Raw genomic sequence first — 144179 nt, 5'->3', positions numbered from 1 at the left:
TCCAGGAGAGAAGTTTACAGACAACAAAGAGAGAGGCTGCACCTGGGGGAGGTCCTCTGAAAATTAGGATGAGTGGGGAGGGGAGGAGGAGGAGAAAGTCATATAGACTAAGGAAAGAGGGGTGGAAAAGAAAGGAGATGCTTTTGAAAGAAAGGCTTGGGCCGGGCGTGGTGGCGCGCATTTGTAATCCTAGTACTTGGGAGGCTGAGACAGGAGGATCGCAGGTTCACAGCCAGCCTCAGCTACTTAGTGAGACTCTCCACAACTCCGTGAGACACTGTTTCAAAATTAAGAATAAAAAATAGGGCTTGGGGTATAGCTCAGAGGTAGAATGCCCCTGGGTTCAATCCCTAGTTCTGCAAACAAACAAAAAAACAACAACAGACTAAGGAGGGCACACTTAGCAAAAGGGACAGCGAGGGGAGAGGAGGAAAAGAAAGGAGACTAAGGAGAACAAGAACAGGAGAGTGAGCAAGGAGCAGGGATGGCTAGGGTAGGCAGGCATGCATGGGCAAGAGACAGAGGGAAGCTCGAGGCTTCCCTTGAGGCTGTGGATGCCTGGAGGGCCTTGGAGGAGTGTTGGGAGAGATCAAGGCTGGGGAAAGTATGCTGGAACTGAACCAAAGACTATCCAAACAAGAGAAATTCAGACTGCACATACTATCTGCTAGAACTGGCTGTTTCTTCAGGGATCTCTTAGCCTCCCTCTAAAGCTGTGAATGGTTTTGGGTCATATTCTCAGGGGATCTTTGGGTATCCAGCAAAATTGTTTCACCTTAAGGAACTCTGTCTCTAAAACTTTGATGGCTTGTAAGGTGGGGGTACTTAGCTGCCTAATAAGTGTGCATCTCAATTCTTGGGGGAACATCAAGGGAAGTAAAACATGGCAACTACATTCCCCACATCTGGACCTTTATGTTCCTAGCTGGTATTTATTTTTAAAAGAAAAATATCTTTGTAGATGGCCTTTGCCCAGAGATTCTGAGAAGCTTATCATGAGAAGCCTATCATCCTCTCTCTCTCCCTCCCTCCGTGTGTGTGTGTGTGTGTGTGTGTGTGTGTGTGTGTGTGTGTGTTACTAGGAATTGAATGCAGAGACATTCAACCTCCAAACTACACCCCCAGATCATTTATGTATTTGTTTGTTTGTTTTGTGGTACTAGGGACTGAACCCAGGCACATTCTACCTCTGAGCTATACCCCAAGCCCTATTTTTATTCTTTATTTGAAAACAGGGTTTCACTAAGTTGTGGAAGGCCTCAATAAATAGCTGAGGCTGGCTGCAAACCTGTGATCCTCCTGTTTCAGCTCTCCAAGTACTGGGATTACAAGCATGCGCCACCACACCTGGCTAGACGGCACCTTTCTGCTATGTCTCTACATGGCAGCAAGGGCAAGGCAGCCCCTTCAACCTTCAACCTTCTACTGGGAAGTGAACTTACTTCCAAGCCATTCTTTTTAATTATATATGTGTATGTATTTATTTTGTGTGTCTGTATATGTGTGTATGTATGTATATATTTTATTTTGCAACAAAGTTTTGCTGTATTGTTGAAGGTCTCACTACATTGTTGAGGCTGGCCTTGAACCTGTGATCCTCCTGTCTCAGCCTCCCAAGCACTGGAATTATAGGTGTGTGCCATCAGGCCTGGTTTCAGCCCACTGGTTTTTATTTAGATTCTGCCTTGCTCCTACCAAAACATACTTAGTGATTACTTTTGGTTATGCCTCTCCATATCTAACTGAGCTTATGATACTCTCCTATCATTATAGGTCAGCTACTTCCTTTTTTTTTTTTTTTTTTTTGGTGGTACTAGGGGTGGAACCCAGAGGCTTTCTTTCTACCTCCGGGCTATACTCCCAGACCTATTTTATATTTTATTTGGAAACAGGGTCTCACTAAGTAGCCAAGGCTGGCTTCGAACCTGCGCGATCCTCCTGTCTCGGCCTCCCAAGTGCAGGGATTACAAGCGTGTGCCACCACGCCCGGCTCAGCTACTTCATCCTGAAAATCTGCTTAAAAAAATAAGAATTGGAAACCTAATATAGCAAAATGCTAATAGTAGTATGGTAGGATTGTGGGTAGTTGATGTCACTTTTCTATAGGTTTGAAATTTTGCAATGTGGTTGTATTAGGCATATAATAAAATATTTAAAGTTTTAATTGAAATAGCTCACCAAGGGCTTTCATAGGTAACTTTTGAATTCTCCTTCCTTTAATGATTTCCAATGATGGATTTAAAATTGATATCCCTTTAGACAAGACAATGTAGAGTCTGAGGTCCTCTCTGGGTCAGAGAATCTGTTCTGTATCTTTTCCCCTCCAAAGCAGATTCAACTGTCCCTAGAGCGATCCTTCCTTCCTTCCTTCCTTCCTTCCTTCCATACTGAGGATGGAACCCAGGGACCTTTTACCTCTGAGTTATACTCCCAGACCTATTTTTATTTTTTGGAAACAGGGTCTCACTAAGTTGCTGAGGTTGTTTTTGAACCTGTGATCCTCCTGTACCAAACTCCCAAGTACTGGGATTACATGCACCACCATGTCTGGCTCAGACTTTGCTGTCTAAAACAAAGATAAGCCAGGTGTGGTGGCTCATGTTTGTAATCCCAGTACTTGGAAAGCTGAGGCAGGAGGCTTGCAGGTTCGAGGACAGCCTTAGCAAGTACAGAGACTTCATCGACATAATGAGGCCCTGTTTCAAAATAAAAATATAAATAAAATAGGGCTAGGGGTGTGACTTGGAGGTAGAATGCCCCTGTTTCAATCCCTGGTACCACAAGAAAGTAAAATAAAAAAAAAATACCAAAGATATGAGCACATACTTTTTCAAAACTATGGATGCTATTCAATAACACCTGCAGGATCACGTCCAGTATGTCTCATGTTTAATATGTCTCCCAAGACCCTTTATTTTTTATTTATTTATTTTTTTGTGGATCTGGGGATGGAACCCAGGGGCATTCAACCTCCAAGCTACACCCCCTGCCCTATTTTTTATTCTTTATTTTGAAACTGGGTCTCACTGAGTTGCAAAGTGCCGCACTAAGTAGCTGAGTCTGTTCGCAAACCGCGATCCTCTGGTCTCAGCCTCCTGAATGCTGGGATTACAAGCGTGCGCCACCACGCCGGGCTTTCCCAAGACCCTTTAGATCCTATTGCGATTACACTTCTCCAACTTTATCTCCTGGTAACCTGTTAACTCTTTTTTCTTTCTTCCTCACCCTTTGCTACATCAGACTACTGGCCAGCTCTTAAACACATATTAACTTTTTTCACTTTTTATTGACATATAACATTCATATAGTAAGAGCACAAAACTTAAGTGTATCTCAATGGACATTCACATATATATGCATATATGTATATATACCATCCCTCAAATAAAAATCTAGTAAATTTCCAGTGCTCTGTCTCACACCCTTTTCCAGTCCAAATATATAGCCCTCTACAGAGATAACCGCTATACTGACTTCTGTCAACAAAGATTAGTTTTTCCTGTTCTTGAACTTCAAAATATGGAGACACATTGCATGTAATCTTTAAAGCACAGTACATTTTTGCTTCCTCTGCCTGAGAATAAGAATCTGTCATGTGCCAATGCCCTCCCATTCTGCATGCACAGCAAACATTAATAATTTGTGATTTTTTCTTGCACCTAGATTGGGCTTTAAGCTCTTTTTCTGAAACTGCACAGCAGCCACTTCTACTTGTTCAGAGCTGATACTGGTAAAACCTCCTGGATGAAAATAATTTCTTGTACATGAGAGCCTTAGTCTCCACCACTCATAATACATTTTTTTTTTTTTTGGCCATAGGAAAGACATTCTTTATTTAAATTAAAAAAGGTAGCTGGGCGTGGTGGCGCACGCTTGTAATCCCAGCATTCTGGAGACAGACTGGAGGATCGCGGTTCGTGGACAGCCTCAGCTACTTAGTGAGGCCCTCTGCAACTCAGTGAGACCCAGTTTCAAAATAAATAATAAAAAATAGCGCAGGGGGTATAGCTTGGAGGTCAAATGACCCTGGGTTTCATCCCCAGACCCACAAAATAAAATAAAATAAAATAAAATAAAATAAAATAAAAAAGGTTAAGATGTCAGGAACAAGAGTTGTTACTTAAAACATGACAGTTGAGCCGGGTGTGGTGCCGCATGCTTGTAATCCCCGCACTTGGGAGGCTGAGACAGGAGGATCATGCAAGTTCAAAGCCAGCCTCAGCTACTTAGTGAGGCTCTCAGCAACTTAGTGAGACCCTGTTTCCTGGAGGTAGAAAGCCCCTGGGTTCCATCTCCAGTACCACCAAAACAAAAACAAAACCAAAAACATTGACAGTTAAGATTTCATTAAAGTTTAAAAAAAATTTAAAAAGCCTTCTCTGCTGGCTCTTTAATCCACAGCTTCTTCAGTTTTACTGATCTTTTCTCCAGGACATACAGTTTTGTTAGGATACTTATTTCTCCATATCCTCTTTGGGGTCTCTTGAGTCACTTTCACAAACCAGAGTTTTTGGATTAAAGAACAAATGAAGGAAAACGATGCATGTTCTCTGTGTTCCACACATCAGGGTCAGGAATCTGATTGGCAGCATTAGAAGGCTTTTCATTTGGTTCCACACTTGGAGAAAGAACCTTTGAAAGAATAAATGGCTCGTCATCTACAGCAGTTCTGTTGATACAGTTAGCCTCATGCTCCTTGAGTCTTCCAATTGGGATCACATGGCAAGCATTATATTTGCAGTTGGCCATCTTTTTAGCAATCTTTGGGTTTTTCTTTTTGCATGATTCTATGTGGTACTATAACCCGCTGGCTGGCATCCTGTGGTTTGGGACATAAGCACATATTTTTAAGGCTTCTGGCTCCATGAGGCCTTGGAAGGCTGGTGCTATGCTGCTGCTCATCAGCCTCTCATAATACATTTAACAAAGTCATTTAAGTCCCACCGATTCCAACACTGTAATATCTGTTCTTTTCTCCATTCCTATTGTTTTTATTTCGAGCTTTCATAATACGATTTTCTCTCTTTTTTCTTTTTTCTTTTCCTTTTCCTTTTTTTTTTCTTTTTGCAGTACTGGGGATAGAACCTGGGGGCATTGTACCTCCAAGCTACACCCTCAGCCTTAGTTTTTAGGTTTTTTAAATTTTTGAAACAGAATCTTACTGAGTTGCAAAGGGCCTCGCTAAGTAGCTGAGGCTGTCCACGAACTGCGATCCCCTGGTCTTTGCCTCCTACATGCTGGGATTACAAGCGTGCGCCACCACGCCCGGCTTCATAATCTGATTTTCTATAACAATCTCTTATTACTACTTGTTTTCAGCTTGGCTTCTTTATTTTTTTCCTCCTTTTTTTCTTTTTTTGTGATGCTGGAGATTGAACCCATTTGTGTCCTACCTCTGAGCTACACTTCAGCCCTATTTTATTTTTTATTTGGAAACAAGGTCTCACTCAGTTTATGTGAGCTTCATTGAGTTGTTGAGGCTGGCTTTGAACTTGCAATCCTTCTGTCTCAGCCTCCCAAGTACTGAGATTACAGGTGCGTGCCACATGCTTGGCTCATTTATTCTTTTCTACACACTGCTGAGTAATCTTTTAAAATATGATTGTATCATTTTCCTGAATAAGAGCCTTTTAAGGACCACCTTCGGGTTAAGCCAATTGTCTGGCATGGAATTGTAGCTACAGGATCTTGCCCTGCTCATCTCTTTAGTAGCAGCCCCTCTGCCTTGCCCTCCACTAAGCTGACTACCTGCATATTCCTGAACTGTATCCTGTCCTTTTGTCCTCTGCATCTGGAAAATTCTTCCTTTCTTCTCTCTGGCCAAGTCCACTCACCATTAAACGGTCAAATGCCTCTTATTATGTAAACTTCTGTTATCATTCCTTCGCTGACAACTTTATTCTCTCCTAGGAAAAATTAATTATACCTTCTTTGTGTTCTCTTAATACTTTATATGTATCTTTTTATGATAATTATCATGTATTATTATCTGTTTATATTTCCAAAAGGTCCTTGAGGGAAGAGAATTTCATTGCTTCAGAAGTATTTAGAGTGCATGATATTTTATTGTGGTCAAAATAATATAAAACTTCTTGTGCTAACCATTTTAACATGCACTGTTCATTACGACTTAGTGAAACACTGTTTCAAAATAAAGAATAAGAAATAGGGCTGAGGGTGTAGCTTGGAGGTATAATGCCCCTGGGTTCAATCCCCAGTACTGCAAGAAAAAAAAAAAGTACACACACAGTTTAGTAGTATTAAGTGCATTCATAAGCCAAGCATGGTGATGCACACCTGTACTTGGGAGGTTGAGACAGGAAGATTTCAGGTTGTGATTGCCAGCCAGCTTCAGCAACTTATCAAGACCCTCAGCAACCTAGCAAGACCCTGATTAAAAAAAATTATACATAAATATATATATATAATGTCTGGGGGTGTGTGGCTTAGAGGTAGCCCCTGAATTCAGTCCCCAGTACCAAAAAACAAAAAATGGATTCATCATGTTGTACAATCACCACCACCACCACGAAACTCCATGTCTATTGAATAATATTTCCTTGTTCCCTTTTTCCCTCCCAACTTTTTTTTTGTAGCACTGGGAAATTGAACCCAGGGGCATTCTACCTCCAAGCTACACTTTCAGCCCTGTTTTTTTTTTTTTTTTTTTTTTTTTGTAGGTCTAGGGATGGAATCCAGAGGCATTCAACCTTCCAAGCTACACCCCCTGCCCTACTTTTTATTCTTTATTTTGAAACAGGGTCTCACTAAGTTGCGGAGTGCCTAAGTAGCCAAGGCTGTCTGCAAACCGTGATCCTCTTGTCTCATCCTCCCGAATACTGGGATCACAAATGTGCGCCACCATGCTCAGCCCGTTTTTTGTTTTGTTTTGTTTTGGTGAACAGGGTCTCACTAGGTTGATGAGTCTCACTACTTGCTTGCTAAGACTGTCTTAAAACTTGTGATCCTCCTGTCTCAGCCTCCCAAGTTGTTTAAATTTTTAAATTTTCATTTGGTCCAATTGTCTTCTTTTATTGTTGATGTTGCCTGTGCCTTTGGTGTCATATCCAACAAAATATTGCCAAATCCAGTGTTGTAAAGCTCCTGCCTTATGTTTTCTTCTAAGAGTTTTATAGATTTATGTCTTTCATTTAGATCACGTATCCATTCTGAGTTAATTTTTGTTTATAGTCTAAGATCAGAGTCCAACTTCATTCTTTTGCATGTGAGAATCCACCTTTCCGGTACCACTTATTTAAAAAATTGTATTTTGCTGGATGTGGTGGTGCACACCTATAATCCTAGTACTTAGAGATTCAATAAGTTGCTCAGGCTGGCCTCGAACTTTCAATTGCTCTGTCTCAGCCTCTCTACATAAGTAGGACTATAAGTGTACACCACCATGCCTGGCTCGAAGGTTTATTTATGGGCAGAAGGCATGACATTTTATAGGACACAGAGATAAGTCAGAGTAGATTGTTCTAACACATTAGAATTGTTCATAGGGAGATTGGTAGAATGGAGTGGGGTCTTATTTTTGTTTTAGAGAAAAAAAGAGACAGAGATTTGATTTAGCTAGCTGACTTCAAGGGAGTTCACAGCTGAGTGTGGTGATGCACATCTGTAATTCTAGTACTTGGGAGGCTGAAGCAGGAGGATCACAGGTTTATGGCCAGCCTTAGCAATTTAGTGAGGTTCTCTGCAACTTAGTGAAACTCTATTTCAAAATAAAATAATAAAATAAGGCTGAGAGTGTAGCTCAGAAGTAGAATGCCCCTGGGTTCCATCCCCAGTACCAAAATAAATTAATAAGTTAATAAATTAAGAAATTGATAAAAATAAAATAGGTCTAGAGTGTAGCTCAGAGGTAGAATGGCCCTGGGTTCAATCCCTATTAAACACACACACACACACACACACACACACACACACACACACTCACTCACTCACTCACAAATAAAAATAAAGGGAGTTCATATTAGAATTCTATACTTTCTCTTTTCGGCCCTCATTTATCTAATTCATTCATTCTCTCTCTCTCTCTCTCTCTCTCTCTCTCTCTCTCTCTCTCTCTCTCTTTGGTGATACTGGGGATAGAACCCTTCTACCTCCGGGCTATCCTCCCAGACCTATTTTTTATATTTTTTTATTTGAAACAGGGTCTCTGAAGCCAGCAAGGCTGGCTTCAAACCTGTGCGATCCTCCTGTCTCTGCCTGGGGATTACAAGCGTACGCCACCACGCCTGGCATCATGCTCTCATTTTTATATATGAAGAAAAAGAAGGCTGGTATTATTCCTGAGGCCAGAATTACCAACAAGTAGAAATTATAAAAGGAAGATTTCAGTTCAATAAGGAAATAACTTCTATTATCTAGAAAAGGCAGATGTGGGAAGGAATAGCTCTCTATAACTACAAATGTTCAAACAGAAGTTAAATGACTACCTGTAATTTATGCTGTGGGAAACAGGTCTGATGATCTCTCATGCTTAGAAATGTTCTAAAACTGCCCATTAACTTCACGATAAAGGCTTGCTCTGTGTGTGTGTGTGTGTGTGTGTGTGTGTGTGTGTGTGTGTGTGTTTATGACTAGGAGTGAATCCAGGCCATTCTACCACTAAACTATGCCCCCAGCCCTATTTTAATTTAATTTTTAATTTGGAAACAGGGTCTTGCTAAGTTATCATGTGCTGACCTCAAACCTGCAATGCACTTTCTCAGCCTCCCAAAGTACTCTCCTTCCCTCCCTCTCTCCCTCTTTCTTCCTTTTTACCTCTTTCTTTCTTTCTTTCTTTCTTTTCTTTTCTTTTCTTTTTTTTTTTTTTTTGTGGTACTGGGGATAGAACCCAGGGGCATTCTGCCTCCAAGCTACGTTCCCAGCCCTATTTTTTTTTTATTTTGAAACAGGGTTTCACTGAGTTGCAAAGGGCCTCACTAAGTAGCTGAGGCAGTCAGAGAACCAGGATCCTCCTGTCTTAGCCTCCCAAATGCTGGGATTACAGGCATGCACCACCACGCCTAGCTTCTTTCTTCCTTTTAAAGCATATGTTAAAGCCTGGCATGGTGGTGCATGCTTGTAATCCCAGTGCATAAGAGGCTGAGACAGGAGGATCACACAGGTTTGAAGCCAGCCTCAGCTACTTCGTGAGGCTCTCAGCAACTTAGTGAGACCCCGTTTCCAAATAAAATATAAAATAGGTCTGGGAGTATAGGCCAGAGGTAGAAAAGCCCCTGAGTTCTACCCCCAATACCACACACACACACACACAAAAAAAAAACATATGTTATCTGGGTGTGTTGGCACATGTCTGTAATCCTTGTACTTGGAAGCCTGAAACAAGAGGATTACAGGTTTGAAGATGGCTTCAGCAATATAGTGAGACTCATAGCAACCTAGCAAGACCCTGTTTCAAGATAAAAAATAAAAATAGGGCTGGGACTATATCTCGGAGGTAAAATACCCATAGGTTCAATTTTCAGTACTTTTCCCTCTCACCCATACACAAAGAACACATGTTATGATGTAGTCCTAGGTCCCCTTTACAGAATCACCTCCTGCCATGTACATAAGTTCCTAATATATCAAACTGTATGAACTCTCAAGTCCTAAAATCTTATTCACTAAAAAATGCCACTTAAAAAAAACAAACTTTCTAATGTGTCAAGGAAGCAAGCTAAAGGGTGTGGTTATAGTTTAAAATTCCAAACATAGAATCTTCAGGGCAGATTAAGTTGAAGCAATGGGTAGCAAGTACGCACATGTGCTAGTGTGAGTCTAAGGGCACAAGAAATCTAAACTGGGCACATAAGAAACTCAGCCTTAAGAGGGAATTTTTGTCGAATGTTTATGATGATATGGACACTTTAAAATATTTTATCTTTTTTTTTGTGGTACTGGGGATGGAACCCAGGGACATTCTACCTCCGAGCAATACCCCTAGCCCTATTATTTTGAAACAGGGTCTCACTGAGTTGCAAATGGGCCTCACTAAGTAACCAAGGATGGCTTCAAACCTGCGCCAATCCTCCTGTCTCAGCCTCCCAAATGCTGGGATTGCAAGCATGCGCCACCACGGCCTACATATTTTATCTTTTTAAGAGTGTAAAAAAAAAAAAAAAGAAATAGGTTGTTTACACTATCTTTGAGGTGAGCATATATACCTTAGGAGCTTTGGTAATATCTTGGTCTTTGTGAGAATCACAAAAAAACTTAGAATGCCTAAAAGCAATTTCTGAGTACTTCTATGTATTGGCATTATGCTGGGTGCTGGGAGTACAACAGTGAAGACATGGAGAGGACGGCATCATGGGGATGATGCGCCCTTTTTGATTGGAGGTCACCATTAGCCAGGGTCTATAGTCTTTTTTTTTTTGAAGAAACCAAGTGTATGGCAAAAATGGGATTCAAAGAAAAACTTCAGCAGATCTTAGCCCATCTCTTCCTTGCTTACAAATGTTGTTATAGTCCAGTAACTACAGTAAAAGCTTTTTTTTTTTTTCCCCAAATAGCAAACATGGCTCTTTATGATCAATCAGTAGATCCACTTGGTTTGGGCTGACTTACCTCTTAGGTACCCCTCCTTTTGATTTAATTTACTCACCAAATTGTCTTTTTCATTTACTATTACTAGCTTTTTCTTTTTAACTACATTTTTGCTATGGTCTGGACTTGTTTGTTCCCCAAGTGTTTATAAGTTAGGAGCTTGGCATCCAGTGATGTGGGAGCTGGTAGAACTTTAAGAGGGGGGCATAATGGGAGGTGCTTAGGTCATTGGGGCCCTGCCTTTGTCAGGGAGTAAAGTAGTTCTCCTAAGAGGTCATTATAAAAGTCTGAGCCTGACCCAGTGCAGCTTTCTGCTTCCTGGTTCAAGACGTGACTCCTTGCTCCTACACACTTTCCTGTCATGATGTGACACTATCTGCCACCCTCACCAGAAGCCAAACCAATGCACCCCTTGTCTGATTTAACTTTGAGCCTCCAGAACTGTGACCCTAATAAACCTCTTTTCTTCATAAGTAAGCTGCTTCTGGCATTTCATTGTAGTGACACAAGCTGAGTAATACCTATCACCTAGGAAGAGAATAGAATATGAATACTGACCTACCAGGGAGTTCTATTTCTCATTAGCTAGCATAAAATGAGATTTTGCTGCAAATAATTTTTACCTGTTAGGATACCACTGAGTTCTAGACTGGAAGGCTAAAGTTGAAAATTTAACTACAATCATGAGATGTTACTTCAAAGGTACGAGATATAAGTTCTCAGAGTATTTTTTTTTTTTTTTTTTTTTTTGGTGGTACTGGGGTTCCTGGAAGCTCTTCTACCTCCAGACTACACTCCCACCTATTTTATACTTTTTAAATTTGGAAACAGGTCTCTTAAGCCAGCGCTGCTGGCTTGGAACCTGCGTGATCCTCCTGTCTCCGCCTCTCAAGCGCCGGGATTACAAGCATGCGCCACCACTCCCGGCTTCTCAGAGTATTTTTACAGAGCAATCAGACATTTATAATTTTCTTAGGAACCTGTTTGTAGTCAATGGAAAGAAAGCAAAGGTGGTATCCTAGTCCTACCTGTGACTTATGATCCTGGGTACCAATTAAGACTTATCTATCCTTAACTTCCTCCTTCTTCGTGTCAGAGTAATACTTGTACTACATGGTAGTGATGATTGATTGATTGATTGATGCTGGAGAGTGAACCTAGGAGCATATTATCTCTGAGTTACACCCCCAGCTCCATTTTACTTTTTATTTGGAAACAGGGTACTGCTAGGCTCATAAGATTCTCACTTCTGGCTGAGGCTGTCCTCTAACCTGCAATCCTCTTATCTCAGCTTCTCTTATCTCAAAGATTACAGGAGTATGTCACACCCAGCTCCATAGTTGTGATTATAAACAAGATTATAGTCGGAAGTGGGAAGTGGTAAGCATTCGGAATTGCAGTATTTGGGGAGGCTGAGACAGGAGGATTACAGGGTTTGTAGTCAGCCTTAGCAACTTAGTGAGTTCCTCTGCAACTTAGTGAGTCCCTACTTCAAAATAAAAAATAAAATAGGGTTGGGGATGTAGCTTAGAGGTAGACTACCCCTGGGTTCAATCTCTAGTACCACACATACACGATTATAGTTGAAAATTTCATCCCAACAAGTATGTAGGTATAGTAAATAATGCAAATATAAGTATTTGTGCTCATCCTGGAGGTCAGACTATGGGTGTTAAGACTGGTAAAATACTATGTTTGTATTCAGAGTTTGGAGGGATCATATTCAGTGGAGTGCTCGCGGTGGTGGCAGTGATGATTAGGAAATTTAATAAAGGAGGTGGGAGTTGAGCTGGGTTTTGAATAGAAAGAGTAGAAGAAAGGATAAGGGCAGAGAGCCCTGAGACTTTCTGTCTGGCCCTAGATTTATTTTTCAGATTCATTGTCTTCCGCACACTACAGGCTAAATGCTGTCCTCTAAATCTGGCACATTAACAGGCTAGGCCTCCAAGGTCTAGCTTCTCTCCTTTCCACAGACGCCTCACCCATGCGAACTTATCACACTCTGTCCTGTATTTGACCAACCCTTTGTTTATGTGACCTGTTGCTTTTATTGTAAGTGCAACAGAACCACTTTCCTTGCTCAATGGTAAAATTTTTGAGACAGGAATCTGTGTGTGTGTGTGTGTGTGTGTGTGTGTGTGTGTGTTTTGTATCTCCAGGCACCTAACTCAATGCTGTGCTTATATTAATTGGGAAATGTTTACTCAATTGAACTTGCTCCAAGGACACTGATATCACTAATTACAGGGAAGTGTATATATTGGTACCATCTTAATGACACATTTTAGGTTTCACTTTTGTTTCCTGATCTGTGTCCTTACAACATCCGTTTGAAGTAAGGATGTGGTTTAAAAATTTACCGATGAGGAAACATAGAGGGTATATTTGCTCAAAGTCATCCAGTTGATAAGTGCACAAACCAAGCAAGTTTTTAAAATTTATTTACTTCTTTGGTACCAGGGATGGAACCCAGGGGCATTCGACCTCCAAGCTGCACCCCCAGCCCTACTTTTTACTCTTTATTTTGAAACCCGGTCTCACTAAGTTGCAAAGGGCCTAAGTAGCTGAGGTTGTCTGCGAACCCCGATCTTCCTGTCTCAGCCTCCCAAATGCTGCGATTACAAGCATGCGCCACCACACCTTTTGACTCAATATCCAGTCAAAAGATAATCTTTGACTCGATAGCCCCTGCCTGATGCTACAAGGTTCAGGGGGGAAATGCACTACCTCTCAGAGCCCTAGTTGTGCATCTAAATGGCAGCAACAATAACTACCTCACAAGATTACCGTGAAGATCAAATGGTGAAATACGCAGGGCGTGTTGGCGCAGGTTTGCAATCGCAGCATTTGGGAGGCTGACAGGAGGATTGCGGTTCGTGGCCAGCCTCAGCTACTACTTAGTGAGGTCCTCTGCAACTCAATGAGACCTCGTTTCAAAAATAAAGAGTAAAAAATAGGGCTGGGGGTGTAGCTCAGAGTTAGAACCACCCGGGGTTCCAACACCAGTATGGAGGGGGAAAAAAAAAAGTGAAAAATCCGTAGCTCAATGCCTAGCAGTTCGTGGGCAACACTTGGTCCCTTCTCGCCAAGCTTATTCTCTCTTGGGGATTCAGATGAACACATATAAGAGGTACTCAGCTCTGGGGTCAATGGATGAACTGCGCAGACAGTTGTCCCCCATAAACTCTTGCCGGTTCCACCTTTGAGTCAGGAGAAATTTTACAGGGCATTGTCTTTGTTTTGTGAATACTTAGACCTAGCGTCACCCTTTCGGCCCCACGTCCACTGTTGCCCGAGCCTTTTCCTGCCTGGCGTGTGTCCAACCCAAGGGTCGCAGTTGTGATCTGTCCAAGTCGAGGTCAGAGGTTGGGCGAATAATCTCCGAGGCTGGGGGGGGGGGGTCTTTTAAAAAACGAAACCGTTAAGTGTTCTCTGATGACTTTACGTGATGAACTCGACACGTTAAAAGCCACTCGAAGAAGGGGCCCACGGATCCATACCCGCCTGAAACTGAAGGACAGATGACGACGTCTTTCCCGAGATTTCTTTGCAGAGTCAATCCCAGAATCTCTGCCTTTTATAAGAAAAAGGGGTTCCGCGGGGATGGGCGGCTGGCGACGGCGAGTGGGTGGGGGTCGCAGGCTCGGCCGCGGGCCAGGCCCAGGCTGGGGCCGGGGCGGCGCGGGAGGCGGGCGCGGGCGCCCCGGGGACCCCGGCCCCTCCCCGCCCCCCCCCGGACCCTCCCCGCCCCCTCCCCGCCCCCCCCCCCGGCCCCTCCCCGCCCCCCCCCCCGGCGGCCGCCGCGGCGCCGCGCCGGCCCCCTCCCTCGGGCCCCTCCTCCTCCCGCCCCTCCCCTCCCCCTCCCCATCCCTCCCCCCACAATGCAGTTCGCGGCGCGGCGGACATGGCGGTGGAGTCCTGAGCTCGTCGTGTCCCGGCCTCCAGCGGCAGCGGCGGCGGCGGCGGCGGCGGCGGCGGCGGCGGCGGCGGCGGCGGCGGCGGGAGGCGGAGGGAGAGCGGGAGCCCCGGCGATGAGGAGGCGCCGCGCGCGCCTGTAGCTCGCGGGCTCGCAGGTACGGAGGCCGGCGCCGCGCGGCCAGGGGGTGTGCTCGGGCCGGGCCGCCGCCTCAGGTGCCGCGCGCCGCCGCCGCCGCAGGTGCCGCCGCCGCCGCGGGGTCGGGCGCCGGGAGGCCGACTGGGGCGGCGGCCGCGGCCGGAGGGAGCGCGGGCGCGCGGCGGGCGGCCCGGCCGGCCCGTGCGGACCGCGGGCGGGCTTCCAGCTAACGGGACTGGCCGGGCATTCTTCGGGATCCGGGATGAGCCCCTGTCATGTGTGCGTTTTCCTGGAGCCGGGGTCCCGCGGAGATGTGGAGGGAACGCATGTAAACACACGCACGCGCGCTCCACGGCCCGTGTTTGTCGGCTCGCCCGGCCGGAGCGGGCTCGCGCGTCCGCGGACCTCGTCCCCGGCCCGCCTCCCTCGCCCCCGCCCCCCGCGGATGGCGGCAACGCGCGCCTTTGACGTGGGTAACAGTGGGGTTCGTATTTGTAAACAGACAACACCCCCCGAGCGAGTGTGTTGCACGCCTCCGCAAGAGGTTTCAGGATCTCTTTGGTGTCTGGATTGGAGAAGAATGAGGTGTTTAGATCCAAAAGAAAGCACATCAGCGGGATTTCTGGTTGTACCTGAATGGATGAATTACTGTTGTTTTTAACGTTGATAAAACATTTTTTTTTATAAAGAAGAATACCGAATCGTAAAAAAGATAACACATTGAACCTTGCGTAAAATCTTAGTTTTAGTATATCATGTTTTTTCTGTTTCATGTATTTTCGATACAAAAGTAGTTCCTTAGACGTTTGACGTTCTGCTCCCTTTTGTTACCTTATAAATTGGTGTCCGGAAATGCATTCTGGATTGTGTATTTTTGGAATGCATTTAGTAATTAACTGCAGTGGATCAGATTACCTTTTATTTATAAAAAAAAATTTACCACCCACGCTTCATAGCGAAATAGTTGTGAAACTCGGTGAAGCAGAATGTTTCCTGCTTGTTTTTAAAGTTAAACCAGCTAATAGAATTGGACAATTCCAGCTGCATAGAGAAGATACCATACCAAGATGTTGAAATATGGGATGGCTTAAAAAGAAAAGTTAACTTTATGTGTGTGTCAGAATCCATGTATGTCTCCTTAGAATCTGCTGCACACTGTATCCTAGTACTCATTAGTCACAACTTGTGAATTATGAAACATTGGTTTCATTTAGAAAGCTGTGCTTAATAAACTCACTAGTGCTTAGTGTTCTTTGATGCTTTTATAAGCAGATCATAGAGTGCTGCTTAAAAACTACATGCTTTGGGGAAGATAAGAATTTTAAGTCTTTTTATACTTTAGAAATAGTTATAAACAAAAGAAAGTTACTTAAAAACCTCTTAGGTAGCCGGGTGTGGTGGCGAATGCTTGTAATCCCAGCGCTTGGGAAGCTGAGACAGGAGGATCGCACAGGTTCGAAGCCAGCCCCAGCTACTTAGTGGAGGCTCTCAGCAATTAGTGAGACCCTGTTTCCAAATATAAAATAAGTCTGGGAGTATAACCTGGAGGTAGAAAAGCCCCTGCCCCCCCCCCCACACACACACATGAAAACCCTCTTAGGTAAATTTTCCTGCTCTGCAATTTTTCATTTGGCTAGTGTGGAAAACGAAAAAATAAAACTTCCTTGAAATAATTCAGAAGTGGAAGTGAACGTTAACATTTAATGTTTTAAGTTTGAAATTTAACATCATTGTCTTGGGCCACATTGTTAGTAGTACAGATAAATTAACAAGATATTATGATGCACATAAGTCGGGTTCAGTTTTACAAATCTTAAATCACATCTCAAATTACATTTGTTTTAGGTTAATTGAGTTAGAATATCTACATTATCTTTTAAGATCAAAAGTTACACTTCCAGTTATAAGCATCTGATTAGCAAAAAACTGTTTAAAAAACTTTGTGTGTGTGTGTGTGTGTGTGTGTGTGTGTGTGTGTGTCATTAGGGATGGAATCCAGAGACATTCTACCTTCCAGCTACACCCCCTGTCCTATTTTTTATTCTTTATTTTATTTATTTATTTATTTATTTTTGTGGTACTGGGGATGAAACCCAGGGGCATTGTACCTCCAAGCCACACCCAGCCCTATTTTTTAGTTTTTTATATTTTTTGAAGTAGGGTCTCACTGAGTTGCGACAGTCCTCACTAAGTAACTGACACTGTCCACGAACTGAGATCCTCCGGTCTCAGCCTCCCGAATGCTGGGATTACAAGCGTGTGCCACCATGCATGGCTTATTCTTTATTTTGAAACAGGGTCTCACTGAGTTGCAAAGGGCCTCACTAAGTAGCTGAGGCTGTTTGCGAACTGCGAGCCTCCTGTCTCTGCCTCCTGAATGCTGTGATTACAAGTCTGAGCCACCATGCCCAGCTTAAAAATAATTTTTATTAATTCTCAGAGTGGACTCATTTTAGTAAGTTAAGTAGAGAAATTTTTTTTACTCAGAGTTAACTTTGACATACATAAGTATCATTATGTTTTGTTCTTTATAGAATGTCATATCAGTCTATGTGGTAGTAAAAGGTGCTTTAATTTATTGACTAGAAAGTTCTGGATTCAGAGAAACAAAATATCCAATACTTATAAAATGCTGATGCCAGTAAATTTTTAAATTTTTTTAAAAGACCATTTTAATATAACAATTCAGTGAGATGTGTTACTTTCTAAAATAAATTACAAACCTGGGCGTGGTAGTGCCCGCTTGTAATCCCAGCATTTGGGAGGCTGAGACCAGAAGGTCGCAGTTTGCGGACAGCCTCAGCTACTTAGTGAGGTCCTCCACAACTCAGTGAGACCCTGTTTCAAAATAAAGAATAAAAAAATTGGGCAGGGCCGGGCGCGCACACTTGTAATCCCCACGCTTGGGAGGCAGAGACAGGAGGATCGCGCAGGTTTGGCGTGCGCTGGCTTAGGAGACCCTGTTTCCAAATAAAAATGTAAAAATAGGTCTGGGAGTGTAGCCTGGAGGTAGAAGGGCTTCCAGGAACCCCAGTACCACCAAAAAAAGAAAAAAAAAATTGGGCAGGGGGTGTAGCTCAGAGGTCAAATGCCTCTGGGTTCCATACCGAGTCTGGCAAAAATAAATCACAAGTGTTTAATTCATGAAATGTTACAAAATTCAGCTGAGTGGGGCCTGGTGGTACAGGCTTGTAATCTCAGCATTTGGGAGGCTGAGATCAGAGGATCATGGTTCGTGGACAGCCTTAGCTACTTAGCCCTTCGCAACTCAGTGAGACCCGTTTCAAAATAAAGAATAAAAAAATTGGGCAGGTGGTATAGCTTGGAGGTTGAATGCCCCTGGGTTCTATCCCCAGACCTGCAAAAAAAAAAAAAAGAAAAAAAATTCAGTTGAAGTCAGTTGCTGAAGATAAAGGTATACACACACATACACACACACACACACACACACACACATTCATACATATATATACATATATGTATATATACATATATATATATATTTTTTGTAGTACTGAGGATGAAATGCAGGGACATTCTACCTCCAAGCTACATCCTCAACCCTATTTTTTATTCTTTATTTTGAAACAAGGTCTCACTGAGTTGCAAAGGGCCTCCCTAAGTAGCTGAGGCTGTTCCACACCAGGATCCTCCTGTCACAGCCTCCTAAATGCTGGAATTATAAGTGTGCTCCACCCCCCCCATACATTCTTTAAAACAAAACAAAATAAAACCTCAAATACTCAGGAGGATGAGGCCCGAGGATCTCAGGTTAAGCAACCTAGGATTTGAGGGTGGGAGGTAGATTGCCTTTGAGTTCAGTCTTCTACCACAGAGGGAGGAAACAGTAGTTTTAGAAAGACCTATAGCCTGCAAGGAAAAAGGATATTATAGTTCAAATCAGGATATGTGGACTTTTGAAAATTAATTTTAGAGAAATATTGTTTTTATGCTACTAAATTATTTTTAGAATTCTAGAGCATAATTTGGGGGAATGTTAAAAAACAGCCTTATATCTCCAAGTATTTCTTACAATCCTACAAAGAAGAAAAGGTACACCCAGGCGTGATGGCACATCGTTGTAATCCCAGCATTTGGGAGGCTGAGGCAGGAGGATCACAGGTTTGAGGACAGCCTAAGTTACTTAGTGAGGCCATCTGCAATTTTGTGAGACCCTGTTTCAAAATAAATAATAAAAAACAGGGCAGGGGATGCAGCTCAGAATTAGAATACCCCTGGGTTCCATCCCCAGTTACCACAAGAAAGGAGGAGGAGGAGGAGGAGAAAAGATACATAAACGCAAAGATTAACAGTTCAGATTTTTCCCCTTAAGTGAGAGATTTAATTTGTGTTGTGTGTTATAGTTTCCAATTACTTTCATGTCAAATATTCTTATTGGATTTCTTTAATTATCTTGTGAAATGAGGAAGGAGAGAAAAGGTAACTAATATTTAAGAGTATCTATTTATGTATATTTATCCATTTTTTCACTTGTTCAACATAAAAACCCTATGAAACCTGTTTATAGATGTGAAATTGTGACTCACGGAGGTTAAGTGACTTACTGAGGGTCATGTTAGGAGGAGCTCAGAGCAGAGCTCTTCTGTATGTATGATGACACAGTGCGCACACACCATTTTGCTTAGATATAGCAAGTGTCTTCTCAGTTTTTTTTTTTTTTTTTTTTTTTTTTGCGGGTCTAGGGATGGAACCCAGGGACATTCGATCCCTGAGCTACACCCCCTGCCCTATTTTTTATTGTTTATTTTGGAAGAGGGTTTCACTAAGTTGCAGAGGGCCTCACTAAGTAGCTGAGACTGTCCGCGAACCGCGATCCTCTGGTCTCGATCCTCTGGTCTCAGCCTCCCTAATGCTGGGATTACAAGCATGTGCTACCACGCCTGGCATCTTCTAAGTTTTGTAGAAGGGGATACTGCCTAAGGTTGCTCATTCATTTATTCATTTAAGCCATTTACTTCATCAAACATTTGCATTTGTGCTTTATACTGGGCACCTTTTGTGTGTGTGTGTGTGGTACTGAGGATGGAACCCATGGGCGTTCTACCTTGGAGCTACATCCCAGTCCTATTTTTTATTCTTTGTGTGTGTGTGTGTGTGTGTGTGTGTGTGTGTGTGTGTGTGGTACTGGGGATTGAACTCAGGGGCATTCTACCTCAGAGCTATACCATCAATTCTATTTTTTTTTTTTTTTAATTTTCAAACGGTCTCACTGAGTTGCAAAGGGGCCTAATTAGGGGCTGAGGCTGTCTTCAGACCACGATCCTCCTGTCTCAGCCTTCCGAAGGCTGGGATTACAAGCGTGAGCCACCATGCTCGGCTCTATACTGGGCATCTTTTGAATTTTTATCTTGGAAATGAGATCACCAAGTTAGATAATGTTTGAGCTGATACTAGAACTGTTTTCTGACATAGTCTAGTATTTCTTTCCTCTTGGCTGTGTGTGTGTGTGTGTGTGTGTGTGTGTGTGTGTGTGTGTGTGAGTGTATACTGGGGATTGAACGGAGTTGCCTTATACTAATGAGCTACACCCCTAGCCCTTTTGGAATTATAGGTGTGCACTACTGTGCCTGGTTTTCCTTTTTTTTTTTTTTTAATAATACTGGGGATTGGACCCAGGTGCATTGTACCTCTAGGCTATTTTTTGTTATTTTGAAACAGAGTCTCACTAAATTGGGGAGGGCCTCACTAAGTTGCTGGCCTTAAACCTATGATCCTCCTGTCTGAGCCTCATCAATACTAGGATTACAAGTGTGGACCACCACTCCAGGCTTTTCCTTGGCTTCTTTACCAGTAGATTCTACCCATTTTCAGTGGTTAGTTTAGCCTTCTTTTTCATACCACTGTCCTTTCTTCTCCCTTTATTCCACACTTTTTTCAGATCCTGTCATCCACATCTTATTGTTTAAGAATTTTCAATTTCTCAGAAGAGTCTTTTGAGATAAAAAATTAAAAAAAAATACCCCTGAATCACCTTATTATGGCCTCTCAGGAAGTTTATTCATTAATTGGCTTAGATTACTTGAATTTTTCTAATTTACTATTAGAAAGCAGTAGATTAGGGCATTAGAAAGTGTGGGCTGTAAAGAAGAAAAAAACAGACACATAGATTTAGTGTTCACCAGTAAAAATAAACACAGTCCTAAACTTCACAAAATAGCTTATACTTTGAAAAAGAAATTGGGATTGCAGGTAGAGTTCTTGCCTAGCATGCTCCAGGCCTGGGGTTTAATACCCAACACTGAAAATGAAAGTATGTTTGTTAATTATATAAACCAGATTTTTTTGGGGGGAGGTACTGGGGATTGAACCCCTAAGGGCATTCTACCTCTGAGCTACACCCCAGCCCACTTATTTATTTATTTATTTTTGCAGTACCAGGGATGGAAACCAGGGGCATTGTACCTCCAAGCTACACCCCCAGCCCTATTTTTTAGTCTTTTTATTTTTGAAACAGGGCCTCACTGAATTGTGAATGGCCTCACTAAGTGGCTGAGGCTGTCTGCAAAGCACAGTCCTCTGGTCTCTGCCTCCCGAATGCTGGGATTACAACCTGCGCCACCACGCCCTGTCTCCCCGTTTTTATTTTTAATTGATTGATTGATTGTGTGGTGCTCTGTATTGACTCAATGCATTCTACTTCTGAGCTATACCCCATATAATTTTATTTTTATTTTGTAACAGGGTCTCCCTAGGTTGATGACAGTCTCACTAAGTTGCTGAGGCTGATCTTGAACCTGTAAATCCTGTCTCAGTCTCTTAAGTACTAGGACTACAGGTGTGTGACACCACCCTGACTTTATTCTGTTTTGAAACAGAGTCTTGCTAGATTGGTGACTCTCTCTACATTGCTGAAGCTGTCCTGTGCTTCTCCTGCCTCAGCTTCACAAGTACTGAGATTCAGGTGTGCACACCTGTGATTTACAGGCATGTGCCACCATGCCCAGCTTCATAGTAATACTGACACCACAATATTTTCCTTTTCTCATCTGGGATGTAGTGTGGTACCTATATGACACGTGAAAACATTATTGTTTTGATAGCTAGTGGAATGTATAATATAATCTTTCCTTTTTCTTTTTCTTTCTTTTTTTTTTTTCAGTACTGGGGATGGAACCCAGGGGCATTCTACCTCCAAGGTACACTCCAGCCCTATATCCTTTATTTTGAAACAGAGTCTCACTGAGTTGCAAAGGGCCTCACTAAGTAGCTGAGGCTGTCTGCGAACCACGATCCTCCTGTCTCAGCCTCCCAAATGCTGGGATTACAAGGATGCGCCACCATGCCTGGCCTCTGTTTTCTTTGAGATAATTAGTACTATAAAATTCACCTTTAAAAAAATACACAGTTCAGCCCTTGGGAGGCTGAGACAGGAGGATTGCACAGGTTCGAAGCCAGCCTCAGCTACTTAGTGAGGCTTTCAGCAACTTAGTGAGACCCTGTTTCCAGATAAAATATAAAATAGGTCTGGGAGTATAGCACAGAGATAGAAAGCCTCTGGGTTCCACCCCAGTACCACAAAAAAATAAAATAAAATACAGTTCGTACTTGGGTGGCTGAGACAGGAAGGTTGCAGATTCAAAACCAGCATCAGCAACTTAATGAAGCTTCCAGCAACCTAGTGAGACCTTGGTTCAGTATAAAAAATAAGGCTGGGGATGTAGCTCAGAGGTAGAATGCCCCTGGGTTCAGTTCCTATACCTAAAACAAAACAAAAAACACAGTTCAGTGTTTTTTAGTATAATTATAAGGTTGTGAAACTACTTAATTCTAGAATATTTTCATTATCCTAAAAAGAAACCCTGTACACATTAGTAGTTTTGTGTGTGTGTGTGTGTGTGTGTGTGTGTGTGTGTGTGTGTGTGTGTCTAGGGATGGAACCCAAGGGCATTCGACCTCCAGGCTACACCCCCTCCCTATTTTTTGTTCTTTATTTTGAAACAGGGTCTCACTAAGTTGCAGAGCGTCTCACTAAGTTGCGGAGGGCCTCACTAAGTAGCTGAGGCTATTTGCAAACCGTGATCCTCTCTGGTCTCAGCCTCCCAAGTGCTGGAATTGCAAGTGTGTGCCACCACGCCCCGCTCTACCTGCGATAAATTATAAAGAAAAAAAGGTTTATTTTGGCTTACAGTTTTAAAAATTGCAATCTAGGATTGATTGGTCCTTTTGCTTTCTGGCCTGTGGTGAGGTAGCACATTATGGTGGCAGTATATGACAAAACTGCATACTTCATGGCTGAGAAGTGAAAGAAAGAAAGAAAGATTGGGATCTTGCTATCCCTTTTAAGAGCATGTCCCCAGTGACTCAGAGACCTCCTAATAGGCTCCACCTGTTAAAGTTTCTACTATCTCCCCAAAGCACCGAACCTGGGGACTAATAAGCCTTTAACACATGGGCCTCTGGGGAACATTTAAGGTCCAAGCTATAGCATTCTGCCCTTGGTTTCTAAAGGCTCAGGTCCATCTCACAAAGCAGTGTTTTCAAAAGTTCATCTCCAAAAGTGCCCCAGATCTTAACCATTCAGCATTGCTTAAAAGTTCAAGTCCAGGGCTAGGAGTATAGCTCAGTTGGTAGAGTACTTCCTTAGCATGTGCAAAGTTTGATCCTCAGTACCACAAACAAGCAAACAACAGAAAACAAAATTCTAAAGTCTCTTCCAAGACTCAAGGCACTCTCAGCTGTGCCCCTGTAAGAAAAAAAAATCCTAAACCCCCCAAAACAAGTTGTATACTTCTAAGATACAGTGGCATAGGGTAAATATTCCTATTCTAAAAGGAAGGTTAGGAATTCTGACAAAAAAAAAAAAATACAAGCGATCAGGACCAAAGCAAGAATGAAACCTAGCAGGGCAGATATGAAAATCTGATGCTCTATAACTGGCATCCTGGGCACAGTGTGGTGGGATATGGACTCCTAAGGCTTGAGAAGCTCACAGCCTTGCTTGTTGCATCCTACATGGCTACTCTCTCAAGCTGGCTCTGCATGTTGCCTGCAGTTTCCCTTGGCAGGAAGTTCATATTCCTGGGATCTTTTAACTTTCTGGGGTCTTCTTTATAGCTTTGGCTTCACATGCACCACAACTCTATGTATTGCCCTGTCATGTGTTGCTTGCAAGGATTCCAGTCCTGTTACATAAGGCCTTAGCTTTCCAGGTATTCCTTGAAAGCTTCTATGATCCACAACTCTTGGCTTCTGAATCCCTGAAAAGCCAATATCATGTAGACAATACCAAGGTCGGCCACCAGTGGGGTTTACACCTGAGCCTCCTTGAAACACAGATGCAACCTTAGTTGCCTGAATGCCTCATTTCTGGACACACGGGAAAGGAATCCTTGGTGAGTAGGGTACTCTGGAGCTTTATTCAGAAGACTGTGCCCTGAAAAGTCTTTGAAACAAAGACTGAATTTCTATCCTTTCCTTTGTACCTTCCATAGGTAGGTTTTTACTGACTCCTTCCTGCTCAGGGCATCTTTCCTTTGTCTGGCTGCAAAAGTTCTTGGCTTCATTTTAGTGACTAATCCATTTATTTATTATTTGTTATTTTTTTTGGTACTGGAGCTTGAATCCAGGGGCAGTCTATCTCTGAGCTATACCCTCTTGGGTTTTTTTTTTTTTTTTTTTTTTGTGGAACTGGGGATTGAACCCAGGGGCATTTTACCTCTGGGATATATCCCCAGTCCTGGTTGGTTTTTTTTTTTTTTTTTTTTTTTGTACTGGGGGTGGAACCCAGGGGCTTATCTATCTCTGGGCTATACTCTCAGACCTATTTTATACTTTATTTGGAAACAGGGTCTTACTAAGTAGCTGAGGCTGGCTTCAAACCTGTGTAATCCTCCTATCTCTGCCTCCCAAGCGCTGGGATTACAAGTGTGCGCCACCACGCCCGGCTCAATTTTTTTTTTTTAATTCTTTATTTTGAACAGGATCTCTCTAAATTGCAGAGGGCCTAACTGAGGCTGGCCACGAACCTGCAGTCCTCCTGTATCAGCCTCCCAAGTACTGGGATTATAAGCATGTGCCACAACACCCACCTCCCTTCAGTCCTTTTTATTTTGAAATGGGGTCTTACTAAGTCAGGTGCTAATCCTTTTAGCAGCTGCATATTTTTTGGCTTTACCTATAAATGTGCTCCTTTTCTGGCCATGCTGCAGGTTGTACAAATTTTCTATTTTTTTTTTTCTGTGTAATTACTGTAAATTGAATAAAAGCAGCCAGTAACATCTAGCCATTGCCTGAGTGTTTTGTGCCTTGATATATTTTTTCCACCAGGTAAGCCTGCCTGACTCAAGCTCAGCCTCGGACAAAGCCTGAGGGCATGTACACAAAATAGCCAATAAGGGTGGCCTCTAGTCTAGTTGCCAATAGAGTGCTCATCTATCTGAAACCCCAACAGCATAGCCTTTACTGTTCACACTTCTTTCAGCATTCTGGTCTGAGTCCCCACCAGAATTACCTGTTCAGCTTTGCTGACAGCATTGTAGGCTTTCTTTAGCCTCCTCTAAAGTTTTCCAAACTCCTGCAAACGAATTTCAAAGGTTCTTCCACATCATCTCATGGTTAGCAACAACCACACTACTTCCTGGTACCAATCTTCTATGTTAGTCAGTTTCCCAATACAGTAAGAAATACCTGAGGAAATCAACTTATAAAATTTATTTTGATTTATGATTTTGGAGGTTTCAGTATTCTTGTTCTTGAGCTTGTGGTTAGACATCACATCATGGAGGCAGCATGTTGCAAAACTATTATCTCATTGCTGAAAAGTGAAAAGTGAAAAAATAAAAATGGGATATTCCATTGTTTCTTCAAGACTATGAACCCAGTGACTAGAAAACCTCTTGCTAGGCTCTACTTAAAGTTTCTACCACCATTCAGTAGTGCTAAGCTGGAAACATTTTTTTATTATTTTATTTTATTTTATTTTTGCAGGTCTGGGGATGGAACCCAGGGGCATTTGACCTCTGAGCTACACCCCTTGCCCTATTAGAAACAGGGTCTCACTAAGTTGCAGAGGGTCTCACTAAGTAGTAGCTGAGGCTGTCCGCGAACTGCGACCCTCCGGTCTCAGCCTCCTGAATGCTGGGATTACAAGCGTGCACCATCACGCCCAGCTTAGCTGGAGACATTTAACTTTTTTTAGTGCTAATCTGGAGACATTTATCTCCTTTGGGAGATATATAATCTAAACTATAGTGTAAGTTATCCTGTTTCTTATGAAAAATAATTTTTGGTGGTATTGGAGATTGGGTATTCTACCCCTGAGCTACACTCACAGTCCTTTTTATTTTTAATTAATTAATTAATTTATTTATTTATTTATTTTTGGTGGTGCTGGGGTTCCTGGAAGCCCTTCTCCGGGCTACACTCCCAGACCTATTTTTTATATATATTTTTATTTGGAAACAGGGTCTCTTAAACAATCGAGGGGCTTCAAACCTGCGTGATTCTCCTGTCTCGGCCTCCCAACCGCGGGAATTACAAGCGTGCGCCACCACGCCTGGCCCAGTCCTTTTTATTTTGAAACAGGGTCTGGTGAAGTTGTTGCCTTGAATTTGTGATCCTTCTGCCTTTGCCTCCCAAGTACTGGAATTATAGGTTTGTTCCACCTCACCTTGCTTGTTTAAATTTGTGTGTGTGTGGTATTGGGGGTGGAACCCAGGGACTTTTCTACCTCTGGGCTATACTTTCATACCTATTTTATACTTTATTTGGAAACAGGGTCTCACTAAGTTGTTGAGAGCCTCACTAAGTAGCTGAGGCTGGCTTTGAACCCCTCTGTGATCCTTCTGTCTCAGCCTCCCAAATGCTGGGATTACAAGCGTGTGCCACCAACGCCTGGCAATTTTTTTTTTTTTAGGAAATGCCATACTTTTCCCACAGTGGCAATATCATTTATACATTTCCACCAACAGAGTACAAGTGTGTGTGTGTGTGTGTGTGTGTGTGTGTGTGTGTGTGTGTGTATTTTTTTTTTACTACAGTTTCTGGCTTCTAACTCCAAGGTAGGTCATAAAATCTAGAATTTCTCTTCCCCAAGGTAGTCTGTAGCAACTCTGATCTTTTTCCAACTCTGTCTTGGAGCTAACCATAAGGAAAATTTTTTGACCTTTCCTTGTCTGAATGAGACTCTTCTTATTCCAGAAGAGGTTCTGCCCCACATCTTAAGTGAAGCAAAGCTAAAGAATCTGAGCAGCCAACTCTTGTGGCTTTCCATATCTCAGCTATTAACAAGCATGCCTGTGCAATGAAGTCTCCATAAAAACTTAAAAATTCAGGATTCAGAGAGATTACAGATAGCTAACAGGGAGGTTCTTAGAGGGTGTTATACTGGGAGAGGGCCTGAAAACTTTGTGCTCCTTCTCCCATACCTCACCTTATGCATCTCTTCATCTATATCCTTTGTAATAAATCACTAAACATTGAGTGTTTTTCCCTAGTTCTGTGAGCCACTTAAGCAAATAAATCAAACCTGAGGAAAAGGTTGTAGGCATTTGGAATTATGGTCAGTTGTTAGAAGTCATAACCTGTAAGCCCTTCTACCTCCGGGCTACACTCCCAGACCTATTTTATATTTTTGAAACAGGGTCTCTTACGCCAGCACGGCTGGCTTCGAACTTGCGCGATCCTCCTGTCTCCGACTCCCAAGCGCGGGGATTACAAGCGTGCGCCACCACGCCCGGCTCCAGGGGCTTTTCTAGCTCCAGGCTATACTCCCAGATCTATTTTATACCTTATTTGGACACAGTGTCTCACTAAGTTGCTGAGAGCCTCACTAAGTAGCTGAGGCTGACTTTGAACCTGGGTGATCCTCCTGTTTCAGCCTCCCAAGTACTGGGATTATAAGCATGCGCCACCATGCCCAGCTCGTTCGCTCGCTTTCCTTCCTTCCTTCCTTCCTTCCTTCCTTCCTTCCTTCCTTCCTTCCTTCCTTTTTTCTTTTCTTTTCCTTTTCTTTTCTTTCTTTGAGTCTGGGGATGGAACCGAGGGGCATTTGACTGCCGAGCTACACCCCCTGCCCTATTTTTTATTCTTTATTTTGAAACAAGGTCTCACTAAGTTGCAGAGGGCCTCACTAAGTAGCTGAGGCTGTCCATGAACAATGATCCTCCAGTCTTCCCTCCCTGAATGCTGGGATTAGAGCGATTGCCACCACACCCAACTTCTATTCTTTATTTTTGAAACGGGGTCTTAATAAGTTGCAGAGGGCCTCAAGTAGCTGACTTGTCCACGATCCTGAGAGTCTCCTGTCCCAGCTTCCCAAGTATTGGCCCAAATCTTCTGAATTATCTATATATGCATCTTTCATGTTTCTTTATTTTTCTGATCTATCTCAGTCTTTCCATATGTAGCTGTTTTGGCTTTATCCCTTTTGCCCCACTAGCATCACTGCTGTTTTATTTCTCACTGTATTGAAATATTCATTCTGTAAATTCCTACCCAGTATGAATTTAAATACCTGCAGATTGTAGAAACAGTGGATTGGTATATTCTGTATTTAGTTAGGCCCTTGACATAGTTTGACAGTGTTCTAGTTACTTTCCTTTACTGTTCCGCACATTTATTTATTTTGTGTGTACTGGGGATGGAACCCAGGGGCATTCTACCTCTGAGCTACGCCCCCATCCCAACACGCCTGGCGACATTATTATTATTATTATTTTTAATTTTTTGGTGGTACTGGGGTTCCTGTAAGCCCTTCTACCTCCGGGCTACACTCCCAGACATTATATATATATATATATATATTTTTTTTTTTTGAAACATGGTCTCTTAAACCAGAGAGGCTGGCTTCGAACCTGCATGATCCTCCTGTCTCCTGTCTCCACCTCCCAAGCCGGGAGGGGGGGATTACAAGCTTGTGCCACCACGCCCGGCTACTCTTTTTTTGAAACAGGGTCTCACTGAGTTGGAGAGGTCCTCACTAAGTAGTTGAGGCTGTCCATGAACCGTGATCCTCTGGTCTCAGCCTCCCAAATGCTGGGATTACAAGTGTGTACCACCACACCCAGCTTTAATCCTGATTTTGAAACAGGGTCTCACTGAGTTACAAAGGGCCTTACTAAGTAGCTGAGACTGACCGGGAATCCTCCTGGATTACAAGCATGTACCGCCACGCCAGGCTTGCTGTTCACTGTTGTTGTTGATTTCACTGACTCATCTTTTCTCTTTTCACTGCCTTCTTTGCTCTGTAGAAATTAATCTAAAACAACTGTGTTGGTCTTCTTTTTAGAAAGCTATCATTTCTCTTTGCTGAAGTATAAACTCAAATCACTATAGATGTCCCCACCAATTTACATCCCAATTAATTTGTCACTGCCAAGCATGCTATTCACTTGTCCTGAAAAAGTTCTCAGTTTTTGAACACACTTTGTTCATACATATGGTCTTATTTATCCTTTCCTTTTTTTGTTTATGTCATTAGTTTATTAAGAAGATACACATGGAAATTACATGATAAGGGATTTTAGAACTTTAATAGAATGTTCTGCTTCAGGTGATGCCATTTCAGAAGTGATTTATTTCAATCTACATATTTCTCAAGAGTGTCACCATCTCTAAATAAGAAATAATTCTTGTCATCTAGAACTACTTTTGATGCCTTCATATTCTGGGAAAAGAACTTTATCGCTAACTTTCAAGCTAACTAGTTGAATCTCTTCACTCTTTCCTTTAGAACAGAATCCAACAGCTGCTACTATTGATTGTAATACTTTTCCGTGAAAATTTTCTGGAAGCCTAATGTTTCTTTTGATTACAGTTTTGGCTGTATTCCTTTCAACCAATACTTGGTTAAAGAGCAGAAGAATCTTAATGTTTATTCCCCTGTGACTCTTCGCTGCCATAGCCCTAGAACTGTTCCTTCTACTCCTGACTAACTAGGAAATTCTGTTTAACTTTTATCTTCATGATGACGGCTTTTCTTAGGCTCTTTCCTCTAGGTTTTTATAGCATGAATCACAAAATATTGTTTATATGACTATCTCCCCTTTTAGATATGAGTCCCATATATATATATTCATAAATGTTTGTTATCTTTCATTCCAGATTTATATTTGTTTGCCTGAAAAAAATGCAGTTCAGCTATATATAATATGTAGGGCCCAAGTAGGGTATGGTGGCACATGCCTATAATCCCAGTGTTTGGGAGGCTGAGATAGGAGAATCTGGTTCAAAGCCATCCTCAGCAACTTTGTGAGGCTCTCAGCAACTTAACAAGGTCCTGTTTCCAAAGTAAAAATAAAATAGGGCTGGGGGTATATGGGCATTTGAAGGTAGACTGCCCCTGGGTTTAGTCCCCAGCAGCAGCGCCACCACCACCACCACCACCACAACAAAAATTTGCAGAGCCCAATGCAAAATGAGAACACAGATTTCCTTGACTAAAAAAAAAGCAGGAAGAAAGGGCTGTTAAAGGGACTAAAAGTTCTTTCCTTTTTCATGCAATCTTTCTCTCAACTAGTTGTAGTGTTTTTCAGTTTACTCTGTTTATATATTTTTTACTGAGGATTGATCCCAGCGAATTCTTCTATCTCTGAGTTATACTTCCAGCTCCATTTATTATTTTGAAATGGATCTTACTAAATTTTTGGTTCTGAACTGCAATCCTCCTGTTTTAGCCTCCCAAGTACTGGGATTGCAGGTGTGGGCCAACATGCTGGCCTTTTCAGTTTATTTTTAAGTGTCATTTTATATAAAGAACAATTAAAAACCTTAAATTATTAAGCATAAATTTTATTGAAAATGTGAACTTGCTGGTATTTTATAGTTTGTACATGCATCTATATTGGAATGGTGGAAATGCTGTATAAACTTACTTAACTGTTTTATGTTATTTCTTGATACTTATATGTTCTTTTTTTGTGTGTGTGTGGTACTGGGAGTGGAAACCAGGGGCTTTCTACCTCTGGGCTATACTCCCAGCCCTATTTTATATTTTATTTGGAAACAGGGTCTCACTAAGTTGCTGAGAGCCTCACTAAGTAGCTGAGGCTGGCTTTGAATCTATGTGATCTTCCTATCTCAGCCTCCCAAGCGCGGGGATTACAAGCATGCCCGGCTGATACTTGTACAGCTGGGCATGCTTTATCATAATCTTCCAAAACCTGGGATTACAGATGTATGCCACAGTGCCTGGCCATTTACATTTAAAGTACTTAATGACGGATAAGGGAACATTAACTTCTCTCATTTAGCCATTTTCTGTATTCTTTTTTCTGGGGGGGTGATAGTGGGTATAACTGGGCTTATAGGTGTAAGACACCTCACCTGACCCCTTTATGTTTTTTTTTTCATAACAACAGGAATATGGTCTAAGAAATTTGTTGTTAGGTGATTTTATTATTTTGAAAACATCAGAGAATATACTTAAACACAAACTAAGATGTCTATGATGTCATTAGGTCATAATCATAAATGATACAGGATTGTATACTTTTAATATATTGTGTGCCTTTTAGCATAGATTCATAATTATTTTTATGTATTTGTCTTTTAAAATCATTTAAAAGGAAAAACCTAAGAGGTTACAAACCAAAAATATAGTAATATTGGCTTTTATATTTACCTTTGTAGTTGTATATTCCAGTGTTTATTTCTTTTTAAGGAGTTATTGTCTATATCCTTCCATTTCAGTCTTAATTCATTTTGGTGTTGTAAGGTCAGTCTGTTGGTAATGACCTTTTCAGCTTTTGTTTATCTGGAAATTTAATTTCTTCTTTATTCATGAGTGTGGTTTTGCTGGCTGAGAATATTTAGTTTATATCCCCTATATCCCCAGGATGATGTTCATTCCATTTCCTCTGGCCTTCATAGTTTCTTATGGGAAATCAGCTGTGTTTGATGAGTTAAAATTTCTTGTTCCCTTATAAATTCTGTCTTTGGGTGTTAACATTGGTGTGTAACATGTCTCATGTAAGTTTCTTTTAAGTTTATTCTGACGGAGTCAATTGAGTTTGCATTTGTTATCAGTTGAGTCTGTTCATCAGATTTGAGAGTTTCTGACCATTCTTCAAATATTTTTATGTACTCTTTCTCTTTTCCTTTTATGACTCCTATTATGCATATTTTGGCATGTTTGATAGGGAAGAAATAAGGAAGATGAAAAACAAAATAGAGGGAACAAAACTTTTTTTAAAATAGTGTTAAGAGCTGGGTGTGGTGGTGCATGCTTGTAATCCCAGCATTTGAGAGGCTGAGATAGAATCCAGGATCACGGACAGCCTCAGCTACTACTTAGGCCCTTTGCAACTCAGTGAGACCCTGTTTCAAAATAAAGACTAAAAAATATGGCTGGGAGTGTAGCTTGGAGGTAGAATGCTTCTGGGTTCTATCCCCAGTACGGGGCGGGGGGGGGAATATATATGTATGTGTGTGTGTGTGTGTGTGTGTGTGTGTGTGTGTGTGTGTGTTCCCCAAACCCTTAACACTATAGTGTTAAGAAGTAAGAGATTAGCTGGGTGTTGTGGCACATGTCTGTCTGTAATCCCAGTACTTGGGAGGCTGACAGGAAGATTGCAGGTTCACGACTAGCCTCAGCTACTTAGTGAGGCCTTCCACAACTTAGACCCTGTTTTAAAATAAAGGATTAAAAAATAGGACTGGGGGTATAGCTCAGAGGTTAGAATGCCCCTGAGTTCAATCCCCAGTACTGGGGGGAAAAAATGTACAAGATTAGCTGGTTGTGGTGGCACATGCCTGTAATCCCAGTATGTGGGAGGCTGGACCAGGAGGATTACAGATTTGAGGACAGCCTGAGTAATTTAGGGAGACTTTCAGCAACCTACTGAGGCCCTGTTTCAAAAAAAATAAAAGGGCTGGAGGTGTAGCTCAGAGGTAGAATACCCCTGGGTTCAATCCAGTACCAGATGAGTATATCTTCTTTCATATGGTTAGAGGCCCTGAGTTTTATTGATCATGTTGTCCAGCCAAAAGTGTGATCAAAGTCTAGTAGTGTAGAAATCACTTGGGTGTAATAGAAATACATAAGTCAGGCCAGGCGTGGTGGTGCACGCTTGTAATCCCCGCGCTTGGGAGGCGGAGATAGGAGGATCGTACAGGTTAGACCCTGTTTCCAAATTAAAAAAAAAAAAAAAAGTATTAAAAAAAAGTGTATCCCAGAGGTAGAAGGGTTTCCCCAGACCCGCTAAATAAATAAATAAATAAATAAATAAATAAATAAATACAAAGTGTATTAATTAACCTTGCTCAAGTTTTAAATTCTGTGAACATAATAAATGTTCATACATTATTTCAAAGATACTATCAATGGTATATTTGTTGCTCAATTTAATTATTATTATTTTTTGTGGTACTAGGGATTGAACCCAGAGGCATTTTACCTCTAAGCTACACCCCCAGCCATATTTTTTTTCTCACTTTGAAACAGTGTTTCACTAAATTGAGGAGGGCCTCACTAAGGCTGGCTGCAAATTTGCCACCCTTCTATCTCAGCTTCCCAGGTACTGGGATTACAAGGGTGTGCTACCACTCAGACCTAAAAGTTTGAAGTAGGTTAGATGTATAAACAGGTACTGTTTAGGGGGAGAGCAGTAGGGGCAAGATCTTACCATTTAGGATTCTATAAACTGTTTCTTTATAGAGCATATCGATTGGAATTCTTTTTCTCTCTACTCCATTTCCATTTATGCTAATGATGGTACATTAATTGCAGGTTTTAGTTTCCTGTAAATTGAAATTCTTACTGGATAATGTAAAATAGTTTTTTACTTTTCTAAAAATTCTTTGTTTTAATGACATATCACCATTAAGTTTATTAGAATTTCTCTCATAAGCATTTGGCTATTATTTACTCAATGGCTTTTAACTCTTCATGTACTTTTCTGAGTTTTATCTTTTTAAAATGATTTCTTCAGTTTTGAGAACAAATTTAAAAAGCTTTTTTTTAAATGTATCACTATTTTAAAAGATAGTTTTGCATTTTAAATAATAGTGTTTTTTTTTAACTCAATAGTTTACTTGCCTAAACTGGATTTGGAGCAATTCAAACTACTGGAGATCTGCCATTTTATAATATCACAATTGGAAAGAAGCAGGTTTTCAAATAATGGAAGCGCCTAAGACATCTAAAAGTGAAAATCATGAACCAAAGAAGAATGTTATTTGTGAAGAAAGCAAAGCAGTTAAAGTTGTAACTAATCAAACTTTGAAAGCTAGAAATGATAAGTCCATAAAAGAAATTGGGACCAGCTCTCCAAGTAGAAATAGTAGTAAAAAAAACAAGCAAAATGAAATTTGTATTGAAAAAGCAGAAGTTAAATCATGTAAAGTAAATGCTACCAGTGTTCCAGGCCCTAAAGATTTGGGGTTAGTCCTTCGAGATCAAAGTCATTGCAAAGCAAAAAAATTACCAAACTCACCAGTGAAAGTTGAAAAGTCACCTATTCCACAGGCAAAATTAGAAAAGGCACCCGTTTTACAGACAAAAGCAGAAAAATCACCAAAGTTACTGAATTTACTGGTGAAGGCAGAAAAAGCACCGTGTTCACCTGCAGGAGAAGCAGAAAAGGTACTTAGTTCACAGAGGAAAGCAGAAAAGGTGTGTAGTTCATCAACACAGCCAGAAAAGGTATCCCATTCACTGTTCAAAGAAAACATAAGACAGACGGAATTACAACAGACTGGGAAAAAAATTTCAAGTTCCTTTACTTCTGTGAATAAAATGAATATTGAAGCACTACAGGGAGAAAAGTTTGCTCTGGAAAATTTACCACTCTCTCAGAAGCAACAGACACACGCAGATAATGCTGGTGATTCTGATGATAGTGCTTCAGGAATGGAAGACGTATCAGATGATTTGAGTAAGTACAAATTAAGAGTATTCCACACATCACAATTTTTGGAGGGATTACCCTAAATTAATGTTCCTAGGTTATTCCTGGTATAGCTACTTTACTTATAAAAAGGGCATTTGTAATATAGCTTTTAAAGCTAAAAAAAACCACACAAACTTTCCATTTATTATGATAGGTAAAACCCCTGTGCACATATAAATTTAGTGACTCCTTTAGTTGGTTGGATATATCTGGAAACACACACACACACACTTATTTACTTTGTGGTGTTGGAGCTCAAAACCTGCGTCTTGAGCATATTAAGGGAAATGCTATATCACTGACTATAACCCAGCCCTACATGCTTTTATAAAAATGATCTTATTTTTCATCATTAATCAAACATGTATTTTACTGCAATCCTATTATATGCCAGTCATGTGTTTGCAATAGAAATCTTAAAAAAAAAAAAAATAGCCCTAGTAGTTAACCTTTAGTTTCTTGGGATATGTGGTTTTAAAGTGACAAAAAAAGTGATAAAGAGAGAAAAGTGATTTTCATTGGCAAATATTTAAGAGATGTGCCAGCCGTGGTGGTGCACGCTTGTAATCCCCGCGCTTGGGAAGCGGAGACAGGAGGATCGCGTAGGTTTGAAGCCAGCTGGCTTAAGAGACCCTGTTTTCAGATAAGTCTGGGAGTGTAGCCTGGCTGGAGGTAGAAGGGTTCCATCCCCAGTATCACCAAAAACAAAAAAACCCCTTAAGAGTTGTGAAAAACTTAAGAGTTGTTTAAACACATGATTATTTGTGAGACTTAAACTGTGGGTTGAGAAAATGCGTGATATGAGACTGAACGCCAGTATGACCAGAAGAGGGATTATGGGGGGGGGCGTGGCAAAAGATGTAATTGACAAGGCACCTTTTGGAGAATAAAGGGCACTGTGAGTCATGACAGAACTTTAAAGTGTGTGTGTGTGTGTGTGTGTGTGTGTGTGTGTGTGTGTGTGTTATTGGGGATTGAACCCAGAGGCATTCTGCCTTCAAGCTACACCCCCAGCCCGATTTTATTTCTTATTTGGAAACAGAGTCTTGCCAGGTTGATGAGTCTCACTACTTATTGAGCCTGTCCTTGAACCTGCAATCCTCCTGTCTCAGCCTCCCGAGTACTGGGATTATAGGCCTCGCTACCACACCCATCAGAACTTTATTATGAGTGGGGTTTTTTTTTGTTTTTTGTTTTATTTGGTCTGGGGATGGAACCCAGGGGCATTTGACCTCCGAGCTACACCCCCTGCCCTATTTTTTATTCTTTATTTTGAAACAGGGTCTCACTGAGTTGCAGAGGGCCTCACTGAGTAGCTGAGGCTGTCTGCGAACCGCGATCCTCCAGGTCTCAGCCTCCCGAGTGCTGGGATTACAAGCGTGCACCACCACACCTTGCATTATGAGTGTTTTGACAAAGCATGAAGAGTTAAGCAAGGTACTGCTATGTTCAGATTTTCTGTTTATTTTATTGTTTTTATATACTTTTATTGGTCCATTGTAATTATACATAATAGTCAGGTTCAAAGTGATAAAAATAGGCACACATCTTTTGGTGTACTTTCATTCACATCCCACCCCACTACTCTGTCCTTCCTCCCCACACATGCTAGTGAGATTAGTAGTGATATTTTGATGTATGGACATGGCATTATTTAAACTGTTTCTTTCCTCAATCCTTTTTTTTTCCTTCCCCACCACAGTTTGCATAATATTCTCTAGTTCTATCTATTTTCCTATAAATCACATAATTTTGTTCTCTTTTTTTTTTTTTTTTTAGCGATATTGGGGCTGGAAACCAGAGGCTCTCTCCAAACAACACCCCCAGCCCTGTTTTTTATTTTATTTTATTTTATTTTTGGTGGTACTGGGGTTCTTGGAAACCCTTCTACCTTCGGGCTATACTCCCAGACCTATTTTATATTTTTATTTGGAAACAGGGTCTCTTAAACCATCCCAGCGAGGCTGGCTTCAAACGTGCGTTATCCTCCTGTCTCCATCTCCCAAGCGTGGGGATTACAAGCGTGCACCACCACACCCGGCCTATTCTTTATTTTTTGAAACAAGGTCTCACTGAGTTGCAATGGGCCTCACTAAGTAGTTGAGGCTGGCTTTGAACCTGTGTCATCCTCCTGTCTCAGCCTTCCAAATGCTGGGATCACAAGCATGCACCACCATAGCCGGCTAATTTTGTTCTTCTTCATGACTGAATAAAATTTCATCATGTGTATATACCACTTTTTCTTTAGCCACTCATCTGTGTCAGACACCTAAATTGCTTCTATTATTTGGCTGTTGTGAATAGTGCTGATGTAAACACAGGTATGTATATATCACTATGGTATTCTGACTTTAATTCTTTTGGAAAGATACTGAGGAGTGGTATAGCTGGGTCAAATGGTGGTTCCATTCTTAGTTTTTTGAGAAACCTCCATATTTATCTCTATAGTGGATATACTAATTTACAATCCTACCAATAAGAGTTATTATTTCCCAAAAGAGTTCCTCTTTCCTCACATCCTTGCCAGCATTTATTCTTATTTGTTCTTTTGTGTGTGTGTGTGTATGTGGTACTAGGGATTGAACCCAGGGGCATTCTACCTCTAAGCTACACTTCATTCCTTTTTTTTTTTTTTTTTTTTTTTGGCAAGTCTGGGGATAGAACCCAGGAGCATTCGACCTCCGAGCTATATCCCCCTGCCCTAATTTTTATTCTTTATTTTGAAACAGGGTCTTACTACATTGCAGAGGGCATAAGTAGCTTAGGCTGTCCACGAACCGCAATCCTCTGGTCTCAGTCTCCCAAGTGCTGGGGTTACAAGTATGCGCCACCACACCTGGCCCCCTCCCCATTTTTAATTCTTTATTTTGAAACAGGGTCTCACTAAGTTTCGAAGGGCCTCATGAAGTAGCTGAGGCTGACCATGAATCTGCAATCCTCCTGCTTCAGCCTCCCAAGTACTTACTGGGATTACACATGTGTGCCACTATGCCCGGCTTTTTTTTTTTTTAATTTTTATTGGTGTATTATATTCATACATCATATCGGGGTAAAAAACTTGTGTGTACAGACATGCACACATCACTGATTTAACCCCTACCCAATTCCCACCCCATTCCCTCCCCGTCCCTCCCTCCCTTGCTCGGCTTAGTGGTTGACTTCGATATGTTTAAGTACATTGTGTGTTTTAGAGATTTTCCTCTTCCCCCCCTCCTTTCTCCTCCTTTAGGTTGTCTTGTTTGCTCCTCTATAGGATTTCCTCTTTCAAGAGTTCCTCCTATGACCCATTTCTCCCTAACTCTCACATATTAGGGAAAGCATCTGATTTCTTATTTTTTGTGACTGACTAATCTCACTTAGCATAATGTCCATCCATTTCCATCCATTTCCCTGAAAATGATGTAATTGAGGTTTTTTTGATGGCTGAGTAAAATTCCATTGTGTACATATCCCACAGTTTTGTAATCCATTCATCTGTTGATGGACATCTTGGCTGGTTCCACAGTTTGGCTGTGGTGAATTGTGCAGCTATGAACATAGATACATATGCATTAGTTTGGTAATTTGGTTTCTTTTCTTTTGGGTAGATACCTAGAAGTGGTATTGATGGATCAAATGGTAGATTTGTTCCCATTCTTCTGAGGATTCTCCATACTGTTTTCCAAAGTGGTTGCACTAATTTGCAATCCCACCAACAATGTCTTAGAGTTCCCACTTCTCCACATCCTCTCCAGCATCTGTTGTTGTTTGTGTTTTGAATGGTTGCCATTCTAGTTGGAGTAAGGTGAAATCTCAGGGTAGTTTTGATTTGCATCTCTCTGATTGCCAGACATGTTGAGCATTTTTTCATGCATTTATTGGCCATTTGAATTTCTTCTTTTGTGAAGTGTCTATTTAGTTCACTTGCCCATTTTGTTATTGGATGCTTTGTTTTCTTAGTGTTGAGTTTCTTGAGTTCTCTGTATTTTCTAAATATTAGTCCTCTATCGGAAGTGTAGGTGGCAAAAAATCTTCTCCCATTCTGTTGGCTCTTGATTGAGGTTCTTGACAGTTTCCTTTGCTGAACAGAAGCTCTTCAGTTTCATGCAATCCCATGTATTGATTCTCCTTTTAATTTGTTGTGCCTTTGGGGTCTTGTTGAGGAAATGTTTGTCTGTGCCTATGTGTTGTAGTGTTGGACCTATGCCCTCTTCAAGGAGCTTCAAGGTCTCTGGTTTGATTTCCAAGTCTTTGATCCATCTTGAGTTGACTTTTGTACAGGGTGAGAAAGTGGGATTAATTTCCAATTTTCTGCACATGGTTAACCAGTTTTGCCAACACCATTTGTTGAAGAGGCTATCTTTTTTCCAGTGTATGTTTTTGGCCCCTTTGTCAAAAATCCATTGGCTGAAAGTGTGTGGACTTGTTTCTGGGTCTTCTATTCTGCTCCATTGGTCTATGCATCTGTTTTTGTACCAGTACCATGCTGTTTTTATTACAATGGCTTTGTAGTATAGTTTAAAGTCAGGTATTGTGATTCCTCCTACATGATTTTTGTTGCTGAGAACTACCTTGGCTATTCTGGGCTTTTTGTTATTCCAGATAAATTTAAGGACTGATTTTTTTTTTTTTTTTTATGTCTGTGAGAAATGATCTTGGTAGTTTAATGGGCATTGCGTTAAATCTGTAGATCACTTTTGGAAGGATGGCCATTTTAATGATATTTATTCTGCCAATCTATGAACATGGAAGATCCTTCCATCTTCTAAGATCTTCTTTGATTTCTTTTTTCAGTGTTTTATAATTTTCTTTGTAGAGATCTTTTACCTCCTTGGTCAAGTTTATTCCTAATATTTTATTTTTTTGTGGGAGATCCTGAGTGGAAGTGTTTTCTGAATTTCTTTTTCAGTGGATTTATGGTTGCTGTACAGGAAAGCTTCTGATTTTTTAAGATTGATTTTGTATCCAGATACTTTGCTGAATTTGTTGATCAGTTCTATAAGCCTTTTGGTTGAGTTTGTTGGGTTTTCTAAATATAGTATCATGTCATCTGCAAATAGTGAAAGTTTGAGTTCTTCTTTTCCTATTTGTACTCCTTTGATTTCCTTTTCTTGCCTTATTGCTCTGGCTAGAGTCTCAAGTACTATATTGAAGAGAAGTGGTGATAATGGACATCCTTGTCTCATTCCTGTTTTTAGGGAGAATTCTTGAATTTTTTCCCCATTTAATATGATGTTGGTGGTGGACTTATTGTAGATTGCCTTAATAATGTTGAGATATGTTCCTTCTATTCCAATTCTCTGCAGTGTTTTTATCATAAATGGATGTTGAATTTTATCAAATGCTTTTTCAGCATCTATTGAAATGATCATGTGATTTTTGTCTTTGATTCTGTTTATATGATGAATTACATGCATTGATTTTCATATTTTGAACCAGCCTTGCATCCCTGGGATGAACCCTACCTGGTCATGGTGTATGATTTTCTTGATGTGGTTTTGAATGCGTGTTGCTAGTATTTTGTTTCATAGTTTTGCATCCAAGTTCATCAGAGACATAGGCCTGTAGTTTTCCTTCCTTGAACTGTCTTTATTCGGTTTGGGTATTAGTGTGATATTGGCTTCATAGAATGTATTTGGGAGAGTCCTGTTTTTTTTCTATTTCACGAAATAGTTTTAGTAGTATTGGGGTTAGCTCTTCTATAAAGGTTTTCTAGAATTCACTTGGAAAATCATCTGGTCCTGGGCTTTTCTTTGATGATAAGCTCCTTATTGCTGTTTCAATCTCTTTGATTGTTACTGGTTGGTTGAAGTGTTTTATATCTTCTTGACTCAGTTTAGGAAGGTTGTATTTATCTAGGAAGTTGCCGATTTCCTCCAGATTTTCCATTTTGTTGGAGTATAGTTTTTCAAAGTAGTTTCTGATAATCCTCTGGATTTCTACACTGTCAGTAGTAATTTCTCCTTTTTCATCCCTTATCTTCATAATTTGGGTTGATTCTCTCTCTTTTTTTTTTTTTTTAGTTAGGTTGGCTAGTGGTTTATCTATCTTGTTAATTTTTTCAAGAAACCAGCTTTTGGTTTTGTTGATTTTCTGTATTGTTTTTTTATTCTCTATTTCATTCATTTCTGCTCTAATTTTAATAATTTCCTGTCTTCTGCTGGCTTTGGGGTTCAATTGTTCCTGCTTTTCAAGGGCTTTGAGGTGTGTCATTAGGTTATTTATTTGAAGATTTTCTGTTTTTCTTATGTGAGCACTCAGTGCTATAAATTTTCCTCTTAATACTGCCTTCAAAGTGTCCCAGAGGTTTTGATATGTTGTAATCTTTATTTTCATTTGTTTCTAGAAATTTCTTGATTTCACCTCTTACATCTTCTTTGATCCATTCTTATGCCCGGCTTATTTGTACTCGGGGTTTTTTTTTTTGTTTTTTTTGGCAGTACTAGAGATGGAACCCAGGGGCATTCTACCTCCAAGCTATACCAGCAGCCCTATTTTTTAGTTTGTTTATTTATTTATTTATTTATTATTTATTTATTTATTTTGCAGTACTGAGGATGGAACCCAGGGGCATTCTACCTCCAAGCTACACCCCCAGCCCTATTTTTTATTCTTTATTTTGAAACTGGGTATTACTTAGTTGCAAAGGGCCTCACTAAGTAGCTGAGGCTGTCTGCGAACTGCAATCCTCCAGTCTTAGCCTTCCAAATGCTGGGATTACAAGCGTGTGCCACCACGCCCGACTCAGTCTTTTTATTTTTGAAGCAGGGTCTCACTGAGTTGAGATGGGCCTCACTAACCATGGTCCTCTGGTCTCAGACTCTTGAATTCTGGGATTACAAGTGTGTGCCACCATGCCTGGCTTTATTTGTACTCTTGATGATTGCCATTCTAACTGGAGTTAGATGGAGTCTCAGTGTAGTTTTGACTTGTACTTCCATAATAATTAATGATGTTGAACATTTGTTTCATATATTTCTTGGCCTTTTGTATTTCGTCTTTGAGAAGTGTCTATTTAGTTCAGTTGCCCAGTTTTAATTGCGTTATTGTGTGTATTGTCTATGTTTTAGAGGACTAATGTCTAAAATATGTACAGAACAGATTTTCTATTTAAAAAAAATTTTATTAAGCTGAGTGTGGTGGCACATGACCATAATCCCAATATTTGGGAGGCTGAGATAGGAGAACTACAAGTTTGAAGCCAAACCCTGCAATTTAGTAAAATCTTGTCTCACAAATAAAAACTCAAACTAGCTGGGGATCTAGCTTGGAGGTAGAATGCCTCTGGGTTCAATCCCTAGTCTCCCCGACACTTCCAAAAAAATCTTGTTGGCTATAGTGCAGCCAGTTCTTTGATAGGAAAAAGACTGTCAAAGGTTGGGACATTGTTGTAATTTACTTGGGAACTGTTGTAAAGTTTTTTGTGTTCTGGGATCCTGGTTTTAGTTTTAAGTAATTGTTTAGAAACATTGTTCATGTTTTCTGAGGTTTTTTTTTTTTTTTTTTTTTTGCTGGATTGAACCCAAGGACATTCTACCTCTGAGATATAGTCCCAGCCCTTTTTTTATTTTTGTTTTGACACAGGATCTTGGCTAGGTTACTGAGAATCTTACAATGTTGCTGAGGTTATCCTTGAACCTATAATCCTATTGTCTCAGCTACTGGAATTAAAAGTATATACCACCATTGTGGTTTTATTGTTGTTGTTGTTGTTATTATTTTTGTGATAGGGATTCAACCTAGAGACATTCTACCTCTGAGGTATGCCCCCAGTTTTTTATTTATTTATTTATTTTTGGTGGTACTGGGGTTCCTGGAAACCCTTCTACCTCTGGGCTACACTCCCAGACCTATTTTATATTTTTATTTGGAAACAGGGTCTCTTAAGCCAGCCCAGCGAGGCTGGCTTCGAACGTGTGTGATCCTCCTGTCTCCGCCTCCCAAGCGTGGGGATTACAAGTATGCGCCACCACGCCCAGCCCCCCAGTTTTAATTTATTTTTTATTTTGAAACAGAATCTTACTAAGTGGTGGAAGGCCTAAATTGCTGAGGCTGGCGACAAATCTGCAGTCCTTCTGTATCAGCCTCCCAAGTATTGTGATTATGAGTGCCACCAATCCTGGCATTATTCTGAATAATTTTTATTTGATTTTGATTAAATTAATGAAAATTTTTGGTGATCTTTTTTTCTTGTTTCCATGGTTGAAAGAATAAAGCTTAGCTGGCTGTGGTGGCGCATGTCTGTAAGTCTAGTACTTTGGAGGCTGAGACAGGAGGATCATAGGCTCAAGACCAGTCTCAGCAACCTAATGAGAATCTGTTTCAAATTAAAAAAAAAAAAAGGACTAGGGAATAGCTCAGAGGTAGAATGCCACTGGGCTCAATTCCTAGTACCAAAAAAATAAAATAAAATAAAAATAAAAAAAAGAGAGAGAGAGGAAAGAAAAGAAAAAAAGAAAAAGAAAGAAAGGTATGGTGGTATACCTATAATCCTAGTACTTGGGAGGCTGAAAGAAAGAGGAGGGTTATAGGTTTCAGACCAGTCTCAGTGATTTATGGAGAGCCTCTGCAATTTAGTGAAACCCTATTTCCAAAAACAAACAGACAAACAAACAAATAAATAAATAAAAATAAAAAGGTGCTGGGAAGTGTAGCTCAGAGGAAGGATGCTCTTGGGTTCAATCCCCAGTACCAAGAAAGAAACAAAATTAGCTGGGCATGCTGTTGCACTCCTATAATCCTAGTACTTAGGAGGCTGAGACCAGAGGGTTACAATTTAGTGAGGACCCATTTCAAAATTAAAAGTCTTTTTTTTTTTTCTTCATTTTTGAATCAAGGGTCATTCTACTTCTGAGCTACACTCCTAGCTCTTTTTATTTTGAAACAGGGTCTTGATAAGTTTCTGAGGGTCTAGCTAAATTGCTGACACTGTTCTTGAACCTGTGATCCTCCTGTCTCAACCTCCCAAATACTGGGATTAGGGATATGTGTCCCTTGCCTGACTCAGTTTTATCTTGATGTAGAAATAAAAAGAAACATTTCTGAATCATTATTTGCTACACTTGGAGAAATGCTATTAAAGGTTCAGAAATAGCTACTTTTTATTTCAGTTGATGGCATATAAACGTGTGTGTGTGTGTGTGTGTGTGTGTGTGTGTGTGTGTAAAATACTGGGGATTGAACCCAGGGCTTATTATATCACTGAGCTATATGCCCAGCCCTTTTTAAAATTAATTAATTAATTAATTATTTTTGTGGTACTGGGGTTCCTGGAAACCCTTCTACCTCCGGGCTACACTCCCAGACCTATTTTATATTTTTGAAACAGGGTCTCTTACGCCAGCGCGGCTGGCTTTGAACCTACGCAATCCTCCTGTCTCCGCCTCCCAAGCGCGAGGATTACAAGAGTGTGCTACCACGCCCGGCCTAACATCAATACTTTTAGATTAGTAAATTTTGAGTCTAAGAAGTCATGTAGGAAAGAAAAGTACAGTTACAAACTTTGGTTACAATAATGGTAGCTCTTATCATTACCCATGTTATCTACCTAAAGATCTTTGTTTCTTCACACAGCTTCTAGTTACTGTTGAGTATCCTGTCACTTCAACCTGTGGGACTCCCTTGAGCATTTATTTCAGGGCAGACCTAGTAGTAACAAGCTTCCTCAGCTTTTATTTAAATTGAATGTCTGCTTTTTATTAATTAAAAAGATTACCATTTCTGATGATGGTAACTAAGTCATTGCTTCCTTTTCTAGGTAAAATGAAGAATGATGAGTCTAATAAAGAAAATTCTTCAGAGATGGACTATTTAGAAAATGCCACTGTGATAGATGAATCTACATTGACACCTGAGCAGAGGCTAGGCTTGAAACAAGCAGAAGAACGCTTAGAAAGAGATCACATCTTTCGACTTGAAAAAGTATGCTTTTTTTTGTTGTTGTTATTTGGAGGGAAATGTATGTTTCATAGCTTTTCTTCCCTAAGTATAGTTCTTTTTATTTTAATGATAAAACAGAGGTAGCATTCACTTTTACTTTCCTTTTTTTCTTCTTTTCCTTCCCTTTGTTCAGTAAATACATTCATGAATCTGACTTCATTTATCACGGGGTTGGCAAACTATGGCCTACCTCCTTATTTTGCTTGTTTGTTGTTTTTGTTTACAGTACTAGGAATTTAACCTAGGGCTTCACACATAATAGGCAAGTGCTCTACAACTGAGTTATATCCCTAGCTCCTTTATTGTACAATCTTATGGCCAGAGTATTGGCTTTAAATTCAGACATGCAGCCAGGCGTGGTGCTACATTCTTGTAATCCCAGTACTTCAGAGGCTGAGATAGGATTGCAGGTTCATGGCCAGCCTCAACTGCTTAGTGAGACCTCTGCAACTTAGTGAGACCCTATTTCAAAATAAAGAATACAAAATAGGGCTGAGGTGTACCTTGGAGGTAGAATGCCCCTGGGTTCCATCCCTAGTACTGCCAAAAAAAAGTAATAAAATTTAGACATGCATGAATTGAAATTCATTTTCTCCGACTTAATATTGCTATATTCTTGTGAAAACTACGAGCTCGTAATTTTACCAATAATACTAATCTTACTGAATATAATAACAAAATAATACCAATCTTATTGAATTAATAATAATACCAAGCTTACTGAATTATTAGGGGAATTGAAATGACAAGTTTTATGTGAAATAGCAAGTGTAGTGCCTGGCACCTAGCAGGCAATCAATAATAATAATGTTGTTACTATTATTGTGTATGATATTGGGTATGTGATACTGGGAATTGAACCCAGGGGCATTCTATCTCTGAGCTATACTTCCAGTTCTTTTTTTTTTTCTTTTTAATTTTTAAACAGAGTCTCTCTAAGTTGCTGAGACTGACCTCAAACTGTGATACTTCTATCTCAGGCTCTCAAGTACTGGGATTATAAGCATGTGCTACCATGCCCAGCTGTTTTATTATTTTGAGAATATATATACAAAATAATGAGTAAAATGCTATTGTCACTAGTCAGGGGTTCCAGGAGGTCTCCAGAGATAGAGTAGACTTCTACTTGAGCTCTCCAACTTTTTATTTGTGTTTCAGAATAGAATTTAAACATATGCATCAGAGTGTGAGAGAGAGTCTGTCATAAAGCCAAAGTACACACTCAGAGGCTGAGTGCCAGTGTGCTCTATGGCTGAGATGTACCCATCTGATGTGGGATTCCTGTTTATATTACTTAGGGGAGTGAGCATTCAGAAGAAGGGATAAGTATTCATAGGATTTTCTAGAACTGAGAGGTCCTTTCTGGGAACACTGTTCAATTTCATTGGCTCCAGAGTGTGATCATCTTGTGGATAGGTAAAAATATTGCTTTGTCTAATTAGATGCTAGCAGGATATCTTAGTTAAGAAAGAGCACTGCACAAATTGTCTGTATGAATTCCCTGACTGCACCTACTTCCCCTGTTCCCTGTCTCATGAGACTTACACTTTATTTATTTAATTAATTAAACTTTTAATGGTACTAGGCATTGAGACGAGGAACATTCTATCCCCTAGTTATACCCCCAGCCCTAGTTTTTCTTCTGAAACAGCATCTTGCTAGGTTTGCTAAGTTGCAGAAGTTGGTCTCGAATCTGTGATCCTCTTGTCTTGGCTTCCTAAGTACTGGGATTATAGGTGTACGACACCACACCCAGCAATTTATAATTTAATGTGTCAGAAATGTTTGTAGCTGGGAGTGGTGGAACACACTTGTAATCCCAGCATTCGGGAGGCTGAGACAGGAGGATCATGGTTCTGGGACATAGCCTCAGCTACTTAGGTCCCTTGCAACTCAGTGAGACCCTGTTTCAAAATATAGAATACAAAATAGGGCTGGGGGTGTATCTTGGAGGTAGAATGCCCCTGGGTTCCATTCCTAGTACCACCAAAAAAAAAAAAAAAAGTTATTTATTTCAGAGTAGTTACTTAGTTATCTCTTTATTCCCATGATATGATAATTGATTGTAGTGTTTTAAAATTCAACTTTTGAAATTATCTTCCATCTTTGTGTGTGTGTGTGTGTGTGTGTGTGTGTGTGTGTGTTACTTTGGATTAAACCCAGGACCTTTCTACCTCTGAGCTACACTCCCAACCCTATATTGTTTTTTATTTTTTTTTAATTTTTTAAATTTTATTTTAATTTATTATTATTATTATTATTATTATTATTATTATTATTATTATTATTATTATTTGCGGGTCTGGGGATGGAACCCAGAGGCATTTGACTTCCAAGCTACATCCCCTGCCCAAATTTTTATTCTTTATTTTGAAACAGGGTCTCACTGAGTTGCAAAGGGCCTCACTAAGTAGCTGAGGCTGGCTGCCAACCACGATCCTCTAGTCTCAGCCTCCCGAATGCTGGGATTAAAAGCGTGTGCCACCAAGCCCGGCTTGTTTTTTTATTTTTAAACATGTTTTCCTTCTCTCTCAACCTCCTAAATACTGGGATTACAGGCCTGTACCACCACACCTGGGTTGTGATCTATTTTTTTGAAATTCCCTAAGGGGAATAGATTTTATTTATTTATTAATCAAAAAGACTAAAAGTTAAGTTTAAAATAAATTTTGAGAACAGCATTGGAATGAAATTTAGAGGCAAGACTTATCTTACATTGGGCTGAAGATAGTAGATGGGTTGTAAACATATAGCATTGTTATGTTATTTGAAATTAGTATATAATCTGTGATGGCTATCTTGAAAAGGAAAACTATCTCTTGGGTATATAAGTACTGATTTATTATTTATTTATTTTTTGTGATACTGAGGATTAAACTCAGGGACATTCTACACTGGAGCTACACCCTCAGCCTGATCTCACTTTTTATTTTGAAACATGGTTTTGCTAAGTTGCAGAGGGCCTCACAAGATTGCTGAGGCTCGAAGTGAACTTATGAGACATAATTCTGTCTCAGCCTACCAAGTACTAGGGTTATGAATGTGCACTGCCATGTTTGGCTTAATTTATTAAAAACATATTCCTTCAGTGCTTGTCTCTTGTTATATTTACATAATTATATTATTCACTTACATAGTCAATAATATTTATCCCGTTGTTGTCTCTTCAGCGATCACCAGAATATACCAATTGTCGATATTTATGCAAACTTTGCTTAATTCACATTGAAAACATCCAGGGAGCTCATAAACATATAAAAGAGAAACGACATAAGAAAAATATTTTGGTAAGTTCTTTTTAAAAGTACCATATTTGAATGGCAAAACTGTATCAAGTATTTTCTATTTGTGAACCCTAAAAATGAGGTGGTTTTCTAGTCTTGTATTTGTGCCTGAAGTAATAGCCTTTTTTTTTTTTTTTTTTTTTTTTGGTAGTACTAGGGATAAAACCCAGGGGCATTATTTTTTATTATTTTTTGTGATATTGGGGATGGAACCCAGGGGCTTTTGAAAACCTCTGGGCTACACTCCCAGATTGATTCTTTCTTTCTTTCTTCCTTTCTTTCTTTCTTTCTTTCTTTCTCTCTCTCTCTCTCTCTCTCTCTCTCTCTTTCTTTCTTTCTTTCTTTCTTTCTTTCTTTCTTTCTTTCTTTGGTACTAGGGATTGAACCGAAGAGCATTCTACCTCTGAGCTATACACTCAGCCCTATTTTTTTGTTTTGAAACAGGATTTCACGAAGTTGTGGAGGGCCTCACAAGTTGTTGAGGCTAGTCATAAACCTGTGATCCTTCTCCCCAGTTACTAAGATTACAGGCATGTGCCACCACACTTGGCTTTTTTTTTTTTTAAACAAGGTATTACTAGTAAGAAAGAAAGCAAAAAGAAATATTGAAATGTTATCTTTAAATCATCAAACGCTTGGTATCAGACAAATGAAACTGTTATGTGAGATTATCATTTTTAATTTTGGATAAATTGCTATAATACTAGATGTCAACCACTAAGCCAAGCATGGGAAGGAGGGATGGGGAGAGAATGGGGTGGGGGTCGGGTGGGGGCTGACTGGGCGATGTGTGCATGTATGTCTACAAAAGTTTGTATCCCACTATGATGTATGAATACAGTGCACCAATAAAATAAAATTAAAAAAAAAATAAAGTGACCAAAAAAAAAAAAAAAAAAAAACAAGGTATTAAGTTGATGAGAGCCAAAATAAATTGTTGAGACTGACTTTGAACCTGAATCTCCTGTATCAGCCCCCCAAGACTGGGATTGCAGGCATGTACCACCACACCCAGCTTGCTTGCTTGCTTATTAATTGATTTATTGATTCAACTGGGGATTGAACCCAGGGGCATTCTGCCTCTGAGCTGTACCTCCAGCCCTGTTTTATTCTTTTATTTTGAAACAAAGTCTTACTGAATTGTGGAGGCCCTCACTAAATTGTGGAGGCTGGCCACAAACCTGCAATCCTCCTATTCGCTCAGGCTCCCAACTACTTGGAATTATAAGCATACTCTACTATGCCTGGCTATTTTTTTTATTTTTTGTAACATGGTCTAAGTTGTGGAAGGCCTTTCTTAAGTTGCTGCAGCTGGCTATGAACCTGTGATCCTCCTGTCTCCACCTCTCAAGTATTAGTATTAGAGACATGTACTGGCATGCTCTGCTGAAGGGATAGTCTTAAAGCTGTAATTACCCTCCTTGTCTCGAGTGGCCAGGCGGGGAACCTTCTAGAGACCAAACCTGGTCTCTAGAAGGTTCTTCATTCTGAAGACTTCATTCTGAAGACTGTTGACTCCTAAGTTTAAAGCTGTCAAGTACAATTTGTCCCTTCAACTGATACTAGGTCGAGGCACTGGTGAATAAGATACTTATGGTTTCTATCCTTATTTTTTAAGAATTGATGAATAAACCGGGCGTGGTGGCGCATGCTTGTAATCCCCGCGCTTGGGAGGCAGTGACAGGAGGATCACACTGGTTTGGAGCCAGCCTTGCTGGCTTAAGAGACCCTGTTTCCAAATAAAAAGTATAAAATAGGTCTGGGAGTGTAGCCCAGAGGTAGAAGGGCTTACAGGAACCCCAGTACCACCAAAAAAAAAAAAAAAAAAAAAAAGAATTGATGAATAAGAGGTTAGTTAAGTATAGTCCATCTTATTAAAGGGGGAGGGAATATGTGGTACTAAGAAAATGTACAAGGATTTTTTACTTGCTTTAGATCAAGGAAGGTTTCTCTGAGAAAGTGACATTTGAGTTGAACCTTTTAGTAGTAGTTTAAAAGGTAAAGAGGTAAGTGAGGTGCATTTTATATAAGAAATCAGTGTTGAGGCTGGGCATGATGGTGCATTCCTGTAATCCCAGACAGGAGGCTCACAGATTGGAGGGCAGCACCAGCAATACAGCAAGACTCTCAGCAACCCGGATTCACAAAAACAAAAAATAAAAGGGCTGGGGGTATAACCAGGAGGTAGTATGCCCCTCAGTTCAATCTCTAGTCTCACATACATACACAAAAAGAGGAATTGAAAGACTCCATTAAGACTGGAGCAAAGAGCTAGTGGGAAAATGGTATAACATGAAGCTAGAGAAGTGCAGGCTATGCAAGGAATGCTCATAAGCTTTGTACTTAGGGAATTTGTAAATGTTCAAGTGTGTTTTTGGTGGGGGCACATGAGGGATCGAATCTAGGGCCTTCTACCTCCAAGCTATACCCCAGCCCTATTTTATTTTTTAATTTGAACAAGGTCTCCTTAAAGTACTGAGGCTGACCTTAAAGCTACAAGTTATTTTTGTTAAAATATCTCATAGATACAGATAAGAGTATTTAAAATACTAGTATATTATTTGATTTTTTTTCTTTTTAAAGATTTAGTACTAAAACTATGTAAACTCTTTCTTATCTCTTAGTTTCCGCTTAGATATCTTCTCTTTTAAGTAGTCTTATATCTGACCTTCCCAGCAGATCTAGTTTACTCCTCTGTATTCCCATAGCAGTTCTTACCTACTTTGATCAGAAAACTGTATATATAATATATATTATATATACTGTATTCTGATTGCCTTCTTTCCCCTTGGAGGCTGAAACATTCAATATTCAAAGATTTAGGTATTTTGTTTGTTTCTAAATTATGGTGAGTAGGTACATAGTAGGTACTCAATAATTTTTTCTTAAAAAAACACTAGTCATGCCAGGCATGGTGGTGCATGCTTGTAATCCCGGCACTTGGGAGGCTAAGACAGGAGGATCATACAGATTTTTTTTTTTCTTTTTGGTGGTACTGGGGTTCCTGGAAGCCCTTCTACCTCCGGGCTACACTCCCAGACCAATTTTATATTTTTGAAACAGGGTCTCTTAAGCCAGCGCGGCTGGCTTCAAACCTGCGCAATCCTCCTGTCTCCACCTCCCAAGCGCGGGGATTACAAGCATGTGCCACCACGCCCGGCTCGATCGCACAGATTTGAAGCCAGCCTCAGCTACTTAGTGAGGCTCTCAGCAACTTAGACTCTGTTTCCAAAAAAAGTATAAAATAGGTCTGGGAGTATAGCCAGGCAGTAGAAAAGCCCCTGGGTTCCACCCACAATACCACCAAAAAAAAAAAAAAAATTAAAAAAGCACTAGTCAGGTACAGTGATGCACACTTATAATCCCATCTATTTGAGAGGCTGAGGCAAGAGAGTTACAAGTTTCAGGCCATTCTGGGCAACTGTATTTGGGTGAGGAGGGAGCCACCTAGTTTGTGTCATATCTGATGGAAGCTGTGTCTCAAAACTCAAGAGATTATTCCTTGACTGAAAAATTGTTTGCCTTTGTTAGCCAGGCGTGGTGGCACACACTTGTAATCCCAGCATTTGGGGGGCTGAGACTGGAGGATCGCTGTTTGCGGACAGCCTCAGCTACTTAGTGAGGCCCTCCACAACTCAGTGAGACCCTATTTCAAAAATAAAGAAGAAAAAATTGGGCAGGGGGTATAGCTTGGAGGTAGAATGCCTCTAGGTTCCATCCCCAGACCCACAAAAAAAGAAAGAAAGAAAGAAAGAAAGAAAGAAAGAAAGAAAGAAAGAAAGAAAAAAAGAAAGAAAGAAAGAAAGAAAATGCCTTTGTTATAATATTAAATAAAAGAAATCAGAGATGGGCGCGGTGGCTGATGCCTATAATCTTAGTACTTGAGAGACTGAGACTGGAAGATCATAAGTTCAAGGACATCCCCAGCAGGTTCTAAGACTCATCCCTCTAAAGAGACCCTATTTCAAAATAAAAATAAAATAGTAAAATAGGGTTAGGGTAGCTTGGCTTGGTGGCATATGCTTGTAATCCCAGTACTTGGGAGACTGAGTGATACAGGAGGATTGTGGTTTGCAGACAGCCTTAGCTACATAGTGAGACCCTTTGCAACTCAATGAGACTCTGTTTCAAAATAAGGAATAAAAAATAGGTCTGGGGGTATAGCTCAGAGGTAGAATGCCCCTGAGTTTAATCCCTAGTACTACACACACACACACACACACACACACACAATAGGGTTGGGGTATAGCTTCCGTGGAATGCCCCTGTACCACCCAAAACAAACAAAACAAAAACAAAAAGCTAAAACAACAACAAAGAAAAAAAAGGCAGTCATGGTGGCACATGCCTGTAATTCCAGTACTTGGGTGCCTGAGTCAGGAGGATTGAAGGTTCAAAGCCTGCCTCAGCAATTTGGTGATGATCTAAGAAACTTAGCAAAACCCTGTTTCCAAGTAAAAAATAAAATAGGAGCCCCGAGTGGTGGCGCACACTTGTAATTCCCGCGCTTGGGAGGCGGGGACAGGAGGATCACGCAGGTTTGAAGCCAGCCTCACTGGCTTAAGAGACCCTGTTTCCAAATAAAAAATATAAAAACAGGTCTGGGAGTGTAGCCCGGAGGTAGAAGGGTTTCCAGGAACCCCAGTACCACCAAAAATAAAAAATAAAAATAAACAAATAAGTAAATAAATAAATAAATAAATAAATAAATAAATAAAATCGGGCCAAGGACATAGACTAAAGGTAAAAGGCCCTGGATTCCACCCCTATTATCACACAAAGAAAAGAAACCAAATGGTCTTAGTTATGTTAAAAAATGGAGATAGTAGAATATGAGATTGTGAATGATTTTCTTCTTTGTATTTCCAGAATTCCTGGATGTTTTATGTAGATTTTACAAGTAGCATTTTTGAATAATCAGAAATAATTTATAAAAGTCATTGTGCACGTATAATATAGTCTTTCCTTAGCTCCTTGTTTTAAATTGGGTTTTAGAAAAAGTTTAAGTAGAATAGAGGTTTTGTTAACATTTTCCCAGCATTGAAAAAACAATTTGAAAAATCAATTGTGAATAGTATGTAATATATCACCTATGATGGTAGAGTCTAGAAAGTTTTCCTATGATCACTTGACACTATATGTTTATTGAATATGAGTTAAAAATTGGCTATACCTAAGATAGTCTGTCTCTGATACAACATTATCATCAGCTGTTTAGGTTATGTGATGTTGGCTTTTTTTTTGGTCTTTGTGATATTGGCTGTGGTGTAAAATTTCAGAATTTATGCACATAGTATTTTACAACAAATTTTAAAGAATAGTAATCTCCTCCCTAACACTTCTCATTTCTCGAATCCTGCCAGCAAAAGCAGGTATCTCTATCCTTTTTCTCCACTTCTGTATTTGCATGTGTTTTGTATCTAATGCATGAAAAGTGAGTATTTGTTTAGTTAACTTATTTCTCATCTTCCCTCCTATAAATATATTATATGACATTAAAATAAACATTCTTTGGTTCTTATTGTGAAATGTTACACTTATAGGAAAAACAGGAAGAAAGTGAGCTTCGATCTCTGCCACCCCCTTCCCCTGCACACTTGGCTGCTTTGAGTATTGCAGTTGTTGAATTAGCAAAAGAACAAGGAATAACAGATGATGACCTCAGAGTCCGACAAGAAATTGTGGAGGAAATGTCAAAAGTTATAACAGCATTTTTACCAGGTACAACTCATTTTATATTTAAAATTTAAAATCACAAATTCTTGCTTCTTCTTGAACTCTGGGATAAATTTAATGTTTTTCCTTTTCTTTTTAAAAGTAGCTAAATTTGATTATTTTATAAATTACTTTTTTTTTAAGGGCAGTTTTTTTGTTGCTGCGGGTTGAACCCAGGGCCATTCTACCTCTGAGTTACACCCCAGCTCTATTTTACTTTTTATTTTGAAACAGGGTCTCACTAAGTTGCAAAGGGCCTTGGTAAAGTTGGGAGTTGGCTGCAAACCTGTGATTCTCCTGTCTCAGCCTCCCAAATACTGGGATTACAAGTATGCCACCATGCTGACTAGGACAATATATTAAAATAGAAAAATTGAGAGCCGAACGTGATGGTGCACACGTGTAATCCTAGCATTTGGGAGGCTGAGACAGGTGGATCACGGTTTGTGGACAGTCTCAGATACTAATTAGTGAGGCCCTTTGCAACTCAGTGAGACCTGTTTCTAAAAAAAAAAATAAAAAATAGGGCTGGGGGTGTCGCTTGGAGGTAGAATGCCCCTGGGTTCCATCCCCAGTACCGCAAAAAAAAAAAAAAAAAAAAAATTAAATTAAATAGAAAAATTGGGAATTATAGCACAGCATAATTTTGTAATAAGAAATTAAGATTCAAAGAGCTGGGCATGGCCGGGCATGGTGGCGCACGCTTGTAATCCCCGCGCTTGGGAGGCAGAGACAGGAGGATCGCGCAGGTTGGAAGCCAGTCGTGCTGGCTTAAGAGACCCTGTTTCCAAATATAAAAAATGTATAAAATAGGTCTGGGAGTGTATCCCAGAGGCAGAAGGGCTTCCAGGAACCCCAGTACCACCAAAAAAAAAAAAAAAAAGAGCTGGGCATGGTGATACACACTTGTAATTCTAGTACTTGTTAGGCTGAGACAGAAGGATTATAGGTTCGCAGCCAGTAGGCCTTCTGCAATTTCGTGAGACCCTGTTTCCAAATAAAAAATAAAGAAATACAGCTGGGGATTTAGCTCTGAGCTAGAATGCCCCTGGGTTCAGTCCTTAACAACACACATGCACCAACTATTGATAGTCTCTTAGTAGTCAAATATTATATACCAATCTTTCAGTATCATTGATTTCTGATTGGATTTTTTTTAAAAGTAATATTATTTTTGGCATAAATATTGTGATCAGTCACTGAATAAATAAAATTCCTACTGATTAATGATAAGAAAAAATTAATTTCTTTTTCTTTTTGGTGGTACTGGGAATTGAATCCAGAAGCATTTTACCTTTGAACTATACCCCCAGTCTGATTTTTTTTTTTTAATTTCTTATTTGGAATCAGGGTCTCGCTAGGTTAATGAGTAGTTTCACTATTTAAAGAGGCTGGACTCGAACCTGTGATCCTTCTGTTTCCGCTTCCCAAGTGCAGGGATTACAGGTGTAAGCCACCATACTTGGTGAAAAAATTAAGTAAGGATTTTAGAGAAAGCTCATTTTTTGGTACAAGGGGGTATTGGATCAGGTTTATTTTTGACATTTAGTATACACTGTTTACTTAGCCCATATTGATTTTTTATATAGTGTTTAAGTAATGTAACTTAAGTAAGGCTTATTTTTTACCACCAAATGGCTTTGGACAGTTGATAAATTATAGCTTCTTATAGCTACATTGTTAGATTTATAAAAATAATAGAAAATTTAAATTATAAAATGAAAAAATTATTTCCTTCTGTTATTTCTGTCCTAATATGCTTTTCTTTTCTTTTTTTGTGATTGTACTGGGGGTAGAACTTGGGGGCTTTTCCACCTCCGGCCTATACTCCCAGAACTATTTTATACTTTATTTGGAAACAGGGTCTCACTAAGTTGCTGAGAGCCTCACTAAGTAGCTGAGGCTGGCTTTGAACCTGTGTGATCCTCCTGTCTCAGTCTCCCAAGTGCTGGGATTACAAGCGTGTGCCACCACGCCCAGCCTTCAATTCTTTTCTTTTTTGGTACTGGGGATGGAACCTAGGGCCTTTCTTTTTTTTTTTTTTTTTTTAAGTCTTTTTATTTTTGAAACAGATCTCACTGAGTTGCGAAGGGCCTCCATAAGTAGCTGAGGCTGCCTGCAAATAGTGATCCTCCGGTTTCTGCCCCCCGAATGCTGGGATTACAAGTGTGTGCCACAACACCTGGTTTTCTGGGGGTTTTTTGGTGTTACTGGGGTTCCTGGAAACCCTTCTATCTCTAGGCTACACTCCCAGACCTATTTTTATACTTTTTTATTTGGAAACAGGGTCTCTTAAGCCAGTGCGGCTGGCTTCGAACCTGCCCGATCCTCCTGTCTCTACCTCCCAAGCGCTGGGATTACAAGCGTGTGCCACCACGCCTGGCTCAACGCCTGGTTTTCTTTTTCTTTCTTTCTTTCTTTTTTTTTTTTTTTTTTTTTGCAGGTCTGGGAATGGAACCCAGGAGCATTTGACCTCCGAGCTACACCCCCTGCCCTGTTTTTTATTCTTCTTCTTTTTTTTTTTTTTGGTGGTACTGGGGTTCTTGGAAGCCCTTCTACCTCCGGGCTACACTCCCAGACCTATTCTTACCTATTCTTATTTGGAAACAGGGTCTCCTAAGCCAGTGCGCGCGGCTGGCTTCGAACCTGCGCGATCCTCCTGTCTCTGCCTCCCAAGCGCGGGGATTACAAGCGCGCGCCACCACGCCCGGCTTATTTTTTTATATTTTGAAACAGGGTCTCTTAAGCCAGCGCGGCTGGCTTCGAACCTGCGCGATCCTCCTGTCTCCGCCTCCCAAGCACGGGGATTACAAGTGTGCGCTACCACGCCTCGCCCTATTCTTTATTTTTGAAACAGAGTCTCACTAAGTTGTGGAGGGCCTAAGTAGCTGAGGCTGTCCACGAACCACGATCATCTAGTCTCAGCCTCCCAAATGCTGGGATTACAAGCATGCACCACCATGCCCGTCTAACACCCTGTTTTCTAAGTAATATATTGACTCCTAATTGGAATGTATAAAGGAGCTGGTTGTGATGGCATACCATTGTAATCCCAGCATTTGGAAGGCTGAAGACAGGAGGATCATGGTTCGAGGATAGCCTCGGTTACTACTTAGTGAGGCCCTGTGCAACTCAGTGAGACCCTGGTTAAAAAAAAAAATAGGGCTGAGGGTGTAGCTTGGAGGTAGAATGGCCCTGGGTTCCATACCCAGTATTAATAAAAAAAAAAAGAATAAAAAAATAGGTTGGGGGGGTGGCTTGAGGGTAGAATGCCCCTAGGATCCATCCCCAGTACTGCAAAAAAAAAAAAAAAAATTATGTAAAGAATTTATTATAATTACATGAATAGGAATTAAATTTTTATTATTTCAATATCTTGAATAACTTTCTGACATTTTTCAAGTTTGAAAAGTAGACTTTTTAAATATATAACTTTATATGAACATAAACTTCTAAGAAACTAAATGTGCCTATTCAGTAGCAGCCATACATATTATTTTCAATTTGCTCTCTGGTGAGATCCTTTAAAAATGTGTCTTACTTGCCGGACGTGGTGGCGCACGCTTTAATCCCCGAGCTTGGGAGGCGGAGACAGGAGGATCGTGCTGGTTTGAAGCCAGCCTTGCTGGTTTAAGAGACCCTGTTTCCAAATAAAATATTTAAAAAAAAAATAGGTCTGGGAGTGTAGCCCGGAGATAGAAGGGTTCCATCCCCAGTACCACCCCAAAAGAAAAAAAAAAGTGCCTTACTATGCTTTTTGTTGTTTTAGGCATTGAACCCAAGGACACTCTACCTCCAAGCTCTACCCTCAGCCCTATTTTATTTATTTTAAAGAATTCTTTTTTTTTTCTCTATTCTTTTTGTGGTACTGAGGATTTAACCCCCAGGGACCTTCTATCTCTGAACTACATACCCCAACCTATTTTTTTTTTAATTCTTTATTTTGAAACAGGGGCACACTAAGTTTTGGAGGGCCTCACTAAGTAGCTGAGGCTAGCCGTGAACCTGGATTCTCCTGTCTCAGCCTCCCAAATACTTGGTGGGATTACAAGTATGTGCCACCACACCCGGCTTTTATTTTTTTATTTTGAACCAGGATCTCACTAAATTGCTGACAACCATACTAAGTTACTGAGGCTGGCTTGGAATATGCTATCCTCCTGTCTCAGCCTTCCAAGTACTGGGATTACAGGTGTGCGTTGCCGTGCTTGGCTCTATTATGGTTTTTGAAAGAAAACATGATAGTCTCAGGAGGTGTATAGGTAGTGCTTCTATTTATATTGTTCTGTGAACTCTAGAGAGCCACAAAGTTTTTTGTTATTGTCATTGTTTTGTTTTAGGTTCATAAACCTGAGTTGTCTTGGCTTCACTTTGTTTGCTTATTTATTTATTTACTTATTTTGCAGTAATAAGGATTTAACCCAGGGGCATTCTACCTCAGAAATACACCTCCAGCCCTATGTTTTATTCTTTATTTTGAAACAGGGTCTCATTAAGTTGTGGAGGGTTTCATTAAGTAGCTGAGGCTGGCTGCAAATTTGAGATCTTCCTGCTTCAGCCTCCCAAGTATTGGGATTACAAGTATGTGTCACCACACCCAGCTTCACTTTGTATTTTATTTTATTTATTTTTATTTTATTTTATTTTGTGGGTCTGGGGATGGAACCCAGAGGCATTTGACCTCTGAGCTACAACCCTTGCCCAATTTTTTTATTCTTTATTTTGAAACCGGGTTTCACTGAGTTGCGGAGGGCCTCACTAAGTAGCTGAGGCTGTCCGCGAACCGTGATCCTCCAGTCTCAGCCTCCCGAATGCTGGGATTACAAGCGTGCACCACCACGCCCGGCTTCACTTTGTATTTTATTTATTTATTTTTGGTGGTACTGGGGTTCCTGGAAGCCCTTCTACCTCTGGACTACACTCCCAGACCTATTTTTTATACTTTTTCATTTGGAAACAGGGTCTCTTAAGCCAGCACGGCTGGCTTTGAACCAGCGCGATCCTCCTGTCTCCGCCTCCCAAGCTGGGGATTACAAGTGTGCGCCACCACACCAAGCCACTTTGTATTTCAGAAAGTATTTGTTTTGAATTACTGTAATCTTTTCCCCAAAGTGCTCTTATATAAACATAAATATATTGCCGGGCGTGGTGGCGCACGCTTGTAATCCCCGCGCTTGGGAGGCAGAGACAGGAGGATCGCACACGCTGGCTTAGGAGACCCTGTTTCCAAATAAAAATGTAAAAATAGGTCTGGGAGTGTAGCCCGGAGATAGAAGGGCTTCCAGGAACCCCAGTACCACCAAAAAAAAAAAAAAACCATAAATATATAAAAATAAATAAGTGTAATTTGTGACAATAGTAGTAGCTGGGTTAGTTCAATTGTTGCTCTTATTTTGTCAAACATTTTCTCAGTCATTCCTAAATGAACTTAAAATAAAATTTTGCTAGAACACTGACTTTTTAGGAGCAGTTTCTCTCTTCCTTCTCTGTTCCTATACCTTATAATTGGAAAACATTTTATTTTATAGATCAGTTAGAAAGAGTGCCCTTTTTCTGTGATCAGTGTACTAGAAATGAACAAAAGAATGGAATTGAAGTATATCCATTTTCTCTATGCTGTGTTTAAAACTCCCTTATTTGCACAGTTTCATGCTTTTATGTTTTCCCTTTATTCCAGAATGTTCACTTAGGTTGTATGGGTCGTCTCTGACTAAGTTTGCTCTGAAAACTAGTGATGTTAATATAGATATAAAATTTCCTCCCAAGGTAAGTAATTAGAAAATAGTTTTTCCTGTGTGGTTCTTAACTAATAACTTGCTAATTTTAATGGATAATATATTTAGAGAATGAGTTGGGGAATATAAAACTCTGGCTCATAGAGTGTTACCATAATGACTAAACAGTGATTTAGGAAATCAAAATTAAGTTTCAGACATAGGCAATGTTAAAAACAAGTGTGTGTGGGGGGAAGCAACAGAAGATATAAAAAGGAAAGTGCTTATATTTGATCATCTTAAATACTTAATACATCTGGTAAAACAAGAGAGCAAGCAAAACTCTGGGAGGAGTTTGGTTTTTTTTTTTTTTTTTTGGTGGTACTGGTGTTCCTGGAAGCCCTTCTACCTCTGGGCTACACTCCCAGACCTATTTTTTTTTTTTTTAATTTGGAAACAGGGTCTCTTAAGCCAGCACGGCTGGCTTAGAACCTGAGCGATCCTTCTGTCTCCGCCTCCCAAGTGCCGGGATTACAAGCATGTGCCACCATGTCCGGCTCTGGGAGTTTTGAAAGCCAACATTGGGTCAACTTGTGATATGTATGTGTGGGTGTGGGTGTATGTGGAGAGGGGATAGCAGCATTTATAGTGTCTGCCACCTGATGGATACTTTTTTTTTTTTTTATGGTGCTTGGGTTTGAACCCAGGAACATTCTACCTCTATGTTACACTCTCAGCCCATTTAGTTTTTTAAAACAGAGCATGATTTTGTTTAAGTGTTACTCTTTAATGAAATTGAGTTCTCTATAATGTCCTGCTACTTGTACTTTGAAATTAGTATATTGATTGAATTTTAAACTTTTCAGATGAATCATCCAGATCTTCTGATACAGGTTCTTGGAATTTTAAAAAAAAATGGTGAGTTTCTTTTTCTTTCTTTTTAAAATTTTCCTTTGTAAAGGTCCATGTATTGTATTTTTCATATCTGGGTAATCAGATTTAAACTTAAACTGCGGGCATCTTTGAGTCATTTTATTATATGTGGATAGATACATGTGTCTGTATATATATTTGTTTAATAGGTGTACCAGATAATAGGATTTGCCTTCTGGTAACATATTAAATTGATATGGAAAAATTGCTGCATTTTAAGTAATTAAAAATATTAGCTTTGCTGGGCGTGGTGGCGCACGCTTGTAATCCCAGCATTCGGGAGGCTGAGACCAGAGGATCGCGGTTCGGGGACAGCCTCAGCTACTTAGTGAGGCCCTCCGCAACTCAGTGAGACCCGGTTTCAAAATAAAGAATAAAAAATAGGGCAGGGGGTGTAGCTCGGAGGTCAAATGCCCCTGGGTTCCACCCCCAGACCCACAAAAAAAAAAAAAAAAATTAGCTTTAAATATAATAATTTTCCTTTATCTGTATTTTACTTTCCACAATTTTAGTTAAACTTTGGTCAATTATGGCCTGAAAATATTAAGTGGAACATTTTATTTTATTTTATTTTTCTTTCACCAATATTTTACTGTGTTTTGTGTACAAGTATTTCACATCCTTAAATTTATTCCCAAATATTTTACTTTTTTTTTTTTTTTTTTGGTGGTATTGGGGTGGAATCCACAGAGGCTTTCTACCTCCGGGCTATACTCCCAGACCTATTTTATATTTTATTTGGAAACAGGGTCTTACTAAGTTGCTGAGAGCCTCACTAAGTAGCTGAGGCTGGCTTCAAACCTGTGCAATCCTCCTGTCTCAGCCTCCCAAGCGCGGGGATTACAAGCGTGCGCCACCACGCCCGGCAATATTTTACTTTTTTGATGCTTTTGCAATGGGATCATTTTCTTCATTTTTTTTTTTTTGGTAGTTTGTTTTTACTGTATGAAAACACTAAAATTTTTTTATTTTTTATTTTATATATTATTTTATTGAAAGTAAATATTACACATTTATTCTATATTTGGTACCCTCTCCCCCCCTCGTTTTCCCCTCCCCCCCTCCTGACAATTAATACCCAGGCTAACCGTTTACACCTATTGGAAGTAGCCCCTCATCAATCAAGTTCAGCCTCCTTCCTCTCTTAGTTTTCCATTCAAACTTTGCTGAGATTTCCCTTCCATGATCTGGATTCCCTTTGGTATCATTTTAGAAATAGGCAATTTTTAAGTTTTAAATCGAGGGCCTTTATTTTTTATTTATTTTTTTATGGTACTAGGGATTGAACCCAGGGGCATTCTACCTCTGAGATACACCCCCAGTCCTATTTTATTTTTTATTTTGAAATAGAATCTCAGTAAGTTGCAGAGGGCCTCACTGAGTTACTGAGGCTGGCCTTGAACTTAAGATCCTAGTTTTTAAGGAATGAATTTGGTACATTTTATTCTGTAAAGGTATTTTAATGTGGTTTTCTTTGTTACTAAATACTTTGTTATTGTAATATTAGTTACATAATAACTTAAAAGTATATTACATATACAAGGTAAATATAGCTTTTATGCCTTCAAACCTTATAGAGAATGTCAGCCTATCGAATAATTAAAATAGATTTTCCACTAAAGAGATCAACCGGGCATGGTGGTGCACGCTTGTAATCCCAGCAATCGGGAGACTGAGACAGAAGGATCCGGTTTCAAGGACAGCCTTGGCCATTTAGTGAGGCCCTTTGTGACTCAGTGAGACCCTGTTTCAAAATAAAGAATAAAAAGTAGGGCTGGTAAGCCCAGCATTTGGGAGGCTGAGACAGCAGGATCCAGGTTCACAGCCAGCCTCAGCTACTTACTTAGTAAGGCCATTTGTAACTCAGTAAGACCCTGTTTAAACAGGGCTGGGGTTGTAGCTCGGAGGTAGAATGCCCATAGGTTCCATCCCTAATACCACAAAAAAAAAAAAAAAAAAAAAAAAAATAGGTCTGGGAGCCAGGCGTGGTGGCACATGCTTGTAATCCTAGCATTCAGGAGGCTGAGACCAGAGGATCGTGGTTTGCGGACAGCCTCAGATACTTAGTGAGGCCCTCAGCAACTTAGTGAGACCCTGTTTCAAAATAAAGAATAAAATATAGGGCAGGGGTGTAGCTTGGAGGTCAAATGCCCCTGGGTTCTATCCCCAGTACCTCAGGGTTCTGGGGTTCCTGGAAGCCCTTCTACCTCCGGGCTACACTCCCAGACCTATTTTTAAAAATATTTTTATTTGGAAACGGGGTCTCTTACGCCAGCGTGGCTTGCTTCAAACCTGTGCGATCCTCCTGTCTCTGCCTCCCAAGTGCGGGGATTACAAGCGTGTGCCACCATGCCCGGCAATATATATATATAATCTTAAGTAATACAGTACAGGTTTATAAAACCAACTCTAATTTTATTTTATTTATTTTTTATTTTTTGGTGGTACTGGGTTCCTGGAAGCCCTTCTACCTCTGGGCTACACTCCCAGACCTGTTTTATACTTTTTTATTTGGAAACGGGGTCTCTTAAGCCAGTGAGTCTGGCTTCGAACCTGTGCAATCCTCCTGTCTCTGCCTCCCAAACTCAGAGATTACAAGCGTGCGTCACCATGCCCAGCCAAGTCTAATTTTAAAATTGATTATGTCCTCTTAAATGTCCTATTTTATCCTCTAGAGACCTATCATCTACAGGATTTGTTTCTCTCTCTCTCTGTGTGTGTGTGTGTGTGTGTGTGTGTGTGTGTGTGTGTGTGTGTGTGTGTGTTCTAAGCCCTTTTTTGAGTGCTTTGTGTCTTGCTCATTTTCACATTCATAGTATATAATGAAATTTCTAAACATACAGTTCTTTAGCATATTTTTTAGTAAATTAATAATTCTAACAAATGCTATTGAGATATTTTCTTTGAATTTCAAATAGAATAATGGTAATTCATCTCTCTTGACTTAAATTAGACATTAATGGCATGGGACCTATCTTGAAGGTATAGAAAAAGATTTCAGATTGAAAATATGCTTCACTCTGTTAAGTCAGTCCTTAGCAGATTTGATTGGGCAAACTTTATGTGTTACCAGGAATTGAGGCCAGCAGAGCTTCTACTTACATGAGTAATTTAAAAGAACTGAACTGTCTAAGCATTATAGCTATTAATTTTATGATTTTCTTGGAAATAGCCTCAGAAGTAAGTGTCCTATCTATAAAGTTTTAACAACTTTAGGTACTTATTTGGAAATATTCAAACTTTTAGGGATGTTAAAACTTTTCCTCTTATGGTGATTATAATTTGGGGGCTTTATTTGGAATTATACTTGTGGTTTGTGATAATACAGCAAATGATATGAAGAGAGGTAAGATTCTATTAGGTTGATGCTCATAAGGGGAAGAGTGGATTATCCCACAGAAACGGAGTGAATTTTAGAAGGAAACTACTACTTACTGTTTATTATAGAATAAATACTTTAGAGATGGTAGCAATGAGCTTACTTCTTTTCTTTTTTTCCTTTTATTAGCATTATATGTAGATGTGGAATCTGATTTTCATGCTAAAGTTCCTGTTGTGGTGTGCAAAGATCAGAAAAGGTTGGTAACAATGAAGGAAAAATGAAATATTGGAAAAAAAAAACTCCAAACCAAACAACTAAGTTTGTAGTGAACATCTCCAAGAACAATGTATTTTTTGTTTTTAGATTTCTCCTTGAGTTAATATAACTGATATTAGCCAGTTATAATTATAAATAATTATAAATAGCAAGCTTACTGAATACATGTGAAAAGAAATAGAATTACCAGACAGCGAGGGGGGGCACTCTATCCACACTTTAATTTTTTTAAGTTTATTCATTCAGCAGTATTGAACATTTATGTAGGTACTTATGCTTATATGTACGTACTGCACTACTCTAGGAATACAAACATAAATAAGATATAGCCTCTTTCATTAAGAATCTCACAGTAAGCTCGGCGTGGTGGCGCATGCTTGTAATCCCAGCAATTGGGAGGCTGAGATCAGAGGATCGCGGTTTGTGGACAGCTTCAGCTACTTAGTGAGGCCCTTCACAACTCAGTGAGACCCTGTTTCAAAATAAAGAATAAAAAATAGAGCAGGGGGTGTAGCTCGGTGGTCAAATGTCTCTGTGTTCCATCCCTAAGCCTGCAAAAAAAAAAGGAATTTCACAGTAGATTATAGTTTTTACTTTTAGATTATAATTTTATTTTTTACTTATTTTATTTATTTATTTTTGTAGTACTGTGGATTGGACCCAGGGGCATTCTGTATTCAAGATACACCCCCAGCCTCATTTGGTTTTAATTTGGAAACAAGATCTCACTAAGTTGCTGAAGCTGGCTTCAAACCTGTGATCCTTCAGTTTGAGTCTCCAAAGTATTTGGATTATAGGTGTGGGCCACCATGCCCATCCTTAATATATTTTTTAATTCACTAAAGTGGAATGAAAACTGATCTAGCCTTTCTAGTCATATAAAACTATTGGACTGAGAGGGCAAAGTGCTTTTGAAAAAGAAAACTAAATATTGAGGTCCATGTGGAAGACATGTAATCAATAAAGAAGTGATAAGATTTTTAATTGATAACGTGGTTTTCTTTTTTCTTTTTTACTTTTTTGCAGTACTGGGTATGAAAGCCAGGGGTAGTCTACCTCTGGGCTACACCCCAAGCCCTATTTTTTTTTTTAGGTGGTACTGGGGTTCCTGGAAGCCCTTCTACCTCGGGCTATACTCCCAGGGTCTCTTAAGCCAGCGCAGCTGTCTTGGAACCTGCACATCCTCCTATCCTCCTGTCTCTGCCTCCCAAGCATGGGGATTACAACTTTGGGCTGTGGACCACCACGCCTTACTCCAAGCCCTCTTTTTTATTCTTTATTTTGAAACAGTGTCTCACTGAGTTGCAAAGGGCCTCACTAAGTAGCTGATGGTGTCCACATGCTGGAATTACAAGTGTGCAACACCATGCCTGGCTCATTTTTTTTTTTTTTACATTTTAAGATTATTGTATTTTCATATTCAAAGCTCAAAGAGTCAGTGTAGATCTAGTTAAACGTTCTCTCTTTTTTTTTTTTCCCCTAAGTTAGAAATTGAAAGCAGGAAGCCGGGCTTGGTGGCACATGCTTGTAATTCCAGTATTTGGGAGGCTGAGACAGGAGAATATGGGTTTATGGACAACCTCAGCTATTTAGTGAGGCCCTTTGCAACTCAGTGAGATCCTGTTTCAAAATAAAAAATAAAAAATAGGGCTGGGTGTGTAGCTTGGAGGTAGAATGCCCTCGGTTTCATCTCCAGTACTGCAAAAGAAGAAAGAGAGAGAGTGTGAAAGAAAAAAAAGAAAAGAAATTGAAAGCAGGAGGGGTTAAGCATTTGTCTAAATTCATATAATTTAGGAGAAAAACCAGAATTGGAATGTAGATATTCTGGCTTATCTACTTAGTGGTTTTTTTTTTTTTTTAATCACATGTGCCAAGTTGTTTCTGTGTGGTAACTTCAAATTTATCCTCCATATCCTCAGATTATCTCCACTATAGCCTGTCATTCCACTTAAGGTTGCTTCTCTTTTACTTATATATAAGCATAACTCGTGCATTAATAAATAAATCCTTTCTAATCTTTAATCTGAAAATAACATCAATAAAATCATAAAAGCTTTCATAGGAGAAATTAAAATCAAGAAGTCTAGCAAATTGTTCAAATATCTTTCTTAAATTTATATGGAATTCTAGTAATGATATATGGATTTAAGTTAGCTTTAATTTTATTTTGTATTTATCTGTTTTTTGTTTTTTTTTTTTTTTTTTTTCAGTACTGGGAATTGAACTCTGGGGCATTCTACTTCGGAGCTACACCCCCAACCCTATTTTTTATTATTTATTTTGAAGCAGGGTCTTACCAAGTTGCAAAGTGCCTCACTAAGTAGTTGAGGCTGATCCAGAATCTTCAGTCTTCCTGTCTCAGACTACCGATTACAAGGATATGCAACAATACCTGGCTAGCTTTAATTTTATTAAGAAACTTGTTTGCACTATGACATTTTGGGTATTAAAATGTGACTAGAAAGGGTAGCCACAGCCAGGTATGGTGGTACAGGCCTGTAATCTCAGTATATGAGAAGCCGAGACAAGAAGATAGCAAGTTTGAGACTAGCCTCAACAACCTAGGAGACCCTTTTTAAAAATAAAAAAGGCTGAGAGTCCAGTCCAAAAAAAAAGAAAGAAAGAAAGAAAAAAAGAAAAAGATTAGCCACTGGATTTGGAGAAGAAGAAAGAAAAGGTAGCCATAGGATTTGGAGCATTCTTCTTTTTCTGGTATTCATACAATAAAATTTGTCTCTTTTTCATTCACAGTGGTTTACTTTGTAGAGTGAGTGCAGGAAATGATATGGCATGTCTCACTACTGATTTACTTGCTGCTCTTGGAAAAATGGAACCTGTCTTTATTCCCTTGGTGTTAGCCTTTCGATACTGGGCTAAGGTAAGAGGAATGGTAGAAAAGTACCCAATTTTCAAAAGTCAGACTTTTTCTTGTACTGACACATAACAAATCATAACATGTGATACAAAATAATTATCTGTGCCAGACAGAAAGTGGTATGGCAAGTTCTAATTTATGTATGAAAACAGTTTCATAGACATTTAATAGTTCCCCCTTACCTACAAGGGATTCATTCCAGGATCCCCAATTGCTTGAAAACTTGATTAGTACTGAATTGTATATATATTATGCTTGTTACTATATGTACATTTCTGTGATAAAGTTTAGTTTATAAATAAGATACAGTTAAAGATTAACAAAATAACTACTGATAAAAAGAATGATTATAAGCCGGGCATGGTGGCGCACACTTGTAATCCCAGCATTTGGGAGGCTGAGAAAGGAGGATCATGGTTCTCGGGCAGCCTCAGCTACTTAGTGAGGCCCTTTGCACCTCAATAAGACCCTGTTTCAAAAAATAAAAATACTAAGCCGGGCATGGTGCCGCACGCTTGTAATCCCCGCGCTTGGGAGGCTGAGACAGGAGGATCACACGGGTTCGAAGCCAGCCTCAGCTACTTAGTGAGGCTCTCAGCAACTTAGTGAGACCCTGTTTCCAAATAAAGTATAAAGTGGGTCTGGGAGTATAGCCCGGAGGTAGAAAGCCCAGTACCACCAAAAAAATAAATAAATAAAAATAAAGATACTAAAAAATAGGACTGGGAGTGTAGCTTGGAGGCAGAATGCCCCTGAGTTCCATCCCCAGTACTGCATAATAATAATAATAATAATAATTATTATTATTATTATTATTATAGCAACCTAATGTAATAAGTTATTTAAAATATGTGTGTGTGTGTGTGTGTGTGTGTGTGTGTGTGTGCGCGCGCGCGGTATTTGGACTTGGACCCATGGCCTTGTTCATGTTAGGCAACTGCTGTACCACTGAGTTACATTTCTAGTTCGTGTGTGTGTGTTTGTGTGTGTGTGTGTGTGTGTGTGTGTGTGTGTGTGTGTGTGTTCGTGTTCCTGGGGATTGAACCCAGTTCTATCTCTGAGCTACATCCCCTATTTTATTTTTTATTTTGAAACAGGGTCTCACTAAGTTGTGGAAGATTTCGCTAGGTTTCTGAGGCTTGCCTGGAATCTGTAATCCTCCTGTCTCAGCCTCCCAAGTAGTGGGTTTATAGATGTGCATCAACATATCCACCTCCAACTCTTTTTTAAAAATTTTATTTTGAGCCGGGCGTGGTGGCGCACGCTTGTAATCCCCGCGCTTGGGAGGCAGAGACAGGAGGATCGCGCAGGTTCAAAGCCAGCCGTGCTGGCGTAAGAGACCCTGTTTCAAAAATATAAAATAGGTCTGGGAGTGTAGCCCGGAGGAAAAAGGGCTTCCAGGAACCCCAGTACCACCAAAAAAAAAAAAAAAAAAAAAAAAAAATTATTTTGAGACAGGGTCTTGCTAAATTGTCTAGGTTGTGATCTTTCTGCCTCAGCCTCCTGAGTATCTGGGATTACAAGTGTACATCATCACACCTGGTAAAAGTTAAGAAGTTTTTTTTAGAAATTTCCATTTAGTATTTTTGGACATGGTTGACTGTGGGTGACTGAAACTGAAAAGTGAAATTGTGGATAAGGGAGAATACTGTGTAGATCTATATACTTTGATACTGGGAATGGAACCCTGGGGCATTCTACCTCTAAGCTATACCCCTATCCCTCTTATTTTATTCTTTTTTTTTTTTTTTTTTTTTTTTGGTGGTACTGGTTGAGATGGAACCCAGGGGCCTTCTACCTCCGGGCTACACTCCCAGTCCTATTTTTATATTTTATTTAGAAACAGGGTCTCACTAAGTTGCTGAGAGCCTCACTGGTAGCTGAGGTTGGCTTTGAACCTGCACGATCCTCCTGTCTCAGCCTCCCAAGCGCGGGGATTACAAGCGTGCGGCACCACGCCCGGCTTATTTTATTCTTTTATTTTGAAACGGAGTCTCACTAAATTGCAGAGGGCCTCACTAAGTTGCTGAGGCTGGCCGAGAGCCTACAAGCATGTGCTACCATGCCTGGGTGACCTATTGATATATTTTAGAGTACTTTTCACTTTAGTCTTTTTTTTTTTTTTTGGGTGCTGGGGATGGAACCCAGAGGCTTTCTACATTTGGGTTACACTCCCAGACCTATTTTATACTTTATTTTGAAACAGGGTGTCACTAAGTTGCTGAGAGCCTCACTAAGCAGCTGAGGCTGGCTTCAAATCTGTGCAATCTGCCTGTCTCAGCCTCCCAAGTGCTGGGATTATAAGTGTGCACCACCATCCGGGCTTATAGTATATCTTAATATATGAGGCTCACAGTTTCACTCTTACTCTAAGTTAAAATTTGAAGGTTGCAAGTTAAAGTTCTTTTTTTGTGTGTGTGGTGTTGGAGATTGAACACAGGAGCATTCTACCTCCAAGCTACATCCTCAGCCATATTTTCTATTCTTTATTTTGAAACAGGGTCTCACTGAGTTGCAGAAGGCCTCACTAACTAGCTGAATCTGTCTGTGAACTATGATCCTCCTGTTACAGCTTCCCAAATGCTGGGATTACAAGCATGAGCCACCACACCTGGATAGTTAAAGTTCTTTTGTTGGCATTTTTTTCAATCTAATTGAATATTATCTTTTCTCTAAATCATTGATAACTGGTACAGTTTCTAATTGGGCAATGGATGGAGATTCACTTTTAAAATTTTTATGGTGCTTTGTAGTCACACATCTTAATGGAGTACAAGATGGTAGAGGCATACATATACACATCTCTCAATTAGCCCTTACCCGCTTCCTACCCCATTCCCTCTCCCCTTCCTTCTTCATGTTTGGTTTAGTGATTAGTTTTCTAAGTTAAAATTAATTTGTATTTCTACCTGGGCATGGTGGCACATGCTTGTAAGTCCAGTATTTGGAAGGCTGAGAGAGAAGGATTGCAGGTTAGAGGACAATCTTAGCAAGTAGTGAGACTCTCATCAACCTAGTGAGACCCTGTTTCAAAATAAAAAACAGAGCTGGGGGTGTAGCTTATAGGTAGAATGTCCTTGGGTTCAATCCCTAGGACCATATAAATACATAAATAAGTAAATAAACAAAAGTTAATTTGTATTTATAAAGGCTATAGTTACCTTATGTTTATTTTTTTGTGTGGGGGGTTGAGAAAGGAGTTATAATTACAAGTATTGGTCCAAATGACCAGAAGGAGACTTGTGATCACTTAATAAACTAGTGACGGTAAATTCTCAGCTTTATGCAAATAGGACTAAGAGGGTATTGATAGAGGAGGAGAATTCATGGATCTGAATGTGTTCTGTGTAGAACTAGGGGAAAAAATAGGAGTTGGGATGGGTGAGGGGGGTGTCTACAGATGGGTTATCAATGCCACTTCCTTCTTTGACCATTTTGCCTCCCAAATGGGACTTTTTCTTTTATTGGGGCACTGATGATTTAATCAGGGTATTCTACCTCCAAATTATACCCCCAGACCTATTTTATTTCATTGATTAATAAAACAAGGTCTCACTAGATTGATGAACATCTCACTACATGCCGAGGCTGTTCTTGAAACTATGATCTTCCTGTCTCTGTCTACCAAGGTTACAGGTGTGCACTTCTTATACCTGTTAATATTTTGGAGCAGGGTCTTGCTAGGTTGTTGAGAGTCTCTCTGTTGATGACTACTGTGAACCTGTGATCCTCCTGTCTCAGCCTCCCAAGTACTGGGATTACAAGCATTTGTTACCACCCCTGGCTTCTTATAGTGATTAAGACAGTGAAATCAAGCTACTTTTATTGTGAATATTGAAGAAAGCTAAATGTTAGTACTTTCTTCTCTTTGATTTTGCAGTTGTGTTATATTGACTCCCAAACAGATGGTGGAATTCCTTCTTACTGTTTTGCTTTAATGGTGATGTTTTTTCTGCAACAAAGAAAACCCCCTCTTCTTCCTTCCTTACTTGGAAGTTGGGTAAGCATGAGTTTGTGACATATATATGCATTATACATAGTTTGCTCTTGCATAGTGCTCTGCTCAAACATTTAAAGCTTGAATTCTGGTTTGTTTGTCCATCTTTTTTAAAATATAATTTTCCACTACCAATCTGGAATGCCTTTTTATATAGATTGAAGGCTTTGACCCAAAAAGAATGGATGACTTTCAGCTGAAGGGCATAGTAGAAGAAAAGTTTGTGAAGTGGGAATATAATGCAAGTAGTGCAACTGAGAAAAACTCAAATGCTGAGGAAAACAAAGCTAAGGGAGACCAACCAAAAGATGATACCAAGAAGACAGAAACAGACAACCAAAGTAATGCCATGAAGGAAAAACATGGCAAAGTAAGCTTTTATTTTGTTTATGTTTTTGGCTTTTCTCTCTATAGAATTTGTGATGCCTTTGATTGAAGCTATTTTAATAATAGATTCACTGACCTTAAATAAGCCTCTTGACCTCATTTACATCATCTATAAAGTGAGGGGTTGATCTGGTTTAGTTTTTAAGTACTGAGATACGCTAATGAATTTATACCTCATTTTGGAAGACTTGGATTGTTTGAATCATGTCAAAGCAATTCTTTGTATCATTTTTCACCTAAACAAGGAACATTTCTTTCTGGAGTAAGGCTCTGACCAAAGCTTTTCCATTAGAGAATGATGTTGCTAGATGGTGGAGAAATAAAGGCCCTTTCCTCAATGAGAGGGGGCGTATTTCTCATTTAATCATTCAACATTCATTTATTAAGAACTTGCTATGTAAGCTGGGCGTGGTGGTGCACACTTGTAATCCCAGCATTCGGGAAGCTGAGACCGGAGGATCGTGGTTCATGGATAGCCTCAGTTACTTAGTGAGGCCCTCCGCAACTTAGTTAGACTCTGTTTCAAAATAAAGAATAAAAAATAGGGCAGGGGGTATAGCTCGGAGGTCGAATGCCTCTGGGTTCCATCCCCAGACCCACACACACAAAAAAAGAACTTGCTATGTATCTTGAGATAATGAGAACCAAAGATAAATATGCATAGGTTGTGTCCTCCAGAAGTCTGGTCTGGATCTACAGTCTATGACTACAAGTTTTTTGAGTAGATGTATTATTACAGAAGTCTAAACATTTTCAAAACCATAACTCTAACGTATTAAGAATTATTGGCTGGGAAGCCGGGCAAGGTGGTGCACACCTGTAATCCCCACCCTTGGGAGGTGGAGACAGGAGGATCGTGCAGGTTCGAAGCCAGCCTTGCTGGCTTAAGAGACTCTGTTTCCAAATAAAAAATATAAATGGGTCTGGGAGTGTAGCCCAGAGGTAGAAGGGTTCCATCCCCAGTATCACCAAAAAAAAAAAAAAAAAGAATTATTGGCTGGGCATGGTGGCACATGCTTGTAATCCCAGCATTCGGGAGGCAGAAACCAGAGGATTGTGGTTTGCAGACAGCCTCAGCTACTTAGCGAGGCCCTTTGTAACTCATTTAGACCCTATTTCAAAAATAAAAAGACAAAGAAAATAGGGCTGGGGGTGTAGCTCAGAAGAAGAATGGCCCTGGGTCCCATCTTCAGAACTGCAAAAAAGAAGGAAAAAAAAAAAAGAATTATTGTAGTTTCCTAGATATACTTTGCTATTATATTCAATATCTCCCAGATTTTTAGACTACCTTCTTTTTTAAAAATTTTTATTGGTGCATTATATTCATACATCATATTGGGGTAAAAAAAACGTGTGTACAGACATGTACCCATCACTGATTTAACCCCTACCCAATTCCCACCCCATTCCCTCCCCGTCCCTCCCTCCCTTGCTCGGCATTTTTTTTTTTTTTTTTTTTTTAATGGTACTGGGGATGGAACCCAGGGTTCCATCTGAGCTACAACCCTGGCCCTATTTTTATTCTTTATTTTGTTTGTTTGTTTGTTTTGTGGTCTTAGAGGCCTCTACCACCAGGCTATGCCCCCGACCTATTTTATATTTTATTTAGAAACAGCGTCTCACTAAGTTGCTTAGAGCCTCACTAAGTAGCTGAGGCTAGCTTCGAACCTGTGCGATCCTCCTTTCTCAGCCTCCCAAGCGCGGGGATTACAAGCATGTGCCACCACGCCCGGCTTTGTTCTTTATTTTGAAATAGGGTCTCACTGAATTGCAAAGGTAGCTGAACATATCTGTGAACTGTGATTCTCCTGTCTCAGCCTCCCAAATGCTGGGATTACAAACATGTGCCCCTACGCCTGGCTCTAAGACTACCTTATACTTTCTCCTCAAGCCACCAAAACTCTCAGCTAATAATTTTGCTTATGTCACTGAGAAAATGGAGGCACTCAAAAGAGAGCTTCTACACACTCACCACTATCTGCCATCATCTGAACTCACATATTCTTTCTTGTTGCCTGCTTTCATAAAGGAACTTCCCCATGTTTTAATCTTGTTATTTTATTCACTCATATTTTTCAGTCCTATCTCTTCTGTCTGTCCCACAATATTACCCCAGAAATTCTTCTCTTTTTATCTTGAATTATCAATTTTTCATTTGCTGCTGAATCAAGCATGCTTTTATTATTCAGTTTTAAAGAAAAATTTTTTCTTTTTTTTCTAGGGATGAAATCCAGGAGCATTCTACCTCCAAGCTATACCCCCAACCCAATTTTTTATTCTTTATTTTTATTTATTTTATTTTCTTTTTTTGCGGGTCTGGAGATAGAACCCAAGGGCATTCGACCTCCGAGCTACACCCCCTGCCCTGTTTTTATTTTTTTATTTTTGAAACAGTGTCTCACTAAGCTGCAGAGGACCTCACTAAGTAGCTGAGGCTGTCCGCGAACCACGATCCTCCAGTCTCAGCCTCCCAAATCCTGGGATTACAGGCGTGCACCACCACGCCCAGCTTATTATTCTTTATTTTTAAACAGTCTCACTGAGTTGCAGAGGGCCTCACTAAGTAGCTGAGGTTTTCCAGGAACCACAATACTAATGTTTCAGCCTCCCAAATGCTGGGATTACAAACGTGTGCCACCACACCTGGCTAAAGAAAAATCTTGCCATCCCTTCTCCTCTGAGCTATTTTTTTGTTCCTCGTGCAGTGAAATGTCTTGAAGAATTGCCCATGTTCACCATTTTGAATTTTTTGGTATTCCCCTAATCTACACCATCAATCTGCCAAAACTTGAAAAATTAATGTCAGTAACCTCTATGTCGCTAAATTCAATAGTCAAGCTGGGCGTGGTGGCACACACTTATAATCTCAGCATTTGGGAGGCTGAGACAGGAGGATTGTGATTCACGGCCAGCCTCAGCTACTTAGTGAGGCACTCTGCAATTCAGTGGGACCCTGTTTCAAAATAAAGAATAAAAAGTAGGGCAGGGGGTATAGCTCAGAGGTAGACTGTCCCTGGCTTCCATCACCAGTACCACCCCCCAAAAAAACAATGGTCATTTCTCAATTTTTAACTTTTTTGACATATCAGCAACATTTATAGTTGATCACTTCATTCTTGGGAAATTTTCTCGCTTGACTTTTAGGGCACCAATCTATAGCTGATTATTCTTTTTTCAGCTTCTTTTGCTGGTTTCTCCTTTTTTCTCCAATCTTTTAATGTTAAAAGTGGTATATGTCTGGAATGCTGATCCTTTTTTCTTAATGTTTCTACACTCTTGGAGTAATCATATTCAATCCCTTAGATATTAAGTACCATCTGTAAAATGATGACTCCTCAATATAAATCTCTAGCTAGCTAGACCTTTCTCTTGCACTCCATAAGTGTGTGTCTTGCTACCCATTTAGTGTCTCTGCTTAGACGTCTTAAATGTAATGTGTGTAAACTGAACTTCTGATCTTCCCCTCAAATTTGTTTCATATGCAGCTTTTCTAACTCAGTTCCCAACTCATTTGATAGCACTTCCTTCTTACAGTTGTTCAGTTTAGATGTGAAGAGTCACCATTTTCTCCTCTCTTTCTTTCATATCCCATATCAAGTCTTATCAGGAATTCCTGCCAATGCTACTTTAGAATATTATCAATAATTTAATCATCCCTTACCACTTCCACTATTAACCATCCTGGTCATAGCCACCATCATGTCTGGCTTGGATTACTGCCATAATCTCCTAACAGGTTTCCTTGCAGTCTTGCCCCGTATATTATGGCTTATTCACAAGAGTTTGAATGGTGTTTCTAAAAATTAAGTCAGGCCGGGTGTGCGCACGCTTGTAATTCCCGCTCTTGGGAGGCTGAGACAGGAGGATCGCACAGGTTCGAAGCCAGCCTCAGCTGCTTATTGAGGCTCTCAGCAACCTAGTGAGACCCTGTTTCCAAATAAAATATAAAAAAGGTCTGGGAGGATAGCCCGGAGGTAGAAAGCCTCTGGGTTCCACCCCCAGTACCACAAAAAATAAAAATAAATTAAAATTAAAATTAAGTCAGATCATGTTGTTCCCAACCTTGACAGTAAAAAATACTTCAAAAGTTACTCTTTATTTCATTTAGAATAAAAGGCAAACAGTCCTTACTGACTAGCTCTTTGTTTTTTTTCTTCTCCTACTCTTCCTTTTACTCCATCACACTAGCTTTTATGGTTTTCTTTTAAATCTAGTCACAGTTCTACTTTGTCTATGTTTCCTGTATTTGTTCCTTATTCTTAGAACACTTTTTCCTCTTCAAATCATGCCTTCTCAACAAATGTGACTCTGACCACTCAGTTAACATTGTAACCTTCTGCTCACATACTCCCATCTTTTATTTTACTCAACATTTTTCCCCATTACACTTTTTCTAATTTATTAATGTAATTTACTAAGTGTGTTTATCTTCTTTCCCTAGAAATTAAGTTCCATGAAGGCAAAGTTCTTGGCTTTTTTTTTTTTTAAGGTATATCCCAAGTACCTAGTATACTTCCTGGTACATAAGTTGTACTTAATGAATAGTTATAAAATTGAATGTGTGAATGACTGCTTCATGCCTGTATGCTGCAAAGTGGTCACTTTTCACCAGTCTTCATCTAGCTAATTCCTTTAGAATTCAGGTATTATCTCTTCTGTTATGACCCCTCTGACTTAAGAGTCCCATCTTAGCATGCAACCTTCACTATAATTGTTAAATTATCTCTGTCTGTTCTATTAGTCTGTGAAGATTTACAACATGAACCCAGTAGCCAGGTGATTTTTATTTTTATTTTATTTTATTTTGTGGGTCTGGGGATGGAACCCAGGAGCATTTGACCTCCGAGCTACACCCCCCTGCCCTATTTTTTATTCTTTATTTTGAAACTGGGTCTCACTAAGTAGCTGAGGCTGTCCACGAACTGTGATCCTCCAGGTCTCAGCCTACCGAATGCTGGGATTACAAGCGTGCGCCACCATGCCCGGCTGCCAGGTGATCTTGAGTCAGACTCTTGCCTAGTAGTATCTACTTCATAGAATTGTTAGAACTGTTAATATATGTGCATCTCTTAGAAGAGTGAATAATACACAGTAAGCATGATACATAAATGTAAGTTCTCATTATTTTGTGATATTCCTAGCACCATGCCAGGGACATAGTAGATTCTAAAGAAATGTCTGGCTGGGCGTGGTGGCACACGCTTGTAATCCCACTGCTTGGGAGGCAGAGACGGGAGGATTGCACAGGTTCAAAGCCAGCCTAGCTACATACTGAGGCTCTCAGCAACTTGGTGAGACCCTGTTTCCAAATAAAATGTAAAATAGGTCTGGGAGTATAGCTGAGAGGTAGAAAAGTCCCTGGGTTCCACCCCCAGTATCCCTCCCACAAATATATTTTTAAAAGAAGATGTGTCTGAATAAAAGCATTTTTTTATTCCTTATTCTCAGAATACTTACTTAGATTTCTAAAGTAATTATTTCAATGAAAAGCTGTGGTAGTTGTTATCCAGTGGTTTGCAGCCTTGGCTATACATGAGAATCATTTTAAGAAGTTCTAAAATCTGAGTGCCCAGTCCAGAAGCCTAGCTCAGTTAAATCAGATCCTTGGGAGTGATGTGGAATTCAGGCATTAGTGTCCTTTAATGCTTACCAGGTGATTCTAATGTGTAGTCAAAGTTTAGAATTGCTGATTTAATGGAAAAGAAAGTAAATTAGAACTCAGACTGATTGCTTTTTGGAAAATGTCTGTTTTTGAAAACATAATCGCTAAGGTCTTTTCTAACTGAAAATTCATTGATTTTATAGTTTTGTGAAGCTTAAATTAAAATAATTTTTTTTATTTTTCAGTCTCCTTTAACATTGGAAACACCAAATCAGGTATCTCTAGGACAGTTATGGCTAGAGCTGCTAAAATTTTACACACTGGATTTTGCTTTGGAGGAATATGTCATATGTGTACGGATACAAGATATTTTAACAAGAGAGAACAAAAACTGGCCTAAAAGGCGAATAGCCATCGAAGGTGAGGCAATATATTGTGTTTCATTTGGAGACTAATTTTTTGTGCTACTCATCAGCCAATATTCTGTTACAAATGTTATCCCTTAGCTAAACTAAAGAAAAGAAGAACATTTTGACAAATAAGATTCCATATCAAATCACCAAAACATCATCTATACTATAAAAAGAGATGAAAATTATTAGTGGGTCCTGGAGTTTGAATTTTTTTATTTAGTGGTAGAATATAGGGAGGCATAGTGGCATGCTTCTTGCTTCCAAAAATCTTTATCATTGAAACCATATTACTAAATTGGTCTTTTCATCTGTCTTCTTTTTTTTTTTTTTTTTTTTTTTTTTGGTGTTACTGGGGTTCCTGGAAGCCCTTCTACCCTCCGGGCTACACTCCTAGACCTATTTTATATATATTTTTTAATTTGGAAACAGGGTCTCTTAAGCCAGCGAGGCTGGCTCCGAACTAGCGCGATCCTCCTATCTTCGCCTCCCAAGCGCGGGGATTACAAACATGCGCCACCACACCAGGCAGCTATCTTCTTATTAGTTACTTTATTACTGTTACTATCTTGTCTCTTTTTTCTTTTAGCCTTTTATTTTTAAAGACAAAGGAAAATTATTGTTCTTATTTTTTTCCTCCTCTGTTTTTAAGAGCTGTCATTGAGACTCTGGGTTAGAAAACCCCAGTTTAATGCTTAGGATATAGTTTGTTAGTAGAGACTTGGTTACTGATTTTTTTCTTTTTTTTACTAGATCCATTTTCAGTCAAGAGGAATGTTGCACGGAGCTTGAACAGCCAGCTTGTTTACGAATATGTTGTGGAGAGATTCAGAGCAGCTTACCGGTATTTTGCCTGCCCTCAGAGAAAGGGTGGAAATAAGACTACAGTGGATTTCAAGAAAAAAGAGAAGGGGAAAATAAGCAATAAGAAACCAGTGAAATCTGACAATATGGCAACCAATTGTTGCAATCTCCATGGAGAAAGCACAGAAAAAATTAATACAGAAAGAGGTCAACCCAATAAAAGTGATGAAATCGAATGTACATCACAGAGATGTATTAATAACAATGGCAGTTTGCTTGTAAATGAACTAGGTTTGGCTGACCGTGGACAGGAGTCTTCATCTCTTTCTACTGCCAGTAAAGGGAGTGAATTAGAGCCCAAATTAGTTAAGAAACAGAATGACTTAGCATCTTCAGAAACGAGTTTAAAAAAGGAGTTCAGCCAATGTAATTGTATTGGGTCCCCTGACCCAGACAAATCTGCTGGAATAGAGAGTTCACATCAGATTGTGTGTACCGACACATCCTCTACCTCTTGCAACTGCAAAGCCACAGAAGTTGCGTCTGACCTTAATGAAGATGATAACCTCCCCTCCCAGGAATTACATTATGTGTTTGATAAGTTTATTTTAACCTCTGGCAAGGTAGGATATAGTTTGTAAGCAATTTGTAAGATTTTGTAGCTACTGAATAATTGCATTTCTTTATAGTGTTGAGATTTCAAAATATAAAATAGCTTTTAAGGTAGTGACTGTTGTTTTGGAATGATTTTGATGTGTATTTTTTTTTTAATTTTGCATTTATTCTATAGTTAGTTACCTTTAAATAATGTATGTAAAGCACCACAAAGTTTCGGCATTCTACTGTTAGTTGGTTTCCTTTACTTTCTCATACAGGAAGGGATTTCTTCAGTATTTTATGAAAACTAGTGGCACATATTTTAAGTTATTTCTTATTGTTGTGGGTCTGGGGACTGAACGCAGGGGCATTCTACCTCTGAGCTACACCCCCTGCCCTACTTTTTATTCTCTATTTTGAAACAGGGTCTCACTAAGTTGCAGAGGGCCTCACTAAGTAGCTGAGGCTGTCTGAGAACCGCGATCCTCCGAGCCTCCTGAATGCTGGGATTACAAGTGTGCGCCACCACGCCCGACTTAAGTTTTGTTTATCTTTATTCATATTTTTTTTTACAGAAAATACAAGCTTTTGAATTCTAACAGTATTCTATTTAAAAATTTTTTAATTTGTTTTTGTTTTGTAGAGAGTATAAAGATACTAAATACAGTTAGGGAAACTAAAATCAGGAACCAAAAAATGAAGAATCTAGATTCTGTTTTAGGTATTGAGCTTCTTTGGATTTCGTAGTATCCCTTATAAGTAATAGGAGCTTTAACTTCTCTACTTTTATTTGTATTCATTTTTCTTATCCTGGGGATCAAACTCAAGGGCTAGCTCTGAGCTAGCTCTGTACTACTTTGCTACATCCCATACTTTTTTTGTGTGTGTGTGTGTGTGTGTGTGTGTGTGTGTGTGTGTGTGTGTTTGGTTTACTGAAAATTGAACCCAGGGACATTCTACCACTGAACTACACACCCAGCCCTCCATTTATTTACTTTGAAATAGGGTCTTACTAACTTAGCACATGCTGGCTTTTATCCCATGGTCCTGTCTTTGCCTCCCAAGTAGTAGGATTATAAGTGTGCAATATTGTGCCTCATTCCTACTTTACTTTTATTTTTGGTACTAGGGATTGAACCCAGGGGCAGTCTACCTCTGAGCTATACCCCTCAGCTCTATTTTAATTTGAAACAAGGTCACATTTAAGTTGCTGAGAATCTCACAATTTATTATTATTTCTTGGTGGGTTTGGGGGTGGAGCCCAGGGGTATTTGACCTCCAAGCTACACCTCCTGCCCTATTTTTTGTTTTTTATTTTTTCGGGTCTGGGGATGGATCCCAGGGGTATTTGACCTCCGAGCTACACCCCCTGCCCTATTTTTTATTCTTTATTTTGAAACAGGGTCTCATTAAGTTGCAGAGGGCCTCACTAAGTAGCTGAGGCTGTCCGTGAACTGCAATCCTCTGGTCTCAGCCTCCCGAATGCTGGGATTACAAAGTGTGCACCACCATGCCCGGCTGAGTCTCACAATTTGTCTCACAATATGTGTCTCACAGTGTGTGTGTGTGTGTGTGTGTGTGTGTGTGTGTGTGTGTGTGTGTATTGCTGAGGCTGACCGCCAACCTATGATCTTGTCTCACCCTTCCAACTACTGGGATTACAGGCATGCACTACCATTCTCTGCTCCACTTTTCTTTTTCTTTTTTGGCAGGTCTGGGGATGGAACCCAGGGTCATTTGACCTCTGAGCAATACCGTCTGCCCTGTTTTTTTATTCTTTGTTTTGAAACAGGATCTCACTAAGTTGCAGAGGGGCTCACTAAGTAGCTGAGGCTGTCTGTGAACCATGATCCTCTGGTCTCGGCCTCCTAAATGCTGGGATTACAATCGTGCACCACCATACCCGGCTCTGCTCTACTTTTCTACTTTTAAAGTAGGTTTGGCTGGGTGTGCTAGCAAATGCCTCTAATCCAAGTACTTGGGAGGCCCAGACAGGAGGATGGCAGGTTTGAAGCCAGACTTAGCAATTTAGTGAGACTGTTTCATAACAAAAGAATAAAAAGGGCTGAGGGTGTAGCCGGGCCTGGTGGTGTATGTCTCAGCCTCCCAGTACTTGGGAGGCTGAGACAGGAGGATCTGGGTTCATGGCCAGCCTCAGTTACTTAGAAAGTCCCTCTGTAACTTATTGAGACCCCATTTCCAAATAAAGAATAAAAAATTGGGCTGGGGGTGTAGTTCAGAGGTAGAATGCCCCTGGGTTCCATCCCAGCAGCACATTAAAAACAAACAAACAAAAAAAATGCTGGGGGTATAGCTTAGAGTTAAGAATGCCACTCCGGGTTTTCTGTAAATAAGGAAAGTAAGCCGGGTGTGGTGGCACATGCTTGTAATCCCAGAGCTTGGGAAGCTGAGACAGGAGGATTGCCCAAGTTCAAAGCCAGCATCAGCTACTGAGTGAGGCTCTCAGCAACTTAGTGAGACCCTGTTTCCAAGTAATATATAAAATAGGTCTGGGAGTATAGCCCGAAGGTAGAAGGCCCCTGGGTTCCATTCCCAGTAGCACAAAAACAAACAAAAATAATAATAATAAGGAAAGTAGACTAGTTTGGATTTTAACTCTGTGAATTGTTGAAAATACCCCATTGTGCTGGGCATAGTGGCACATTCCCATAATTCTAACTACTTAGGAGGCTGGGGTAAGAGAATCACAAGTTTGAGGCTATCCTGGGCAGTTTATTCTGTATCAGAATAAAAAATTAATAAAAAGGCTGGGGATATAGAGTACCCCTGGGTTTAATCTCCAGTACTGCCAAACAAAACAGAAAGGGAAAAAGAAAGAAGATAAGCAATAACTGCTTTTTAAATAAAGTTTTAACTAAGTCACATTGCTTTATGCACAGTACACATAACTAAAATACCCTTACCTGTATCCCCAATGAAAAAATGATTATTTAGATCATGTGTAATTCAAATAGAATATTAAAAACAGAAACAACAAAAACTGGCCTGCTATGGTGGTGCATGCCTATAATTCCAGTATTTGGGAGGCTGAGGCAGGAGGATTGAAGGTTCAAGTCCAGCTTCAGCAACTTGGTAAGACTCTCAGCAACCTAGTGAGCTGCTGCTTCAAAACACCAAAAAAGGGCTTGTGGGTGTAGGTCAGAAGGAGGATGCTGCTGGGTTCCATCTTCAGTACCACAGACAAAACAAATGGACTGGAGACCCAAGTGTGGTGGTGCACACTTGTAATCCCAGTACTTGGGAGGCTGACACAGGAGGATCGCAGGTTTGCGGCCAGCCTTAGCAACTTGCAAGGCCCTCCGCAACTTAGTGAGACCCTGTTTCCAAATAAAGAATAAAAGATAGGACTGGGGTGTAACTTGGAGGTAAAATGCCCCTAGCTTTGATCCCCAGTCCCCCCCACCAAGAAAACTGGAAAGTTTAGGTTTATTGTTCTGTCAATAATTACTTATTGACAAGCTTTAAGATTTTAAACAAATTTCTAAGCAGTATTTTTTTTAAAAATTGCTTTATTGAGGTATGATTTTAGTATTTAAAAAGCTGTAGTGGTTTTTTTTGTTTTTTGTTTTTGTGGGTCTGGGTTTCGAACTCTGGGGCATTCAACCTCCAAGCCACACCCCCTGCCCTAATTTTTATTCATTATTTTGAAAGGGTCTCTGAGTTGCAGAAGCCCTCACTAAGTAGCTGAGGCTGTCTGCAAACTGCGATCCTCCAGTCTCAGCCTCCTGAATGCTGGGATTACAAGTGTGCACCACCACGCCCAGCTGTAAAAAAGCTGTAGTTATTTAATGTATAAAACTTGGAGATAAGTTTGCAGATAAGTAAATATCATGAAATCACATTATTATCACAGCCACATCATTTTCAAGAGTCCCTTCCTGCTTTTTTCCTTTTGTAGAAAGAATACTTAATAAAAGGTTTGTTCTCTTAACAGAAATTTAAGAATATAATACAGTATTATTAATCATAGGCCTAATGTTATGCACTAGATCTGCAGAACTTATTTTGCATAAGTGAAATTTTCTCCCCTTTGTCTGATACCTCTCTATTTTCTCCTCTCACTAAACAGTATTTCTTCATTCTATATAAGGATATTTATTTGTTGCATTTTTATTGAAGTTTCAGTATTTAGATATATGGCATATTGAAAGGATGAAATAAATGGCAGATTTTTAGGAAAACCTCTTAGTTTTATACTACAATTTACATTTCTTATATTTGTACTTTTTTCCTGGAAACTTACCTTAAGGTAAGTACTGTTTCTCCAGTTTTTATTTTTACCAGTTATTTATTATTTTTATAAAGAATCTCCTTTCTGTATATGTCATTAAAAACAAAAAATGATTACAAGCTCATGCTTGTAATCCCAGCATTAGGGAGGCAGGGACAGGAGGATCGCAGTTCCTGGACAGCCTCAGCTACTTAGGCCCTTCACAACTCAGTGAGACCCTATCTCAAAATAAAGAATAAAAATAGGGCAGAGGGTGTAGCTCGGAGGTCGAATGCCCCTGGGTTCCATCCCAAGACCCGCAAAAATAAAAAATAAAAAACAAGGTATGCTTTGAAAGGCTGACAGCAATTACTGTAGTTTTTTTGTTTCCTCCCTTCGGTACTAGGGATTGAACTCCAGGGCATTCTACCTCTGAGCTACATCCCCAGCCTTGTTTTATTTTATTTTATTTTTTTAATTTTTTTTGGTGGTACTGGGGGTAGAACCCAGAGGCTTTCTAACTCCGGGCTATACTCCCAGACCCATTTTTTATATTTTATTTTGAAGCAGGGTCTCACTAAGTTTCTGAGAGCCTCACTAAGTAGCTGAGGCTGGCTTCGAACCTGCGTGATCCTCCTGTTTCAGCCTCCCAAGCACGGGGATTACAAGCGTGTGCCACCACGCCTGGCTTTATTTTTTATTTTGAAGCAGAGTCTCACTAAGCTGCGGAGGGTTTCACCTAAGTAGCTGAGGCTGGCCTCAAACCTGCAATCCTGCTGTCTCAGCCTCCCAAGTATTGGGATTACATAAGTGTGCGCCACTACACCCAGCTCTGTAGTAATTTTTTTTTCCCTCTCAGTACTGGGGATGGAAGCCAGGGGTATTGTACCTCAGAGCTGCACTCCAAGTCCTATGTTTTAATCCTTTTAAATTAGTTAATTAATTTATTTATTTTGTGGTACTGGGGGTGGAACCCAGGAGCTTTTCTACCTCCGGGCTATACTCCCAGACATATTTCATACTTTACTTGGAAACAGAGTCGCATTAAGTTTCTGAGAGCCTTACTAAGTAGCTGAGGCTGGCTTCGAACCTGTGTGATCCTCCTGTCTTGTCCTCCCAGGTGCCGGGATTACAAGTGTGCGTCACCACCCACTCTCCTTTATTTTTGATACAGGGTCTCACTGAGTTGCGAAGTGCCTCCCTAAATAGCTGAGGCTGCTCACAAACCGCCAATCCCAGTCTGCCTCCCGAATGCTGGGATTACAAGCGTGTGCCATCACGCCCAGGTCTCTGTAGTATTTTAAATTAGCTCATAGTGCATCATTCTCATAGAAGTTTTCATATATAATTGCATGCGTTTATGGCTATGTTAATGTCGAGGCTAACATTGGAGGGAGACAACCCTAGGGTCTAGGCGTTACAATAAAAGAGTAGTGGTCTCACCCTTAACCATAGGTTGTTTTCTTTTCTGTTCTAGTTGGCATAAGCTTTGCTGTTTTACCACATGTGTGGTGGTCCATTGGAATACATTTAACACGGAGGCAATAGGGTTTGAAGTTCTGTTTGTGGTTACTAAATACTTCTTTTTATAGAGTTAATTTATTTTTAAGAGTCCAGTCTTGCATTTGAATCTCTTGAGACTAATGAAATTGAACCAGGTAACTGAGTAAAGGTTCTATGATTGATTGATTTGAATATAGAAAATGTTTGGAGTGAATTGAAAGATGTAGTTTGAAATGTCTTTATAAATTACATTGTAAATTAAAGGTATAGTGCAGAGCCGGGCGTGGTGGTACATGCTTGGTACATGCTTGTAATCCCAGCTTTCAGAAGGCCGAGACTGGAGGATCGCAGTGCATGGACAGCCTTAGCTAGTAGGGAGGCCCTCCACAACTTAGTGAGACCTTGTTTCAAAATAAAGAATAAAAAATAAAAATAAAAAATAAAGAAAACTTGGAGGCCCTGGGCTCTATTCCCAGACCTGGGGGGTGGGGGGGGGACACATGCATATATTTCCCTTAGGGAGCTGTTTAAATTAACCCCATGTCTTTTGTATTTCCTATTGTTATCTGTATCTTATATCTTTAGTTAAATTTAATTGTTCAAGTTAACATTACTATTTTTTTCAAAAAAAGTTTTTACATTGATTACATTTTTTTTTAAATCACCTAAAAGCACAGTTTGTAAGAACAGTTACATAGATTGTTTATGGATCTGATTTCTAAGTGATGAAGTGCCTCAAAAGTTTCTTAGATTATGATATACATATTTTTTATCTTTTCTAGCCACCAACAATAGTATGCAGCATCTGCAAAAAGGATGGTCATTCAAAAAATGATTGCCCAGAGGATTTCAGGAAAATTGATCTAAAACCTCTACCACCAATGACAAATAGATTTCGAGAAATACTTGATTTAGTATGTAAAAGGTGTTTTGGTAAGCGCTTTATTATTGTAACTATTTGGACTAGATTCTTTCTTGGATGTTAAATATTTATTTTTCTAACTTAAGACCAATTTGCTAGCCGGGCATGGTGGTGCACACTTGTAATCCCAGGATTTGGGAGACTGAGACTGGAGGATCGTGGTTCGCTGACAGCCTCAGCTACTTAGTGAGGCCCTCCACAACTTAGTGAGACTCTGTTTCAAAATAAAGAATAAAAACAATAAAGCAGGGGGTACATCTCAGAGGTTGAATGCCCTTGAGTTCTATCCTCAGACATGAAAAAATAAAAGACCAATTTGCTTTTTTTTTTTTCCTGCGGGACTGGGGATGGAACCTAGGGGCATTTGACCTCTGAGCTACAGCCCCTGCCCTATTTTTTATTCTTTACTTTGAAACCAGGTCTCACTGAGTTGCAGAGGCCTCACTAAGTAGCTGAGGCGGTCCGTGAACCGCGATCCTCCGGTCTCAGCCTCCCAAATGCTGGGATTACAAGCATGCGTCACCACGCCCAGCTTCCAATTTGCTTACTTTAGTAGGGGTGTTTTGGGATTTTTTTGGTGGTACTGAGGGTGGAACCCAGAGGCTTTCTACCTCTGGGCTATACTCCAAGGCCTATTTTATACTTTATTTTATATTTTATTTGGAAACAGGGTCTCACTAAGTTGCTGAGAGCCTCACTAAGTAGCTGAGGCTGGCTTCGAACCTACGCGATCCTCCTGTCTCAGCCTCCCAAGCGTGGGGATTACAAGTGTGCGCCACCACGTCCAGCTAGTAGGGGTGTTTGAATAGACACCAAACAAAGATATTTATTAAATGCCTGCTTTACTCATGGTATGGTAGTAAATGCCAAAGTTAATGTTTGTAACTCTGATTTATTCCTACATGTCTCATTCTAGTTAGCCTCTTCTCTTTGCTTATCTGTAAACTCCCACTCCAATAGTGAGAAAGCTGGTTTCCATCATCTACTGCCCATTTAATTGTTATATTTCAGTAAATTTTTATAGCAGCATTGGAACTGCTAAACTGTACTCCTATGGGAAACAGCTTCATCAGTTAGAATACAGTGCTTATGTGTAGTTCTTTTTGTTCTTAGTCTTACAGACTCCACTCATTTTCAAAGTTTCTTAGGTTAGCTTTTTACCCTTGAATGAAGTTGTTTGATATGCTTACAATGCAGTTAGATTGTTTCATCACAGTCTGTATTCTCTTCTAATATACACTGACTCCTATTTTATTTTAAAATTTGTATACATTAAGTCTCACTCATTGTGCTGTAAATTTCTGTGGGTTTTGCCTAGTGTTAGCTTTCTGTTACTATAATAAGTAAGTAATAATAATAAGTAATAGCCGGGCATGGTGGCGCACGCTTGTAATCCCAGCCTTTGGGAGGCTGAAACTGGAGGATCCCAGTTCGCAGACAGCTTCAGCTACTTAGTGAGGCCCTCCGCAACTTAGTGAGACCCTGTTTCAAAATAAAGAATAAAAAAAATCGGGTAGGGGGTGTAGCTCGGAGGTCAAATGCCCCTGGGTTTCATCCCCAACCCCACCCTCCAATAAAAGTAATAGAAGTAAACTTATAAAGAGAACAGGCTTGTGTGTGTGTGTGTGTGTGTGTGTGTGTGTGTGTGTGCGCACGCGCACGCGGAACCTAGGGGCTTTTCAACCTCCAGGCTATACTTTCAGACATATTTTATACTTTTTTTGGAAACAGGGTCTCACTAAATTGCTGAGAGCCTCACTGAGTGGCTAAGGCTGGCTTCGAACCTATGCGATCCTCCTGTCTCAGCCTCCCAACTGTGGGGATTATAAGTATGTACCACCATGCCCTGCTGAAAAGGCTTTTTTTTTTTCCAGGTCTGGGGATGGCTTATTTTTGTTCACAATTTTAGAGGTTTCAGTCCAGGACCATTAGCCTCGTCACTTTGGGCATTTGGCAAGCAGCACACCATGGTGGGCATGGTGTGGCATAACAAAACTGTCCAATCAAAGCTGCTGTGCAAAAGAAAAGATGGGGAAGGAGTGGGGTCACAATATCTCCTTCAAGGCACATGTTCTCAGTGTCTAGAAGACCCCTTTAGGTCCCACCTCAAGATTCCATCACTTCCCAGTAGCACCAGGAGTTGGGAGACAAATTTAACCCATGGAGCTTTGGGGGACACTTATCTGAACCATAGTATTCATTATATTGTATATCCACAGCTAAATTAGTACCATATAGAGTAGATTAATTAATTAATTAATTTAGCGGTACTGGGGATGAAATCCAGTGGCATCGTACCTCCAAGCTACACCCAGCCCTATTTTTTAGTCTTTTTATTTTTTGATTTTGAAACAGGGTCTCACTGAGTTGCAAAGGGCCTCACTAAGTAAGTAGCTGAGGCTGTCAGCAGCCGTGATCCTCTGGTCTCAGCCTCCTGAATGCTAGGATTACAAGCGTGTACCATCAAGCCTGACTAGAGTAGTTTTACTGCCCTAAAAAAATTAACTTAGATTTTACAGTTAAAATCTGTTTAAAAATTACAGATAGATTATATTTCATCCAGTCAATTCTCCACCTTCTCTATAACCACTGATGCTACATTTGTTGTTGTTTGTTGCTGAGAGCCTTGCTAAATTGCCACGGCTGACTTTGAACCTGTGATCCTCCTGTCTCAGGCTTCCAAGTACCGGTATTACAAGAGTGCGCCATCACGCCCACCTATGTTTTTTTTTTAATTGTTTTTATTCCTCCTCCTCCTCCTCCTCCTCCTCCTCCTCCTCTTTTTTGGTGGTACTGGGGTTCCTGGAAGCCCTTCTACCTCCGGCCTACACTCCCAGACCTATTTTTATATTTTTATTTGGAAACAAGGTCTTTTTTTTTTTTTTTTTTTTTTTTGGTGGTACTGGGGTTCCTGGAAGCCCTTCTACCTCCGGGTTACGCTCCCAGACCTATTTTATATTTTTGAAACAGGGTCTCTTACACCAGCGCGGCTGGCTTCGAACCAGCGCGATCCTCCTGTCTCCGCCTCCCAAGCGCGGGGATTACAAGCATGCGCCACCATGCCGGCTACTATTATTATTTTTACTACTACTTGTGGTACTGGGGATGGAACTTGGGGGGTATTCCACCTCCTGAGCTACACATCCAGCCCTATTTTATTCTTTTAATTTGGAACAGGGTCTTACTAAGTCACAGAGGCTAAATTGCTGAGGCTGGCTGTGAAATTGCAAACCTCCTGTCTCAGCCTCCCAAGTACTGGGATTACAAGTGTGTGCCACCATGCCTGGCTACATTTTTTTTTTTAAGCTGAATATTAAAGCCAACTGTGGTGACACATACCTTTAATTCCAGTACTTGGGAGGCTGAGAAGGAGAATTATAGATTCAAGACAAGTCTCAGCAATCTAATAAGATCTTGGCAACCTAGTGACAATCCTGTTTCAAAACAAAAAATAATATAGGGCTGTGGTATAGCTAAGAGAAGACTCCTGGATTCAATCCCCAGTTCCAACAAAGAAAACAAAAAGTTGAATATGATTTAATTAGCCACAGCAAATGTTGATAAATTATTACGCTCTTTCAGTTATATTTGTGTGTGTGTGTGTGTGTGTGTGTGTGTGTGTGTGTGTGTGTAACTGAAGATTGGACCCAGAGACATTCTGCCTCTGAGCTACACCCCAAGTCCTATTTCTTATTCTTTATTTTGAAACAGCATCTCATTAAGTTGTGGAGGGCCTTACAAGTTGCTGACGCTGGTTGCAAACCTGTGATCTTCTTATTATTAACTTTTGGATATGAGTCTGGAGGTAGAGCTTTAAAAAAAATATTTTGGCTGGGCGTGGTGGCACATGCTTGTAATCCCAGCATTTGGGAGGCTGAGACCTGAGGATCACAGTTTGGGGCCAGCCTCAGCTACTTATTGAGGCCCTCTGCAACAATGTTTAAAGATAAAGAATAAAAATAATAGGGCTGGGGTGTAGCTAGGAGGTAGAATCTCTGGGTTCAATCCCCAGTTCTGGGGAAAAAAATGTTCTTAAGGAATGTATAGTTCTATTGGAAAAATAGGATGGATATAAATGAAATAACTAGAAAACTGAAGACATTGTAAAATGTGTTCAACTGGTAAACAGTTTGGAGATCTAAAGAAATTGAACCAAGAAGAGGCCATTAAGACTACAGTTAGCAGAGCATTTTATAGGGAAGATATAAATCTTAACAGGCATTTAAGAAAACTTAGATTTGAATGGCCAGGTGCTTATGGTAACAATCTTAGCAGTCTTAGCAGGAGGGAAAATCAAGCATGGGTGTGGGAGAGAAGGGATTTTCTGAAGAAAGCAGTATTAAATAGTTTGAAAAGTAAATATAGATGTATAGAAAATGACATGAAATGTACATAGATATTGTAAACAAAATTTTTTTACCATTCTCCTTCCCCTTCTTCAATGGCATTTATAGTTTTAAAGTTAGAAAAGTCAATAAATAATGAAATTTTAAGTAAAAAAGTTTTAGAGTAAAAAATGAGTATTTCCAGGTTCTGTTATCCTTTTCTTTTTTCTGATTTTTCTTTTTTTTTTTTAATCTAGATGAATTATCACCACCTTTCTCTGAACAACACAACAGAGAGCAAATTTTGATTGGCTTGGAAAAATTTATCCAAAAAGAGTATGATGGTATGTCCTAAGTTAAAAATAGATTGCTTTTGTTACTGGGGTCATATGGTTTTGAATTTCATGTATTTATTCTAAAAATGTTTATTGAATGTTACATTTTTCTCTTTCTCGGGATACATTGCTGGTTTCTATGAAGTTTATATTTCATAGGGAGAAAGTCAACTAAGAAATAATATTTTATCAGCAAATAATGCTGTATGTACGGGAGATAAAAGTGATGGGTTACACTTCTTTATGTTACATCTACCTGATAAGGTGTCATTTGAGTAGAATCCTGAATAATATGAAGGAGCAAGTTCTGTGACAGGATAGAACTTTGCAGCAGAGAGAGAGGCAAGTACAAACACCAAAAGTAGATTGTATGTGGGTTTTTTTTTTTTTCTTTCCAGTACTGAGGATGGAACCCAGGGGCATTCTACCTCTGAGCAACAGCCCCTGCCTTATTTTCTATTTTGAAACAGGGTCTCACTAAGTATGATGTGTATACTATAAAATTCTATTTTTAAATTATATATTTAATATAAAGAATTGATCAAATCCAAGTTCTTATTAAATTCGCATTCATTTTTATTTGCTAATGATCATAGTTTCTTTTATGTCTCACAGTTGTCATTGAAATTTCAAGTGAAGCATCAGAACCAGAACTAGATGGAAGAATTACTTTTTGTGTGTGTGTGGTACTGGGGTTCCTGGAAACCCTCCTACCTCCGGGCTCCAGTCCCAGACCTATTTTTATACTTTTTAAATTTGGAAACAGGGTCTCTTAGGCCAGCACAGCTGGCTTTGCACCTGCATGATCCTCCTGTCTCCGTCTCCCAAGCGCGGGGATTACAAGCGTGCGCCACCACACCTGGCGGAAGAATTACATTTTTTTTTTTTAATTTTTAATTGGTGCACTGTATTCATACATCATAGTGGGATACATACTTTTGTAGACATACATGCACACATTGCCCAGTCAGCCCCCACCCAATCCCCACCCCATTCTCTCCCTATCCCTCCCTCCCATGCTTGGCTTAGTAGTTGACATCTAGTATTATAGCAATTTATCAAAAATTAAAAATGATAATCTCACATAACAGTTTCATTTGTCTGATACCAAGCTTTTGATGACTTAAAGATAACATTTCAATATTTCTTTTTGCTTTCTTTCTTACCAGAGAATCTATTTTTTCTATTTTTTAGGTGAAACTATCATATATTTATATATTTTTCAGAAAAAAAAATCTATCCTAATATGGAATATGGACTCTAGGTACCCACAACGATCTTGAAAAAGAACAAAGCTAGAAGATGTATATTTTCTGATTTCAAACCATATAAAGCTACAATAATTGAAACAGTGTAGTACTATTCTAAAGGCAGATATATAAACCATTGGAGTTAAATAAAAGCCTAGAGCTAAATTCTTCCCTATATTGTCAAGTTATTTTTGACAAGGTTTCCACGAACATTTGGTGGTGGGAATAATAATCTTTTAACTAAATATTGTTGAAAAATAATAATTACATGGAAAAGAATAAAATTGGACCCTTACCTAATCCCATATACAAATATTAATTCAAAATAGATAAAAGACCTAAATATAAATCTTAAGACTATAAACTTTTAGGAGAAAATCTGGGTCATAAAACCTCACAACATTGAAATTGGCAGTGATTTCTTGGTTATGATTTCAATGGCACAGGCAACAGAAGAGTATACAAACTCCCTAAAAAATAAAAAACATATTGTATATCCAAAGACAATGTAAACAGAGTTAACAGTTACTAATAGAATGGGATAAAATATTTCCAAATGCTATATCTGAAGGTATATTAATATTCCAACTAGAAGTCCTAGAAATTAACAACAATAAAGGCAAACAATACCCTTTACAGATAGGTAAAAGACTAACATAAGTAATGAATCTCCACAGATAACCAATCTTAGTTGTCTGTTGGATGGAAAATCTTGTTTCTCTAGTTCTGATGTGTGTTACCTATTTCTTCTTTATAGTTAATCTCTTTGAGTATTTTCTCTAGTGCTGGTTTTGAAGACATAAATTCCTTCAGTTTCTGTTTGTCATGGAAGCTTCTTATTTCTCCATCTAATTTGATAGAAATTTTTGCTGGGTAGAAAATTTTTGGCTGGAAGTTGTTTCCTTTCAAAATTGGGAATATGTTACTCCAAGCCCTTCTGGCTCTCATGACTTGGTTTGGGAAGTCTGGAGTGATTCTAATTGGTTTGCCTCTGAATGTCACTTGGCCCTTTGCTTTTGTTGCCTTTAAGATTCTCTGCTTGGCTTCCACATTGGTCATTTTGACAATTATGTGGCGTGGGGATCCTCTTCTCCGATCCTGTCTAAAGGGAGTTCTATAAGTTTCCTGGACCTGCGTATCGACCTCTTGCTCTATGTCTGGAAAATTTTCTGCTATTACTTCCTTGAAGAGACTGTTGATCCCTTTGGTTTCACTTTCTTTTCCCTCCTCTATTCCAATTATTCTTAGGTTAGCTCTCTTAAAATGGACCCATATTTCTTCAATATCAGATTCCTGCTGTCGGATATTTTTTCCTAGATTAGAAACTATGCGTTCATTTTTGGAATGATCATCTTCTAAGAGCGAGATTCTGTTCTCCATGTGGTCTAATCGGTTGTTTGTGCTTTGAATTGAGGCCTTTACTTCATTAATTGCATCCTTTATCTCTTTTTGGCTCTCTCTGAGTTCTTTTCGAAGCACCTCTATTATTTCTACAGTTATTTTCCTGATTTGATCTTCTAGAAATCTCTGAATTTCTGTTTTATCGGGTTCTGATGTTGTGGGGTTGTGAGCATTCATTGCTCCAGTATTATTCCTCTTTCCCATGATTTCGGAAGTTTGTGCCTTCTCTGGGTTCTTCCCTTGGGTCACTATGACTTCCCTTAAGGTGTTCTGGATCTCGAGTCAGTAGTATCTCAGACCCCACTACTCCTTTACTGGGTTGTATCACAGAGTCTCCGACCCAGAGAGTCGATAGAGGCTGCTTTAGACTGTGGGGGGTGCCAGGTTGCACGTTCTCCTATGGTGTGATATCACTGCCACCGCCCCTCTCCCACTGGGTCAAGTCCCAGTGAGTACAGTACTGGGATTTCTCCGCTGTGGCCCACAATTTGACTCACTGTTCTTGAGTACGCAGATGTAGCTGTACTGAATTCGGTGAATTCGCTGCTGTTGCCGCCGGTGGCAATATGGCGCCGCTGCTACGCCCTCGGCTATGGGGCTGGCGTTTATTTTTCTTGGTTTTGATTTCCACTCTGAATCCCTGCAGCGTGTGCTGAGCTCAGCCACTGGGAGCTTTAGATGCCCTCTGCGCCGAGAAATCCCGCCTGGCTGTTCCGCAGCGGCTCCCCTCGGCTTGCTATGGCCATCCCGTGAATTCGCCGGTGCCGCCAGCAGTATGGCGCTGCTGCCGCGTCCTCGGGCGTGAAGCCGCATCTTCGGGCGTGAGGATCTCCTCTGTGGCTCTGTTCTTAGTCTGCTTTCTCTCTGGAGCCTGGTGATTTTTTTTGTTTCTTTGGTGATGTTGTTTTCTGGCTTTGAAAGGCGCTGATTTTGTGGTAATGGAGATTTGTTGTTAGCGGGGCTCTTAAGCCCCGCTTTTCTCGGTCGCCATCTTCCCGGAAGTCCAAGAATTACATTTTGATGTAGGATTCACTACCTACATATATAGTCTGCTTAATAATTAAGCAGAAACCGATCCTAACCCTATTAAGCTACAGTTCATTTAAAGTAGCAGTCATTATAGAAGAACTTTAAATGTGAAGGAATAACTCTGTCATAATTTATATCTCATACATTAGTTTCTCATTTTTTTGAGGATAAATTAGTTAAACCTGTTTATTTAGGTCAGTTGTGCCCTGAAAGAGCTAGTTTGTTTTCAAGATGTAAATTCTCAGATATTGATCTTTGGGTGTGTGTGTGTGTGTGTGTGTGTGTGTGTGTGTGTGTGTGTGTGTTTCTGGGAGTGGAACTTAGGGGCTTTCTACCTCCAGGCTATACTCCCAGACCTATTATATGTTTTATATTTTTTTTGTTGTTTGTTTTTGTTTTTGAGGGCCTGGGATGGAACCCAGGGGCATTCGACCTCTGAGCTACACCCCCTGCCTTGTTTTTTATTTATTTTGAAACAAGATCTCACTAAATTGCAGAGGACCTCACTAAGTAGCTGAGGCTGTCCACGAACCATGATCCTCCAGTTTCAGCCTCAAGCGTGTGCCACCATGGCCGGCTCTCTATATTTTATTTGGAAACAAGGTCTCACTCAGTAGCTGAGGCTGGCTTCAAATCTGCACAATCCTCCTGTTTCATTCTCCCAAATATTGGGATCACAAGTGTGTGCCTCCACACCTGGCTTAATCCTAGTTATTGATAGTGACATTGACAGTGAATAAATAAAAGTAGGTAGATGGATTTATAGTTAGATTTTTAAGTGATGTGGAGATTGAGAGAACTGTGTTAAGCATTTTACTTTTTTTTTCCCCTGCAGTACTGGGATGGAACCCAAGGGCATTCTACCTCTGAGCATCACCCTCAGCCCTATTTTTTATTCTTTATTTTTGAAACAGGGTTTTACTGAGTTGCAAAGGGCCTCACTAAGTAGTAGCTGAGGCTGTCATCAATCCGCAATCTTTCTGTCTCAGCCTCCCAAATGCTGGGATTACAAGTGTGTGCCAACACGGCCTGCTATATTACGTGTGTGTGTGTGTGTGTGTGTGTGTGTGTGTGTGTGTGTGTGTGTGTATGTGTGTGTGTGTGTGTTACTGGAGATGGGACCCAGGGGCATTCTACCTCCTAACTATATCCCTAGCTGTTTTTAATATTTTTAATAATTTTTAATATTTTTGATTTTAATATTTTATTTGTATTGTATTTGTACAAATACAATACAAACATTTTATTTGTATTTTTAATATTTTTTGTGTGTTGAAATGGTCTTGCTAGCTGGGCATGGTGGTGCAAGCTTGTAATCCCTGCGCTTGGGAGGCAGAGACAGGAGGATCGCACAGGTTCGAAGCCAGCCGCGCTGGCTTAAGAGACCCTGTTTCCGAAAATAAAAATAGGTCTGGGAGTGTAGCCCGGAGGTAGAAGGGCTTCCAGGAACCCCGGTACCACCAAAAAAAAGAAGAAAGAAAGAAATGGTCTTGCTAGGATGCTGAGAGCCTTACTACATTACTGAGGCTGACCCCAAACCTGCCATCTTTCTGTCTCAGCCTCCCAGGTACTGGGATTATAGGTGTGTGCCACTGTGCCTGGCTGGACCTTTTATATATTTTTGGTTTGAGGAACTGGATAGATGATAATGCTATTTGCTGAGAATAAGGAGTTTAGGAATAATATCAGGTTTGTGGCAAAGTTGGTATTTTATTTTAGAATTGTTGGATTTATGCTGTCTAGGAAAGTACAGTTGGATACATGGATTTGGGAACTTGAGCAGAAGATCTGGACTTGAGATAGATGTTTTGAAATTTCTCAGTATATCTTCCATTGGTAGGTAATATAAACCATAGAAGTGGACAATATCACTTTGTGTTTGGCCATTAGTAGATGTTAGAAGACTCCTCTTTCTTGCCAGTTAAGATTTTAGATTTTTGTTTTCTTCTCTTAGAAAAGGCAAGATTGTGTTTATTTGGCTCTTCTAAGAATGGATTTGGATTTCGTGATAGTGATCTGGATATTTGTATGACCCTGGAAGGCCATGAAAATGCAGAGGTAAGAATTAGTGTTTGGAAATGCCTGTGGAAATCTGTTTTCTTCTAATATTGAATCTTATTTTATTTTTACATATAATATTGATAAAAATGTCATTATTTATATCAATATCAGTATATTAGCAGTTGTAGCATTTGAAATGTAAAAAAGCATTAGCATCAATTTAGAAGATATCCAATTCTTAAAATAAATAAGCATACAGTTTCAGTCATTTTATATTACAGAATCCAGGTCAGTTGGAGTTATAAAATGCTTTGTAATGTGTTTGGAGGAAAAGCTAATGTATTATAAAGTTGGATTTTTTTTCATTATTTTACCAATGAGAAACTGATGTTTTGGTTTAATAGTGAATGTTGATCTTGCTTACTCTGTTCTGTCTCTCCATATCTCTTCCATTAAGTGATGTCTTTATATCACTAGAGATAGAAAATACAGGTAGTCCTCTAACTTATAAATGATTGTGTTCTAAAAGCTAAATATAATTTTGGGGTACTTAAATTTTACAATAAAAGCAATATTATAAATTAAAGTTTAGAAACTTATTTTGGGTGGGGATGGGAACTAACATTTATTGAGTCCCCAGTATACACTTATACATACATTATCTCATTTCAATCTTACACCCACCTTCGAGGTAGGTATTATTTCCCCCATTTTACAGATGAGGAAACTGAGGCTTTGAAAGATAAACTGACTTGCCCAAGTTCACACAGCTAGTAAGTGTTGGAGCCGGGATTCATACCCAGGTCTGTCTGACTCCAGAGTTCATTCTCTTTCCATTGTATCTCACTGCCTCTCTGTAATTTTTTTTTAACTCATAATGTAGCTGAAATATAGTACTAATAGTACTGTAGAACCTAACCACTACTTTATAAATTGAAAGCTTTCTGAGTTCCACCTTGAGATGCCAGGAGCAGACCTTCCCCCAGTGCAGTCTCGGCCATGAGAGTGGGTGCTTAAGCTTTCCTTCATTATAAACCAGGCCCCAGTAGTGGGAAGGAGATTGTCCAAACACCAGTGAAGAAAGGGACTGATTGGGCAGGGAAGAATTGTCTCATGCCTTTGTAGCATTAATAAGAAATGGGAGGGGCTCCTCATAGGTGTCCTTTCCTAGTATAACTATTATTATTTATGTTTGAAATTCAGGAACTGCTGCAAGATTGGGGTGAGGCCAAGCTTCTGGCATCTGTAGTGGTGTCAGTATAGTCTGTTATAAGACAATTCAGCAGAACAGTGTATGTTCTAAAATACTGTGTGTTTCTAAAGTAGTATTTTTTTTTAAATGTTATTAAATTGTTAGACCTTAGAGTAAAGATGGCCAGTGATACTGGTAGGTCCTTACTTCTGACCCTAAGAATTTTTTTTGTGTGGGGGGTGATATTGGGGGTTGAACCCAGGGGCTTTCTACATCAGGGCTGCACCCCAAGTCCTATTTATTTAAAAAAAAATTTTTTTCGGTACTGGGGATGGAACTCAGGGGCATTCTCCCTCTGAGCTACACCCTCAGCCCTATTTTTTATTCTTTATTTTGAAACAGGGTCTCACTGAGTTGCAAAGGGCCTTACTAAGTAGCTGAGTCTGTCTGCGAACTGAGATCCTCTTGTCTCAGCCTCCCAAATGCTGGGATTACAAGCGTGCACCACCACACCTGGCTTTTATTTTGATTTTTAAACAGGGTCTCTGTAAGTTGTGAGGCTGGTTGTGAACCTGTGACCTTCCTTTCTCAGCCTCCCAAGTACCAGAATTAACAGTCCTATACCACCACACCCAACTCAGCCCTAAGAAGTTGATTGTGGTGTTAACATCTTACTTTGTCCTATAAAGAAACTGAAAAGTTGCAAATATTTTGTTCTTCTTAACTAACTTCTGCTTATTGTCAACCTACTTGGAAAGACACTGCTATTTTCCATTTTGAAAAGCAAGGATCAAGGGAATGAGAAATAGTTTTGATCAAGGGAGAAATTAGAGTTTTAGATATCTTCTTTTTTTTTTTTTTTTTTTTTTTTGTGGTACTGGGTTTCCTGGAAGCCTTTCTACCTCCAGGCTACACTCCCAGACCTATTTTTACATTTTTATTTGGAAACAGGGTCTCCTAAGCCAGCGCCGGCGGCTGGCTTCGAACCTGCGCGATCCTCCTGTCTCAGCCTCCCAAGCGCAGGGATTACAAGCGTGCGCCACCACGCCCAGCTAGAGTTTTAGATATCTTCTATGTAAAATTTAATAATCAGACTTCTAATCACTAAGGGTTTATGTATCATATATAATCTCTACCATTCACATTTGGGAAGGTGAAACAATGAAGAAAAATATAAATATCTCATTTTTGATGAGCCACTTTAAAATTTTATAACAATCTTATCTTTGCATAATAAGAGAAAATTACCTCCTCTTTTGTTTATTTTCTTGTTCGTGAATTAGTTAACTAATGATTATCTTGAAATCCTCCGGTTAAGGTACAGTGGCTACTGTTTTCATGAAAGGGTGATTTAAAAATAACTTGGGATTGATGTTTATACCCTTCAGCTCAGTACAGTTAATTTACAATACCATTATCCTCTGTGTTCCTTGTAGCTTGGTTATTATTTCCATATCAGCTCTGCTCTTTCTAGTGTTTTTTTTTTTTTTTAAGTAACACAATTAAATTTGCAGAAGTAAGAATTTTCTTGTGGAAATAGGTGCTGGTAATGGATTTATCTTTTCCCCCTCTCATCAACATTATGATACTAAATCACATATTTCAAGTACTTATTTTATGCTGTGCTTGCTGCTGAATGCTTCACAATTATGTCTCATGTAGTCCTTCCAACAACTTTGTAGGGCAGGGATCATGATTATCTTGATTTTATACAGTAGTGGTGTGATGCTGAAAAAGGTTAAGGATCAGTTATACAGCTAATCAGTACTTAGATCAAAATTTGAATCCAGCTTCGTCTAAATTATACTATTTTTCCCTGACTAAATCGATCTCTAGTTTATTTACATATTAAAACTATAAGTCTCCTATCTTTGTGCTTCTCAAACTTTAATCTACATGTGAATTATATTTGGATTTTGTTAAAATGCAGATTATGATTCAGTAGATTTTGCATTTTTCCCAGGTTTTTAGATTATGCTGGTGCTGTAGGTCTATGAACCACCTATGTTGAATAGCTGTCTTATAAAGCACATTTTGGATGAAAATTTAAATACTAGTATGAAATGCCTAGATTAAAGCAGAATTTGCACAAGGCTAAATAATTGAATCAAACTTTAATTATTATTTGTTTTGCATTTTAGAAATTAAATTGTAAGGAAATAATTGAAAATTTGGCGAAAATTCTAAAGAGACATCCAGGTATAATTTTAAAATCTTAGCTTTAAAAGAAAATACTTTTCATTGTTAAGAAAATTATTTAGCCTACTTAAGTGTTCTTTTTTTTTTTTTTTAAACAGGTTTAAGAAATATTTTGCCTATAACTACTGCCAAAGTGCCTATAGTAAAATTTGAACACAGACGAAGTGGGTTAGAAGGTGATATCAGTTTATATAATACATTGGTAAGTTTCTCTTTATAGGCCATGTTATAGCTTCATTTTTATGGTGGTACATACCTATAACCCCAGTACTTAGGAGGCTGAGACAGGAGAATTGCAGACTTGAGGACAGCCTCAGCAAGTAGTGAGGCTCTCATAAACCTAACAAGACCCTGTTTAAAAATAAAAATAAAATAGGGCTGGGGGTATAGCTTGGAGGTAGGATGCGTTTGAGTTCAATCCCTAGTACAGAAAAGAAAAGAAAAGAACAGATTATTGATTATACTTGTATGTTTAAAATTTTCAAATGTGACAGTAAAAATATTTTTATGGATTATCTTGCTGACTCATAAGAATTTCAGAATTTACATTTATATATTCTATTTAGAGTATATTATATATTCTTTTCATTTAATTTATAAGTTTAGGAGATAATAAATGCAAATGTAATTATTTTTTAGGCTCAGCATAACACAAGAATGCTAGCTACCTACGCAGCCATTGATCCTCGAGTACAGTACTTGGGATACACTATGAAAGTGTTTGCTAAGGTATTTACAAAAAAATTAATGGTCTGCTTTGTTTTAATACTCATGTTAGTTAAAGTGAAAAATATAGAGCTGGGCATGGTGGTGCACACTTGTAATCCCAGCATTCAGGAGGCTCGTAGTTCTCAGCCAGCCTCAGCAACTCAGTGAGAGCCTGTTTCAAAATAAAGAATAATATAAAAAAGGACGGGGTGTAGCTTGGAGGTCAGATGCCCCTAGGTTTCATCCCCAGACCTGTTAGACTTGTGAAAAACATTTTAAATTTTATATACCTTATTTTTTTTATAAGATAGGATCTTGCTATGTTGCTCATCATGGCCATGAACTCTTTTACTCTTGCCTCAACTTCCACATTAGTACCCAAGCTTTGAAAAAGCACTCAGAAGCCGGGCGTGGTGGCGCACGCTTGTAATCCCAGCACTCGGGAGGCTGAGACTGGAGGATCACGGTTCACGGACAGCCTCAGCTACTCAGTGAGGCCCTCTGCAACTCAGTGAGACCCTGTTTCAAAATAAAGAATAAAAAATAGGGCAGTGGGTGTAGCTTGGAGGTCAAATGACTCTGGGTTCCAGACCTGGAAGAAAAAAAAGCACTCAGAGTGGGGTGGCACACACATGTAATCTCAGTACTTGGGATCCTGAAACAGGAGGATCACAGGTTTGAGACTAGCTTCTGCAACAGCAAGACCCTCTGCAACCTAGCAAAACTCTATTTCAAAGTAAAAAAGGCTGGGAGTGTAGGTTGGAGCTAGAATGCCCATGGCTTCTATCCCTAGTACCAATAAAATAAAATAAATGAAATGAAATAAAATAAAGACACTCAGTAGTAGTTGGGTTTGATCTATGCCTATAGGATAATGTGGAGTCTTTTTCTTATGTATGCTCTATTCCTAGTCACTAGTCAGTTTCTCAGTGAAGATTTTCAACTCCAAGCATGGTAGTTGATTACCATTTTAATAAGAGTCTTTGGATTAGGAAATCTGAATTTAATGACAAAATTTTCTGACCAAGAAAATAATTCCAGCCGGGCGTGGTGGCGCACGCTTGTAATCCCAGCACTTGGGAAGCTGAGACATGAAGATTGCACAGGTTCAAAGCAGCCTCAACTACTTAGTGAGGCTCTTAGCAACTTAGTGAGATCCTGTTTCCAAATAAAATATAAAATAGGTCTGGGAGTATAGCCTGGATGTATAAAGCCTCTGGGTTCCACCCCCGGTACCACCAAAAAAAAAAAAAAGAAGAAGAAGAAAAAATAATACCAATAAAATCTTTATTTTTTTGGTGGTACTGGGGTTCCTGGAAGCCCTTCTACCTCTGGGCTACACTCCCAGACCTATTTTTATATATTTTTTATTTGGAAACAGGGTCTCTTAAGCCAGCAAGGCTGGCTTGAAACCAGCGCGATCCTCCTGTCTCTGCCTCCCAAGCACGGGGATTACAAGCGTGCGCCACCACGCCCAGCTGCCAATAAAATCTTATGCTTCTATTTGAAATACTTGTTATAACATTACTTTTTGTTGTTGTTGTTCTTTTGCTAAATATGTAAACTCTGAGGGCAGGGATCTGTTTTTCTACTTCATTGTCGTGCTTGCTTTATGGTAGCTGATTAGTTAATATTGATTTTATAAATGCATTAGTGGAAGAGTTTTAGTAGGGAACAGCCTAGGTCAGGTTTTCATTTCATAAAGCTCACTCTTTCCAAGAGGAAAGCATATTTGTTTAGATATTTCTATTTATATATACCTTTCTGAACAAAAAGTGTCTTAGGAAATGCAGGCACATACTACATATAAAATTTAATACAGACAGCTACTTTTCTAGAGTCACTTCAGAATAACTCCCACATCTAGGTTTGTTATTACTACATGGAATTTTGGTAATGAAACCAAAGTAGTTCACATCAGATAGATCAGTTCTTTAGCTTATACAGATATAAGCCAATCCCTCCCTCAATGGAAGAAATCTCTGAAGAGTTTATTAAGTTTATTGTTTTTTAAATTAATTAATTATTTTTTTGCGTTACCGGAGATGGAACCCAGGAGCATTGTACCTATGAGCTACACCCCCACTCCTATTTTTTAGTCTTTTTTGTTTTTCTTTTTGAAACAGGGTCTCACTGAGTTGGGAAGGGTATCGCTAAGTAGCTGAGGCTGTCTGCGAACTGTGATCCTCCATTCTCTACTTACCAAATGCTGGGATTACAAGCATGCACTACCATGCCTGGTTGTTGTATTTTTGACTTGCAAATGTATTCATATGGCTTGGAATTCAAAGGATCTAAAAAAGATTTATGGTGGAAAAGGAAAATCTTCCTTTCTTACCTGTCTCCTCTTCAACTTTTGCTTCTTGCTGGAAGGCAGCCATTCTTAAAATTTCTTCAGTATACTTTTAGAACTGTATTACACCAGTACAAACAAATACATAAATTTCATATCTCCTTTTTACTTTTTTATTGTTATTAATTTTCTTTTTGCGGTACTGGGGATGGAACTCAGGGGCATTCTACCTCCAAGCTACACTCCCAGCCCTATTTTTTATTCGTTATTTTGAAACAGGGTCTCACTGAATTACAAAGAGCCTCACTAAGTTGTAGCTGAGGTGTCCTCAAACTGTGACTCTCCTCTCTCAGCCTCCCAAACGCTGGGATTACAAGTGTGCACCACCACGCCTGGCTTTATATCTCCTTTTTAAAGTAGGTATAAACAGACTGAAAACATTGTTCTTTGTTTAAACTTAGCAATAGTTCTTGGAAATTATTTCATATTAGTATACTGAGCACTTCCTTTGTGTAGTTATCCTCAGTTTTTTTAACCTGTGTTTTACTGACAAACCTAAAATTATTTCTGATGTTGTATTACTTAAAACAATACTACTATAAATATTTAGTAACTTCCACATTTTAGAACATTTTTGTAAGATAAATTCTTTGAACAGAATTGATAGGTCAAAGGAAATAGGCTTTTGTAATTTTGATTACTGCAACTTTTCATAGAGTTAATACTGCTTTATATTCTCACCTGTAATGTATGAGAATGCCTATTTCTCCCACCTTTCATAATGGCTTATTATTGAACTTATGCATATTTGTCATTTCAAATTGACTACTTTATCTCAATCAATACTTTTCTTTGAAATGAGACTCTGAAGTTTTACTTTCAATCATGTATTTTTTAGCGTTGTGACATTGGAGATGCTTCCAGGGGAAGTTTATCTTCATATGCATATATCCTTATGGTGCTGTACTTTCTGCAGCAGAGAAAGCCACCTGTTATCCCAGTTCTACAAGAGGTAGGTGTTTACAAAAATTGTAAAGCTATTTTTGTGAAAGCAAAAATAGGACATCTTGCTCAGTTCATGACATCACGAAGGAATTTTTCATCATGGTTCTTAAGTTTTCTTTTTCCATTTAATGCCATAATTCAACAGTGAGCCTTTTTGAAAAAATTACATAGACTAATTAAAGTAATAAGTAGAACATTGAAGAGCTTTTGCAACATTTTTAAGTTCTCTAGTCTTAATAATACTTTGATGATTATGAAGTGTTTTTTTTGGTGGTAGTACTGGGGGTGGAACCCAGAGGCTTTCTACCTCCGGGCTATACTCCCAGACCTATTTTATATTTTTATTTGGAAACAGGATCTCACTAAGTTGCTGAGAGCCTCGCTAAGTAGCTGAGGCTGGTTTTGAACCCTTGTGATCCTCCTGTCTCAGCCTCTCAAGCGCAGGGATTACAAGCGTGCACCACTTTCCTGGCAATTATGAAGTTCTTGTACCATAATCGCATATATATTAGTTTCTCAGATGCAAGTTCACAAGTTGCTGATCTGTATTTTCCCTCCTCTTCTTTCACCATGAAGTTTGATTCATTCCTATGTATGATTTAGTCAACCTTGTGATTTTGGTTAAAAACAAGCCCAAGAAAAAAATTTTCCCATATTTTCTAAAGACATAACTAGTTGATTAAGCCCAAGAATTGTAAGAAGCAGACTATACTCATATTCACTCAGAATTGGTGACTCATAGATTCATTTTCTGTGTCCAGTTTATGCTCTCTGAAATAGGTGTAAAGGAATTCTTTTTTTTTTTTTTTGGTGGTGGTGGTACTTGGGTTCCTGGAAACCCTTCTACCTCCAGGCTACACTCCCAGACCTATTTTTATATTTTGATTTGGAAACAGGGTCTCTTAAGCCAGAGATGCTGGCTTCGAACCTGCACGATGCTCCTGTGTCCTCCTCCCAAGTACAATACAAGCATGCGCCACCACGCCCAGTCTAAAGGAATTCTTAATCATTCATCAGTTCCTCCAAATTCTGGGCATAAAGTGGATTTATAGGTATTAGAGAGTATTTAGTTTGTCTTTCTTTCTTTCTTTCTTTCTTTCTTTCTTTCTTTCTTTCTTTCTTCCTCTCTCTCTCTCTCTCTCTCTCTCTCTCTTTCTTTCTTTCTTTCCTTTTTTTTTTTTTTGTGGTGCTAGGGATGAAATCCAGAGGCCATCTACCTTCATACTACGATCCCAGACCTATTTTATATTTTATTTGGAAACAGGGTCTCACTAAGCTGCTGAAAGCTTCACTAAGTAGCTGAGGCTGGCTTCACACCTGTGTGATCCTCCTGTCTCAGCCTCCCAAGTACTGGTATTACAAGTGTGCACCACCATGCCTGGCTTGTTATAATTTCTTAGGAGGAGGATGTTGAGATAGTAGAGAAGCATCAGAGTTGTTTGGAAAATCACATATTCTGATTTCACATAAACTTTGATAGTCATGGTGAAAAATCACAAAATAGCAAGACATAGGATAGATATCAGATGGTTTTAGTAAGTTTTAAAAGCTCTTGTAAGCCATACAGTGGCACAATTCTGTAATCTCAATACTTGGGAGGCTGAGGCAGAAGGATCACAGGTTTGCAGCCAGCCTCAGCTACTTAGTGAGGCCCTTTGCAACTTAGTGAGATCCTATTTCAAAATAAAGGATAATAAAAAAAAAAAATAGGGCTCGGGTATGGCTCACAGGTAGAATGCCCCCGAGTTTGATCCCCAGCACCACAAAAATTAAATAAATAAGTAAAAAATAAAAAAAAAATAGGGCTGGGGTTATAACTCAGATGTAGAAAGCCTCTGGGTTCTATCCCCAGTACCCTTACTTAAAGTAGACTGTGGTGGCAAACATCTGTAATCCCAGTACTTGAGAAACTGAGACAGGAGGATCAAAAGTGTGAGACCAGCTGGGCATGATAGCGCATGCTTGTAATCCCAGTATTTGGGAAGCTGAAACAGGAGGGTCACACAGGTTCAAAGCCAGCCTCCGCTACTTAGTGAGACCCTGTTTCCAAATAAAATATAAAAAATCTAGGTCTGGGAGTGTAGCCCAGAGGTAGAAAAGCCCCTGGGTTCCACTCCCAGTACCACAAAAAAAAAAAGAAAAGAAAAGAAAGAATAAAAATAGGGTTGGGGTGTAGCTCAGAAGTAGAACGAAAAAAGAAAAAAGTGTGAGAACAGCCCCAGCAACTTAGTGAGACCCTATTTCAAAATAAAAAAGCTTGGAAGTAGCCAGGCGTGGTGACGCATGCTTGTAATCCCCGCGCTTGGGAGGCTGAAACAGGAGGATCACACGGGCTCGAAGCCAGCCTCAGCTACTTAGTGAGGCTTTCAGCAACTTAGTGAGACCCTGTTTCCAAATAAAATATAAAAAAAGTTCTGGGAATATAGCCCGGAGGTAGAAAGCCTCTGGGTTCCACCCCCAGTACCACCAAAAAAAAAAAAAAAAAGAAAAGCTTGGAAGTATATCTCCAAGGTACAATGCCCCTGGGTTCAATCCTCAGTACCTCCTAACACAAATAAAAATAAAAAGTTATTACAAGTGATGTGTATTTCCAGCAGCATTTCTTTCCCTCCTTTAAACAAATAGTAGAAAGGAAATTAAAAATTTAGTTTTTTGATGGTCCTGGTAGCGCACGCTGGTAATCCCTATGCTTGGGAGGCTGAGACAGGAGGATCGCACAGGTTTGAAGCCAGCCTCAGCTACTTAGTGAGGCTTTCAGCAGCTTAGTGAGACCCTGTTTCCAAATAAAATATAAAATAGGTCTGGGAGTATAGCCCGGAGGTAGAAAGCCTCTGGGTTCTTAGCCCTAGTACCACCAAAATAAAATAAAATAATAATAATAATAATAATAATAATAATTTTTCCTAGTAGAAAGTTTCCAGCTGAATCTGTTGGGTATGTGTATGTTTAAAGTATTAATTATTTTTAGAGCAGTTTTAGGATAACAGCAAAACCAGAGGAATGTATAGCCTTCCCCCTTACCAGCCTCATGGAGTGGTACATTGTGACAGTTGATGAGCCTCCATTGACACTTAATGTTATCCAAAGTCCATAGATTACACTAAAGTTTATTCTTGGTCTTATATATTCTGCAGGTTTGGACAAATTTATAATGATGTACCCATTGTTGTAGTATCATACAGAGTATTCTCTCTGCCTTAAAAATCTCCCATGTAGCTGGGCGTGGTGGCGCACACTTGTAATCCCAGCATTCGGGAGGCTGAAACTGGAGGATTGCGGTTCGCGGACAGCCTCAGCTACTTAATGAGGCCCTCTGCAACTTAGTGAGACCCAGTTTCAAAATAAAGAATAAAAATAGTGCAGGGGGTATGGCTCGGAGGTCAAATGCCCCTGGATTCCATTCCCAGACCCGCAAAAAAAAAAAAAAAAAAAAAAAATCTCCCATATATTCTCTAGTCATCCTCCCCCCACTAACTCCTGGCAGCTACTGATTTTTTTTTTTTTTACTGTCAACATGACTTTTTCAAAATATCAAATAATTGCAGTCATATTGTATGTAGCCTTTTCTCTTGAGACAATTAGCATATAAAGAGAAAACATTTACTCTGGCTCATGGTTCTGATGGTTCCATTCAAAGATCAGGTGACACTATTTCTTTGGGCCTCTGGTGAGAGCAACACATCATGGCAGATGTGTGTGCTAGATCCAGCTGCTTACACCAACACATCAAGAGCCAGGGAACAGAGTTAGAGACTGGGGTCCCACATCTCTTCAAGGACCACTCACACTGACCTGCAGTGCTGGTCACCTCCTGTAAGGGCTCACCTCTTAAAGGACCGTAGTAACTAGGACAGTGTCACCCCGACAACCAAGCCTTTAGCACATGTACCTTCAGGGACATTGTCCATATTCATATCACAGCCCTCAGTAATATGTGTTTAAGGCTCCTTCGTTCTTTTAAGTGTATATTTAGTTTTTAAGGAAACTCTGGTTTCCGAGGTGCCTGAATCATTTTCCATTCTCAATTGTAATGAGTTAGTGTTTCTGTTGTTCTGTATCCTCACTAGCATTTGGTATTGTCATTGTTCTGGATTTTGGTCATTTTGTTAGGTGCATAGCCGTATGTATTTCACTGTTCTAATTTTCATTTCCTTGATGAGATATGATGTGAAACATTATTTCATGTGCTTGTTTGCCATCTTTGTATCTTTTTGTTTTAAATCTTTATTACGATCTTTTGCTTATTTTTAAAAAGTTTTATTATTTTCATAGTGGTGAGTTTAAGATTCTTTTATATATTGGATAATAGTCCTGTAACAGGTGTTTTTTGTTGTTGTTTTTCTTTTGTTTTTTTAGTACTGGGAATGGAACCCAGAGACATTCAACCTCCGAGCTATACCCCCAGCCCTATTTTTTATTCTTTATTTTGAGACGGGGTCTCACTAAGTAGCTGAGGCTGTCCGCAAACCACGATCCTCCAATCTTAGCCTCCCGAATGCTGGGATTACAAAGCGTGCGCCACCACGCCTGGCCCTATATATTGCTTTTAATTCTTTATTTTGAAACAGGGTCTCACTGAATTGCAAAGGGCCTCATTAAAGTAGCTGAGGCTGTCTGTGAACTGTGATCCTCCTGTCTCAGCCTCCCAAATGCTGGGATTACAAGTGTGCACTACTACACCTGGCAACAGGTGTATATTTTGTAAATATTTTCTCCAAGGTTCTCCTGTCTCAGCCTCCCAAATGCTGGGATTATAAATGTGTGCCAACACACCTGGCTCAGTTGACTATATTTATTTGGTCTGTTTTTGAGTGCTTGCTTTGTTCCATTGATCTGTTCATGTTTTCTTTTACCAATATCATACTCTTGATTGCTATAGCTTTGCAAGTCTTGAAGTTGAATTGTGTCAGCTCTCCATCTTTGTTCTTCTCTTTCAGTATTATGTTGGCTAATCATGATATTTTGCTCCTCTACTTGTTCAGATTTTGGTTGGAATTGCATTGAAGAACTGACATCTTGACAGTAATTGAGTCTTTCTGTTCATGAACATGGAACATCTTTCCATTTATTTAGTTCTTGTTTGATTTTGTTCCTCAGAATTTGTTTTCCTCATGTAGCTCTTGTACCTAGTTTGTTAGATTTATATATATAGGCATTTAATATTGAGTTCAAATGTAAATTAAAACTGAATTTTCAATTTCAGTTTTCATTTCCACTTTAACCTTTGTTTTCATATAGAAGAGTAATTGAATTTTATATGTGTACCTGTATCCTGTACCTCTGCTTTAATTATTTTTTAGCTTCTAGAATTATTTCATTGATTTTTTCAGTCCCTCCCTCCCTTCCTCCTTCCTTCCTGGGATTGACCCAGGGGTACTCTACCTTGGAGCAACACCTCCAGCCCTTTTTAGTTTTTGTTTTGAAACAGGGTCTTGCTATGTTGCTCAGGCTGTCCTTGATTCTGCAGACATCCTATTTTAGCCTCCCAAGTACTGGGATTATAGTTGTACTATCACACCAGGCTTCAGATTTTCTACATAAATGATTATATCATAAGTGACTAAAGAGTTTTATTTCTTCCTCTCCAAATCTCTTTACCTTTTATTTCCTTTTCTTGTATTATCTAGGACTTTACATATACTGAAAAGGAGTGGCCAGAGGGCACACCCTTGCCTAGTACCTGATTTTATTTGGAAAGCTTATAGTTGTTCACCATTGAGTCTGATGCTAGCAGTAGATTTTTTGTAGACTTTTTTTTTTTTTTATCAAACTGAGGAAATCCCCCCTCTATTCCTAGTTCATCAACAGTTTTTAAATTTAATTTTAATTTTTTTTTTTTTTTTTTTTTTGAGAAAGAGTCTTACTATGTTGTCTGCAATGACCTTGAACTCAATCCTGGGCTTAAGTGATTCTCCCACTCCAGCCTCCCAAGTGCTGGGCATACAAGACTGTGTCACCCAGCCTAACTTTTTTTTTTTTTAAATCATGAATGATTATTGGATTTTTTTCAAATGCTTTTTGTGCATCTGTTGATATGATCATATAACTTCTTAAGTCTGTTAATGTGATGGGTATAAATTGAAGCTGAACCAGCCTTACATACTTGGGATAAATTTCAGTTAGTCTTGGTGTATAAGTTTATATATTCTTAGACTTCATATGCTAATATTTTGTTGAGGGTTTTGCATCTTTGCTCGTGAGACATTTTCTTAGTCTTTTTTTTTTCTTTTTGTAATATTTTTCTCTAGTTTTGGTTTTAGGGTGTTGCTGGCCTCATAGAATGAGTTAGGAAATATTCCTTCTGCCATATAAAAAATTCTCCTTATAGAGAATTGGTGTAAGCTGGGCGCAATGGCACACACTTGTAATCCCAGCATTTGGGAGGCTGAGACCAGAGGATTGCGGTTCAAGGACAGCCTCAGCTACTTAGTGAGGCCCTTTGAGACTCAGTGAGACCCATTTTCAAAATAAAGAATAAAAAATAGGCCTGGAGGTGTAGCTCAGGGATAGAATGCCCCTGGGTTCCATCCCCAGTACCGTAAAATAAATAAATAAATAAGTAGTTAAAAATAGAGAATTGGTATAATTCCTAATGCTTTCTCTTTTGGAATGTTATTAAATATTGATTCAATTTCTTTAATAGATACAGGCATATTTAAACTATTATTTTGTGTGTGTGAATTTTGGTAAATTTTGTCCTTTAAGGAATTGGTTCGTTTCATCTATGCTATCAAATTTGTGGGTTCATAATATAGCTTTATTATTTTAATGCTCATGAGGTATAATGATGTCTCCTCTTTCATTTCCGATGCTAATAATATGTCTCTTATTTTTTTTTAGCCTGTCTTAATTTTTAATTTTAGTTTTGTGGTACTGGGGGTTGAATCCAGTGGCATTCTGCCTCTGAGCTACATCCCCAGCCCTATTGGATGGATTTTATTCTTTAGAATAGTATTTCTTTTCATCTTCCTTCTTTCCTATGATACAGAATTATTATTCATAATTAATAATAAAGAAGTATAATCATTTGTTTGTTTTGCAGTACTGGGAATTAAAATCTGGGCACAGATGCTAAGTCAAGTGTTTTACTACTGAGCTACATCCCCAGCCCAAGATTCATAATTTTTGTGAAGCTATCAAGGAAAGTAACTTAATTTTTCATTGAACAAAACCAGGGTCTAAGTGCTTTTTTCAAAAAGCCTTATCTGGCTGGTTATAGTGGCACACACTTGTAATCCCAGCATTTGGGAGGCTGAGACAGGAGGATTATGGTTGGAGGACAGCCTCAGCTACTACTTAGTAAGATTCTGTTTTAAAATAAAGAATTAAAAATAGGGCTGGGGGTGTAGCTTGGAGGTAGAATACCCCTGGGTTCCATACCCAGTTCCGGGGGAGGGGGAAAGCCTTACTGAGCCCAGTGTTGTGGCCCTCTTGTAATACCAGCATTTGGGAGACTGAGACAGGAGGATCACAGTTTGTGGGCAGCCTCAGCTACTTAGGCCCTTGGCAACTCAGGGAGACACTCTTTAAAAAAAAAAAAAAAAAGAATAAAAAATAGGGCTAGGGGTGTAGCTTGGAGGTAAAATATGCCTGGGTTCTATCCTCAGTACCATAAATAAATAAATAAATAAATAAATAAATAAATAAATAAATAAATAAATAAATAAATAAATAAGTTTTAAAAGGCTTATCTGAAGTAGCTAACTTATAAAGGAACCAGGCCTCAAAACAAATAGATATGTTGATTTCTTTTGGGAGCATAGTCAGTCCATATTACTATTGTGTATTTCTACATCTATAATTCTTTAATGAAACTGCTCTTTTATTTTCTTTGATTTTGCTTCATTAATCTTGGGTTGTATGAATAATGACAGGACAAATAGTTAACATAAAATAAAGTCAAATTATCATTTGAAGAGTTTGATACTGTTAAATATCTTTTCTCAGCTTTGCTTTCACAACTATAATTAATTAATTATTTGACATCAAATTTTACCATCTTCGTTTGTTCCCTTTTGAGGATAAATTATTCCAAAGGTAAATTATAAAATGATATGGGAGGTTCTAGGCCTTTGGGTTAGATAACTCAAAGATTAATGATAATATTCATTTTTTTATGCAGATCTTTGATGGAAAACAAATTCCACAGAGAATGGTTGATGGATGGAATGCATTTTTCTTTGATAAAACTGAAGAACTGGTAATTTTTTAGTCTTTATTTTATAGATTGCTCACTGATATATATACATGTTAGAATTTGCATAACTTAACATTACTTGGTTTTACAGTCTATGTTTTGGATAATATAGATGCTTCTGTCTCCTGTTTTTCTAATATGTAGAAAAAGCGTTTACCTTCCCTTGGAAAGAACACAGAATCACTAGGAGAGCTTTGGTTAGGACTGCTTCGCTTCTATACTGAAGAGTTTGATTTCAAGGAATATGTAATTAGTATTCGTCAGAAAAAGCTGTTGACAACTTTTGAAAAACAGTGGACATCTAAATGCATTGCAATTGAAGGTAATCATTTATGTTGATAATAATTCAAGAACAAAACAAAAATTTGGCCAAAAATCGGAGGGAAAACTGAACCACATTAGGATTTTAAAGATTCTTTCACTTGATGTTTTATCAGTTTCCATCCTTCATTTATTTATTTATTTATTTATTTATTTATTTATTTATTTATTATTGTTTATTTGGTTTTTGCAGTACCAGGGATGGAACCGAGGGGCATTCTACCTCCGAGCTACCTCCGAGCTACACCCCAGTCCTGTTTTTTATTCTTTATTTTGAAACGGGCTCACCAAGTTGCAAAGGATCCCACAAAGTAGTAGCTGAGGTCATCCTCGAACTGTGATCCTCCTGCCTCAGCCTCCCAAATGCTGGGATTACAAGCATACACCACATTCCGGCTCAGTTTCCATCCTTTAGTGTGTGTGTGTGTGTGTGTGTGTGTGTGTGTGTGTGTGTGTGTGTGTAACTAGAGATTGAACCCCAGGTGTGTGTGTGTGTGTGTGTGTGTGTGTGTGTGTGTGTGTGTGTGTGTGTGACTAGAGATTGAACCCCAGGGGCATTCTACCTCTGAGCTACACCACAGTCCTTTTTTATTTTTTATTTTGAAACATAAGTTGCTGAGACTGGTCTTAAATTTGTGATCCTCCTGTCTCAGCCACACAAGTACTGGGATTATAGGCATGTGCCACCATGCCCAGCTTATTATTTTTTATTTTTTTTTTGCGGGTGTGGGGATGGAGCCCAGAGGCATTTGACCTCTGAGCTATACCCCCTGCCCAATTTTTTATTCTTTATTTTGAAACAGGGTCTCACTGAGTTGCAGAGGACCTCACTAAGTAGCTGAGGCTGTCCACGAACCACGATCCTCCAGTCTCCGCCTCCCAAATGCTGGGATTATAAGCATGTGCCACCACACCCAGCTTAATAAATAATTTTAAAACAATAATTTGCTGGATTGGATAGTCTGAGAATATTTTTTGTGGTGGATATAAGTCTTAATTAAAAATATTTCTTTTCTAGACCCTTTTGACTTGAATCATAACCTTGGTGCTGGAGTTTCCAGAAAAAGTAAGTTTTAAATATAGAGGTTACTTGTTTTTAAAGCTCTGACACATTAATGTCTGGCTATTTATTATTTTCTTCTTTCTTCACTAGTGACCAATTTCATCATGAAGGCATTTATAAATGGAAGGAAACTTTTTGGTACACCTTTTTATCCACTCATAGGCAGAGAAGCTGTAAGTTTATGTTATTTGAATCTTTTCCTTTTTTTATTTTTTAGCCCAAGAAACCGAATCCTGTTTCCAGGTTGTTATTAGGAATGGAGAAGGAAATGGTCACAGCTCCCTCTGTTTTTCTTTCTATAGTTCATAATGAGATATATATTTATTAAGTTTAATTTATTTGCTTAATATACTTGTTAAATTCTGTCACTTCCACTAAACTGTAAGCTCCATGAGAACAGGATTCATTTCTGTAAGGTTCACCTTTATGTGTCCAGTGCCTGTTGTAGTGTTAGGCACATAGTATATACCAAACAAGCATTTACTGAGTATTTGAATGAGACTAGTCAAGATTCAGGATAGTTGAATTTTAAATTTGATGTTTTGTTCACTACTCTTCCATCTGTAGAAATCTTGATGAAAATATGCTCAGAGAAGACAAGACCATAGGAATACTTTATTATTTGCTATGGTATATGATCTAATTTTCATGTAACCTCAGTATACTGAAGTAGATGTCATGGAACTAAGAAGTTTTCTTTTGCCTCAACTGAGTCGTGTAATGTACATTCCTCTTGGTTTCACTCTGTTTTTGTTTGCCTTCTATTGGTTAGGAGACTATAGGAGGTTTCAGTTTCAAAGCAAGAGACTTGTAAGAAAAAAAAATCTTGAGAGAGAAAAACCTACCCCTACTAGTAGTCAGTTCTCTCTCCTTAATCAAGCTATAGATTTACTTTTTGTCTTTATAAGTTTTTTTGTTCTGGGCATTTCTTATAGCAGAGTCATATAATTATATACATATAGTATAGACTATATGTTATATAGTCTTTTGGAACTGGCTTTTTTCCGCTTAGTGTTTTTTTTTTTTTTTTTTTTTTTTTTTTTTTGGTGGTGGTGGTACTGAGGGTGGAACCCAGGGCCTTTTCTACCTCTGGGCTATACTCTCAGACCTATTTTATACTTTATTTGGAAACAGGGTCTCACTATGTTGTTGAGAGCCTCACTAAGTAGCTGAGGCTGGCTTCGAACCTGTGTGATCCTCCTGTCTCAGCCTCCCAAGTGCTGTGCCACCACCCCCGGCTTAGTGTAATATTTTAAAGGTTCGTTCATATTGTGATATATCAATATTTCATTGCTTTCTATGGCTGAATATTCCACTGTATAATTACCACTTTTGTGTGTGTGTCTGTGTGTGTGGGGGGGTACTGGGGTTCCTGGAAACCCGTCTACCTCCGGGCTACACTCCCAGACCTATTTCATACTTTTATTTGGAAACAGGGTCTCTTAAGGCAGCGAGGCTGGCTTCGAACCTGCAATCCTCCTGTCTCCGCCTCCCAAGCACATGGATTACAAGCATGTGCCACTACGCCCGGCTTAATTACCACTTTTTATCTATTCACTAATTGTAATCATTTGGAATACTTTTGCTTTTTGGCTACTGGGAATAATTCTGTTGTGAATATTTGGGAACCAATTTCTTGTAATAAATGTTTTTGTTTTCCTTGGTATACATCTAACAGTGAAATTACTGTATCATTTTGATGAATTTATGTTTTAAGTTTCTGAGGAACTGTGAACTGTCTTCTAAATGGCTGTGCTATTTTACATTCCTACCAGTAGTGTGTATGCATTCCAGTTTTTGACACCCTTACCAGTATTGTTACCCATTGTGTGTGTGTGTGTGTGTGTGTGTGTGTGTGTGTGTGTGTGTTACTGAGCATGGAACCCAGGGTTATTCTACCTCTGAGCTACACTCCCAGCCCTATTTTTTATTCTCTATTTTGAAACTGGGTCTCACTGAGTTGCAAAGGACCTCACTAAGTAGCTGAGGCTGTCTGCGATCCTCCTGTCTCAGCCTCCCAAATGCTGGGATTACAAGTGTGTGCCGCCATGCTTGGCTTTGTTACCTTTTTTTTTTTTTAATGCAAATTATTATAATAGCAATTCTATCGAATGTATCTACTATTTTTATTCCTGGTTTTAGATAGATTTTCAGATAGATAGGTAGATAGGTTCTCTTGCTTTCCAGACATATGGGTATTGGCAGGGCAAACTAGAATTTGTAACAGTGCAAAACTGAGCACTGAGAAGGATGAGTAAAGTGCTAATACAAAGCAAAAGTGAGCCAGTTTCTAAGACTTAGAAAAATTATTTGCTGCTTAACTCTCTGCCATTTCCTTAGGTATACTTCACTTTCTATAATAAATGATGTATGTTCCTTTCTGGGTATTGTGATGCATGCCTGTAATCACAGGACTTGGGAAGTTGAGACAGTAGGATCACAGGTTTGAGGCCAACCTGGGCAACTTATCAAGATCTTGTTTCACACACACAAAAAAACAACCAGCAAAAAAAACCCTAAACAAATAGACTTGGGTGTAGCTCAGTGATAGTGGAACCCTGAGTTCAGTGCCCAGTACTCTATACCCACATTTTATATATTCTTTAAAGGTTGTTTTCAACTCTAGTGGAAATAATCGAGAAAATTGTTGTATTTTTATAAAGCTCCTTTGCACAGAGGATAATTTCTTACAAGAAGTAACCTACTGTAGCAGAAAGCAAGAACATTATAGTCAGATTAGATATAGCTCTAGATTCTTTATCTAAGTTTCTTTTTTCTCTGCATTTCTTTCTTCTTTCTTTTTTTACTGTGAACAAATGGCTTGAACTCTCTGAGGTACAATTTCTACCTCTATAAAATGAGGATGAAGCTGGGCATGGTGGCGCACGCTTGTAATCCCAGCATTTGGGAGGCTGAGACCAGAGGATCGCGGTTCGCGGACAGCCTCAGCTACTTAGTGAGGTCCTCTGCAACTTAGTGAGACCCTGTTTCAAAAAAATAAAGAATAAAAAAATAGGGCAGGGGGTGTAACTCGGAGGTCAAATGCCCCTGGGTTCCATCCCCAAACCTGCAAAAAAAAAAAAAAAAAAAAAGAGGATGAAAATAGTTTCTACTTTATTGAGATGTCCTCATTCATTCCTAGCATCTCTGTATAGTATAATGTGTATGTAAAGTGTTTAGTACTAATAACAATTGTGATGCTGATGATTCTGAATCTTATTTTCATTTATGGTTTCAACTTGAATGAAATATTTGTTGATCTTTATTTCATTTTTTAAACCACTTTTTTATCTTGATTTTATTTTCATTTGGATCCAAAAGTTTTATCATGATTTTTTTTCTGATAAAATTGTATTTTCCTCCTAGGAGTACTTCTTTGATTCTAGAGTCCTAACAGATGGAGAACTGGCTCCTAATGATCGATGTTGTCGTGTGTGTGGGAAAATAGGCCACTACATGAAAGACTGCCCTAAAAGGAAAAGGTTGGCAAATGTTTATGTATCAGTATTGAACAGGGAAGATAAATGTGAGTCCCACTTGTAATTATAGTTGTGTTCAGAATTATTTTAGAACAGCTGGGCGTGGTGGCGCACGCTTGTAATCCCAGCATTGGGGAGGCTGAGACCTGGATGATCCCGGTTCGCAGACAGCCTCAGCTACTTAGTGAGGTCCTCCACAACTCAGTGAGACCCGGTTTCAAAATAAAGAATAAAAAATAGGGTAGGGGTGTAGTTCGGAGGTCAAATGCCCCTGGATTCCATCCCCAGACCTGCAAAAAAAAAAAAAAAAAGATTTTAGATAAGAAAGTTCTTTAAATTGGACCTTAGGTAGACGTGGTGGTGCACAGTTGTAATCCTAGTACTTGGGAGGCTGAGACAGGAGGATCACAGGTTTGCAGCCAGCCTCAGCTACTTTGTGAGGCCCTCTGCAACTTAGTGACACCCTGTTTCAAAATAAAGAATATAAAATAGGGCCAGGGGTGTAGCTCAGAGGTAGAATGCCCCTGGGTTCAATCCTTAGTACTGGGTGTGGGGGAAGGACCTTAGGGGAATGTGCATATGAGTATAATTTTGTAATAGGGAGATTTGTGGTAGAATGTTGTCTTACAGCATTCATTTGTTCATTAATTCATTTTTTTTAAATTGGAGAAACATTTATTGACACTTATTATGTGTTGGGAATTTTGTCAGGAGCCAAGATTTAAAAAAAAAGATTAGAAGCCCGGCGTGGTGGCACATGCTTGTAATTTACCCAGCGCTTAGGAAGCTGAGACAGGAGGATTGCACAGGTTCCAAGCCAACCTTACCTACTCACCCTCACTTAGTGAGACCCTGTTGCCAAATAAAGTATAAAATAGGTCTGAGAGTATAACCCAGAGCTAGAAAAGCCCCTGGGTTCTACCCTCAGTAACACACACACACACACACACACACACACACACACACACACACTGATTAATACATAGCATTCTTGCTGAGGACCTCACAGTCATGGAAATTAGTCATTAAAATATAGTTAACTGAATATTTGAGACATATGCTATGAAATATGTATCATTGCATATAAGTTGAAGAATATACAGTCTATATACCATCTTAAAACATATTTTATGTCCAAGGTTCTACATGTTATATTGAGTAGGTCAGAAAAATCCCTTCTTTCATCAAGTTTGGTCTAATACAAAAATTTGGAGCTGGGTGTGGTGGCTCACACTTGTAATCCCAGCATTCGGGAGGCTGAGACCTGGAGGATCGCGGTTCACGGACAGCCTCAGCTACTTAGTGAGGCCTTCTGCAACTCAGTGAGACCCGGTTTCAAAATAAAGAATAAATAGGGCAGGGGGTGTAGCTCGGAGGTCAAATGCCCCTGGGTTCCATCCCCAGACCCGCAAAAAAAAAAATTGGAAATTTTTAGGCATTGCAAACTTCTACTTTTCATCACTGTTAGTTTACTGACTACTAAATTTAGACCAGATACATATTCTCTAAGCCGCAATTTTTTCTTTGAAGTAGAAATAATATATATTCATCTCTAAAAATTCTTAGAGACATAAAATTAGACAGTAAAAAATGTAAATATTGTAAAACTATTAGAATACTCAATTTCCACCATATGAGTAGATATGTTATTAATGTGAGTTTCCTTGTCTTCAAAAATGCTGCATGAAATGCTGCTTATAGTTTAGATTGTTCTGTGACTCACTAGTTTACAAGTCCCTAGCCCCACATTATTGGTATCAGCAGTTTACTGTTTAGACTAAAGAAGAAAGACAGCGAAGAAGAAAAGGAAGGGAACGAAGAAGAGAAAGACTCCCGAGATCTTCTTGACCCCCGAGATCTTCACGATACTCGAGACTTTAGAGACCCCAGAGACCTCAGATGTTTTATATGTGGAGATGCAGGACATGTTCGAAGGGAGTGTCCAGAGGTCAAGCTGGCCCGTCAGAGGAATAGCAGTGTGGCAGGTAAGTAGAAAGGCCCAGAATAGTTTGTGCTGGAATTAAAGTCTTGTGTGTGTGTGTGTGTGTGTGTGTGTGTGTGTGTGTGTGTGTGTGTGTGTGTGTTGTGTGTGTGGTACTGGGGATGGAAATGGAAACCAGGGACATTATACCTCTGAGCTACACCCCCAGGCCTATTTTTTAGTCTTTTAATTTTTAATTTTTTTTGTAGGTCTGGGGATGAAACCCAGGGGCATTTGACCTCTGAGCTACACCCCCTCCCCTATATTTTATTCTTTATTTTGAAACAGGGTCTCACTAAGTTACACAGGGCCTCACTAAGTAGCTGAGGATGATTGCGAGCCATGATACTCCTGTCTCCGCCTCCCGAATGCTGGGATTACAAGCATGCAACACCACGCCCAGCGAAAAGTCATATATCTTAATGTCATACTAAGGACCTTAATTCCTCTCTAGTCTAAAACCTAGTTGTATGATTTGGGACCTTATAATGGGAATATATATAGTTATATTTATACTCATATAAATATATTCATGCATATGATATATATATATATATATATATATATATATATACATACATACATACATACATACATACATATATATGATTAAGGTCTCTGCAGTCCTATTCAGCTGACTTCTAAGTATTTTTTGGATTTGAGACAGACCCTTTGTTTCTCACAGTCAATTTAGCATTCTTTACAAGATTTCCCCCCCAATATGTAGAAAGTATATTCTTCCCACTGCTCTTGTGAGTGAGGGATACTGATTCCTGTTATGTTTCACAAGGAATTTTAAGAATTTGATAGTACTAAATGAGAGTTCATTAAAAGGAAAAAGTACTGTTTGTGTTAGCTTTTCATCCCTGTGATAATACCTGAGAAAAACAACTTAAAGGAAGAAAGCTTTATTTTGTTTTATGATTTCCAATGTTTCAGTTCATTGTTAGCCAGCTCCATCACTTTGGGCCTGAAGTGAGCGGAACATGATGGTAGAAAGGCTGCTCAGCTCATGATAGGAAGCAGAGAGATAGCAAGGGGCCAGGAATGAGAGAGAGTCCCCAAGGACATTCCTCCAGCCATAACCAGCCTGACTACAGTTTCCACCACCTTCCAGTAGTTCATTTTATCAGTATATTACTCTACTGATGAGGTTAGAACTCATCATTCAATCACTTTCCAAGAGCCTCACCTCTAAACCTTGCTCCATTGGAGACCAAGCCTTCAAAACATGAGACTTTGCATGCTTGTAAGCTTGTAATCCCAGCATTTGGGAGGTGGCGATTGGAAGGTCAAGGTTCTTGGACAGCCTCAAGTACTTAATGAGGCCCTCTGCAACTTAGTGAGACCCTGCTTTAAAATAAAAATACAAAATAGGGCAGAGGCAGAGGGTGTGGATAGGAGGTCAAATGCCCCTGGGTTCCATCCCCAGTACCACAAAAATTAAAATAAATTAAATTAAAAGACTAAAATATAGGGCTGGAGTATAGCTCAGAGGTACAGTGCCCCGGAATTCCATCCTAAGTACCGCAAAAAAAAAAAAAAAAAAAAAAAAAAGTCTTTGGGGAATATTCCAGATCCCAACTGTAACACTGTATTTTTTAATATGTTATTATTTTTTGCAGTGCTAGGGATTGAATCCATAGCCTTGTGCATGCTAGGCAAGCTCTCTACCATTGAACTGTACTCCATCCCCTCCAGAGTATTTTAGAAATTGTTATTTCTGTTTATTCACATTCTTATTATAAACAGTACTACCTTAAACAAATACATTGTGTGTGTTTGTGTGGTACTGGAGATTGAACCCAGGGCCTTCTACCTCCAAGCTGCACCCCAGCCCTTTTTGTTTTGAAACAGGGTCTTGCTATATTGCTGAGACTTGCTATGCTGCTGAAGCTGTCCTTGAACCTGTGATCTTCCTGTCTTAGCCTCCTATAATCTCAAGTACTGGAATTACAGGCATGCACCATCATGGCCTGCTATCTTTTTTAAAGAAGCAGGAAGACAGAATTTGTTCTTATTTTTACAACTGGTATATTTTTTGATGTTTGGGATAAAACCCAGGATTTCATGTATGCTAAGCATGTACTCCACCACTGAGCCGTATCCTCAGCCTGTAATGTACTTTTTAAATAGATCTGGGGTAGCCGGGCGTGGTGGCGCACGCTTGTAATCCCAGCGCTTGGGAGGCTGAGACAGGAGGATCGCGCTGGTTCGGAGCCAGCCTCGCTGGCTTAAGAGACCCTGTTTCCACATAAAGTTAAAAAATAGGTCTGGGAGTGTAGCCCGTGGGAGTGTAGCCTGGAGGTAGAAGGGCTTCCAGGAACCCCAGTACCACCAAAAATAAATAAATAAATAAAATAAATAAATAAATAGATCTGGGGCTGGAGATGCAGCTCGGTGATTATTTGCTTAAAATACATGAAGCCCTGGATTTGATCACCAAGACCACAGTCCCACCGTACCCCCACCTACCAACCTGCCCCCTCCAAAAAACTCCACAAAATTAGAAAAAAGGGTTATTGATCTGCAAGATTAAAAAATTAATTTAATTAGTTATTTTAAGTTTTTCATTGATATAGTCATAGTTTAAACATCTAAGTTTATAAAATTTCAGAGATATTTGAGACTGTTTTGCATAAGAAGTGACTTTTATTGATCAACACTTCTCTTCTACTTCCTTTATTTTTTTCATATTCTTTGTGATGTCTTCTCTTAGCAGCCCAGCTGGTTCGCAACCTTGTAAATGCCCAACAGGTGGCCGGTTCAGCTCAGCAACAGGGTGATCAGTCTATAAGGACTAGACAGTCCTCAGAATGTGTAAGTACTCTGCCTGCAAATGAGTTAGATAGCATTATCTCTTGTAAGTGATAGGGGTTTCTCATTCTAGTAGATACAATCTTGGAGATTACACAGTGGTTTGTAGAAGTTTCTTTGATATCCATAAAATAGAATGAGCATTACTTGGGGCGTAATATATATCTGGGTTTCTATCAATAGGCAAGCTATTTAATTTACATGAGTCTGCTTTCTCATTTTTAAAATAAAATAAGGTAGATTAAAATATAATAATGACTTTGAGGTTACAAGGTTTACCTAGTGGAAAAATATCAACTCCATTAATGAAAGTAGACATCAGTATTGAAACAAACTGCTTTTGATATGGGGTCTTGGTAAATTGCTGAAGCTGGCCTCCCAACTTGCAATCCTCCTGTCTTAGATTCCCAAGTACTAGAATTAACAGGCATGGACATCACTCCTGACTCAGTGTAAAAGGAGAAGGCATGGTGGTGCATGCTTATACTCCCAGCATTTGGGAGGCGGAGACAGGAGGTTCGTGGTTCATAGACAGCCTCAGGTATTTAGTGAGGCCCTTTGCAACTCAGTGAGACCCTGTTTCAAAATAAATAATAAAAAATAGAACTGGGGGTGTCGCTTGGAGGTAGAATGCACCTGGGTTTCATCTCCAGTACTGCAAAAAAAGAAGGGAGAGGGAACAAGTATTAATGTTTTTTTTGTTTGGTTTTGGTTTTGGTGGTACTGGGGGTGGAACCCAGGGGCTTTCTACCTCTGGGCTATACTCCCAGACCTATTTTATATTTTATTTGGAAACAGGGTCTCACTAAGTTGCTGAGAGCTTCATTGGCTTCGAACCTGAGGCGATCAGCCTCCCAAGCACAGAAATTACAAGTGTTCACCACCACGCCCGGCACAAGTATTAATGTTAAAAAAAATTTTAAGCCGGGCGTGGTGGTGCATGCTTGTAATCCCCGTGCTTGGGAGGCTGAAACAGGAGGATCATGCAGGTTCAAAGCCAGCCTCTGCTGGCTTAAGAGACCCTGTTTCCAAATAAAAAATATAAAATAGGTCTGGGAGTGTAGCCCGGAGGTAAAAGGCCCCTGAGTTCCATCCCCAGTACCACCAAAAAAGGGGGAAAAAAATATACCATGATAATGTATTGGTCTGCTTTTAAAAACAGATTAGTTGATCTACTAGATTAAATGAAAAACTAGTCATCTATTTACTATTACTTTTTTTTTTTTTTTTTTTTTTTTTTGCGGGTCTGGGGATGGACCCCAAGGGCATTCGACCTCTGAGCTACACCCCCTGCCCTATTTTTATTCTTTATTTTGAAACCGGGTCTCACTGAGTTGCAGAGGGCCTCACTAAGTAGCTGATGCTGTCCGCGAACTGCGATCCTCCTATCTCAGCCAGATGCTGGGATTACAAGCATGGACCCCATGCCCAGCTATGTACAATTACTTTTAAATCTAAGAGTATGATCTTTAGTTAACAGCTTATAATTTGCTAAACCATTAATTTAGATTTTACCCTATTCTTAGTTGTCCATGTATACATACTCATTATGTTTTAAAATATCTAGCCAGGTGGCTGGGCATGGTGGCACAGGCTTGCTAAGACCAGAAGATCACGGTTCGAGGACAGCCTCAGCTACTTAGTGAGGCCCTCCACAACTTAGTGAGAACCTGTTTCAAAATAAAGAATAAAAAATAGGGCAGGGGGTGTAGCTTAGGGGTTGAATGTCCCTGGATTCCATCCCCAGACCCGCAAAAAAAAAAAAAAGAAAAGAAAAATTCTAGCCAGGTATAGTGGTGCATACCAATAATCCCAGTACTTGAGAGGCTGAGGAAAAGGAGAATTGTAGGTTCAAGGCCAGCATCAGAAATGTAGTGACACAGTCAGCAATTTAGCAAGGCTCTATTTCAAAATTAAATAAACAAAAAGGTCTAAGGACTTAGCTTAGAGGTAGACTGCCCTTGGATTCAATCTCTAGCACCAAAAATTAAAAATAAAAATCCAGATCTATTAGGAGTCTAGTGCTCATAAGACAATATGTAGGTGGTAATTTGTTTGCATGAAATCTTTATGTGCTGGCTTAAGAGACCCTGTTTCCAAATAAAATATAAAAATAGGTCTGGGAGTGAGTGTATCCTGGAGGTAGAAGGGTTCCATCCCAACTATCACCAAAAAAAAAAACAAAAAAACTTCATGTCTCTTTTGACATATGTATATCTAGTGACATATCTTGTAAAAGACCAGAGTATCAAATTAAAATCTAGACTCAAGCCGGGCATGGATGCTCATGCTTGTAATCCCAGCATTTGGGAGGCTGAGACAGGAGGATCGCAGTTCGCGGACAGCCTAAGCTACCTAGTGAGGCCCTCCGCAATTTAGTGAGACCCGGTTTCAAAATAAAGAATAAAAAATTGGGCAGGGGCGTGAGGCAAGACTGGTGCTGGGGCCTCCGAGGCCGGGATCAGAGCCTGCTGAGGGGTTAGGCCGGTGCTGGGGCCAGCGGCCAGCATCGGAGCCTTCCGTGAGGCAAGGCCGCTATTGAGGCCTCCGAGGCAGGGATCGGAGCCTGCCGAGGGGTCAGGCCAGTGCTGGGGCCTCCAAGGCTGGGATTGGAGCCTGCCGTGAGGCAAGGCCGGTGCTGGGGCCTCCGAGGCCGGGATCGGAGCCTGCCATGAGGCAAGGCCAGTGTTGGGGCCTTCAAGGCCGGGATCAGAGCCTGCTGAGGGGTTAGGCTGGTGCCAGGGCCAGCGGCCGGCATCAGAGCCTTCTGTGAGGCAAGGCCTGTGCTGGGGCCTCCGAGGCCGGGATCGGAGCCTGCCGAGGGGTGTGGCCGGTGCCAGACCCAGCGTGGCCAGGATCGGAGCCTGCCGTGAGGCAAGGCCGGTGCTGGGGCCTCCGAGGCTGGGATCAGAGCCTGCTGAGGGGTTAGGCAGGTGTCGGGGCCAGCGGCCAGTATCGGAGTCTTCCGTGAGGCAAGGCCGCTATTGAGGCCTCTGAGGCCGGGGTCGGAGCCTGCTGAGGGGTTAGGCTGGTGCTGGAGCTAGCGAGGCCAGCATCGGAGCCTGCCGTGAGACAAGGCTGGTGCTGGAGCCTCCGAGGCCGGGATCGGAACCTGCCTAGGGGTTAGGCCGGTGCCAGGACCAGCGGCCTACATTGGAGCCTGCCGCGAAGCAAGGCCGGTGCCGGGCCTCCGAGGCCGAGATTGGAGTCTGCCGAGGGGTTAGGCCAGTGCCGGGGCCAGCGGCCAGCATCGGAGCCTTCCGTGAAGCAAGGCCTCTACTGAGGCCTCTGAGGCCTGGATAGGAGCCTGCCGAGGGGTTAGGCCAATGCCGGGGCCATGGGCTAGCATTGGAGCCTGCCGTGAGGAAGGCCGGTGCTGGGGCCTCTGAGGCCGGGATCGGAGCCAGCTAAGGGCTTAGGCCAGTGTCAGGGCCAGCGAGACCAGAATTGGGGCCTCCCATGAAGCAAGGCCGCTGCTTGAGCCTGCAAGGTTTGGATCAGTCCACCGGGTAGCCAGGCTACAACTGGGGCCATCAAGAGTGGGATCGGTACTTGCAACACGGCATGCACAGAGAAATATCGCAGAAAATTAAAACCAGATGCTTTCCCTAATCAGCAATAACTAGGAGGAAAGGGGCAACAGGAAGTGGTTGAGCTATAGAAAGGGCCCTATAGTGAATCAATTAAGGTGACCAATCAGAGGGTATGGAATAGGGGAGGATGGAGCCTCTTTAAAAAGCAGGAGGGCCGGGCGTGGTGGCGCACGCTTGTAATCCCCGCGCTTAGGAGGCAGAGACAGGAGGATCGCGCAGGTTCGAAGCCAGCTGCGCACTCGCGCTGGCTTAGGAGACCCTGTTTCCAAATAAAAATGTAAAAATAGGTCTGGGAGTGTAGTCTGGAGATAGAAGGGCTTCCAGGAACCCCAGTACCACCAAAAAAAAAAAAAAAGCAGGAGGTACATAAACATATGTATCAAAGTTAATCACCAACAAGCATGGGATCGAGGGAGGGGGAGGGAATGGGATGGGGACTGGATGAGGGCTAATTGGATGATGTGTGCTTGTATATCCTCTCAAGTCTTATATTCCAATGTGATGTATGATTACAATGCACCAATAAAAATAAATTTAAAAAATAAAATAAAAACAAAACAAAACAAAATTGGGCAAGGGGTATAGCTCAGAGGTCAAATGCCCCTGGGTTCCATCCCCAAACCTGCAAAAGAATAAAAAAATAAATAAAAATCTAGACTCAAATTTTATAGTTACCTTGATGAATTTTTGCTCTAAAATTTTGCTCTAAATCTTTGTCGAAATCTATATTCACCTTGTACTTTTAAATTAATTATCCTATATTAATTGAATGATTACTGTAAACTTGATACTGTTTTAGACTTTCATTATTATCAAATGTAATGTTTTGAGTGGCTTTGAGAAGTGGTAGGTGCAAATAAAAAGGCTTGCGAGAATCCTTCGTTATCTTCCCCCTCTTTAGTTCTTCAGCCTCAAATGTGCCATTCCTCTGTACTTATACTCCAATAATATTAAAATGCTTTTCCATTCCAGTTACTTTTTTTTTTTTTTTTTTTTTGGTGGTAGGTACTGGGGTTCCTGGAAAACCTTCTACCTCTGGGCTACACTCCAGACCCATTTTTATATCTTTATTTGGAAGCAGGATCTCTTAAGCCAGAGAGGCTGGCATTGAACCAGGGTGATCCTCTTGTCTCCGCCTCCCAAGCGCGGGGATTACAAGCCTATGCCACCATGCCCGGCCATTCCAGTTACTTTACAAAGCCAGATGTGGTGGCACATGCCTGTTATCCCAGTGTTTGGGAGGCTGAGACAGCTGGATTGCAAGTTCTAGACCAGTCTCAGCAATCCAGTGAGACCCTGTTTTCAGAACAAAACAAAAAAAGAAAAAAAAAGATCTGGTGATACAGCTTGGAGGTAGAATGCCTCTGGGTTCAATCCCTAGTAAACAAACACACACACACACACACACACATACACACACACACACACACCATGAGTCTTTATGCCTATAAACCTTCAGACACGTTGCTATTCCCTCTGCCTGAAACACTCTTCCCTTCCCCTTATCTCTGCCTTTATCAGATTGGTTTGCACTTGAGTCTTAGATTAAAAGGTTACTTCCCCTGGGAAGCTTTCCTCATTCTCTACTTTCCTAAACTTTTTTTTCTTTTTCTTTTTCTTTTTTCTTTTGTTTTTCCTTTTTTTTTTTTTTTTTCCGCATCTGGGATGGAACACAAGGGCATTCGACCTCCGGGCTACATCCCCTCCCCTATTTTTTTTATTCTTTATTTTGAAACCGGGTCTCACTGAGTTGTAGAGGTCCTCACTAAGTAGCTGAGGCTGGCCTTGAACCTGTGATCATCCTGTCTCAGCCTCCAAGTACTAGGATTGCGAACCGCAATCCTCTGGTTTCAGCCTCCTGAATGCTGGGATTACAAGCGTGTGCCACCACGCCCAGCTATACATCCCTTTTTCTGAGCCCAGAGGCATTTTATCTCTCAGCTATATCCCTAGCCCTGTTTTATTTTTACTGTGCTGGGGGTTGGACCCAAGGGCATTCTACCTCTGAGCTACACCTCCAGCCCTATTTTACTTCTTATTTTGAAATAGGGTCTCACTAAGTTGCAGAATGCCTCACTAAGTAGCTGAGGCTGGTCTGGAACCTGCGACCCTCCTGTCAGCCTCCCAAGTACTGGAATTGCAAGCGTTCACCACCATGAATGGCTTTTATTTTTGCTTTGAAACAGGTTCTTTCTAGGTTGATGAGAATCTCACTACAGGTAGAACCTGTGATCCTCCTGTCTCAGCCTCCCAAGTACTGAGATTATAGGCATGTGCCACCATGCCTGGCATATATCATATATTTTATTTTATATTGTTGTAATCATTACACTTTAATGTGATTGCTTTTGGAATCTCTATCTGCACCTTGCTTTTCCCCTCATAAACTTTAAGCTCCATGTGGGCATGCACATTACTAATATGTTTTTAGTACTTAGAATAATGCCCAATATATAACTGACACTCAGTAAATGGACTGATGGGCTGAATGAAAGTGACTGTGAGTTATTTATATGTAAGTTTCTAGTTCATAAATGAAAATACATATGAAGGAATAATGTTTCTTTGGATAATAAAAAGACTTATTAGGTATGAGGGTTTGAGTACCTTGGGAAAATTTTACCTTTATGTAAAACTAAGTTTTATTATTATTTATTATTATACACATCAAATAGTTCTGTATAAATGTTCTAATGAAATAACTCTTAAATAAAATTTTATAACCTATACTTTTATTAATATTTTTATAAATTAATTTTAAAATGTGTCTCTTTATTTTTCCTCTGCAGTCTGATTCACCATCTTATTCTCCTCAACCCCAGCCATTTCCACAGAACTCTTCCCCATCAGCTGCTATTACCCAGCCTCCGTCCCAACCAGGATCTCAACCTAAGCTTGGCCCACCTCAGCAGGGAGCTCAGCCCCCTCATCAGGTCCAAATGCCCATGTATAACTTTCCCCAGTCCCCACCAGCTCAGTATTCTCCCATGCACAACATGGGATTATTGCCAATGCACCCCCTCCAGATCCCTACCCCATCCTGGCCAATCCATGGCCCAGTGATGCACTCTGCACCAGGCAGTGCCCCAAGCAATATTGGCCTGAATGATCCCAGCATCATCTTTGCACAGCCTGCTGCCAGACCAGTGGCAATCCCCACCTCCTCTCATGATGGACACTGGCCTCGTACTGTGGCACCAAATTCCATGGTGAACAACGGTGCAGTGGGGAGTTCGGGTAACTCTTTTCTTTATTTGTATCTGTCTGTAGAAAAGTTAGGTGACTAGTGTTATTAGTTAAACTGGGTAAGTACTGTAAATAAGGTGAGCATTATTTATGGAGATGCAGTATAGGATTAGATAAAGGCAAACAATGGGCTCGGAAGCTGGACGTGGTGGCACACACTTGTAATCCTAGTACTTGGGAGGCCGAGACAGGATGATTACAGGTTCAAGGCCAGCCTCAGCTACTTAGGCCATCTGCAACTTAGACCCTGTCATTTCAAGTCTCCCCGACACCTGCCACTAGTTGATCACTGTTTCAAAATAAACGAATTAACAAAATGTTTCTCAACACATGCCATATGGTCTCGTATTCCTAGTTGTTCAAGTGATTTATTTTCTGCCTGGAATTTCTTCTCCATTACCTTTGATGTCTACTCTCATACCACATTTTTTTGGGGGGGTTAACCTCAGTGGCATTCTACCTCCAAGCTACACTCCCAGCCCTATTTTTTAATTATTTATTTTGAAACAGAGTCTCTCTAAGTTGCAGAGGGCCTCACTAAGTAGCTGAGGCTGGCCACAAATCTGCAATCCTCCTGTCTCAGCCTCCCAAGTACTGGAATTACAAGCATGCTCTACCATGCCCAGCTCAAGAATTCTTTCTTGTCTTTAACTATTTATCTAGTAGCTAGTTTAGTGTCCAGTATGGTAGATACACTATCCATGTTATATATTATATAATAAAGTGTTTAGTAAATATTATTTGTATGAGTACACAACTTAATATTAAAGCTAAAGTTGCTACCATATTTATTTATTTATTTTGCAGTGCCAGTGATGGAACCCAAGGGCATTCTATCTCCGAGCTAAACCCTCAGCCCTATTTTTTTTTTTTTTTTTTTTTTTGGTAGTACTAGGGGTGGAATCCAGAGGCTTTCTACCTCCAGGCTATACTCCCAGACCTTTTTTTTAAATATATATATATATTTTATATGGAAACAGGGTCTCGCTAAGTTGCCGAAAACCTCACTTAGTAGCCGAGGCTGGCTTCGAGCCCATGCGATCCTCCTGTCTCAGCCTCCCAAGCATGGGGATTACAAGTGTGCGCCACCACGCCTGGCCTATTTTTTATTTTTTATTTTGAAACGGGGTCTCACTGAGTTGCAAAGGGCCTAAGTAGCTAAGGCTGTCAGCAAACCATGATCTTCCTGTCTCAGCCTTTCATATGCTGGGATTACAAGCGTGCGCCACCACACCTGGCTTGCTACTGTATTTAAAGAAGAATGGGATAAAATATGTTAAAATTATAATTATGGTTTTAGAGTAGAACATATGTGAATTTTTTTGAAGATTTAAAGAAGTTTATTAAAAAGATAGAAATACAGAAAATAGAAATACAGCCCCATGCCAAAATGGTATGGGGGGGGTGACTCGAAATGAATACACCCGAATTTTTAATTTTTGAAGCTATCTTTAGTGCAATTATATTGCTTGTACTATAAAAACATTTGGTCATGAAAAAAACAGTAAGGAGAATTAGAATATATCCTTTATGAGCCGGGCGTGGTGGCACATGCTTGTAATCCCAGCATTTGGGAGGTTGAGACTGGAGGATCGCTATTTGTAGACAGCCTCAGCTACTTAGTGAAGCTCTCCACAACTTAGTGAGACTCTGTTTCAAAATAAAGACTAAAATATAGGGCTGGGGGTGTAGCTTGGAGGTAGAATGCTCCTGGGTTCCACCCCTAGTACCGCAATAAATAAAAAAAAATAAGTAAATAAATAAATTATATATATTTTTTATTTTATTTATTTTATTTTTTTTTGCAGTATTGAGAATGGAACCCAGGTGCATTCTACCTCCAAGCTACACCCACCAGCCCTATTTTTTAGTCTTTATTTTGTTTTTTTGTTTGTTTGTTTGTTTTTTGGGGGTTTTTTTTTGGTGGTACTGGGGTTCCTGGAAGCCCTTCTACCTCTGGGCTACACTCCCAGACCTATTTTTACATCTTTATTTGGAAACAGGGTCTCCTAAGCCAGCGTGCACGGCTGGCTTCGAACCTGCGCGATCCTCCTGTCTCTGCCTCCCAAGCGCGGGGATTACAAGCATGCGCCACCACGCCCGGCTTAGTCTTTATTTTGAAACAGAGTCTCACTGAGTTGCAAAGGGCCTCACTAAGTAGCTGAGGCCATTGGAGAACTGTGATCCTCCTGTCTCAGCCTCCCAAATTCTGGAATTACAAGCGTGCGCCACCACGCCTGGCTTAAAATATATCCTTTAAAATACCCTTTTATTCTAAAACATCGTTTCTCAATTGATCATGACTTAATTTGCACACCCAGTCTCATTTATTTTATAAACCCTGAGTCCTTCAGTTTTAGCCCTTAGTCGTAATATGGCTTTATGATTTTATAGTGGACCAGCTGTTTTGTCTTTCTGGTTAACTCCCAAGAAGACTGATTTTATAAGAAGACCATTAATATGAGTTTTAGGGTTTTATTGCTCCCTACTCTTTCCTATTTCATTTCTCCTAATTTGAGTTTCTGCTAGGAATTTTCATGAATTCATACAGCATCTTTCAGTTATTTACTACCACATTATGACTTTGAGTGAGAAAAGCCACCAGAAATTATCTAGAAGATTCAGTTGGTTCTACAAGTTAATAAAAATGACCATGCCGGGCATGGTGGCGCACACTTGTAATCCCTGCGCTTGAGAGGCTGAGACAGGAGGATCGCACAGGTTCGAAGCCAGCCTCAGCTACTTAGTGAGGCTCTCAGCAACTTAGTGAGACCGTTTCCAGATTAAATATAAAAAAAATAGGTCTGGGAGTATAGCCCAGAGGTAGAAACCCAGAGGTGGAACCCAGAGTTAGAAAGCCTCTGGGTTCCACCCCAGTACCACCAAAAAAAAAAATGACCTAAAGATTTATCTTAGAGGGAAATATATTTTTATACTCTCAACCTATAGGTCAGAACCTTGTGTAAGACACTTTATAATCTCATTTAATCCTCATTTCAACCTGAGGTTCAAAATGAATGGAACCTTAGTTATTTTTAGAACTATGATTTGAATTTAGACCTATTTGGCTCCCAAGTTCTAACATTCTAAGTCCAGGTTCTCAACTATTACTCAGGCTTCTAACAGGACTTCCTTACAGACCCAAGATAAAATTGATAAAATTGGTGGTACGCCCTTGTAGTTCCAATACTTGGGGGTCTGCAATAGGAGGATCGCAGGTTCAAGACCAGCCTCAACAACTTAGTGAGACTCTCATCAACCTAGCAAGACCTTTTTTCAAAGCAAAAATAAACAAACAAAAAGGAATGACTAGGGGTATAGCTCAGAGGTAGAATGTCCCTAAGTTCAGCCTTTATTACCACAATGAATAAATAAATAATTCTAGGATAGTTGGCATTATCTTAAAGATAAAATATAAGTTTCTTAGCATGACCCATTAAGGTTCTTTGAAATGTGTATCTCCACCTGCTGTTCAGTTTTTAATCCTGTCACTTTTTAGTTTCTGTACTGCTGTATCGCTGTTTGTTGTGTAGCTCCCAAACTTATAGTGCTTTCCTGTTTTCAGGCTTTTCTACATGCTTTTCTTTCTCTCTGAAATGCCTTCTCCTGTCTCATTTTGTCTAACTTGTTCTTTCCTCTTTAAAACTTTGCCTAGTCATTTTAAGAAAACCTTTTTTGACCATTAAAGGCCAGGTTATTCCCCTCTTCAGAACACCTTTTGCTTGCTTGTCATAGCAATGATATATTGTTGACTATTTCTTGTATGTCTCTCTTATGAATGCTGTGAGCAAATAACATTGATTCTTAGCCTCTTTTTGGTATATGGATTTGGTTTAGTTTATATGTATGCTTTAAGATATGTTTTTCTTTTCTATTTGAAATGCAGAGCCAGGCTTTCGAGGACTAAATCCTCCAATTCCTTGGGAACATGCACCACGTCCCCATTTCCCCCTTGTCCCAGCTTCGTGGCCTTATGGTTTGCATCAAAACTTCGTGCATCAGGGAAATGCAAGATTTCAGCAGAACAAACCTTTCTATACACAAGGTAACATAGCTTACAAATTGGTTAACAGGCTGGGTGGGTTTTATTCTGAAACAGGGAGATTCAGTGAAGGCTAGGGTCTAGGAATGAATTCGTGCATTTAGTAAACATTTATTATGGGAGAACATAATATGTTAAGACTCTACTAGGTGTTTGTTGCTTGAGCAGGAATAAATAAAAATACCCATACTTAATGTACATTTTATGAGGAAAGCCTCAACATGTAAAATTGAAAAGAAGTTTAGAGGAATGAGTTACCATTGCCCTAACAGAGAGAGCAAGATTTGCAGATATTACCTCACACAATATTTTGACATTTGAACTAGATCTTGAAATTGATATATTTGATAATTCTTAAAAATTGAATATTTTAAAATTATTTTGGTGGTACTGGGCTTCCTGGAAATCCTTCTACCTCCGGGCTACACTCTCAGACCTATTTTATACTTTCTTATTTGGAAACAAGGTCTCTTAAGCCAGCGCGGCTGGCTTTGAACCTGCGCGATCCTCCTTTCTCTGCCTCCCAAGCACGGGAATTACAAGTGTGCGCCACCACGCCCAGCTAAAAATTGAATTATTTTTAACCTCAAGATTAGAGGGAAGAGTGTTCTTAGTTGAGGGAATAATATGTACAAAGTCACTGACTTTTGCCTGACCTAATGAGGAAGAAGAAAGTAAGACTTAGGGATAGAAGTACTTGAGACCGTTATATAAATGATAAGGCTAGAGGGGATGGGCCAAAATCATATTATGAAAGAGTTTGGCCTTGATTTAGTAAGAAATAGAGATTCGATAGAAGTTATTCAGTCAAATAGAGAGAGACATGGCCAGCTTTGTTTAGTAGAAGTAGGATGTGAATGACATTAGCATTTATTACATTCTGCTGGTGCTATAGTAGTGCCAATATTGGCTTTGACATAGCAACAAATATTATAAACTAAATATTTCTAAGAGCTTATATAATTGACTTGCCTCAAATGTAGACATGTTCTAGGAGGTAATGCCAAAGTCTGACCTTCAGCTCTTGTTTAACCTGGGAGTTCAGAACATGGAAATCAGAATGTGTGTGTATATATATATATATATATATATTTTTTTTTTTTTTTTTTTAATGTAAGGAATTTTGAGAAATTATAGGCACATAACTCAGGAAATGTTGACTGAATTAAATGATAAATTTAAGGGGAAGTCCCTAATAAAAGTCTCAGACTTGATATATTTAAGCCTTCTTAAATGATATTATGTATTGCTCTGAGGTGCTTCTGTATTGCAGAATGGCAGAACCTTGACCATGGTTGGGTTGTTCTTTTGAGCAAAGATCTAATGTGGAGGAAAATTTCAGTTATAGAAGCCCTTAGGTTTTTCTGTTTCATCTCTTTTCCTTTCTTTCACATACCTATATTTGCTTCCTCTTTTCTTTCATATCCTTCCCTCAAATATTTAGTCATGCTTCGTCTCCTATTTTATAACTAGAAAAAAAAAAGAGAACTAATTATAAGTTAACTCTTAAGAGATTGTCAGATACATAGGCACAAGCCTTTCAGTTTCCTGTCTGTGTTGTATCCAACAGACAGATGTGCCACCCGTCGGTGTAGAGAGCGTTGTCCCCACCCACCGAGAGGAAACGTGTCGGAGTAATGCGAGTCCATTTTCTTTCAGCTGGTCTACCGATGCACAGCAACCAGCCATTCCTGCTGTCTCAAGGGTATCCGTACCTCAATGTCAGTTACATTCAGCAGAAAAAGTGACATTTAATGGAAAACAAAACAAATCAGGTCCTGGTTTAAAATTTTAACACGTTTAGATAGCTTATTTAAATTCTAAGACTGTTTTTAAACACTGTATTATTTGTATATAAATATGAACTATAGTTTTTACTAGTATCACTAAATTGAGTGATACAAATTTCATCTATTTTATTACCCTATTTTTAAGGGAATTTTATGTTTTGTTTAACCTTGACGAATTGTATAAAGAGAGAATTTAAAATATTACATTCTTTATTTTCTATTAGCTGTATTCATACGTTGGTTGCTTCAGACTTTATATATATACATATATATATATTGTTCTTAAGAATTAGAAGAGGATTTCATGTGTTTTAAATTTGTCACTTCTATTCTTTACAGAACCTTGTAGTGCCAAAAACTTTTTAAAAGGTAAAAAAATAAAATAAAAATACAACATGAAGATTCTAAATTTTTTCTTTTACACACTTGTATATCAAACATATTCAATCTTGAACTGAAAGTTGCTTTTGTCTGTGTTTGAAGTTCTATTTTAAGTTAATAAATCTTTTTGACAAGAGTCAAATTTGGTTAATTCATCTGGTTTAGATATTGGAAATATAACAAAGTAAAAGCTTATTTTACTTTTAGTGAATATTCTAAATCAGACTTAGTTTTAGATTTTCGGGGATCTTTCCTTGCCCTTTATTTTACTGGATTTTTACAACCTCTTGGAAGTTGACAGATGAGGTACCATCTCTACATTATCATTGAAAATGTAAACGAAGAGAGCCGGGCATGGTGGCACACACTTGTAATCCCAGCATTCTGGAGGCTGAGACAGGAGGATCACGGTTCGAGGACAACCTCAGCTACTTAGTGAGGCTCTTTACAACTCAGTGAGACCCTGTTTGAAAATTTAAAAAAAGCCAGGCGTGGTGGCACACGCTTGTAATCCCCCACACTTGGGAGGCGGAGACAGGAGAATCACACAGGTTCGAAGCCAGCTGCGCTGGCGTAAGAGACCCTGTTTCAAAAATATAAAATAGGTCTGGGAGTGTAGCCCGGAGGTAGAAGGGCTTCCAGGAACCCCAGTACAACCACCAAAAAAAAAAAAAAAAAAAAAAAAAAGTAGGGCTGAGGGTGTAGCTCGGAGGTAGAATGCCCCTGAGTTCCATTCCCAGTACCAAAAAAATAAAAAAAATGAAAGAAAGAAAAAAAAAAGAAAATGAAACTGAAGAGAGCCGGGCGTGGCAGTGCATGCTCGTAATCCCAGCATTTGGGAGGCAGAGATCAGAGGATTGTGTGGTTCACAGACAGCTTCAGCTACTTAATGAGGCCCTCCACAACTTAGTGAGACCCTGTTTCAAACTAAAGAATAAAAAATAGGGCAGGGCGTGTAGCTTGGAGGTCGAATTCCCCTGGGTTTCATCCTCAGCCCCCCCCCCAAAAAAAAGAAAGAAAATGAAAACGAAGAAGAAAGCAGTAAAGTGAATTTCATAGATAGTACAGTTAACATGCTTGAATTTAAATAGATATAGATCTTTGGAAGCAGAGTGTTTTAAACATTGAGATTAATACTGGCAATTGTAGTAGAGGGAGGATAATTCTTTTTTTTTTTTTTTTTTTTTGGTGGTACTGGGGTTCCTGGAAGCCCTTCTACCTCCGGGCTACACTCCCAGACCTATTTTTACATTTTTACTTGGAAACAGGGTCTCCTAAGCCAGTGCGCACGGCTGGCTTCGAACCTGCACAATCCTCCTGTCTCTGCCTCCCAAGCGCGGGATTACAAGCGTGCGCCACCACGCCCGGCAGGATAATTCTTAATACTGGCAATTGTAGTAGAGGGAGGATAATTCTTACTAATTGAAGAACTAGTATGGGCCAACCTTCATCCATTCTGGTTCTTGTACTGCCAGGTGCAAAGCACCCTTGCCAGGATGGTAAATTGTTTGAGATAATTGCTTGTAATCAATAACTATAGAATTTCAATCATGTACTGTTTAATATTGAGGACACAGTCTAAGAAGTGCATCATTGGGTGATTTTGTTATTGTGCAAACATCACAGAATGTACTTAACAAAACCTAGATCAAGCCAGACATGGTGGCACATGCCTATCATCCCAGTACCTAGGAGGCTGAGACGGGAGGATTCTAATAGGTTTCAGTCCAGCCTCGGACCCTATTTCAAAATAAAAAATAAAAATGGCTAGAGGTATAGCTTAGAGGTAGAATGTCCTTGGGTTCAATCCCTAGTCCCAAGATGGTAGAGGTCAGTCATTGGACTTGGCCTTTTTATGCAGTTAACATGAAATACATGAAGCTGCTGCCATTGTAACATAGTGTACCACTTTATAGTAAACATTTTTTTATAAGTAGGAGCATGTCTTGTTTATTTTATTTTACTTTTTTGTGGTAATGGGGATTGACCCTAGGGGTCTACAAGCTATATCCCAAGTCCTTTTTATTTTTTGTTTGTACAGAGGGTCTCACTAGGTTTCTGAGTCCTCAAACCTGCAATCCACCTAACTCAGCCTCCCAAGTACTAGAATTACAGCTGTGCTCCACCATGCCCAGCATGTTTCTTTTATTGTTTCTCTGGTACTAGGATTGAACCCAGGGGCATTTTATTGTTGAGCTACACCCCAGCCTTTTTAATTTCGAACAGGGTGTTGCTAGGTTGCTGAGGTTCTTACTAAGGTGCTGAGGCTGGCCTCTAGCCTGAGATCTTATCTCGGCCTCCCAAGTATGAATTACAGCTTTGTGCCACCAGGCCCAATTTAGGAGTATATTTTACTTATTATATTTTATGTATTTATTTATTTTTGAGGTACTGGGGCTGGAACCCAGGGGCATTCTACCTCCAAGTTACACCCCCAGCCCTATATTTTCTTCTTTATTTTGAAACAGGGTCTCACTGAGTTGCAAAGAGCCTCACTAAATAGCTGAGACTAGCTGCAAACCACAGTCCTGTCTCAGCCTCCGAAATGCTGGGATTACAAGTGTGTACCACCACGCCTGGCTAGGAGTACACTTTTAAAAATAAAAAGTATAGTATTATGTACTGTATAAAATTATATGTGTTGTACTTTTATACAACTGGCAGTAAAGATTTATTTATACTATCCATCACTGTAAAACTATGAGTAATGCACTGCACCATAAAATCATGATGCTTACCATCTCACTCTGCAATAGGAGCTTTTTAGCTCCACCTTAAAGGACCATGTAGTTGATTGCTGCCTGAAACACTGTCATTGCAGTGAATGACTACTGGAATTCAGACTCAAGTTGTTGGTACCATATTTTTTAGACATTTTGATACTGCATTGAGGTGAGGTGATTTCTCTTTATCTCTTTAGTCAGATTTGCCAAGGATTTTAGGCCAATGATGTTTTAGATTTTTCTGGACACGTGTAGAATATACAGATAAAATATATATTTTAAGGATAGTATGTAATCTTTGTTCTTCACTTTTTATTTATTTTCTTTCTTTTTTTCTTTCTTTTTTTTGTGGGGGGGAACTAGGGATTGAACCCAGGGCACTCTGCCTCCCAGCCATGCCCCCAGCCCTATTATTTTTTTTTTTTAATTTTTTATTTTTTTCTTGGTGGTACTGAGGGTGGAACCCAGGAGCTTTTCTATGTCTGGGTTATACTCCAGGCCTACTTTATATTTTATTTGGAAACGGTCTCACTAAGCTGCTGAGAGCCTCACTGAGTAGCTGAGGCTGGCTTCAAACCTGTGCGATCCTCCTGTCTCAGCCTCTCAAGCACTGGGATTACAAGCATGTGTCACCGGCTTTTTTTTTTTTTTTTTTTTTCTCTTGCAGTACAGGGAATGGAACCCAAGGGCATTGTACATTGTACCTCCGAGCTACACCCCCAGACCTATTTTTTTAGACCTTTTTTTTTTTTTTTTTTTTTTCGGTACCGGGGGTGGAATACAGTTGGCCTTCTACCTCTGAGCTACACCCCAGCCGTTTTGTGTGTGTGTGTGGTATTGGAGGTGGAACCCAGGGGCTTTTCTACCTCTGGACTATACTCCCAGACCTATTTTGTTTATGTTATTTGGAAACAGGGTCTCACCAAGTTGCTGAGAGCCTCACTAAAAGCTGAGGCTGGCTTCGAACCTGTGCGAACCTCCTGTCTCAGCCTCTCAAGCACTGAGATTATAAACATGCACCACCATGCCTGATCCAGCCCTATTTTTTATTCTTTATTTTGAAACAGGATTTCACTGAGTTGCAAAGGACCTCACTAAATAGCTGAGGCTGTCCTGGAGCCACCATCCTCCTGGGATTACAAGCATGCACCACCATGCCTGGCTTAAGTCCTTTTATTTTTGAAACAGGATCTCACTGAGTTGGAAAGTGCCTCACGAAGTAGCTGAGGCTGTCCGCGAACCACGATCCTCTAGTCTCTGATTCCTGAATGCTTAGATTACAAGTGTGTGCTACCACTCCTGTACTAATTCTTTGTTTTGAATCAGAGTCTCACTAAGTTGCAGAGGGCCTCACTAAGAAGCTGAGGCTCGCTGTAAACATCGGACAGCCTGGGCTCTTCCCATTTTCCAACATGGAAGATATTTAAAATATTCTTTGTGTGTGTGTGTGTGTGTGTGTGTGTGTGTGTGTGTGTGTGTGTGTGGTACTAGGGGTGGAACCCAGGGGTTTTCTACCTCCAAGCTACACCCCCAGCCCTATTATTTTTATTTTGAAACAGGGTCTCACTGAGTTGCAAAGGGCCTCACTAAGTAGCTGAGCCTGTCTGCAAACCATGATCCTCCTGTCTCTGCTTCTTGAATGCTGGGATAACAAGCATGTGCCACCACACCCAGCTATGTTTAAAATATTTTATGAAATGCAGGAGTTGCTGTATTTATAGCCTACAGTTAAGATCAGGTATTTATACTTTTAGTTTTACATATTGAAGTTTCAGTGTCCTGTAGAATCTTAGAGGTTGGAGTCTTATCATCTGTTTTGTTAATGGGATAACCACTTAGGTAAATGCTTTTGTGTTAAAATATTCCTTTGAGCATTCATGATTTTTTTTCTTTTTTGGCGGTACTGGGGATGGAACCCAGGGGTGTTCTATCTATCTCCAAGCGACACCCCCTGCCCTATTTTTTATTCTTTATTTGGAAACAGGGTCTCACTAAGTTGCAAAGAACCTCACTAAGTAGCTGAGGCTGTCCACAAACCGTGTTCCTCCAGCCTCAGCCTCCCAAATGCTGGGATTACAAGCGTGCACCACCATGCCCAGCTTCATGATTTCTTTTTTTTTTTTTTCTTGGCAGTACTGGGGATGGAACCCAGGGGCATTCTTCCTCTGAGCTACATCATAACCCTATTTTTTATTCTTTATTTTTGAAACAGGGTCTCTCTGAGTTGCAAAGGGCCTCACTATGTAGTAGCTGAGGCTGTCCTTGAACCATGATTCTCCTGTCTCAGCTCTCCCCCCCCCCAATGCTGGGATTAAAAGCATGAGCCACCACACCCGGCAAGCATTCATAATTTTTTAAAAATTAACATCCAGCCGGGCGTGGTGGCACACGCTTATAATCCCAACATTCGGGAGGCTGAGACAGGAGGATCGTGGATAGCCTCAGCTACCTAGTAAGGCCCTCTGCAACTTAGTGAGACTCAGTTTCAAAATAAAGAATAAAAAATAGGGCAGGGGGTATAGCTCAGAGATCGAATGCCCCTGGGTTCCACCCCCAGACCCACACACACACAAAAAAATTAACATTCAAATATTTTATCTACTTCTAGGTCTTGGAGAACAGGTTATGAGGTTTATAGAGTATCATTTTACTGTTTGTTTTGTGTGTGTGCGTGGTACTAGGGGTTTGAATCAAGGACATTCTGCCTCCTAGCTATACCCCTGGCCTGGCCATTTTTATTTTTTGTTTTGAAACAGTGTCTTGCCAGGTGTGATGGCTCACGCTTTTAATCCCAGCATTTGGGAGGCTGAGACAGGAGGATTGCAGTTCGAGGACAGCCTCAGCTACTTAGGCCTTTTGCAACTCAGTGATACCCTATTTCAAAATAAAGAATAAAAAATAGGGCTGGGGGTGGTCCTTGGAGGTAGAATGCCCCTGGGTTCCATCCCCAGTACCACAAAAAAAAAAAAAAAAAGAGTCTCACCATGTTGCTGAAAGTCTACGTTGCTGAGACAATCCTCCTGTTGCAGCTTCTCAAGTACTGGAATTACAGGCATACGCCACTTCTGGCTTCTCCCTACTTTTGTTTATATGTTTCTTATTAAGAAAGGCCAAAACAACCTCCAACAGAGAATGCGCCTAGTTCAAATTTCCTTCTATAAGGCAGTATACCCTATGAATGGATAATCTGGTAAACAGTAACTTAATATATTAGTATATATGAGTGTTATCTGTACTAATTTTCAGTATCTCATTTACCCCTTCTTTAACTGCCAGTGTTCAATAACTGACAAACTGTTGCAAATTGAAAAATAGAATAATCTTAGTTTATAATTTATGCAGTAGTAGCTCAGTTTTATAGGTTGGCAAAGGTGATTATGAAATCAGGTTTATTAACAGCAACTGTGAAAAGTTTAGAAAAATTACCAGTCTTATCCAGGGAACACATAAACACTGTTAAGATATTTTTTTGAGCCAGGCGTGGTGGCACACACTTGTAATCCCAGCATTTGGGAGGCTGAAACAGGAGGATCTTGGTTCGCAGACAGCCTCAGCTACTTCCTGAGGCTTCTTGCAACTTAGTGAGACTCTGTTTCAAAATAATAAAAAATCAGGCTGGGAGTGTAGCTCAAAGATAGAATGTGTCTGGGTTCCATCCCCAGTACCGTTTTGAAATATTTTATATGTTTGACAAAAGGTTATAGTATTTTCCCTTGCCATTAATGATATATTGTGTGTAATTTATTTGTTCAGTCCCCTTCAGGTGGACTTTTTTTTTGCTCTTTCTAATTTTCCTCAGATATATACATAAGATGATGATAGGATAAATCTATTTGTGTTCATAGAATAAATTCTTCTAAATAGGATTACTGGATAAAAATTCCAAGTTTACTGCTACATATTGCCTACTTGCCCTCCAGAAAAGTAGTTATCGATTTTCAGTTTCAACAAACATATAAAATGTGTTATGCTTATAAGAAAGCTTTGAGCCGGGTGTGATGGCGCATGCTTGTAATCCCCGCGCTTGGGAGGTGGAGACAGGAGGATAGCACAGGTTCGAAGCCCGCCTTGCTGGCTTAAGAAACCCTGTTTTCAAATAAAAATATAAAATAGGTCTGGGAGTGTAGCCTGGAGGTAGAAGGGTTCCACCCCCAGTACCACAAAAAATAAAAGGAAGAAAGAAAGCAAGCTAGCTTTGAAATCCCAACTAATTTTTTTCTTTATGAAAAATAATTTAATGTGTTGGGCGTGGTGGCACACACTTGTAATCCCAGCATTTGGGAGCCTCAGCTATTTAGTGAGGGCCTCTGCAACTCAGACCCGATTTCAAAATAAAGAATAAAAAATAGGGCAGGGGCTGTAGCTCAGAGGTCGAATGCCCCTGGGTTCCATCTCCAGACTCACAAAATAATAATAATAATTTAATGTATTTATTGAAGAAAATATCACATAAAAATACAAAGCATAAAAGTCGCTGAAAAGTCCATCAACCAGAAATACTTTGAGTATTCCTAATAATCTGGTAAATTTCATTTTTTCCAGCCATCTCAAGCATAGAAACATGTTTACACAATTAGTTTTACAAGTGTTCTCATATGCTATATTTAATAAGTATAAAAAATTAATTTTACTTGAATTTAAGAGAAGAAAAAGAGGAGGGAAAATGGTGACTGTGGGACGCAGCACATCTCAGTACCTGAAACAAACAAAATCAATTACTGAGAAGGTAGCTACTTGACAAGAAAAACAAAGCAAAGATACATATGAACGAAAACACAAAGGGAACCACAGCATAATTAAATCCAATAGTCAGAACATTGGATCGATAGAGAGCCCAAGCGTGCAACTTACAGTTGGCACCACCTTGAGCCACCGGCCCAAACTGCAATTGCTGGCTCCACAGCCCCAAAAATCCCGGCAAAAAACCAAGGACTTGAGGTGAAGTAAGCAGTGGCAGAACTCCCAACATCTTAAGCGACCAGCACCACACTTCAGGGATGGAGAAAAAGATCCAACAGCCCCTGTGTTTGTCAGAAGCCAGTACCTGCAGTAATGCACTGTGCCCTCCAGAGACTTGGGCCCATGGGTCAGTAAGTTAACCATGTTTCACAGCAGGCCAAGATATGGCTGCCCACCCCTGAGGTTGTTGGATTATAATCTATAGAGATACAGAAAAGACCAATAGTAGCCGGGCGTGGTGGTGCACACTTGTAATCCCAGCTTTTGGGAGGCTGAGACCAGAGGATCGCGGTTCACGGACAGCCTCAGCTATCTAGTGAGGCCCTCTGCAACTCAGTGAGACTCGGTTTCAAAATAAAGAATAAAATATAGGGCAGGGGGTGTAGCTTGGAGGTCGAATGCCCCTGGGTTCCACCTCCAGACCCGCAAAAAAAAAAAAAAAAAAAAAAAGACCAATTGTGCCCAGGGCACAGTAACCACAGAGGGTCACAGCTCTTTGCTCTGAGATTACACTGGACACCCTCCAGTGCAGGAAGGGAAATGCAGGCTCAGGGCCAGAAAACACAGAACTCTATGCTTACACAGAACCCATTTACAGTGACACCCGCCCCCCAGACCCCTGAGCACAAACTGATGAGAAGCAAGAGAGGGGTGCAAACACTCATAAAGTGGGTCCCCAAAACTGAAAATAGGATACGGAACAAATGAGAGGTATTGAAACAAGCTCCAGAATCTACTACAGTGAACAGACATTATATGGGACTTATATGTGTAAATTGGCAGTACTGTTTTTTTTTTCTTTCTCAATGTCGCTATTTTTTATTGTTGTTGTTGATCTTATCTTTGATTTGCCCTTATTGTTAGTTTTTGTTGCTTGTTTTGTTATTTTATGCATGCTTGTTTGCTCCTTCCCCCATTCATTTTACAAGCTTCTTCCCTCTATCCTACTTTCTTCACTCAAAACTTTTTTCCCTTTTCTGTATCTCCTTGCTTTATATTCAAGCTATTTCATATCTCCATACCTAAATACTTTATACTACAAGAATTTTACTATATCACTGTCTCTCATCTCAACCAGACACTACTTATTATACTTAAATTCTTAATCATATCCTTTATTTTACCCTACTTCTGTACCCATCATCCCATCTCCCTTCTCACCTAACCCTTACTATTGAAAATAACACTACTTACCCGTGCATAAACCTGCTGTCATCTTTAAATCCCTACGGCTAAGATTGGATCAGAGAGGTGATCCACAGGAAAAGACAATCAGAAAAGATAAACTAACCACAGCAGATAGAAGGAAGCATTCAACAGACTACATATCAAGGTTTAAAAAATGCATAAGTCACTAACTCTTTTTGTGTGTGAGTGGTACTGGGTATTCCTGGAAGCCCTTCTACCTCTGGGCTACACTCCCAGACCTATTTTTTATTTTTTATAATTTGAAAACGGTCTCTTTTTTTTGGGGGGGGTGGTATTGGGGTTCCTGTAAACCCTTCTACCTCCGGGTTACACTCCCAGACCTATTTTTATATTTTTTTTTATTTGGAAACAGGGTCTCTTAAGCCCACCTGGCTTCAAACCAACGCAATCCTTCTATCTCCGCCTCCCAAGTGTGGGGATTACAAGCGTGCACCACCACGCCCGGCTTGAAAGCAGGGTCTCTTTAACCAACATGGCTCGCTTTGAACCTGCACGATCTTCCTGTCTCCGCCTCCCAAGCGCGGGATTACAAGCGTGCGCCACCACGTCCGGCCGGTCACTAACTTATTCTCTTCACACCACTGAGCTGACTCTTTATAAAGGTAGTGGCAGACAGAAAACCTGACCTTAACACCTGAAAAACCCATCAACGCCATCATAATAGCAAGCAGAAAGTACCCCAGAGCAACTCAGTTTTGATGATCTACGGTAGAACAATAGTGGGGTGATAGTAGATACGCTCTTTAGGATTAATATAAAAGTGTGAGAAATAGCTAGAATCATCTCTCCCAATAGCGATGGGGAACAGCACCTATCAACAATGACTCACATACAAAGAAGATGCCAAGACAACAGAAACACAAACTTGAAAATTCTGAAAATATGAGAACTAGAAACAAGAAATAAGTGAAATCACAAATACTGATCTATAAGAAATGCAAGAAGAATTCCCAATCCTAATCTTCAGTATAATGAAAGGCCTCACTGTAAGTGTATAAGAAATGAAAGAGAAAATTGAGACATTAAGAATCATAAAGAGGCCTGGAATGAAAGAGTCAATAAATGAAGAGAGCAATAGAAAGAAATTCTGGAAATTAAATGAAATGGAAAGCAATATCACTGTTAGAGGACATTTCATTCAAAACCAAAGCACTGTCAACAGTATACAGAAGGAAGACATTACAACAACAGAACCTAAACATCAAACAACTATGGGACAATATGAAACAGCCTAGCTTACGGGTAAAAAGCATTGAAGAAGGGACAGAGGCATAGACCAAGGGAATCTGTAATCTCTTGAGATAAATAATTTCAGAGAATTTTCCAAAAATGGAAAAAGACTTGGACATCCATTTACAGGAGACATACAGAACAGTTATGGCAAGATCAAAGAAGGACCTCCTGACGCCATGTAATAATCAAAATGACCAACACAGAGGCCAAGAAAATAATCATAAAAGCAGTAAGAATAAAAGAATGGGTGACATTCACGCGAAAAAACAATAAAAATTGCTTCAGACTTTATAATCCAAGTCATGAATGCCAGAAGAGATTAGTATGATGTAATCCAGACCCTGGAAGAAAACAATTTTCAACCCAAACTGTTATATCCTCAAGATTATAATTCAAAATTGATGGGAGAAATAAAAGTGTTTCAAGATAAGCAGAATCTCAAAAGATCCATAAATACTAAGGCAGCATTGG

General features: G+C 39.8%; 1 protein-coding gene across 3 annotated transcripts; it reads left to right on the top strand.

Annotated features, from left to right (window-relative positions):
• Positions 1 to 33677: 33677 nt before the first annotated feature.
• On the top strand, positions 33678 to 133051 carry TUT4 (terminal uridylyl transferase 4; the record flags this gene model as incomplete). Of its 3 annotated transcripts, none has more annotated exons than XM_080693013.1 (29): positions 33678 to 34431; positions 44183 to 44346; positions 47535 to 47651; positions 53192 to 53369; positions 59041 to 59129; positions 59944 to 59995; positions 63519 to 63588; positions 66360 to 66486; positions 70364 to 70483; positions 70638 to 70850; positions 76715 to 76889; positions 77633 to 78306; positions 84797 to 84947; positions 89519 to 89605; positions 95231 to 95334; positions 98611 to 98668; positions 98767 to 98870; positions 99308 to 99397; positions 102568 to 102681; positions 110797 to 110874; positions 111016 to 111193; positions 112211 to 112258; positions 112346 to 112428; positions 115622 to 115737; positions 117511 to 117719; positions 120435 to 120535; positions 126915 to 127362; positions 131258 to 131416; positions 132984 to 133051. In XM_080693013.1, 29 exons carry the CDS (start codon positions 33678 to 33680, stop codon positions 133049 to 133051), a joined length of 4929 nt encoding a protein of 1642 aa, XP_080549139.1. The 3 variants fall into 3 exon arrangements, with proteins under 3 accessions (XP_080549139.1, XP_080549138.1, XP_080549137.1); XM_080693012.1 differs by having other exon boundaries at positions 117499 to 117719; XM_080693011.1 differs by having other exon boundaries at positions 117496 to 117719.
• Positions 133052 to 144179: the final 11128 nt, after the last annotated feature.

This window comes from Muscardinus avellanarius, assembly GCF_963383645.1.
Source record: "Muscardinus avellanarius genome assembly, chromosome: 3".
NCBI lineage: Eukaryota > Metazoa > Chordata > Mammalia > Rodentia > Gliridae > Muscardinus > Muscardinus avellanarius.
This window is presented reverse-complemented; position numbering and strand designations above follow the sequence as displayed.